The sequence below is a fragment of the Piliocolobus tephrosceles genome, chromosome 17 (genome assembly GCF_002776525.5).
Source record: "Piliocolobus tephrosceles isolate RC106 chromosome 17, ASM277652v3, whole genome shotgun sequence".
NCBI lineage: Eukaryota > Metazoa > Chordata > Mammalia > Primates > Cercopithecidae > Piliocolobus > Piliocolobus tephrosceles.
The window spans coordinates 15,521,013-15,623,908 of record NC_045450.1 but is presented as its reverse complement, the minus strand read 5'-3'; the positions used below and the strand labels follow the sequence as shown (position 1 = coordinate 15,623,908).

Genomic DNA, 102,896 nt, shown 5'->3' with positions numbered 1-102,896 from the left:
GGATCACCTAAGGTCAGGAGTTCAAGACCAGCCTGACCAACATGGAGAAATCCTGTCTCTACTAAAAATACAAAATTAGCCAGGCATGGTGGTGCATACCTGTAATCCCAGCTACTTGGGAGGCTGAGGCAGGAGAATCGCTTGAACCCAGGAGGCAGAGGCTGTGGTGAGCTGAGACTGCACCACTGCACTCCAGCCTGGGCAAAAAGAGTGAGACTCCATCTCAAAAAAAAAGAACAATAATCAAGACAGGCAAAGTGACAGGCATATATAGATATATAGTTCAATGCAAAAAAAAAAAGAGAGAGAGAGAAAGAGTCCAGCCAGGGCAATATAGCAAGACCCTGTTTCTAAAAAAAATTTTTTTTTTCACTAGGTGCAGTGGTTCATGCCTGTAATCCCAGCACCTTGAGAGGCTGAGGGGGGTGGATCACTTGAGGTCAATTGTATGAGAACAGCCTGACCAACATGGCAAAACCTCATCTTTACTAAAAATACAAAAAATTAGCCGGGCATGGTGGTGGGTGCTTGTAATCCCAGCTACTTGGGAGGCTAGGAAGAAGAATTGCTTGAACCCAGGAGGAGGAGGAGGTTGCAATGAGCTGAGGTCGCACCACTGCACTCCAGCCTCGGCACCAGAGCAAGATTCTGTCTTAAAAAGCAAGTAAATAAAATTGACTGTGATGATGACTGCACAACTCTGTGAACACACTAAACATCAGTAAATTGTATGTTCTGCATACATGAATCGTGTGGTATGTGAATATCTCAATAAAGCTGTCACCAAAAAACTAGTCTTTAATCTTACAGGGATTTTTTCTTTTTTTTGAGACGGAGTCTTGCTCTATCACACAGACTGGAGTGCAATGGTGCGATCTTGACTCACTGCAAACTCTGCCTCCCGGGTTCAAGCAATTCTCCTGCCTCAGCCTCCTGAGTAGCTGGGATTACAGGCGTGCGCCACCACACTGGGCTAATTTTCATGTTTTAGTAGAGACGGGGTTTCACCATGTTAGTCAAGCTGGTCTTGAACTCCTCACCTCAAGTGATCTGCCTGCCTCGGCCCCTCAAAGTACTGAGATTATGGGCATGAGCCACTGTGCCCGGCCAACAGTTCATTCTTGTACATCAGTTAGTATTCAGTTATGCAGATGCACGTAACTAGTACATTTGTGTGTTCACTTGCTAATATTTATCTGGCTTACCTCCAGTTTGGGTTATCACAAAGTAGCTAAGAACGTTCCTCTACCAGTCTTTTATGAACATACGTTCTCAGCTCTCTTGGGTGGATGCCTGGGAAGGGAGTGACTGGTGGTATGGTCACTATGTCTAACTTAAAACAAACAAACAAACAAAAACTGCCAAACTCTTCCAGAGTCACAGAAACATTTCACATTCACGCCAGCAGAAACCATAGTCCAAAATGGCCCTAAGCGCTGAGTGGCCATGCACAAAAGAGAACATAAAATCCTACACACAAACCAATGAAGCACTGGGTTTTTAAACCCAAAGGTAGAGCACGGTTTTTTTTTTTTTTTTTTTTTTTTATCCTGGCCAACATTTTTTTGAGATGGAGTCTCATTCTGCCACCCAGGCTGGAGTGCAGTGGTGCAATCTTGGCTCACTGCAACCTCCACTTCCCAGGTTCAAGCAATTCTCATGCCTCAGCCTGTTGAGTAGCTAGCATGGTGGCACATGCCTGTAGTCTCAGCTATTCAGGAGGCTGAGGCAGGAGAACTGCTTGAACCCCAGAGGCGGAGGTTGCAGTAGCTGGCGAACGCCACCACACCTGGCTATTTTTTGTATTTTTAGTACAGACAGGGACTCGCCATGTTGGCCAGGATAGTCTCGAACTCATGAACTCACGTGATCTTCCTGCCTCAGCCTCCCAAAGCGCTGCGATTATGGACATGAGCGACGATGCCCAGCCGTACCGGACTTTTGAGAGGGAGTCACTCAGGAGTGAAAAGAGGTGGTAAAGGGATCCAGAAAGTCACACAGACCCCTCAGCCCAGGCGTCCCTCACCTGATTCCCGAGCCTAGGACACCCAGCAGCCCCGAGCTGCACAGGCTCCATTCCTTTCTCTGGTTAACTAAAGGGATCTGGGTGTAAGGGGCCACACCAGGAAATTCCAGACTAGGACAGGGTTTTCCTTGTCACTCTCTCCAGGTTCACAGGGGTTACAGGTGCCAGATCTGGCTTACGCCTCTGGGAATAAAGCAAGCAATCCATCTATCAATGTCCCAAGGAAACGACCCCCTGGCCCCATGCTGAGCATCCCTAAACACCAAGGTACTCACAGAGGCAGACCCCTCTCAGGTGGCCCGCTTTCAAGCCCAAAGATCCAGTTCTCACCACATTCTCCCCGGCAAGATGGAAGTGTACAGATGAATAAATACAACTTGTACAACTAAAACCTGCCCAGCATTTACTCAGGACTAGTGCATAGCTTATCATGACATATATCTCACTGAATTCTCAGAAAATGCTCTGGGTAAAAAATGGAGGCTCCAGTCAGGCACAGTGGCTCACGTCTGTAATCCCAGCACTTTGGGAGGCCAAGGTAGGTGGATTGCTTGAGCACAGCCTGGGCAACATGGCGAGACATCATCTCTACAAAAAAAAAATAGCCACATGTGGTGACGCATGCCTGTAGTCCCAGCTACTTGGGAGACTGAAGTGGGAGGATCACTCCAGCCTAGGAGATGTAGGTTGCAGTGAACCGAGATCGCGCCACTGTACTCCAGCATGGATGAAAGAGTGACCCCCTGCCTCAAAAAATAAATAAACAGAGGCTCCAGTGAGGCATGAAGGAACTTCATGGACAGCCCTTGAGGTCCCCATCCTTGTCTCCCTGCCTTCACTCTTGTCCCTAATACCCACCTTCCTCAGGGCAGCCTGGGTTGTCATAAACCAGAACTCAGCTGGGTGTGGTGACTCACACCTCTAATGCCACCTACTTGGGAGGCTGAGGCAGGAAGACTGCTTAAAGCCAGGAGTTGGAGACCAGCCTGAGCAACATAGTAAGACCTGTCTCTATAAAAAAAATTTAAAAAGGCTGGGTGCAGTGGCTCACACCTGTAATCCCAGCACTTTGGGAGGCCGAGGCAGGCAGAACACCTAAGGTCAGGAGTTTGAGACCAGCCTGACCAACATGGAGAAACCCCATCTCTACTAAAGATACAAAATTAGCCAGGCGTGGTGGTACATGCCTGTAATCCCAGCTACTCGGGAGGCTGAGGCAGGAGAATCGCTTGAACCCACGAGGCGGACGTTGCAGTGAGCTAAGATTGCGCCATTGCACTCCAACCTGGGCAACAAGAGCAAAACTCCGTCACAAAAAAATAAATAAAATATAAAACATAAATTAATTAATTAGCCAGGCATGGTGGTGTGCACCTGTAATCCCAGCTACTCTGAAGGATGAGGTGGGAGGATTGCTTGAGCCCAGAATTTCCAGGCTGCAATGATGAGCTGTAATCATGCCACTACAATCAAGCCTGGGCAACACAGCAAGACCCTGTCTCTAAAATAAATAAATAAATAAATAAATAAATAAATAAATAAATAAATAAATAAATAAATAAATAAAGACATACATACATACAGACATACATACATACATACAACAGAACTCACGTCACACCACTGCCCTGCAGAACACCTGCCCATGTTCTCACTGCACATGGAATCCCACCCTAACTCTCAGAGGAGACCCCTGCAAATCCTTCTCCTGCTTGATTTCCTCCCTTTCTCCTCCTCACTCACTTTGCTCAAGTCATACGAGCCCCCTGCTGCACCACGAGCGTCCTCAGACCCTTTGCACTTGCTGTTCCCTCTGCCTGGAAGGCCCTTCCTTCCCCAGATACACACAAGGCTCACTCCCTCCAATGCAAGTCTCTGCTCAAACGTGACCTTCTCAAAACAGACATACGTAGTCAGCTGGGCATGTTGCACAAAAACATTTCAAAAAGCAGTAACACTCAGGATGCCAGATGCTCGGAAAGAGGCAGAGATAGACTTAGAGAAGGACAGGCACATGCTCACCAAGAGTCATGGCCGCACTGAGTAGAACTCTGACCACTGTATCTAAAATAGCTCCCTTAGCCGACCACGGTAGCTTCATGCCTGTAATCCCAGCACTTTGGGAGGCCAAGGCAGGAGGATCACTTGAGGTCAGAAGTTCAAGACCAGTCTGGCCAACATGGTGAAACCCCATCTCTACTAAAAACACAAAAACTAGTCAGGCATGGTGGCATGCACCTGTAATCCCAGCACTTTGGGAGGCCAGGACAGGAGAATTGCTCGAACCTGAGAGGCAGAGGTTGCAGTAAGCCATGATCACACTACTGCACTCCAGCCTGGGTAACAGAGAGAGACTCCATCTCTAAAACAAACAAACAAAAACAACAAAAACAACAAAAAGCTTCCTCGGTTACTCTCACCCTCACTTCCTCATTTTTATCTCACCCTAGCACTATCACTCTCCAAAGCTTCTTGTCAACGCACGTTTTACAACCAACATCCTGTCTCCCATATAGAATGTCGATGGCACCCAACTAGACTGTGTCTCTTTTGTTCCACTCTCTGAACCCTCAGGGACTAAATATCACTAAGCACAAAAGCAGCAGTCAGTTTCATCTGCTCAATGGATTAAAGGCCGGGCCAGGCCAGTGGAGGAACTTCTTGATTCAAACTCCGTCCTCCTCCCGAGGCTGTGATATTGGCCTCTCCCACGGTGTCTCCAGCAATGTGCTCTCCTGGCAAGCTCTCGGGGACACAAAGGTGGGCATCCTTCTTCCATGAGAGGAAGCTGAACCAGGGGATCAGCAGAGGCGTGGATGATGAGGAATGCCGAAGCCCACGCTACAAATGTGGCCTGCTTAGCACGGGGGATGCTGCAGGTGAGGCCGAAGGGATCCAGATGTGATGGGTGATGTTAGGGGTCAAGTTGACTAGGTTATGGGATACCCAGATGGCTGGTAAAGAGTTATTTCTCGGTGTGTCTGTGAGGGTGTTTCTAGAGGAGACTGGCATTTGAATCAGTGGGCTAAGGAGGATCCATCCTCGCCCCATGTGGGCGGCACCACCCTATCAGCAGAGGGTCCAGGCACAACAAAAAGTCAGAGTAATGGCAAACGCAGGCGCTCTCTCTTCTGCAGCCAGGATGTCATCCTCTCCCGCCCTTGGACATCGCAACTCCAGGATGTCTGGCCTCTGGACTCTGGGACTTACCCCAGGGACTCCAGGTTCTCAGGCCTTTAATCACGGACTGAGAATTCCATCATCAACTTCCCTGGGTCTGAGACCTTCAGACTTGGCCTGAGCCATGCCACCAGCTTCCTGGGTTATCCAGCTTGTAGATGACCTAATGTGGGACTTCTCAGCCTCCATAATCACATGATTCAGTTTCCCTAGTAGATCCCCTCTCACCCTTGATCCATCCATCCATCCATCCATCCATCATCGATCAATCATCCACCTATCATCCATCTATCTATCATCTATCCATCCTATCATGTACACATCCACCAACTATCTACCCATCTATCATCTACCTATCATCTATCATCATCTCATCTATCTATCATCTATCTGTCCATCCACCCATCAGTCCTACTAGTTCTGTCTCCATGAAGAACTGTAATAAACAGGGATGCCACCTCCGCCTGCCAAAGACCTTCAACTGGGTCATGGACATGGGCCATTTCCTTACAATGCTCAGCCACAGAGGCCCAAGCTCTATCTGCTTCCCACGAGACAATTTTTCCCATCACCTGGACCACCCAAACAGCCTCCCACCAGAGTCACGAGGTCCTCTGATGATATCCTAGTGGCTGGCACCATGGATGTCCCAGATTCCCACCCACCATCTGGGTCTGACTAAAGGTCTGTATCCTGGGCATCCCCGGAACAGAATGAGGAACTGAACCCGGGTCTGGGGTTTTTCCCTGTAAGGCCAATGGGTCTGTGGGGAATCCAATGCACCAGACTGGCCCCCTCACGGCTTATCGTAGTAAACTTACCCCGGAACAGGCAACAGGAACAGAAACAGCTGTTCTACTAGTCCCACAGCAGCAATCCACTGGCCCCATGTCACCTGCAATTTCATGGTCCAGCTCGTCTGGGCTCAGGACACGTCTTACGTCCTTGTTTAATTTGCAGCTGCTTTTCTTTCTTACTGTTACGTAGAATAATAACACATCGTGCAACTAATGGCGTCTCAAATCTGACAAGTTAAAGTATGTGCAGGGGTGGCCCTGGCCTGATTCCCAAAAGAATGACAGACGAGGCACAGTGGGGCATGCCTTACATAGGGCGTAGAGTATAAAATCCAGTACAGACAAAATCACCCTCAAATGGGGCTTCTTTAGCTAAATAGACATACATGGTCAGCTGGGCATGTTGGACAGAACATTCAAGCAGCAAGAACATCCAAGATGCCAGATGCTAAGAGACAGAAAAAGTGAGACTGACTCAAGGAGAAATAGTCACAGGTCATGGCAAACAGCATCAACTGCCTGCTTGCTTACAGCACTTATTTCTCTTTCTTGTCTCAGTTTACTTTTCTGCTTATGTTTGAGACGGAGTCTCACTCTGCCAGGCTAGAATGCAGGGGTACAATCTCAGCTCACTGCAACCTCCGCCTCCCAGGTTCAAGTGATTCTCCTGCCTCAGCCTCCTGAATAGCTGCGATTACAGGTGTGCGCCACCACACCCAGCTAATTTTTGTATTTTTAGTAGAGATGGGGTTTCACCACATTGGTCAGGCTGGTCTCAAACTCTCAATCAAGTGATCCGCCTGCCGCGATCTCCCAAAGTGCTGCGACTACAGACATAAGAGCCACCGCGCCTGGCTTCTTTCTTCTTTTATCTACCCTGTTGCCTTAATAACATGTGAGATTCTACCCCATTTGGCAGAAAAGTAAACTGAGGCCAGGAGGAGAAGTGAGGCATCTTGCCCAGAACCACAAAGCTACTGACAGGCAGCATTGCCAGGGCTCCACCCTGGATTCAGGCCACAGTAGTGGTAAGGAGGTGACCGGGGCATCCTGGAGGCCAAGGAAACTCACACTTACTTCCTAGTCTTGGCACACTCCTTCTTCCAGTTCTTTACCAGAACAGGCACGACTTGTTCCGACGTGTCCTCCTTGTTTAAGGACCAGAGGTCACTGCCCTCCAGGGGCTGGCGGTAGCCCCGGACAATCAACCTGGGGCCAAGATACAAGGGGGTTAGGCAATGAGAGTCAATGAGAGGAGGAGGAGGACGGGGCTCACTCACTCCACACGCCTGCTGATGCAGCACAACTGCCCATTGCAAATGACAGCAGCCACGCAGGTGGGAAAGTCAGAATGTGGAGGGACATTTCTGCATATTACAAGGTAATTACAGCTCATTCTGTTGGGTCATGCAGGAAAAATGGCTTTTTTTTTTTTTTTTTCAGTGGTGCATACAAAAGACTTAGAAAAAAAGATTTAGGAGCGAAATATCAGGATGACTCTAATTTATTTATTATTATTCATTCATTCATTTATTTATTTGGACACAGCGTCTCGCTGTGTCACCCGCGATGGAGTACAGTGGTGCGATTGCGGCTCCCTGCAGCCTCCAGCTCCTGGTCTAGAGCAATCCTCCCACCTCAGCCTCCTGAGTAGCTGGGACTTCGGGTGCAAGCCATTGTGACTAGCCAATTTTTTTTATTTTTTGTTTTTGTAGAGACAGAGTCTCCCTATGTTGCCCAAGCTGGTCTTGAACCCCTGGGCTCAAGCAATCCTCCCACCTTGGCCTCACGAAGTCTTGGGATTACAGGCGTGAGCCACTGTGCCCCGCCAACTTTTTAAAATTTTAAATTAAAAAAGGCTGATATGGGCCAGGCATGGTAGCTCATGCGTATAATCCTAGCACTTTGGGAAGCCGAGGTGGGAGGACTTTGTGAGCCCAGGAGTTCAAGACCAGCCTGGGCAACCCAGGGAGACTATCTCTACAAAAAGTAAAAATAAAAAAATTAGCTAGTCATAATGGCTCACACCTGTAGTCCCAGCTACTCAGGAGGCTGAGGTGGGAGGATTGTTCAAGGTCAAGAGGTGGAGGCTGCAGAGAGCCGTGATTGTGTCACTGCACTCCAGCCTGGGCAACAGAGTCAGACCCCATTTAAAAAAAAAAAAAAAGAAGGAAAAAATAAAAAAACAAAAAGGCTGACATGACAAAGCATTAGCAAGCATGAAATCTGGGTGATGAGCTTATCGAGTTTTATTATATTAATCTTTCTATGTGACTCACCCAGGCTGGAGTGCAATGATACCATCTCAATGCACTACGTGGATTCAAGCAATTCTCCTGCCTCACTCTCCCAAGTAGCTGGGATTACAGGAGTGTGCTGCCAGGATAATTTTTGTATTGTTAGTGGAGACAGGGTTTCACCATGTAGGCCAGGCTGCTCTTGAACTCCTGACCTCAGGTGATCCACCTACCTTGGCCTCTGAAAATGCTAACATTACAGGCATGAGCCACCGCGCCCAGCAGACTAAACACTTTTATAATAAAAGGTAAAATACTTTCAACTTTTGTTCTAATTTTGAACTTACAGAAAAATTACTCAAATTATACTAAGAATTCACTCAACTCACCACTGTTAACATGTTGCCATGTTGGCAGTATCATTCTCTGTCTCTATCCACTGACACGTACACACAAACACGCATACATATGCAAACACACCACCTTTTTCTGAACCATTTAAACAGTTAAAGGTCTGGCATGGTGACTCACACACGTAAACCCAGCACCTTGGGAGGCTGAGGTGGTGGATCACCTAAGGTCAGAAGTTTGAGACTAGCCTGGACAACATAGTGAAACCCCATCTCTACTAAAAATATAAGAATTAGCTGGGTGTGGTGGCAGGTCCCTGTAATCCCAGCTACTCAGGAGGCTGAGACCGGAGCATCTCTTGAACCCAAGAGGCAGAGGTTGCAGTGAGCTGAGATCCTGCCACCACACTCCAGCCTGGACGACAGAGCAAGACTCATCTCATAAAAAATAAAAATAGGCCAGGCGCAGTGGCTCAAGCCTGTAATCCCAGCACTTTGGGAGGCCGAGACGGGCGGATCACGAGGTCAGGAGATCGAGACCATCCTGGCTAACACGGTGAAACCCCGTCTCCACTAAAAAAATACAAAAATCTAGCCGGGCGAGGTGGCAGGCGCCTGTAGTCCCAGCTACTCAGGAAGCTGAGGCAGGAGAATGGCGGGAACCCGGGAGGCGGAGCTTGCAGTGAGCTGAGATCCGGCCACTGCACTCCAGCCTGGGTGATAGAGCGAGACTCCGTCTCAACAACAACAACAAAAAAATTAAAAAATAAAAATAAAAAATAAAAAAAACAAAGTTAATATGTAGGCTCTACATGCCTTATGCCTTTACCCCCAAAAAACTGGAGGCATCCCCTTCTAATTCAGGACATGCTCTTATTTAACTACAGCACAATTTCCCAAAAGACGAATGAAAGTTATTAGCATGCATCTGGTGTCCTGTAGTCATGTGCAAATTATATCAACCGTCCCAGTGATGCTTTTTAACAGTAATCTGAAGAAATTATTTAGAACATCTAATTTTTTAAAAAGATGTTTGTCATTAAGACAAAGATGAGAGCGGGCATGGTGGCTCATGCCTGTAATTCCAGCATTCTGGGAGGCTGAGGCAGGAGAATCACTTGAGCTCAGGAGTTGGAGACCAGCCTGGGCAACATGATGAAACCCCACCTCTACAGAAAGTACAAAAATCTGCTGGGCACGGGGCAGCGTGACTGTACTTCCAGCTACTCAGGAGGCTGAGGCAGGAGCATCACCTAAGCCCAGTAGAGTGGGAATGCAGTGAGCTACAATTGTGCCACTGCACTCCAGCCTTAGCCACAGAGCAAAAGCCTGTCTCAAAAAAAAAAAAGATGATGCATATTAGGGGCAAAAAAAGAACCTTCAAACAATCCCCAATAAGATGCTAACAACGGGCAGAAAAAGATGTACAAAAAGAGAACCAGAAGGTAGCTGGACATGGTGGCTCACACTTGTAATCCCAGCACTTGGGGAGGTCGATGTGGGTGGACCACCTGAAGTCAGGAGTTCAAGAACAGCCTGGCCAATATGGCAAAACTCTGTCTCTACTAAAAATACAAAAATTAGCCGGGCATGGTGGCGCACACCTGTAATCCCAGCTACCTGGGAGGCTGAGGCAGCAGACTCGCTTGAACCCGGGAGGTGGAGGCTGTAGTGAGCTGAGATGGACAGAGCGAGACTCCATCTCAAAAAAAAGAAAGAAGACCAGAAGTAGGCATACTAAAATGGTGAAACTGGTTGCCTCTGTGTGTTTCCTACTACTGATCTGCACATGTGGTTTTTTTAACCCACATTTCCCATGGTGAGACCGTATTATTTCTCTAAGGAGTGGGGGGCAGGAGGGGGACAATGTTAAGAGTAACTATACCTAATATTTTAAAAACCCAAATCTGAAGCTAAAGCAAGAGCAGTCCAGCGTATGGCTGTCCCAGGCAAAGCCTTCTGCAGAGGTGTAAGCTGCTTACGGCTCCTGTGTATATATCACATTCAAGTTCCTGGAACTGCCGGACAGAGCTGGTGTCTCTGAGACCACATGGCCAGCAAAGGCAGATTCAAGACAACTCTGTCGAATAGAGCGAAGGAGGGAGAAGTCGGGGGGGACCTGAGCATGTTCATGTTCATTCATTCATTCATTCATTCCCCACCACCTCCCTGAGGTCTGGGGGGCCCAGCCTTACCCTGTGATCCACCAGAAGGTGATCCTGGACAGGAAGGAGGCGCTGGACTCCGGGCAAGGATTCTAGTGGAAAGAAAGCACAGGTTTGGGAGGAAGAAGGAAAGGAACGATTCAACTTTTCATCCAGGTCAGAGCTTAGCAAGGAGTAGTTAGCTGCTCACTCTTGCTTCCAGAGGACCAGCGTCAGCTCCACACCATTCTGCACCCCAAAAGGATCCTCTCCTAATCCCCAGCAGAAAGAAACTCATGGCAGCTCCTCCAGTTTCAATCAACAGAGTGTCTACCATGTGCAACCATAATACAACATGCTATAAACCTGCCTTATCTTGTATCCCCGTAACAACCCTAGGAGCTGGTGTTAACGTCATCCCTACTTCACTCATTCATTCAACAAATATTTTCTGGAGCACCTACTATGTGCTAGGCACTCTACAAGGTACTACAGGGTTGCCTGATATCCGCACAGCAACCTCATGAGTGGGTGTTACTATTGTCCCCACTTTACTCATTTGGTCACTGAATATTTATTGACCACCTACTATGTGCTAGACACTCTACCAAGAACTTATATATTTGCATTATTTTATATCCTCATGGAATTCTATAAACATGGTATTACTATTCTCTCCACTTGATTCCTTCACTCATCCAACAAGTATTTTCCGAGCACTACCCTTGTTCCAAGCACCCTGCATACAAATCTAAACAAACAGAAATGACCCCCGCCTGTATGGTGCTTGTGGTCTACTGCAGCAATTATCAGTAATACCTGCCAAGATTCTCTACTATTAATAGCTGGCTCTGTTCTAAGTGCTTTACACAAACTACCTTATTTAATCTTCATCCTCACCTCACAAGATAGATGAAAGTAATTATATCATCCCTGTTTTGCAGTTAAAAGAAACTGGGCCTGTAATCCCAGCACTTTGGGAGGCCGAGGCAGGCAGATCATGAGGTCAAGAGATAGAGACCATCCTAGCCAACATGGTGAAACCCCATCTCTCCTAAAAATACAAAAATTAGCTGGGTGTGGTGGCGGGCGCCTGTAGTCCCAGCTACTTGGGAGGCTGAGGCAAGAGAATCGCTTGAACCCAGGAGGTGGAGGCTGCAGTCAGCTGAGATTGTGCCACTGCACTCCAGTCTGGCAACAGAGCAAGACTGTCTCCAAATAAAAATAAAATTAAATCTAAAAACTGGGGACCAGAGACGAAAAGATTTGTTCAAGGTCCCACAGCTAAAAGTGGTGGAGTCAGGATGTGAGCCCCAAAGAGTCAGGCTCCAGAGAGAGACATGCTTCAAATGATCACATAAACAAATGCAAAGCTACAACTTCTGGGCCTTGATGTGCATCCTGAAGGGAGAGAAATATTACCAATGAGACAAAGTAAGTGCATGGGGGCTGATCTGGTATACTAAGGTCAGAGAAGGCTCCCCCGAGGAAGACAGTCAAGCTGGCACCTGAAGGGTGAGTAGAGGAGAACTAAGTAATGAGGAAAGGCAACACATTCCCAGCAGACAGCAGTGTGTGCAAAGGCCCAGTGGCAGAAGGAAGCTTGGCAGACTCCAGGAACCAAGAAAGGGCCTGAGCAGTCTACACTGGAAGCTGTGCACAGTCTACACTGCAGGCCACATATTTTGCTCTTCATTCTAAGGGCAATGGGAAGTTCTAAGAGATTCTAAGCAAGCTATCGAATAACTTATTTCCCAGAGGTATGAAGATGAGCCTCAAGTCAACAACACACAGGCAAGGAAAGGGACCGACACAGAGGTCCTGGGATGACAAAGTCTGGCTTTCAACACGGATGCATCCGGGTCTCAATTCTGAAACACAAGCTTTAGCAGCAGAGGGTCACCACGCAGTAATGAAAGCTTTAGCCAAGGACTCCACTCAAAGTTCCAGCCTTGTGCAGCTCTAACGTGTTTACAGAGCCAGATAAGGCGGCATACTCTCCTCAAGTGGTTTTTCCATTCAAGGCTGTGAGTGCTTTTTAAAACATACTGTATCCTGGCTGGGTGTGGTGGCTCACGCCTGTAATCTCAGCACTTTGGGAGGCCAAGGTAGGCAGATCACTTGAGGTCAGGAGTTCGAGACCAGCCTAGGCGACATGGTGAAACCCTGTCTCTACCAAAAATACAAAAAATTAGCTGGATGTGGTGGCTCACGCCTGTAATCCCAACTACTCGGGAGGTTGAGGCAGAATTGCTTGAACCCACAAGGCAGAAGATGCAGTGAGCTGAGATCGTGCCACCGCACTCCAGCCTAGGGACCCTGTCTCAAAAAAAAAATTTTTTTTTAATATAAAAAATACTGTATCTGGACCCTACCCGCACCAGGGATTCTCATTAAGTTTGTTTGAGGTGAGACTGGGGCACTGAAGCTTTTTGTTTCAAACTTCCAGATTTTTCTTGGAAAAGTGGCTGGGCGGGAAATATGCACGGTAAGCCAAGAACATCTTGTTACACCAGACAACAAGGAAACTAAGCATGAAGAGGACTGTTAAAAGGTTCAAGAGCCAAGCAGAAGTGGCCGCTGCAGGCTAAAAGAGGGACAATTTGAGCTTTGACAAGAAGAGTAAATACAACGGGCTAAAACATATCACACATTTTTTTTTGTTTTGTTTTTTGAGATGGAGTCTCGCTCTGTCGCCCAGGCTGGACTCCAGTGACGTGATCTTGGCTCACTGCAACCTCTGCCCCCTGGGTTCAAGTGATCCTCCTGCCTCAGCCTCCCAAGTAGCTGGGATTACAAGCGTGAGCTACCACACTGGGCTAATGTTTGTATTTTAAGTAGAGATGGGGTTTCACCATGTTGGTGAACAGGCTGGTCTCAAACTCCTGACTCAAGTGATCTGCCCACCTTGGCCTCCCAAAGTGGTGGGATTACAGGCTTGAGCCACCGTGCCCGGCCTTACCACATATGTTTATATACAGAAGTTTCATATTGACGCTGGGAATAAAGAGAAACATCTGATATTGCCAGTGAACCAGGTCATTGTTTGAAAACAGAAAAAGTGGAAAAAACCAAGTATTTTCTCCACCTTTCCCAAATGTACTCATTTGGTTCACCAGGGTCAGAAAAGGCTTCCCCGAGGAAAACAGTCATTTATTCCATCACTACAGAGTGATCAGTGATCAAAAAAATGAAGGGGAAACTCTTTTCCATAAAAAAATCCCAGCTAGGCCGGGCGCTATGGCTCAAGCCTTTAATTCCAGCACTTTGGGAGGCCGAGATGGGCAGATCACGAAGTCAGGAGATCGAGACCATCCTGGCTAACACGGTGAAACTCCATCTCTACTAAAAAATACAAAAAAACTAGCCAGGTGAGGCGGCGGGCACCTGTAGTCCCAGCTACTTGGGAGGCTGAGGCAGGAGAATGGCGTAAACCCGGGAGGCGGAGCTTGCAGTGAGCTAAGATCCGGCCACTGCAGTCCAGCCTGGGCAACAGAGTGAGACTCCGTCTCAAAAAAAAAAAAAAAATCCCACCTAAAACATGAATAATCATGTAAGAATGAACCATTGTGCAACCACAATGGATTACTAGAATATTTGATATTAATTACTATTAAAGGTCACATATATATGTTTTTTGTCAAGACAAGGTCTGGCTTTATTGATCAGGCTGGTCTCAAACTCCTGAGCTGAAGTGATCCTCCTGCCTCAGCTTCCCAAAGTGCTGGAATTACAGGCATCAGCCATCACATGCAGCCCAACAGTTACAGTTTTAAAAATCCTTATCTTTGCAGCTGTTTGAGAGCCAAACTACTGCGAAATAAAAAGTCATTAAAAATAAACAACAAAAAAAATCCATGTCTTTCGGAGATACATACTAAAATGTTCACCTATGCAATGCATGGTAAAGAGCTCGTGGCAGCTGGGCGCAGTGGCTCACACTTGTAATCTCAGCACTTTGGCAGGCTGAGATGGGAGAATTGCTTTGAGTTAAGGAGTTCGAGACCAGCCTGGGCAACATGGCAAGACTCTGTCTCTAAAAAAAATACAAAAATTGGCCGTGCCTACAGTCCCAGCTACTCAAGAGGCTGAGGCGCAAGAACGGCTTGAACCCGGGAGGCAGACGTTACAGCGAGCTGAGATTGCACCATCACACTCCAGCCTGGGCAACAGTGAGACACTATCTCAAAAATAAAAAAAAAGAAAAAGAGCTCTTGGTAGTTCATTATCCTATGCTGTCTACTTTATGTTTCCATCATAAAAGGCTAAATAAAAAGCTCCTCCAGTGATTCAAATACACAGCCAGGGCTAAGGATCAGGCTCCACTCTGGGGCTCAGAGGGGTGAAGTTCCCAGCCTTCCAGTTCACTGGCATCACCTGAGAAGTTTGTGAAGTTCAAGGGCCTAAGGCCCCACCCCAGACCAACCAAATCAGCACCTCTAGGGGGAGGACCCTGACAGCCACAGATCTTTAATAAGGTCATCAGATACAGCGGGCGCATGGACTACATTCCAGACCAACTGAAGCAGAGTTCAGATGAGACCGTGGACCCGGACAGGCCTGGGTTCTAATCCCAACCCTGCTATATTCTAGCTGATGACCTTGGGCAAGTCCCTTCACCTCCAAGCCTCAGTTTTTACATCTGGAAAATGGGAGTCATTTGTCCCACTGCTTGCTCGACCTACTCCATGGGACTGCCAGGAAGGACAATTGACATGAGGCCCATGGGACTGTGTCATAAAGCGGAATTTCTCCGACCTAAGGCGTGGAGGTAGTGGTGTTTGCTTTGTAAGCTGAGTAGAAACGCTGCATTGTAGGCTGGTTTTTCATCCGGAAGAGCTGCCGCCTTCCTGCCCACTCCCAGTTGGTGGGGTGGGTTATCTGGGAACTGCAAATCCATTTCACCTGCAGCCCAAGCCCTACCCACTGTGAAAGACCCAGGTGTAGAGAGAGGAGGAAGAGGTGGGGCATGGCTGTCAATGATTCATTTATTTCTTGGGCAGGACTTGCTGATAGGCCAGGATGTGGGTGAAGTGCTATGGACCGAGCTGTGAACGAGACAGCGAGGCCCCTGCCCCATTCAGCCCCCCACCCTGGGGGAGATGGACAGTAAGCAAACCACGGTGCAAATAAATATATAATTACAATCAGAATTACAACCAGTGAGAACTGCAACAAAAGCAAAAGGTCATTTGAGGCCTGATTTCACCCCTCAATCACTGTTCTTAGCATGTTGTCAGGGTTGAAGTAGGCAGAGGTTTATCAACCTTTTCTGGGAAGGGACGGCTAATAACAAGGGAACAAAGGAAAAAGAAGGCGGTGGGGGCTAGCTGGTGTGGCTCAATCCCAGCTGTGCCAGTTCCTCGCTGTAGGATCTCGGGTCAGTTCCTTGGTGGTGAAGATTAAATGAGATCAAACATGTTAAGTACTTAGAATAGTGCCTGGCACAGAGTAACAGCTCAAGAAAGGGTAACATGAGCAGCAGCAGTAGTAATAATAGAAGCAGTGACAGTAGCCTCTGGCATATGGAAACATCAAACTGTACACCTTAAATATATTCCTTTTTGTTTTTGAGACAGGGCCTCACTCTGTCACCCAGGCTGGAGCATGGTGGTGTATTCATAGCTCATTGCAGCCTCGACTTCCCAGGTTCAAGTGATCCTCCCACCTCAGCCACCCAAGCAGCTGGGACTACAGGCGCACACCCTAACACCCAGCTAATTTTTGTATTTTCTGTAGAGACAGGATTTCTATTGCTTGAGCTAGTCTCGAACTCCTGAGCTCAAGTGATCCACCTGCCTCAGCCTCCCAAAGTCCAGGGATTACAGGCATGAACCACCGCACCCAACCCATATTCTATTTTTATTTGTCAATATACATCAATAAAGCTGAAGTGTCTAGGGGGAAAAAAAACCCAGTGGGTTCACAATACGCCACTGTACCAAATGCTTTATATATCAGAAGCATCTATGGCCCACAGGCCAGCTATTTATGAATAAAGTTTTATTGGAACAGTCATACCCATTCATTTACATATTATAAATGAATATGGCAGCTTTTGAGCTACACAGCAGAGTTAGGGGTTGCCACAGACACTGTATGGGATACAAAGCCTAAAATATTTATCAGTCAGCCCTTTCCAGAAAAGGTTGGCTAACCTCTGCCTACCTCAACCCCCACAACATGCTAAGACACAGTGATTAAGGGGTGAAATCAGGCCTCAAATGACAGTCTTTTGTCTGCAAATCCAGTCTTCTTCAGCCTTGGCATCAACACGCAGGACAGGGACGGCCAAGGGAGGCTTGAAATGTAGCCCATGTCCAGCTTAACAAGACCCTCGAATCCTAACCTTCCCTCAGCCCAGTAAAACTGAGTCCCCAGCCACTGGTAGAAAACCTGCCCTGCAAATGCAACAAGAGGACACTGACAGACGGAACACTGCAGAGTTTTTTGGTTTTTGTGTTTTGAAACTGAGTCTCACTCTGTCTCCCAGGCTGGAGTGCAGTGGCCCGATCTCGGCTCACTGCAACCTCCACCTCCCAGGTTCAAGTAAATCTCCTGCCTCAGCCTCATGAGCAGCTGGGATTATAGGCACGTGCCACCACACCCGGCTCATTTTTGTATTTTTGGGTAGAGACGGGGTTTCGCCATGTTGGCTAGGCTGATCTCGAACTCTTGACCTGAACTCATCTGCCTGCCTCGGCCTCACAAAGTGCTGGGATTACAGGCTTGAGCCACCGCGCCCAGCCATTGCAGTTTCTAATTTGCACACTCGAAGAGCTTTGTCAAATTCTTCTCCTCAAGCTGCCTCTCTTCTATAGATACAAACACAGATTTTCAGATTATCTCAAGTTATAGATACAGAGGCCAACACAGGGTCCCCCCCTTCACTGGCAAAAAAAAAAAAGGAAATAGCCTCTTTTTTTTTTTTGAGACGGTTTCACTCTTGTCTCCCAGGCTGGAGTGCAATGGTGCATTCTCAGCTCACTGCAGCTTCCGCTTCCCAGACTGAAGCGATTCTCCTGCCTCATAGCTGGGATTACAGGTGCACGCCACCATGCCCGGCTATTGTTTGCATTTGTAGTAGAGATGGGGTTTTACCATGTTGGCCAGGCTGGTCTCCAACTCCTGACCTCAAGAGATCCATCCACCTCAGCCTCCCAAAGTTCTGGGATTACAGGCATGAGCCACTGCACCCGGCCTGGAAACAGCCTCTATCTGACGTGGAAGGCCTTGACAACAAAGACAACTAACTTCTGAAGCAGGTCAAGGATTGACAATCAAAAAGGAGGAAAAAAACCCATGGGGCACTGGATCATAATCCAGGGAGCATCTCATGTAACCCAAACCAAGGACAATCTTTTGACATCATACACTAGGTACGAAAGACAGAGCCACCTCCGGGGGTTTCCCAGTCTCAGACACTGAAATACAGCAACTCCTGGCCCAGACAGCAAGAAAGCAGCTCGTCAACTGGTCCCTCCTTCATTCGAAATGAAAACAATTTAGAGAAGTCCTGGCTGAAGGCGGAAGGAGGAAAAGCCTGATTCATCCTAACAGAGTGATGTGTTCTTTGGCATCCACCATATCGACATCTACGTTTGGTACCAGATGAGCTGCCAGAAACGCTGTGGTTTGAACCAGTTAGGTACAGCAGCCCCAGGCACTGATTCTTGGAGCGCAGGGTAGTCTGAGGACCTTGTCTGCTTCTTTCAGCATACTGGCCTGTTTGTTGGAAACTCTCTCGGGTTTTAGTTCTGATGGGTTTTCTGCTGGTTACCTTCGCTCTGCGCTGCCAAAGTGCCCCCCCACAACCCCTGTGCCCAGCAGGAGGAAATGCATACAGCAGCAATACGGCTTAGAGCAGTGGTCCTCAAACACAGCTCCGTCAGCAGCATCGGTGGCACCTGGGAACTTGCTGGGAACCACAGATGCTTGGGCCCCACCCAGACCTACTTCATCAGAAACTGTGGGGGTGGGGACCAGATATCTGTGTTTCAAGCGTGAGAACCCAGTGGGAGGGTTCCTGACACATCACTCTGACCCTCGGTGTCTTCATCTGTGAAGTAGGAAGACTGATCTTCCTGCCCTACTGTGAGGACTAAATAATACAGTGCACCCAGCTGTTATCCTTATTACATGGAGTCAAAATGTCCAGCAATAAGAGATTTGCCAGGATCACGTAAACATTGGTGATTTGTTTGCACTGTTGCTTACCAACTGTGCAAAATGCCTCCCTGCCCAGGACCTCCGTTTCCTCTACTGGAGCACACGTCGGAATCTTTTCCCATGCCCTTTGCCCATGAACTTGTCTGGTTTTTTTTGTTGTTTCAAGAGACAGGGCCTCACTATGTTGACCAGATTGGTCTTAAACTATTGGCCTCAAGAAATCTTCCCCCCTAAGCCTCCCAAAGTGCCAGGACTACATGTGTGAGCCACCGCCCTGGCCCTTTTTCTGGCTTTTGATGCTGTAGTGGGCACAGGTGAATATCCTGGCTCAGCCTCCCTCTCTACCTGCCTGGGTGCCTGCAAAGGCTTTTTAAGTGCCACCAACGCCACCCCCATGTCCAGTGCATCCTCTTCCTTTCAGTCTGAGGATCTTCCAAAACCTGTCCAACCTAAGTGTGTCATTCCACTGGTGAAAAACCTTTCCTCAGCTCCCACCACAGTAAGGTTAAAATTCCAAGTCCTGGCTGGACGTGGTAGTTCACCCACCGCTGTAATCCTAGCACTTTGGGAGGCCAAGACGGGGCATCACTTGAGCTCAGGAGTTCAAGACCAGCCTGGGTAATATAGAAACCCCATCTCTATCAAAAACAGAAAAAGATACTTGAGCGTGGTGGCATGCAACTATGGTCCCAGCTACTCATGTCCTTATTGTGACACATAACTGCACCCTTGATCTCTGATGCTCCCTGGCTCTTGCCTCTCTTTTCACTATATCCTAGCCCTTTCAACCTAGCCAAGCAGTATTCTTTTCTTTTTCTTTCTTTTGAGATGGAGTCTTGCTCTGTCGCCCAGACTGGAGTACAGTGGCGGAATCTCGGCTCACTGCAACCTCCGCCTCCCAGGTTCAAGTGATTCTCCTGCCTGAGCCTCCCGAGTAGTTGGGATTACAGACATGCAACACCACACCCAGCTAATTTTTGTATTTTCAGTAGAGACAGGGTTTCACCATTTGGACAGGTTGTTCTCGAGCTCCTTGTCTCAGGTGATCCGCCTGCCTCAGCCTCCCAAAGTGCTGGGATCACAGGCACGAGCCACACTGCACCCAGCCTAGCCAAGCCGAATTCCAAGCGATTCCCAAACACCCACAAGCTCCCTCAACCGGACCTTTGCACATGCCGGTTGCTCTACCAGGAGCACCCTCCCACCCCTCCACCTCCAACCATATTCACCTGGCTGGAGCCTCTCATTCCTTAGACTTGAGCACCGCCTCCCCTCCCTGGATGCTAGTCTGGGATCCCAGGCTGAGTTAGGGACCACTCTCCCAGCCCCAACAACTCCCAGCACTTCCTTCCCTCAGAGCCCCCACTGTCCATCCTGCAGTTGTTGGTTCAACTGCCTGCCACCCACCTTCCATCTCTCCTCCAGGGCAGTGGTCAAGGTCTGTTTCTTTCTAGCTCAGCCCCTGGCACAACACCTGATTATTAAATGACTGACAGCATGATGCAGAAAAGGAAAGAAAATGGAGTTTCAACGCTTGAATCAACGGTCCAAGATCAGGCATTGGTGGGTGGGGACAGAGACTGATCAGGAAGGGGCACAAGGGAACTTCCTGGGGTCTTTGTAATGTTCTGTATCTTCACAGGGATTTAAGGTATTCCTTTACCAAGACTCATCAAATGCTAACTTGAGATTGGCAATTTCACTGTATGTAAATTTTAAACAAAAAACTCCGAACTGTAAACAGATACTGAACTCTAGCTAATGATCTGCTTGGAAGTGGCTGCGTGACAGAATACTAATATATTTCAAAATAAGTTTCGGGTATCAAAAAAACTAGATTCAGTGGCTCAGACCTGTAATCCCAGTACTTTGGGAGGCTGAGGCGGCAGGATTTTTTGAGGCCATGAGTTCAAGACCAGACCGGGCAACATAGGGAGCCCTTCATGCCTATATAAAAGTTAAAAATCAGCCAAACACAGTGGTGTGCACCTGCAGTGCCTACGCTACTTGGGAGGCAGAAGTGGGAGGATCATTTGAGCCCAGGAGTTGGAGGCTGCAGTGAGTTGTGATCGCACCACTGCACTCTAGCCTGCGAGACAGAGCGAGTCCCTGCCTCAAAAACAAAAAAACAAAACAAAACTAGCTGGTTGGCTAGCTGATTAACTATCTGGTTAGACAGACAGATATGTGACAAAGCAAGTTTAGCAAAATGTTAACTGTGGTTCTAGGTACCAAGTATATGACTGCTCACTATAGAATTATTTCAACTTTTCTGTAGGTTTAAAAATGTTCATAGTAAAATGCTGGGGGGAAATATTACATATTGTACAGACAGCACTGAAAACAACCTCTTACCGCAAATAAGTTGAGGAGCATTCACTGAACGTTCCAAACCAGTGATTTGCAACCCTGAACCACCTGGATATCTTGTTAAAATGATTTTGACTTGGTAGGTCTGGGATGGGGCCCGAGACCCAGCATTTCTAGCAAGCTTCCGGGGGATATCAAGCTGCTGCAACTGGTCCAAGGACCCCCGTTTTCAGTTGAGACTTTATACATGATCTGCTTTGGCCTTGATCCCCTTATCTACAAGACTCTCCTCCCTCAAACCTAAACCACAGACTCAGTGCCAATGAGATAAAAGGCAGGAGACTGGGGACGGGCTAGAGCCCTAGCAGTCTTGGTCAGCCCTGCCCAGGCTCCCAAAAGCCTCGGCAGCCCCAGAGCCAGGAGGAAGATGGGAGGAGCCCCACCGAGCAGCCAGGGCCGAAATAGACATCTGAGTCATGGAACGGGAGCAGGGCCAGCTGGGGAGGATCGGCCGACTCAGTGACTCAGCACGAAGTGGCCTGGAGCAGCCAGCCCTACCAGCTCCCATCCAGGCCCCGCCTGACCTCAGCTGCCCCAGGCCTTGGTTGATCACTTTGAGGACACGCAACAGCTGATGGATGGCCTGCTGCTGCGCTGAGGATGGGAGAGCGGCAAGCCTGGACTCTCGCCGTCTTCCCGGCTCCACTGTGATTCAATCCCTGAGAGTGACAGGAAGACAAGCAAAGAGGGTGTCTCGCTGTCCTCCTCCTCAGATCACAGGGCTCAGGTCGGGGGCACAGAGAGGAGGTGCAGCCAACAACAAATCGAGTTGCAACCCGTTTTCAAGAAGGGGCTGCTGAGGTCCCCAAAGGAAGAGCACCAAGCCCAAAGCCATGAGTCTGGTTGATTCTCACAGGACCTGGTTCCTACCCTTCCTTGCCCCCATCTCAACTGCTAAACTAGGTTGCTAGGTAGTTATGTAGTTATTTTGTTTGTTTGTTTGTTCGTTGTTTGTTTGAGACAGGGTCTCAGTCTGTTGCCCAGACTGGAGCAATCTCAGCTCATTGCAACCTCCGCCTCCCAGGTTCAAGCAATTATCCTGCCTTGGCCTCCCAAATAGCGGGGATCACAGGTGCACAATACCACACCCAGCTAATTTTTGTATTTTTAGTAGAGACTATTTATTTTGTATTTTTAGTAGAGACGGGGTTTCACCATGTTGGTCAGACTGGTCTCGAACTCCTGTCCTCAGATAATCCACCTGCCTCGGCCTCCCAAAGTGCTGGGTTTATAGGTGTGAGCCACCGCACCCGGCCTTGAACAAGATTTTAAAAAACTCTTAGCATCACTGAGTTGCACACTTAAAATGGTTAAAATGGCAAATCTTAGGTTACATATATTTAACCCCCCAAAATACATTTTAAAAAAGAAAATAAAGCTCTTGACACCATGCCGGGCCTTTAGAACATCTATGCATACATCAGTCCCCTTCCTCTTTCTTCCTGGTAATACTAGAACAGAATGAAGGCAGAGAAGCAGCTTAATCTGATGTCCTGTGAGGCCCCATGCACACCTCACCCTTATGCAAGACATAAGATAATGTGCCACATGTACTGAGCACCTCCCCATATAATACAACAATAAATTACCACTAAAGGCCCAGCGTGTGCCACGCTGTGTCTTAGGCACTGAGGTTACAAGGTGGATACTGCCATGTGAAGCTTCCAGCCTAACACAAAGCCATATTTAGCCAAGACCCTGCCATTCAGCAGTTACAACCAAGAGAAGTGACGTGATTGTGCAGAACAGCCCATCGTAAGTTCGAATCTCTGCTCTATTCACATAGAGCAAGGCACTTATGTCTGCGATTCAGTTTCTCTGTAAAATGAGAAAAAGAGTACCAAGTTCACCAGGACTGCTGTGAAAGTTAAGTGAGACATGCATATAAAGAACTTAGCATAGTTCTAGTTAGTACACAGCAGGCATCTAATAAATGTCGATTCCCGTCCTTGCCTTGCATAGGAAGAAAGAATGCTTGAAATTGGAAAGGGGACAAAAAAGGAAGTTAAAAAGTCATCAGAGCTAAAGAAATGCTGAGACCAGGGGTGGACAAACTTCCTTTGTAAAGACGGTAGGTATCTTAGACTTTGTGGGTGCTACAGTCTCTGTGGCAGCTACACAACTCTACTGTTGCAGCTCCAGGCACCTGTAGACACTATGTGATGAATGCGAGTGGCTGTGTTCCAATAAAACTTTATTTACAAAAACAGGCAGCAGCCCAGATTCGGCCCGTGGGCTACTGGCTAACTCCTGGTCTAAACTCTAATCTGCAAAAAGGTAAATGGCACCCCCACGGGGTCCCTGAACAGGAACCCAAAGGGAAGTTCAGGCTTCCTGGACAGAGAGTGTCAGCCAATCGAAGTGTTCTCTCCTGGACAAGTGCACAAATGTCAGAAATGCAGCAGCCTGCACACCCACATTTGACACCCTGCTGGATCTCACTGCACAAGAGGCAGACCAAGGCCGGGCACAGTGGCTCAAGCCTATAATCCCAGCACTTTAGGAGGCCAAAGTGGGCGGATCATTTGAAGTTAGGAGATCAAGACCATCCTGGCCAACGTGGTGAAACCCCATCTCTACTAAAAATACAAAAACTAGCTGGGCATGGTGGCACGTGACTGTAGTCCCAGCTACTCGAGAGGCTGAGGCAGGAGAATTGCTTGAACCTGGGAGGCGCCGGCTGCAGAGCCAAGATCATGCCATTGCACTACAGCCTTGGCGACAGAGCGAGACTCCGAAGAGACAAACCAGTGTCTTCCACCATCTTGGAGGACCAGCGATGACACAGGGGGAGCCAGGGGAGATGAGACAGAGACCGAAAACAATGACTGGGGAGAAGAGTCAGGGTGTCCCAGCCCCCCAACAATGCAGCCTTTTAGCCGCCAGAACTGAGAGCTCCATACCACCCAGGGTAGCAGAGCAGATCCCAGGCCCAGGCTGCCAGAATCCCAGGAATGCAGAAAGCACAAAAAAAGGTCCACGTCAGCTCTGTGAGTCACCCTACTACACACACGCCCAGGGGAGAAGTGAAAGGGAATTTATCCAGATTCCGAAGGGAGATCAGAAATCAGAAAGTCCCTCCTTCAAAAAGCTTCCAGAACCATCCACGGCAAGAGAGTTCTTCTCAGGCTCCCAGAGGAAGCCTAACGGGTCAGGTGATCCCCACGCTAGCTAGCCAGGCAGCCCCAACCAGACTCGGTTTACCCTCAGCAATCCAAGGTCTGCGGCCACCCAGGTAAGGTATGATTTGTTTTGTATAAATCCCAGTTCTAAAGAATGGCTCGGCCAGGCGCGGTGGCTCACACCTGTAATCCCAACACTTTGGGAGGCCGAGGCTGGTGGATCACCTGAGTTCAGGAGTTTGAGACCAGCCTGGCCAAGGTGGTGAAGCCCCATCTCTACTAAAAATACAAAAATTGGCCAGGCGCGGTGGCTCATGCCTGTAATCCCAGCACTTTGGGAGGCCGAGGTGGGTGGATCACGAGGTCAGGAGATTGAGACCATCCTGGCTAACACAGTGAAACCCCGTCTCTACTAAAAATATTTTAAAAATTAGCCAGGCGTGGTGGCAGGAGCCTGTAGTCCCAGCTACTCGGGAGGCTGAGGCAGGAGAATGGCGTGAACCCAGGAGGCGGAACTTGCAGTGAGCTGAGTTCGTGCCACTGCACTCCAGCCTGAGCAACAGAGCAAGACTCCGACTCAAAAAAAAAAAAAAAAAAATTCCAAAAATTAGTCGAGTGTGGTGGCGGGCACCTATAACCCCAGTCACTCAGGAGGTTGAAGCAGAAGAATTGCTTGAACCCAGGAGGCGGGGTTGCAGTGGGTCGAGGTCGTGCCACTGCATTCCAGCCTGGGCAACAAGAGCAAGAATCCGTCTCAAAAAAAGAAAAAAAAGAACAGCCCAACATTTGACAAACAGGGACACTTGGCTGCCACCCACACTCACACACACTGATACATAATACATACAACCACCACTGACTCATGAGCCCCTCCCTCTCTTTCTGTGTCAGGCACCAGCCAGGGATCCAAAATGAAGTGACCCAGGTATGATCACTGCCTTTGTGAACTTTATACATATGCAAGCACACACAACACAAAGACACACATACACACATCCTCAGAAACATACATGAACTTAAGCACACAAGCACACATTCACATATAAGCACATACACGCATATACAGGCCTGTGACTACAGAACAGAGACACACGGACATGCACATGCATGCATATACACATGTACACACAGATGCACAGGAACACACACACAGACGCACGCACTTGCTCATTTCTCCAACCCAGCTCCTCTTTGGGCAAGGAAATACCAATACAGGACTCCTCAGAACATACATTAGACATGCATTTCTTTTTTCTTTCTTTCTTTTTTTTTTTTCTTGAGACAGAGTCTCACTCTGTCACCCAGGTTGGAGTACAGTGGTGTGATCTCCACTCACTGCAACCTCCGCCTCCCAGGGTCAAGTGATTCTGCTGCCTCAGCCTCCCGACTGAATTATTCTTCCTGATGCTCTCCCGCCACCTGCTCCCCAACTTGGCTTACTTTTAATTACTTAATTAATAATTAAAGATGGGGAGATGGGGCCTTACTATGTTGCTCAGGCTGGTCTGAAACCCCTGGGCTCAAGTGATCCTCTCGCCTTGGCCTCTCAAAGTGCTGGGATTACAAGCGTGCACCACCACACCTGGCTAATTTTTGTATTTTTAGCAGAGACGGCATTTCACCACGTTGGTTAGGCTGGTCTCAAACTCCTGAACTCAAGTGATTTGCCTGCCTCAGATTCCCAAAGTGCTGGGATTACAGGTGTGAGCCACCACGCCTGGCCTGGGACATAGGTTTCTAAAATCTCTTGGTTATCATCAACCTCCTCCTCCATACTGATGCCCACCAAGCCCTTTTATCACCCACAAGGTGAGCCTCTGCCCCTCACCGAGGTTCAGGCCAAACCCAACAGAACCACAGAGGTAAAAAGTGCTCCCACTGCAGTCTGCCCATTACCAGCTGACTAGCCATGAATCAGCATTAAATAGGTGCCCCAAGGCCTCCCTGCCACACTCACAATAAAACCCAAACAGCTCATCCGGCTCACAAGGGGACTGTCCCACCTCTCAGGCACCCACCATCTCTTAGCCTTCTCCTGCTGTGCTTTTTCTTGCTGTTCCCTCCACACTTCCCCACCCCAGGGCCCTCGCACTTGCTCCCCTCCGCCTGTAACACCTTTCCTCTAGGTGTTTGCTCCACCCACTCCCTCACCCCTGTAGGTCTCTGCTCACATGCAGTTTTCTGGGCAGGCCTTCCCAGATCTCTCTTATCAAAAGCTGCACATGAACCTGGGCAACACAGCAAGATCCCATCCCTGTTAAAATAAAGAAAGAAAGAAAGAATAGGCTGGGTGTGGTGACTCACGCCTGTAATCCCAGCAATTTGAGAGGCCAAGGAGAGAGGATCGATTGAGCCCAGGGGTTTGACACCAGCCTGGACAACATAGTAAGACCCCATCTCCCCATCTTTAATTATTAATTAAGTAATTACAAGTAAGACAAGTTGGGGAGCAGGTGGCGGGAGAGCATCACGAAGACTAGCTAATGGATCCCGGGCTTCATTCCTAGATGATGGGCTGGTCTGTGCAGCAAATCACCATGGCACACATTTACCTATGTAACAAACCTGTGCGTCCCGTACATGGACCCTGGAACTTAAAATAAAAGGTGAAGAAAGAAAAAAATTAGCCAGGCATGGTGGTGCGTGCCTGTAATTCCAGCTACTCAGAAAGCTGAGGTAGGAGGAGGATTGCGTGAGCCCAGTAGGTCAAGGCTACAGTGAGCCAAGATCACACCACTGCACTCCAGCCTGGGCAACAAAGCAAAATCCTGTCTCAAAAAAAGAAGAAAGAAAAAAATTAAGGGAAATGAATAAAGTGTTCCCTTTTGTTTTACTAGCAGAAGGAGTGACCATCTCCACACTCCTCACTGATAAGTTTCTGTATTTACAGAATTTCTCTGAAACTGACATAACAGACCAAAGGTCTCAAACTCAAATCCCGCAGGGCCAGGCACCTGCCACAAGTGAGGAAAGCATGCCACTATAATACAATAGGGAGTGGTGGGGACTCCAGCAACTCCTCAGCTCTGCCCTGTGGGATTATAGGCCTAACCTGTCACAACTTCTCACTTTTCCAGAACATCTGGATCTGGACAACTAGAATTCATAAAAAATACCTGATTTGTAATTATCTGCTCACACTTTCTAAAATCACCATGCCAAGTGAGAAACCTACAGGCCTGCAAGACACAGTAGTTCATCAACAACAAAGTAGATTCTCTCCTTCGGTCCCCTAGTCACATCTAAGCCTCAGTTTTTCCATCTGTAAAATAGGCGGGATGGTAGTCCCTGTATCAGGGGTTGAGGGAGGCTGGAACGAGATCCTGGATGGATCTAAGAACTGTTAGCTGGCACTGTGTCATGCTTCTCTCTCACACTCACACACACACACGCACACACACATACTCGTCTGTGGTCACACTTACAGAATCGTGGATGGTTTCCGAGAACAGGGGTGAACGATCTGAGAAACAGGACAAGACGAGCTGAATGAGTACGAGGGAAAAGTAGATGTAGAAAGTGATGTCACGAAACAGGTCCACCTGGGCGTCCTGCGTGGTGGGGAAGGAAGGAGGAAAAAGATCACATTCTGGGGCTGTGTGCGGTGGCTCACGCCTGTAATCCTAGCACTTCTGGAGGCCGAGACAGGCGGATCACCTGAGGTCAAGAGTTGGAGACCAGCCTGGTCAACATGGTGAAAGCCCGTCTCTACTAAAAATACAACAATTAGCCAGGCGTGATGGCAGGCGACTGTAATCCCAGCTACTCAGGAGGCTGAGACAGGAGAATCACTTGAACCCACGAGGCGGAGGCTGCAGTGAGCCGATATCGCGCCACTACACTGCAGCCTGTGTGACAGAGCCAGACGCCATCTCAAAAAAAAAAAAGATCACATTCTGAGAGCAGGTAGCAGAAACCCAGAGGGCAGACAGCACCATGGAAGGTGCACCCACTCAGCTCCACGGCCATTGCAGGCTCAGAGCTCCCCCAGGGACGTAATGGCAGAAAGCCGGCTCCATCACGGGTAGTCTCACTGCTCACCGCTGCCTGACAGGAGGAAGACAGGGCTTGGGAGTGAAACAGAGCTGTATCAAGGCCTGGCTCTCCCATACTAGCTGTGGGATCTTGTCAACTTATTGAACCACTGTGCCTCAGTTTCCCCACCTGTAAATCACCTATGGTTCTTAACCAGGGGTGACTCTGCCTCCCAGGAAACATGTGGCAGTGTGAGGGGACATCTTGTTTGTTGTAACTTGGGAGTGTTATGGCACCCAGTCAGGGGAAGCCAGGGACGCCCCTAAATGTCTACAAAGCACAGGATAGCCCCTACAACCAAGAAGTCTCCTATCTAAAATGTCGATTAGTGCTGAGGCTGAGAAATTCTGTCCAAGTCACTGCAAGAGGTCAGGAAGAATATTCATGAAACATACATAGTCCCCTGCGAGGCACTTTGAAAACATGAACTCAATCAGCATCAGCTGCCATCACTCATGACAATATGTACGCGCTCAATAGTCAAATGTTCAGCTTCTTTTCCTTCCTTTGCCTCATGCCAGTCTCTAATTAGCTCCAAGACGGCAGGAAGAGCAGGTTATTCTAAAAGCACACACTCCAGGTCGGGCGCGGTGGCTCACACCTGTAATCCCAACACTTTGGGAGGCCGAGGTGGGCGGATCACAAGGTCAAGTGATCGAGACCATCCTGGCCAACATGGTGAAACCCCATCTCTACTAAAAATACAAAAATTAGCTGGGCGTGGTGGCGCGTGCCTGTAGTCCCAGCTACTAGGGAGGCTGAGGCAGGAGAATCACTTGAACACAGGAGGTGGAAGTTGCAGTGAGCCGAGATCACGCCACTGCACTCCAGCCTGGCGACAGAGCAAGACTCTGTCTCAACAACAACAACAAAAAAAGTGCAGACTCCTCAAAATTCCTAGGAGCAGCTCACGGCAGCCAATGTAAACAACTTCTCCAGCCAGAGCAGCAACTGATGGGACAAAGGTAATGTGAGGACAAGCCTAGGGTCCCCCAGGGGAACAGTCACTCTGCAAACACCGTTCCCGGCTCAGCTCCATCCCAGCCTGGCAGCATTTGGAGCCGCCTGTCTTGCTGTTTCCTGCTGGTGGGGCCAACCTGGCATCTGCCCACAGCTCCTGTCCTTGGAGGTCCCACGGGAGCCCCTGGGAGCAACATAGACAAATCGGGCCCTGGGGAAAGAAGGTGCTAGAAAAAAAGCTGGAGCTGACTTGGTGAGGATTTGGTGGGGTAGGGAAGTCACCAAGGGAGAAGCTAGGCGCTTGTGGTACCCATCCCCTGGTTCCCATGGCAACGCATGACTCCTACACAAGCCAGAGGGACCCAGCATCTCTCCCCCACCGGGGCCACTGAAGGAAGATGAGGAATGAGACCACCACTTACCTCTTTTAAGGCAGTCATAATTTTCGATCTCAGGATGGCTAGGGCACACAGTAGGGCTACCAGCCAGAAAGTGAGCATGATCCCTGAGGACTGAACTCCCTTCCTCCTCTCCAGCTGAATTAAAAAGGTAGCAAGCAGCTAAGGAGAGAAGCACACGACAGGAGTTGTTGGTTATTTTTCTTTTCTTTTTTTTTTTTTGAGACAGAGTTTCACTCTTGTCGCCCAGGCTGGAGTGCAGTGGCGCAGTCTCAGCTCACTGCAACCTCTGACTCCCAGGTTCAAGTGACCCTCCCGCCTCAGCCTCCCAAGTAGCTGGGACTATAGGTGCCTGCCACCATGCCTAGCTAATTTTTGTATTTCTAGTAAAGACAGGGTTTAACCATGTTGGCCAGGCTGGTCTCAAACTCCTGACCTCAGGTGATCCGCTTGCCTTGGCCTCCCAAGATTCTGGGATTACAGGCGTGAGCCACTGCTCCCAGCCACACTATTTCTTAATGGACCACGTAATAAATATTTTGGACTTCATGGGCCATAGACTCTACATCGAAACTACTCAGCTTTGTCACTGTAGTGTGAAAGTGGCCATAGGCAAGATGTAAATTAATGGCCATGCCTTCATGCCAATAAAATTTTATTCAAAAGAACAGGCAGAGTACCTGGAATGAAAAACAAAACCCACCTTTCCTGATACTCAACGTTCCCGGGGTCAGCCTCTGCCCCATTTCCCCTGCTCTCCATCTCGGCCATCTCTGCTCCAGCCACACAGAACTCTCAACTTTTCCCTTGTGACCGCCAGGACTTTACATGTGCTATTCTCCCCAGCTGGTCCTCTGCCCTCAGACCCTTCAGTTTTTTTAACAACCTGCTCATTCTCAGGCTTCAGCTCCACCATCCCTCCCTCAGAGAAGCCTGGTTATCCTCCAGACCAAACCAAGCTCCCTACCTTCACCCTCACACAGCACTCTGCAGACGTTTAAACACTTTGTGCCTTTTTGAGGAATCATCTGTTTAATGTCTGTTGCACAGCTAGACTATGTGCTTCTGTCTCCAACGCCTGGTACAGAGCAGGCATAGAAAATTAAAAAAAAAAAAAAATCAGCCAGGCGCAGTGGCTCATACCTGTAATCCCAGCACTTTGGGAGGCCAAGGCGGGCAGGTCACTTGAGGTCAGGAGTTTGAGACCAGCCTGACCAATTCTCTACTAAAACTACAAAAATTATCCAGGCGTGGTGGCGTGCACCTGCAGTCCCAGCTACCTGGGAAGCTGAGGCAGGAGAATCACTTGAACCTGGGAGGTGGAGGCTACAGCGAGCTGGTATCATGCCACTGCATTCCAGCCTGGGTGACAGAGTGAGACTCCATCTCAAAGAAAAAAAAAAAAAGTATGCTGGCTGCATCCTTTCCCATATTCCCAGTGCCTGCGTATTCTGGTTCCCTTGGATATAGTCAGAATGTTTCTGATGCATTCACAGTGAGCTGTCCTCCATTCCATCCCAGAGACCTCAGGTGGATGAAGACAGGCTGAGGATCTCACAGGCTGGTTCACCTCTCGGCCAGCCCAGCTCAAAGTCCCCTGAGGGGTCAAAAGCCCCAACCCTCAGACTATCACCCCCGTGTCCCCAGGGTGACAGACAGAGGTATAAATGAACGATCCAAAGACCGGGAACGGCCGGGCATGGTGGCTCACACCCGTAATCCCACCACTTTGTGAGGCCGAGGCATGTGGATCGCCCAAGGTCGAGTTTGAGATCAGCCTGGCCAACATGGTGAAACCTCATCTCTACTAAAAATACAAAAATTAGCCAGGCGTGGTGGCGTGTGCCTGTAATCCCAGTTACTGGGGAGGCTGAGGCAGGAGAATCTCTTGAACCCAGGAGGCCGAGGTTGCGGTGAGCCAAGATCGCGCCATTGCACACCAGCCTGGGCAAGAAGAGCGAAACTCTGCCTCAAAGAAAAAAGACCAAGAACAAGGAAAGTTAAGGGAGGACGATCTACTCAAGTCAAAAATAGCTGACCAGGTTACAGTGGCTCATGCCCTTAATCCCACCACTTTAGGAGGCCAAAGCGGGGGGATCACTTGAGCCCGGGAGTTTAAGACTAGCCTGGGCAACATGGAGAGACCTTGTCTCTATTACAGTGAAATTAAAAAAAAAAAAAAAAATCCACTCTAATACCCCACTGCCAGAACGCTGAGCCCAAGACCCGAATTCAGGACAAAGCAAAGCCCTTTACTCTCTCATTCCCTCCATACATTTATGGGATGCTTACTGCATGCCAGGCACAGTGCCAGGCTCTGAGGACATGAAAGGGAATCAAACCCAGGAGAGCCAGGTGTGAAGCAGAGAGAGCCCCACAGGTGCCAGGCTACACACTGCAGCCTAGCCTGGAAGCTGGCCCTACCACTTACTGACCAGATGACCTTGGGCCAGTCCTTCTCCTCTCTGTACCACAATTTGCTTATCTAATATACAATGTAAAGGGGTTAATAAATAAAGGGATTAGGACAGTTCCAGGCAGAGAGTGGACAGCACCTATGTGTGCTATATAGAATCATGGTCTTGGCCAGGCATGGTGGCTCACACCCACAATCCCAACACTTTAGGAGGCCCAGACAGGAGGATCACTTGAGACAAGGAGTTTGAGGCCAGTCTGGGCAACATAGGGAGACCCCATCTCTACAAAAATAACAAATTGGGCAGGGGTGGTGGCTCATGCCTGTAATCCCAGCACTTTGGGGGGCCAAGGTGGATCACCTGAGGTCAGGAGTTTGAGACCAGCCTGGCCAACGTGGTGAAATCCCATCTCTACTAAGAATACAAAATTAGCCAGGTGTGGTGGCACATGCCTGCAATCCCGTCTACTCAGAAGGCTGAGGCAGGAAAATCGCTTGAACCCAGGAGGCAGAGGTTGTGGCAAGTCAAGATCACGTCACTACGCTCCAGCCTGGGCAACAAGAGCGAAATTCCATCTCAGGGGAATGTTGCAGGAAGTCAGGGACCCCAAAAGGAGGGATCAGCTGAAGCCATGGCAGAACACAAATTGTGAAGATTTCATGCACATTAGTTCCCCAAATTATTACTTTTATAATTTCTTATGCCTGTCTGTACCACAATCTCTGAACATAAATTGTGAAGATTTCATGGACACTTATCACTTCCCCAATCAATACCCTTGTGATTTCCTTTGCCTGTCTTTAATCTCTTAATCCCATCATCTTTGTAAGCTGACGAGGATGTATGTCGCCTCAGGACCCTGTGATGATTGCGTTAACTGCACAAATCGTTTGTAGAGCATGTGTGCTTGAACAATATGAAATCAGCAATGTTCACGGAACAAGGGAGATAATCTTAAACTCTGACTGCCGGTGATTCGGGCGGAAAAGAGCCATGTTTCTCTTCTTTCAAAAGCAGACGGAGAAATATCGCTGAATTCTTTTTTTCAGCAAGGAACATCCCTGAGAAAGAGAATGCGCCCCTGAGGGTAGGCCTCTGAAATGGCCGCTTTGGGGGTGGTTGTTTTTTACGGTCAAAGACAAAGGGATGAAATAAGCCCCGCTCTCCTGCACCGCTCCCAGGCTTATCAGGATGAGGAAATTCCCGCCTAATAAAGTTTGGTCAGACCAGTTGTCTGCTCTCAAACCCTGTCTCCTGATGTTATCAATGATAATGCGTGCCAGAAACTTTATCAGCAATTTTAATTTTGCCCCATCCTGTGGTCCTGTGATCTTGCCCTGCCTCCATTTGCTTTGTGATATTTTATTACCTTGTGAAGCATGTGATCTCTGTGACCCACACCCTGTTCATATACTTCCTCCCCTTTTGAAAATTGCTAATAAAAACTTTGTTTTACAGCTCAGAAGCATCACAGAAGCTGCTAACGTGTGATGTCTCCCCCGGACACCCAGCTTTAAAATTTCCCTCTCTTATACTCTTTCCCTTTATTTCTCAGACCATCTGACGCTTAGGGAAATAGAAAAGAACCCACATTGAATACTGGGGGAAGGGTTTCCCCCGATAGGGGAAAGGAAATAAAAAATAAATTTAGCCGGGCACGTTGGCACATGTCTATGTTCCCAGCTACTTGGGAGGCTGAGGCAGAAGGATCATTTTAGCCCAGGAGTTCAAGCCTGCAGTGAGCTGTGATCTCATGCCAGTGAAGTCCAGCCTGGGCAACAGAGGATGACTTTGACTCTAAAATTTAAAAAATTAAACATCAATTTAGAAAAATAAAGATTCAAGGTCCTTGGCAATCCGGCTCCACATTGTCTTTCCTGACCCCTCTGCCACGTCCACTCTATCCCCCCAACCTTCACACCGTGTTCCTTCATGGAACACCTTGCCCTGCCTGCCTGCATACTCCCCTTAACCTTCTACCCCTCCCTGGACAACCTGTTCACCCTGCTCACAATGGCCTGCCTTAAATTTGTTCTCTGTTTTTATTTTTTTTCTTTTTTGAGATGAGGTCTCACTCTGTCCCCCAGACTGGAGCAGTGGCGTGATCTCGGCTTACTGCAGCCTCCGCTTCCCAGGTTCAAGCAATTTTCCTGCCTCAGCCTCTTGAGTAGTTGGGACTACAGGCGTGTGCCACCACACTGGCTAATTTTTTTTTTTTTTTTTTTTTTAGTAGAGATGGGGTTTCGCCATGTTGGCTAAACTGGTCTTGAACTCCTGACCTCAAGTGATTCTCCCATCTTGGCCTCCCAAAGTGCTGGGATTACAGGCATGAGCCACCATGCCCAGCCTCCCTCCTCTTTTTACAATACTTGAGGGCTATGCTCTCCGAGAACTCTCTGATCAGGGGCTCAGAAGCTGCAGGCTGCAGGGGCTAAAAGCATGGCCTCTGGGATCCCACCGCTGACTCAGGTGCATATGAGCAGTGTGACCTTGACTAGGACACTTAACTTCTCCGTGCCTTGTTTCCTCACCTGTAATATGGGGACAAAGCAGTACCCATCTCACAGGGTTGTTGTGAAAATTAAATCAATTTCAAGACACATGAAACACCAAGAATACTGCCAGGTACATACATAGTAAGTGCTCCATACATGTCAGCTGTAATTAATAAAGTTGTCTCCTTGTCTCTATCACTCACTAAGTTGTGTATCCCCCCGGGACAGAGCAGTTCCCTATTTAGCTTAGCAACCCACCCCCTACACCAGATATTAAAAACTCAAGGCCGTTAGGCCCCCGGCAGTTAATATATAAGTGACCAAAGTAGCCAGTACAAGAGCAAAGTATGACAAATGCAACAAAAGGTGGCATCTGCCACTCAGAATCAGTGGCAGGGAAGACAATAAGGCATGGTGGGGATCGTGGCAAACTGGACAACACACGCCCCATCCAAAGGCTGCAGCTGGGGCTGGGAACAGTGGCTCATGCTTATAATGCCAGTGTTCTGGGAGGCCCAGACAGGAGGATCACTTGAGGCCAGGAGTTGAAGACCAGCCTAGACAACACAGTGAGATCCCATTTCTACAAAAAATTTTAAAATTAGCCAAAAATAAGCTGGGCATGGTGACACACATCTGCAGTCCCAACTGCTCAGAAGGCTGAGGTAGGAGGATTGCTTGAGGCCAGAAGTTTGAGGCTGTAGTGAACCATCATGGTGCCCCTGCACTCCAGCCTGGATGAAAGTGAGATCCCATCTCTTTAAAAAAAAAAAAAAAAAAATGCTACATTTGTATCCCAGTTCCAGCTGATCACTGCCTCAAAAAACTATGATTCTACTCTTGCGAGATTTTTGAGTTTTTCAAGAAAAGTCAGGTTTCTGGGTTTTTACAGCAAGGGCTTTATATTTTATATATATTTCTATATATATACATCTCTCTCTCACATATATATATATCTCATATACATATATATCTCATACATGTATGTATGTATTTTTAGTAAAGATGGGGTTTTGCCATGTTGGCCAGGCTCGTCTCGAACTCCTGACCTCAAGTGATCCACCGGAGTCTCAGCCTCCCATAGTGCTAGGATTACAGGCATGAGCCACCATACCCAGCCTGTGTCTTTATATTTCTAAATGCCAGTTACTACTTTTGGTCTCCACTGAGCCCAGCAGATGGCCCAGGGGTCACAGCCAGCTCCTACTTACCATGGTGATGCCCAAGAGAGTTGGGCTGACCAGAAACACTGGGGCCAGGAATATGCCCCGACTTCTTTCCCAGAAAGAGTAGAAGAGGTCTGCCCAGCAGACGATCCACAGCAAAAATCCCAAGGCCTGGAAGAGAAGCACATACACGTCCTACAACAGACAGCACTGGAACCTCCCGCAGGGCCTGCGCAAACAGTTCAGCCCCAGGGGTAGGGGAAGCAGCCAGCCTTCAAGCTATCAGCCACAGTCCTAGGGCACGGCACATATCCTCTGGGATAAGGACAAGTCCACAGAAGGGTGAGGTGGCATCCAGGGCGCACGTGACGGTCTGTAACCGGCTTGCTCTGCCCCACTGCCTCCAACAGGACTGTGTCTGGTCACCATGCTCCCCATTGCCCGAACACTCAAGAGCTCAGCCCAAAGCCCATCTCTAGCTTCAACCCCGGCACAATGCACAAGAAAGCCCTCCACGACAACCATTCATTCAACCAGTATTTACTGAGGGTCCTCTGTGGGTGGGATATGTCTCAAGGTGCATCCATTCTCAAATGATTCAGAAAAAATAAATTATGGCATGCATATATAGAGAGAGAGCAAAAGCTCATGATAAAACAAATGTAGCAAAAGATTAAAAAAATCAGTGAATACAGGCCGGATTCATGCCTGTAATATCAGCACTTTGAGAGGCCGAGGCAGGAGGATCACTGGAAGCCAGGAGTTTGAGAACAGCTTGGGTAACAAAGCGAGACCCTGTCTCTACAAAAAATTGTTTTAAATTAGCCAGGCATGGTGGTGTATGCCTGCAGTTCCAGCTACTAGCTACTCAAAAAGCTGAGGCAGGATGGCTTGAGCCAGGAGTTCAAGGTTGCAGTATGCTGTGATCATACCATTGCACTCCAGCCTGGATGACAGAGCAACACCGTCTCAAAAAAACAAAACAACAAAGAAAAAAAACAGTGACTATGAGTGATGGATAGAGAAAATCAGACGGCAGTTCCTGGTATCATTATCGCAACTTTTTTTTTTTGAGAAGGAGTCTCGCTCTGTTGCACAGGCTAGAGTGCAGTGGCACAATCTCAGTTCGCTGCAACCTCCGCCTCCTAGGTTCGAGGGATCCTCCCGCCTCAGCCTCCCAAGTAGCTAAGATTACAGGCATGTGCCACCACATCCAGCTCATTTTTATATTTTTCGTAGAGACGGGGTTCACCATGTTGGCCTGGCTGGTCTCGAAATCCTGGCCTCAAGTGATCCGCCCGTCTTGGACTCCCAAAGTCCTGGGATTACAGGCGTAAGCCACCACGCCCGGCCCATTATTGCAATTTTCCTGCAGCTTTAAATTATTTCAAAATAAAAGCCAACTTTAAAAAAAAAAATTAGGGGCCAGGCGTGGAGGTTCACACCTGTAATCCGAGTACTTTGGGAAACCAAGGCAGGAGGACCGCTTGAGGCCAGGTTTCAAGACCAGCCTGGGCAACACAGCAAGACCCCTCTCTCTACAAAAAATAAATTACAAATTGGCCAGAAAAAAATCTATATACATATAATTATATAAAAAGGAGATCGCCTCAGTAAGAGGGGAAGAGCTGATAATCTCCCAGTAATGCCTTGAGAACAATCCTATCATTCCTGTTGCATAAACAGGGAAACTGAGGCTTGGGAAGGTTAAAAAATTTGCTCCAGGCCAAATACTAAGCAGCAGAGCCAAGATTTGTACCCATGTTTGTCTCCAGAGCTCCAGTTTTCACCTCCCACATTATTCTTCTGCCTTCTAGAAGAAGGAACTTAGAGCCAACTAACTAGAAGAGAAATGTCAGTTCTCACCAACCACCACTCCCCGTCCAGGTGCACCTCCCTGCCCCCCACAACAAAACCCCCTGGTGACTTACAGTTTTGGTTTTGTTGAGAAGTGTCATCTGAATGTAGCCCCGGTCATGTCGGGAGAGATAGAGGAAGTAGAAGGGGAAACAGGCCCAGAGGTAAAAACAAGGCACCCACACGAGGACCATGTTCTGAAAGCACTTGGTGAAGTCAGGGTTGCTGGTATACCATGTGACATTCCAGTCCTGCGAACACAAACACAGGCGAGGGGTCAGCAGGACACACCCCAGAGGACAGGAGCTCACCTGGAGCGTGAAACCAGCTGCCACGGGGTTTGAATAAACAGACAAGGCTCCTATATATCCAAGGACCTCTCAGGATGAACACGCAAACTCAAAAGATCAGTAGCCAGAAAGACTAAGTAACAAGAAACGAGGGATAAAGGTATGTGGTGTCTTCTGCACTCCCACCTGAGCAGCAGAGACCCTGTTTCAAAATAAATAAATAAAAATAAAGCTGTCTTAGCAGGAGCATACAAATCAGATGCGTGGCTCATGCCTGTAATCCCAGCACTTTGGGAGGCCAAGTGGGCAGACCACTTTAGGCCAGGAGTTCGAGACGAACCTAGTCAACACAGCAAGATGCTGCCTCTATGAAAAACACAAAAAAATGGCTGAGCATGGAACGTGCCTGTATTCCCAGTCACTCAGGAGGCTGAAGTGGGAGGAATGCCTAAGCCTGGAAGGTGGAAGTTGCAGTGAGCTGAGATCATGCCACTGCACTACACCCTGGGCAACAGAGCGAGACCCTCTCTCTCTCTCTCACACACACACACACACACAACAGTGCATACACACAAAAAAACCTCACCAACAAAAAGGTATGTAGCCTCTCATGTCACATGAACAGCCCCCAGAACCTGTGGCAAGTCCCACTGTAGTATAAAAGATGGAGACAGCCATTTAAAGGAACGCTGAAGGATATTCTCTTATAACTGAAGAACCTGTGTCATCTAGATCACTCTGACCTTGTGAACTGAGGGCTTTCTAATCATCTTCATTCATCACCATCACCTCCCCCACTATGACCATCATCACCACCACCAATACCAATACCACTGCCACCATCACCACCACCGCCATCACCATCACCACCACCATCACCATCACCACCATCACCACCACCACCATCATCACCACCACCACCACCATCACCACTGCCATAACCACCACCAATATCACTGCCAACACCATACCACCGCCATCATCACCACCATCACCATCATCACCATCACCACCATCATCACCACCAATATCACTGCCAACACCAACGCCATCACCACCGTCGCCATCACCACCACCACCATCACCAATACTACCGCCATCACCACCACCACCAATATCACTGCCACCACTGCCATCACCACCAACGCCATCACCACGACCACCACCACCACCACCACCATCATCACTACTGCCGCCATGATCACAACCACACCACTGCCATCATCACCATCGCCAATATCACCACCACCACCACTCCCCACCACCACCCCCACTATCACCATAACCATCACCACCATCACCACCACCACCACCACCACCACCACCACCACTCCCCACCACCACCCCCACTATCACCATAACCATCATCACCATCACCACCACCACCAGGGATAACAACCAAATTGCAGTTGTGTGCCGGGCTTTATTCTAAGTACCTCATGTGTATTATCTCCTTTCATTCTATAAGTATTTTTATCATCTCCTTTTTCAAATGTGAAAGTCAGGCAGAGAAGGGTTAAATACTGTGTCCAGTATCACACAGCTGGTAAGCTCTGGGGCTGAATTCAAACTCAGGCAATGTGGTTCAAGTCTGCATTTTACCACTGAGCTGTCCAGCCTTGGAAACAAATTTTGTTTCAATTACTCTTTAAAAAAAAAAAAAAAAAGCCTGTATTTTGTTAAAGAGCTGTGCCAAATAGATAAATTCATAGATAGATACACACATAGATAGGTCAGATATGTACCTGCCCAAGAATAAACCTCCACCATCAGCTGTTCTGTAATGAAGAATTTAAATTTTTCTTTTTTTGAAATGAGGTCTTGCTCTGTTGCCCAGGCTGAAGTGTGGTGGCAAGATCACAGCTACCTGTGCCTTGAACTTTTGGGCTCAAGCAATCCTCCCACCTTTGCCTCCCAAGCAGCTATACTACAGATATGCACCACCATGCCCAGCGGAAGAATTTCCATTTAATTGAAGCCATAATCTGGCAACTGACTAAACAACTTTAGGAAAACTCACTGCCCTTTTCGGGATCTCAATTTCCTGTCTCCACCACAGTTAGATTGGATAAGAGGCACAAAACAGGTTTCCCCACCCACAGTGTGGCTCATAGATGGCTTGTTGTTATTGCTGTTGTTTTAGGCATACTTTTTATTTAAAAAAAAAAAAAAAGATTAGATTAGATTCCAACATTTAAATTTTGATTTCCGGCTTTTTATCTTTATTTTTTTGACAGAGTCTTGCTTTGTTGCCCAGACTGGAATGCAGTGGCATGATCTCAGCTCACTGCAATCTCCGCTTCCCGGGTTCAAGCGATCTTGGCTCACTGCAGCCTCTGCTTCCCGGGTTCAAGTGATTCTCTTGCCTCAACCTCCTAAGTAGCTAGGACTACAGTCACGTGCCACCCCGCTCGGCTAATTTTTTTTGAGTTTTTAGTAGAGACAAGGTTTTACCATGTTGGCCAGTCTGGTCTCGAAGTCCTAAACCTCAGGTGATCTGCCACCCTCGGCCTCCCAAAGTGTTGGAATGACAGGCCTGAGCCACTGTGCCCAGTCTCTGGCATAACTTGAAAAATCAGAAAATCTTTGGGTGTGGTAGCTCACGCCTGTCATCCCAGCACTTTGGAAGGCTGAGGCAGGAGGATCACGAAGTCAGGAGATCAAGACCCTCCTGGCCAACATGGTAAAACCTCATCTCTACTAAATACAAAAAATTAGCCAGGCTTGGTGGCGCACGCCTGTAGTCCCAGCTACTCAGGAGGCTGAGGCAGGGGAATCGCTTGAACCTGGGAGGCGGAGGTTGCAGTGAGCCAATATCGTGCCACTCCACTCCAGCCTGGCGACAGAGCAAGACTATGTCTTTTAAAAAAAATCAGAAAATCTGGTGGCGCTGGGCCCCTATTCCTGGTATATGACCATCACTAGGAGCAGGGAGGGGCCAGTCTTTAGATTAGGCCCAGTTGTCCAGTTGGCTGCAGTCCCCAAAAAGCCCACTTCTCCCCCAGGCTCCCCATGCAACCGGCCTATGCACCCTCCAAATAGCTCTGATTCCAACAGCCCTTCCACGACCACCTGAGACCCCCATGGAATGTCAAGGAATCCAGATCCTTACAGCTCCACACAGCTCTAAAGCCATGTCAAAACAAAAGTTAAAAATGAGAAATGAAGGAAATAAGATCACTTCACTTTAAAGAAGAAAAAAAAAAGTGTCAATCTGATCAGAATACACATGTTCCAATAATTAAAAAGATCTAGTTATCAGGTTGGGCACGGTGGCTCATGCCTACAATCCCTGCACTTCGGGAGGCGTAGGCAGGTGGTGAGGAGTTTGAAACAAGCCTGGCCAACATAGTGAAACCCCTATCTCTACTAAAAACATAAAAATCACCCAGGCATGGACTAGTGCACGTCTGTGATCCCAGCTACTCAAAGGCTCAGGCAGGAGAGTCACCTGAACACAGGAGGCAGAGGTTGTAGTAAGCCAAGATGGCACCACTGCACTCCAGCCCAGGCCAACATAGTGAGTCTCCATCTCAAAAAAAAAAAAAAAAAAGTAAACCTTACAAGGCCAACAGACACAAAGACATTTAGCTAGGAAACATCAAGATACAAACCCTAAAAAGTCTTTTTGGCCTGGCACATTTGGAACACAGCCTTGTAAAGAAGAAGTTGATCGTGGAAAAGGCAAGACATCTCAAAGACTGATTATTTTAATTTATTTCACCCTACTGTTAATTCCTAAGGTGATAGCTGAAAAAAGGATTAAACTGTTGGTGGTCATTATATACAGAACAGCTTCTGAGCAGTTGCCAGTAAAATCTCATTCCAAAGGAATTTGCCCTGCTAGAAAGAAAATAATACCAAGACTTGACATAGGCAGTTATGTATACAAGAGACAGAGTTCCAATGTTAAACATTTAATTGACCTAATCCTAGCCCCACATTATTCCTTGCCAGGACTACTGCAATTGCTTCCTAACTCTTTCCTGTCTCCAGCCTCTCCTGGTCCTACTGAGTCCTCCCTACTACAGCTAGTCCTCCCCACCATAGCCAGAGAATTATCTATGTACACATCCATATGTATACCTATGGATATATTTATCAACCAACCATGAACCCATCCATCCATCCATCCACCCACCCACCAAAGCATCCATCCATCCACCCCCAACCAATTCATCCATTTACCTACCCACCTACCAATTCATCCACCCATCCACCAACCCACCAATTCATTCATCCATCCACCTACCCATCCACCAATTCATCCATCCACCCTACCCACCTACCAATTCATTCACCTATCAATCCACCCACCCACCCACCAGTTCATCCATCCATCCACCCACCCACCAATTCATTCATCCATCCACCTACCCATCCACCAATTCACCCATCCACCCTATCCACCTACTAATTCATTCATCCATCAATCCATCCACCCACCCACCAGTTCACCCATCCACCAACCAATCCATTCACCTGTCTATGTATCCATTTACCCACTCAACCATCCATCCATTCATCCACCCATGTCTCCCTGATTATTTTTAATAGGTAATATATTTGTGTGCTAAAACGCTTTCAAATTACTCAAAAAGGTATACAGTGAAAAATATGTCTTTCTCCCCAAACTAAGCCCCCCAATTCCTACCCTACAGGAAAGCTACCATTGCTAACATCTTACATTCTTCCAGATATATTCCAGATACGACCTATTTTGTAGCCCCAAAAGGCACCATGATACTCTGTTCTATACCTTGCTTTTTTGTTTACTTAGCTAATATTAAAAACTGAACTTTTTTTTTTTTTTTTTTTTTGGAGACAAGATCTCACTCTGTTGCTCAGGCTGGGATGCAGTGGCGCAATCATAGCTCACTGCAGCCTTGATCTCCCGGGCTCCAGCAATCCTCCCACCTCAACCTCCTGAGTAGCTAGGACCACAGGCACACACCACCATGCCCAGCTAATTTTGTATTTTTAGTAGAAATGGGGTTTTGCCATGTTGCTCAGGCTGGTCTCAAACTCCTGAGCTCAAGCAATCCACTTGCCTTGGCCTCCCATAGTGCTGGGATCACAGGTGTGAATCACCGCACACAGGCTTTGGAAACTGATCTTTATCAGTAACATAGATGTGCTTTATTCTTGATATTTCTTTTGAACAAAAAGGTAAAAGGGACAAGTCTTCTCATTCCATTCCCTAAGCCCCTCCCCTCAGTTCCTCTCTCTAGAGGCAATGATCATGGGTTTCTTATGTCTTCTTTCACAAAATATTTTATACAAAAATAACAAAAGTAAATATATATCTTCTGCTATCAAATGGAAGGAAGCATACATTACATAATGTTCTGTACTTTTGCTTTTTTCTCTTAATCACAGATTTTAAAGATCATTCCACAGTATACATGAATGGTTTCCTTACTCTTTGTTATGGCTGTTTTGTATTCTACTGTAGGGATGAACTTGACTTCCATATGTCTCCTGGGGACTTGGCATTGCTGTTGCTCTTACAAACAGTGCAGCATTGAATAAACAGCCTGGTAGGAGCCTTATTTCACACTCAAACAAGCGTTGGTAAGATCACTTTCTCGGTCAGGTGTGGTGGCTCCCATCTGTAACTCCAGCACTTTGGGAGGCTCAGGTAGGAGGATCCCATGAGCCCAGCAGTTTGAGACCACCCTGGGCAACATAATGAGACTCTGCCTCATATATACACAAACTTTCAAAAAATGAACCTGCCAGGTCAAAGTGTGTATACAGTAACATTTAGACAGACACTGCCCTCCAAATGGGGAACATCAATTCATACTCCAGCTCATAAGGTACAAAGGCAATTACTTCACAAAGCACAGCGGGTTACAAGTTTCTGACCTCTGCCAATCTGAGGTGAAAAATCTCTCTCTGTAGTTTAAGTTCCTTTTCTCTTTATCATGAGTAAAACTGAGGGTCTTTCCATATGTATTTAAAAGCAACCAGGTTTTCCTGCTCAGAGGACAATTCATAGACTTAGACATTTACATTAATACATAGGGCAGATCTAATGGCCATCTCTCTTCTACTGGGAAACAACTTCCCATGGCTCCCTATTGCTTTTAAGAACCAATCCTTGCAGTGATCCATGAGGCCTTCCTTCTACATTCACGTCCCATCTGCTTCTCCTACAATTTCTCTCAACCTGTTCCCCAGATGTGCCAACTCAGGCATTTACTTAAGGAAGTATTTACCAAGTTTGCTGTCAGATAATGTTCTAGACACTGTTTCAGGCACTGAAGATTCAGAAAGGCTGTGATTCCTGCCTTCAAGGCAGTCACCAGCTGCTGGTCAAATAAATGGTTCCTTCAGTCATCTCTTGCTAGATTCTCTCTCTGCAATGTCTTTCTGCCCTAACAAACTCTTACTCATCCTTCAAAACCCAGCTCAGATACCTCAAAAAAGCTTCCTTCACACTCCCCAAATAATCTGCCCCCAATCTTTGCAATGATCTTCTTACTTGTCCATCATCAATTTCCTCCTTTGTTTGGTTTGGTTTGGTTACTGTTGTTGTTTTGGTTATTAAGTAATAATCTGGCTGGGCACAGTAGTTTGCACTTCTAATCTCAGCATTTTGGGAGGCCAAGGCGGGAGGATCACTTGAGCCCAGGAGTTCAAGACCAGCCTGGGAAACATAATGATACCTCGTGTTTTTTTAAAAAAATAATTATTTTGAAAAATTTTAACAATTAAATAATCCATTCAGGTAGAGACTAGCTATGATCGCTCACTTCCTAATCGAGCAGATGTAGATTCAAATTCAAGCCTTGACCCCATGTGAACCTAGGCAAGTCACTTAATTTCTCCAAGCTTCAGTCTCCTGATCAGTAAAAAGAGTCAGAAAAGCTGAGCACGATGGCTCACACCTGTAATCCTGGCACTTTGGGAGGTCGGTGCGGGTGGATCGTTTCAGCCCAGGAGTTGAAAGCCAGCCTGGACACGGCCGAAACCCGTCTCTACTAAAAACACAAAAACTTAGCCAGGTGGGGTGGCACTCGCCTATAATCCCAGCTACTCAGTGGGCTGAAGCAGGAGGATCACCTGAGCCTTGGGAGGTAGATGCTGCCGTGAGCTATAATCACACCACTGCACTCCAACCTGGGTGACAGAGTGAGCACCTGTCTCAAAAAAAAAAAAAAAAAAAAAAAAGGAAGGCCAGGCGCAGTGGCTCACATCTGTAATCTCAGCACTTTGGGAGGCCGAGGCGGGAGGATCACAAGGTCAGGAGATCGAGACCATCCTGGCCAATATGGTGAAACCTCATCTCTACTAAAAATACAAAAATTAGCCAGTGTGGTAGCGAGCGCCTGTAGTCCCAGCTACTCGGGAGGCTGAGGCAGAAGAATCGCTGGAACCTGGGAAGCAGAGGTTGCAGTGAGCCGAGGTTGTGCCATTGCACTCCAGCCTGGGTGACAAAGCTAGACTCAGGCTCAAAAAGAAAGGAAGAAAGGAAGGAAGGGAGGACGGGAGGGAAGGAGGGGAGGGGAGGAAGGGAAGGAGGGGAGGGAGGAAGGAAGGAGGGAAAAGAAAGATAGAAAGGGAAAGGGAAAGGGAGAAAGAAAAGCCTGGGCACAGAGACTCACACCTTTAATCCCAGCAATTTGGGAGACCGAAATGGGAGGACAGCTTGAGCCCAGGAGTTCTAGACCAGCCTGGGCAACACGGTGAGACCCCACTTCTTTCTTTCTTTTTTTTTTTATAAGACGGAATTTCGCTCTTGTTGCCCAGGCTGGAGTGCAATGGCGAGATCTCAGCTCACCGCAACCTCCGCCTCCCGGGTTCAAGCTATTCTCCTGCCTCAGCTTCCCAAGTAGCTGGGACTACAGGCACCTGCCACCACGCCCGGCTAATTTTTTGTATTTTTAGTAGAGACAGGGTTTCACTGTGTTAGCCAGGCTGGTCTTGAATTCCTGACCTCAGGTGATCCGCCCACCTCAGCCTCCCAAAGTGTTGGGATTACAGGCATGAGCCACTGCACCCGGCAAGACCCCATTTATTTAAAAAATTTTTTTTAATTTTTTTTAAAAGTCAGGAAAACACATCATTTGGTAGAGTTCTGGAGAGGATTCAACGGGACAATGCGTGACAGATCCTGATACAGTCTAGAGACAATAAACCGTAGGAGCAGATACTAACAGTTAGTAATAGTCACCACTGCCACCACCACTGTATTGCCCAGAGATAAGAAGTTTAAAGGATGAAGAAAAGTTGTCCTTTCAAGCAAGAAAGTAAGCTACAGAAGAAATCAGAGAGCATTTAAGGAACTCCAGGGAAGGAGAGGTCAGGAAACACTGAGCAAAGGAAGGTGTTTCCTCTGCAGCAAGCAAATTGAAGAGCACAAGCAAGCTTCCTGCTCAGAGCCAGATGGCCAGCTCAGACCCAGAGGGTAGCTGTGGGAGGGAGCGGAAGGAAGGCATCACAAGAGGAAATCTGACTCTGACCATGAACTTTGACTATTGCAGAAAGCAGCCAACATGGGTCACCCTTGCCATCCACCCCCACATCACCTCCGTCACGGCCCCTACAGCGGCCAACAGCGTAGGTCACAAAGCTAAGAGCATCTGGGGACCAGGCACAGTGGCTCACACCTGTAAACCCAGCACTTTGGGAGGCTGAGACAGGAGGATTGCTTGAGCTCAGGAGTAACATAGTAAGACCCTGTCTTCACAAGAAAATTTAAACATTATCCAGGCGTGGTAGTGCAGACCTGTAGTCCCCTCTACTCAGGAGGCTGAGGTGGGAGGATCTTTTGAGCCTAGGGGGTTGAGGCTGCAGTGAGCTAAGATCGTCCCACTGCACTCCAGCCTGGGTGACAGAGTAAGAGACTCTGTCTCAAAGGAAAAAAAAGTATCGGGGCAGGGCGCAGTGGGTCACATCTGAAATCCCAGCACTTTGGGAGGCTGGGGAGGGCAGATCACTTGAAGCCAAGAGTTCGAGACCAGCCTGACCAACATAGTGAAACCCCATCCCTACTAAAAAACACAAAAAAATTAGCCGGCCAAGGTGCCAAATGCTTGTAATCCCAGCTAGTCGGGAGGCTGAGGCACAAGAATCGCCTAAACCCAGGAGGTGGAGGTTGCAGTGAGCAAGATCAGGTCATTGTCCTCCAGCCTGGGTGACAGAGCGAGACTTTGTCTCCAAAAAAAAAAAAAAAGTATCAAGGCCTCTTGGGTGTTCCTTACCGGCAGGGACCCTAACGTGTCCTTCTTTAACAACTCCAGCAGGTAAGAAGTGCGACTCTCACTACTGGAGGCTTCTGGGAAAAACGGTACTGAGCGTTTTTAAACGGTACTTTAGATACTGAGCAATATCTAAAGGCTCAAAGAAGGGATGACTCCCTGGGAGTCTACAGGCCACTTGCTGTTCCCAACTCAAAAGACTCACAGCTACCCAAGGCTGCTTCCTAATCTAGGGAAATCCAGCCAGGCCCACCACTCTCTGAGCAGAATCAGAAGAATCCAACTGTCCAACACGCAATTCAGCCACAAGAGATGAGTTCTGAAGAACACGGTCACCAGTCACTGCACCAGCCCAGGCTCTGCCCCTAACCTGGCCCATGGAAATCTTCATAGAGAAAGTGCACGTCGGCCAGGTATAGTGTCTCACGTCTGTAATTCCAGCACTTTGGGAGGCCAAGGCAGGTAGATCACGAGGTCAGTAGATCAAGACCATCCTGGCTAACATGGTGAAACCCCGTCTCTAATAAAAATACAAAAAAATTAGCCGGGCATGGTGGCACAGGCCTGTAGTCCCAGCTACTTGGGAGGCTGAGTCAGGAGAATCACTTGAACCTGGGAGGCGGAGGTTGCAGTGAGCCAAGATTGAACCAGCCTGGGCAACAGAACAAGACTCCATCTCAAAAAAAAAAAAAAGAGAGAGAGAAAGCACATGTCCTCCCAGGTCCCAGTTCCCTCCAACAGAGGCTTCTCTTTGCGGGACACCTCACCAGCTTGGTCAAGTTCTTGTATCTCCATGCCCTCAGTTCTGACACTCAAGAAGCTCAGGACCCCGTCCAAGTCCGAGTGGCCCCTGACCTTCGTGCGTTCGTAAAATTCCTATTGCATGGCGTCATCTTTTCTGGGCTGAATGGTGATGACTAAGGCACCAGGCATTGATCTAAGTCCTCTCATACATGACCCTGGTGCTGACCTCCTTCCTGTACATGACCCTGGCTTTGACCTGCCTTCCTGGTTCAGCCGTGATTATCTTGGAAGTCCTCGTGCACCTGGCAGCTCACTAACTTTCCCCTACACCCCTACTGCTCCCATCCGGATGGCACAGGTTCTGGACAGATGCTCCGCCAGGGCCTGCAGGGATAAGGCAAGCAGCCCTGCCAGGGACCCAGTCAGCCAACTCCAGGACAGGAGAGAAGGCCGCAGAGAGGATGGGGCAGACAACAGGCAGAAAAAGTGATTACAAATCTCAACTGCCACTGACGGAGGTAATGAGAACCTACTGTATACCACGAGTTCCACTGAGGCCTGAGCATCCACTCCCCATTCAAACATCTCAGTAACTCACAACCAGCTTGGTGCAGTGGCTCATGCCTATATATCACAGCACTTCAGGAGGTTGAGGTGGGAGGACAGCTTGAGGCCAGGAGTTTCAGATCAGCTTAGGCAACACAGTGAGACTGTGTCTGTACAAAAAAATTTAAACTTAGCTGGCTGGGTGCAGTGGTTCACACCTATAATCCCAGCATTTGGGGAGGCCAAGGCGGGCAGATCACGAGGTCAGGAGTTCAAGACCAGCCTGGTCAACACAGTGAAACCCCCTCTCTACTAAATGTACAAAAATTAGCCGGGCATGGTGGTGTGTGCCTGTAATCCCAGCTACTCCGGAGGCTGAGGCAGGAGAATCGCTTGAACCCAGGAGGAGGAGGTTGTGGTGAGCTGAGATCACGTCACTGCAGTCCAGCCTGGGCAACAGAGTGAGACTCCATCTCAAAAAAAAACAAAAAAAACTTAGCTGGGCATGGTGGTGCACACCTGTAATCCCAACAGTTTGGGAGGCCGAGGCAGGAGGATCACTTGAGCCCAGGAGTTCGAGGCTGCAGTGAGCTATGACTGCACCACCGAACTCCAGCCTAGGCAAAAGATTGAGACCCTGTCTTAAAAATAAATAAATAAGTAACTTGCAACAGTCAGGTTCCTCTTGCTCAGTGGACATCTATCAGGGACTTCTACCATGTGCCAAGGTCAAGTGCAAATAAAATAAAGTCTCCAGTCTCACACAGTTTCATTGTATGGGAAGAGGCCAAAACTACAAATAGGTAAAAAAAAAAAAAAAAAAAAAAAAAAAAACTACTCTATGTATGCCCAACGGGAGCAAATGGCTTGAAGAAGAAGTAAGTGGATGAAGCATAACGGTGGGCAGGCAGGTGCTAGTTCTGTATCAGGTAGACAGAAAGGGCCTCTGGGCCAAGGTGACATTTCAGCAAAGTGCGGAAAGAAATGAAGAAATCTGTGCCACCTTCCGTCTATAGAAAGAGTAAGAGGGAAGATTCATTAGTTGCATCAGCCAAGCACCACTCCAAGTGTTTCACATTACATTTCATCCTCACACACAACTCTAGGATTCAGGTACTATAACCGAACCCATTTTACAGATACAGAAATAGGCCTGGTCATACATAACCTACAAGCAGCATACAGTCAGGAATCTGATGTTTTGTTTTTGGGACGGAGTTTCACTCTTGTTGCCCAGGCTGGAGTACAACGTTGTGATCTCAGCTCACTGCAACTTCCGACTCCCACGTTCAAGCGATTCTCCTGCCTTAGCCTCCCAAGTAGCTGGGATTACAGGTGGCTGCCACCATGCCCGGCTAATTTTTGCATTTTTAGTAGAGACGAGGTTTCACCACGTTGGCTAGGCTGGTGTCACATTCCTGACCTCATGATCCGCCCTATCCCAGCTAACTGGGAGGCTGAGGCAGGAGAATCACTTGAACCCAGGAGGCGGAGGTTGTAGTGTGCCAAAATCACGCCATTGCACTCCAGCCTGGGCAATGGAGCAAGACTTAATATCAAAAAAAAAAAAAAAAAGGGAAAAAAGCTAATTAATCTGCAGGGGGTAGGCCTGAAACGAGGGAAAGGAAGGCAACTATTAATTTTTGTTTTATTATCTTTTGTACTGTTTGAATTTTCTCCTCTGCATGCATTATTTCTAAAATAATAAGAAGGAAGTTAGTTCGCACTTCAAATAAATAAATAACAGCAGCAGGAATTGAAGGGTAGGATATTTCTAAATGCTGAGTTGGAAACAAAAAGAAAGCATGTATTTATTGGGTGCCAATAATAACAGCCAGAGTGACCGCGCCAGGCACGGTGATAAGTGCTTCCCAAGCATAGTCCATTTAAACTTTCCAACAGCCCTACCAAGTCAGGACTATTAAAACTCTCCCCTTTCCTGGCAAGTGCTCCGAGGTCCAGAGAGTTTATGTAAATGGCTTGGGCTCGTAAACCTAAAAGAAACAGAGCCAGGATTTGAACCCACAGAGAGTCTGACACTGCGTTCCACCACCTCTAAACCAGGTGCTTGGAACACTAAGGCCTTTTTGTTTGGTTGGTTGGCTGGTTTTGTTTTCTGAGACAGGCTGATCACTCTGTTGCCCAGGCTTGAGTGCAGTGGCACCATCACAGCTCACTGCAGCCTCTATCTCCTGGACTCCAGCAATCCTCCTGCCTCAGCCTCCCAAGTAGCTGGGACTACAGGCACGCACCACCATGCCTGGCTAATTTTTGTATCTTTCGTAGAGCCAGGGTTTTACCATGTTGCCCAGGCTGGTCTTGAACTCAAGCAGTCTGCCTGCCTCGGCCTCCCAGAGTGCCAGGATTAGAGGTGTGAGCCACCACACCCAGCCAGAATTCTAAGGCGTTTGCAAGGTGCATGGCAGACAGATGGAGCCTGAGGTGGCTTGGAGGCAAGATCTCCAGGGCCGGATATCAAGTGAATGGCCTCAGGCCTCACAGATTCCAAACTCATCTCTCCAGAGCAGAGAAGCAAGATTTCGACTCAGACATGGCAACATTCTATAACTCCTCCCACCCACCCACCCCCGAATGTGAGCAGTGCAGGGTAGTGGTTAACAACACAAGGTTCAGGGTCTAGGTTCCCATCTCCGCCACTTACAGATGTGTGCCCTCAAGCAGGGCTTCTTCAACCTCAGAACCGCCGATATTTGAGCCCAAATAATTCTTGGTTGCAGGAGGCCATCCTGTGCATTGTAAGATACTAAGTGGCATTGCTGGCCTCTACCACAAGTAATAGCACTCCCCATCTCCTCAAATTGTGACAATCAAAACTGTCTCTAGACATTGTCAAGTGTCTCCAGAGAGGCAAAGTCATCCCCACTGCCCTAAAGCAAGTCAGTTCACCTCACCAGGCCTTGATTTCTTCATCTGTGAAATGAGACTAATTCTAGAACCCACCTATCACAGAGTCATCACGAGGGTTCAGTAAGGTGACCCAAGCGCCAGGTTCCAGGAGCTGTTATTCCCGGCAGCCAAGAGACGGATTAACACACACAAGTGCAGGGTTCCTGTCATGCATTCATGCATTCAATTGATCATTTGATGGCTGTTTATTGAGCACCTACTATGTGCCTAGACCTGGGCTAGTCACAGGCATGGGGCGAAATCAGAAACGGTATCTCTGCCCTCTTAAGACACATAGTCCATCGAAGATGAAAGCTCACAGATAAGAACTTAATGACAAAGAGCGGTACCTGCTGTGAAGGAAAGAGAAGGGGTGTCAGGACCAGGAAGCGCCGGAGTGGGGGTCTGAGCAGATGACATCCCCGCAGACTGGAAGGGTCAGGAAGAGCTGGCTGTGCAAAGATTTTAGGAAGCACATACCAGGCAGAGATAGCACAGGCAAAGGCCACAGTGGTGGCGGGGGAGGGGGTGGGTGGCTACAGCAATGAGCCAGGACCCAAGATGGAGCGGGAGAAGTCACCAGGGGCCACAGCATAGCCGATCTTGGAGTCATGGTACGAAGCATGGATTTTTTGTTCTAATTCTCACAGGAGGTCCTGGGAGAGCATTAAGCAGAGGCATGGCATCACCTAATTCACATATTAAGACAGTGGTCCCTGGCCAAGCACAGTGGCTCACGCCTGTAATCCCAGCACTTTGGGAGGCCGAGGCGGGCGGATTACCTGAGGTTAGGAGGTCGAGACCAGCCTGGCCAACATGATGAAACCACGTCTCTACTAAAAATACAAAAATTAGCCAGGCGTGGTGCCATGTGCCTGTAATCCTAGCTACCCAGGAGGCTGAGGCAGGAGAATCGCTGGAACCCGGGAGGCGGAGGCTGCAGTGAGCTGAGATTGTGCCACTGCACTCCAGCCTGAGCAACAGAGCAAGACTCCATCTCGAAAGAAAAAAAAGATAGCGGTCGCCTTTTCAGCAGCAAGGATGGGTTTTGTGGAAGACGATTTTTCCACAGACAGGGCAGCGGATGATTCGAGCACATTATGGTATTCTGCACCTTATTTCTATGATTACACTGTAATATATAATGAAATAATTATACAACTCACCATCATGTAGAATCACTGGGAGCCCTGAGCTTGTTTTCCCACAACTAGATGGTCCCATCTGGGGGGTGATGGGTGACAGCGACAGATCATCAGGCACTAGATTCTCATAAGGAGCACGCAGCCTCAATCCCTTGTACACACAGTTCACAATAGGGTTCGCGCTCCTATGAGAATCTAATGCCACCGGTGATCTGACAGGAGGCAGAGCTCAGGCAGTGATGCAAAAGATGAGGAGTGGCTGTAAACACAGATGAAGTCTCGCACTCTCGCCTGCCGCTCACCTCCTGCTGTGTGGCCTCTGGCCCGGTTCCTAACAGGGCATGAACTGGTACCAGTCCGTGCTCTAGGAATTGGGGACCCCTGTATTAAGAGACCCTAAGAGAAGATCCCAGGGTAGATGGGCGAGGTGGCTGCAGCCGTTGTCAAGGCAATGAAACAGGTGACAGAGAAGCATGGTTCAAGGCGACTGCTGAGGCGGCATGTATGGCGTTAGCACATTTACTTCTCCCCGTAACCCTAGGAGAAAGGTGAGGACCAGCAAGGTGAAGGAACTGCTCCAACAGCACACAGCCCGTAAGTGGGGATGCAAGGATGTCGGACTTGGATACCATCCCGAGACGTGCACAGTGAGCGCCAGATGCTGCTTCATGGCACCACAGAGTCTACACTTGCGGTTCACCTAATGAATGCTGATGGCCCTGCAGCTCTGCCCGCAGTGGGGGTTCTGCTTGGCGACACTGAGCTCTGCCCTGAAGCTGAGTCCAGAGGCCCCAGAAGAGCCGAGAGGTGTCGTCCTTGTGGAATTTCACTCAACCCTGAGCTCGCTGGGGCTACACTTCTTTTGCAGAACAAGCCCTCTACTTTTCATGCATACTGCAAGACCGAAAGGGGTCTGGAGTGGCGCTCTGTTTTGCCAATGGAAAACTAAGAACAGGGAAAGAAGAGAAATCAGATTCACTCCACTACACACCCATACCCCGGCCCCCAACACACACACATACACACACACACACAGCTTCCCTGTGATTTAGAGGCACAGGTGGCCCTAGTCCCTGAGACACCCAAAATTCCACTCCCTTGAGTTGGACACTAAACACCAAGAGGCACTAGCACTGCTGAACTGGAGACGACAGTGGTGATCTCCTAATCTCAGCCACGCATGGGCCCTGGAGAAATAACTGCACTCTGTGTTCACTGGAGCGTCATTCACAACAATCAAGATGGAGACAACTAAATGTCTATCCGTAGCCAAGTGGACAAAGAAAATGTGATCCATACATGCCATGGAATGTCGCTCAGCCTTAAAAAGGCAAGAAATTCTGCCATTTGCAACAACATAGATGCACCCAGAGAACATTATGTTAAACTGAAAAAAGCCAGGCACAGGAAGACAAACACTGCAAGATCTCACTCACATGTGACATCTAAAAAAGACCAACTCATAGAAGCAGAGAACAGAATGGTAGTTGCAAGGAGCTGCTGGTAGGGGCAACAGGGAGGTGTTGGTCAAAGCATACAAAGTTTTGGTAATGCAAGATGAGTCAGTCAGTCCTAGAGTCTACTGTACAGCAGAATGCCTATAGCTCACGATACTATATTGTATACTTAAAAATTTGCTGATGGCCGGGTGTGGTGCCTCACACCTGTAACCCCAGCATTTTGGGAGGCCGAGGAGGGTGGATCACTCAAAGTCAGGAGTTCCAGACCAGCCTGGCCAAGATGGCGAAACCCCATATCTACTAAAAATACAAAAATCAGCCAGGTGTGGTGGTGGGTGCCTGTAATCCCAGCTACTTGGGAGGCTGAGGCAGGAGAATCACTTGAACCTGGAAGGCAGAGGTTGCAGTGAGCTGAATTCGCACCACTGTACTCCAGCCTGGGTGACAGAGCCAGATTCTGTTACAAAAAAAAAAAATTGCTGAATGGTGCCAGGCACAGTGGCTCACACCTGTAATCCCAGCTACTTGGGAGGCTGAGGTGGGAGGCTCACTTGAGTCCAGGAGTGGGAAGCTGCAGTGAGACGTGATTACACTAATGCACTCCAGCCTGGGTCAGAGAATGAGACCACATCTCAAAGAAAAAAAAATAAAAGTAAAATCACAGCTCTTTCTAAGCACTGACTTCTCTAAAGAAAAGAGACAGATGGTTTAGAAGGGAGAGGATATGAAGACATGTGTGATGAAAAGGACTCAGAGAAGAGGGCAGGCCTTGCTGAGGATGGGTATTTAAACACAGGATTAAGCCAGGCACAGTGGCTCATGCCTATAATCCCAGCACTTTGGGAGGCCAAGACAAGTGGATCACTTGAGGCCAGGAGTTCGAGGCCCAGCCCTGGCTATCTTTGCAAGGTTGCTCCCCAGCCACTTCCTCTCCTCTTATCAGACTCTCATGCTTCACCAGATAAATCCCTTAGTCAGGTTTCATGTGTTCAGGTTTCACGTGCATTGCTCCATTTGATCACCCTAGCAGTCTATGAGGAAGGTACTGCAATGACTCCCACCTTACAGAGAGGAACGCAGAGACAAACAGGTGAGAAGATGTCCCACGAGTCACAGGGGCAGGTCCTTGAGGGTCCTGGATTCAAACCCCAGCAATTCTTCTGCACAACCAACCAAGGAACAGACCGGGCTTCGAGGGGCAAAAGGCAAGGCGAGAGGCTGCTCCCGAACGCCATGCTCAGAAACAGCGCTGCAAAGGGACAGCTCAGAAGCCAAGGAAAGCTGAGAAAAGGAGTCCAAGAGGCCCATGGTTAGGTCAGGGCACCCGCTGGGCCTCTGAACATTAATCCTGTTTAGAGACACAGCATGTGGCATTCATTTTCCCACTGCAGTCCTGAAAAGATCTGGAGAAAGGCTAAAGTCTCCTGGCCCCAACACAGCAGGAGGAAAGCACGGCTAGCAGGGGCATGGGGTGAGAGGAAGGCGGCTCGAGTCAGCATCGCGTGGGCGGTGAGCCCTGGCATGCTGCACCCCACCCTGCCCCCTAACTCAGCAGAGCTAAGAATAAAGCCCAGTAACATCACAGGGGCAATTTCCAGGCTTATCCCTAACACCCAGGAAGGCAGGGGCATGGCCGTCCTTGCTCCATCCAGGCAGGTACCACAAATCCTCATGTTCAAGACGCAGAACTGAACACAGTTACATGCAAAACTAAGTCTTTTTTTTTTTTTTTTTTTTTTGAGACAGAGTCTTGCTCTGTCTCCTTGGCTGGAGTGCAATCATGTAATTACAGCTCATTACAGCTTTGAACTCCCAGGCTCAAGTGATCCTCCTGCCTCAGCCTCTCAAGTAGCTAGGACTAGAGGTACACACCACCAAGCCTGGTTAATTTTTGTATTTTTTTTTCAGACATGGGGTCTTGCTATGTTGCCCAGTCTGGCCTCGAACTCCTGGGGATCAAATGATCCTCCTACCTCGGGCTCCCAAAGTGCTCGGATTACAAGGATGAGCCACTGTGGCCAGCCCTAAGGATCCTGTCTTAACAGGGCTTCAATGCTGTTAAGCACTGAAAAGAAAGCAGAGATCAGGCTGCCCATCACACTGCCCAAATGTCAGCAGCAAGCATCTTGTTCCAACCTGCTTTCACCCCAACTCTCCCAAGCACCACCAGGCCTCTCGTGAGAGGTCCGTCCTATGAAGCTGACACTCGTCCTCGTTTTCTCCATCTAGCCCTGGCTATCTTTGCAAGGTTGCTCCCCAGCCACTTCCTCTCCTCTTATCAGACTCTCATGCTTCACCAGATAAATCCCTTAGTCATGTTCCAGGGTCTTGTGAGGGGTCAGGCATGTGCTGGGCATAGGGATATGTCTGGGGACACAGCAGTAACAGGACAGACAGCATTCATCCATTTACGGAGCACGGTTCCTAGGGCTGAGGGCCCAGCAGTGAAGGTGGGGACCAAAGGCCAGCCTCCTGGAGCTGACAGCCTAAAGAGAAGAGACAGATGGTTTAGAAGGGAGAGGATATGAAGACATGTGTGATGAAAAGGACTCAGAGAAGAGGGCAGGCCTTGCTGAGGATGGGTACTTAAACACAGGATTGAGCCAGGCACAGTGGCTCATGCCTATAATCCCAGCACTTTGGGAGGCCAAGACAAGTGGATCACTTGAGGCCAGGAGTTCAAGGCCCAGCCTGGCCAACATAGCGAAACCCTGTCTCTACTAAAAATACAAAAAATTAGCCGGGTGGGGTAGCGCACGCCTGTAATCCCAGCTACTCAGGAGGCTGAGGCACAAGAATCCCTTGAACCCGGGTGGTGGAGGTTGCAGTGAGCCGAGATCGTACCACTGCACTCCAGCCTGGGCAACAGAGCAAGACTCCGTCTCAATTAAAAGTAAACAAACAAATACAGGATAGAAGGAAACAAGGGAGCAAACCAAATGGCCATCCGGACGAAGGGCACTCCAAGCAGAGAAAACAGCCAGTGCAAAGGTCCTGAGGTCAGACCAGGCCTGGCATTTCTGAGAAACCACAGAGAGGCCAACAGGTCTCAAGAGTAACAAGCAGTGAAGACAGGGAGGAAGGCAGAAGGCAGGGAGGAGACAGTCAGTGCGGGACGCACAGGCCATCGCCGGGATTTTGACTTTCACTCGGAGTGACCTGAAAAGCATGGAGTTGATGTGCCGTGATCTATGTTTTAACACCATGGTTCTCAAGTGGGGGCAAGTTCATCCCTCAGGGGACATGTGACAACATTTGGAAACACCCTGGGTTGTCACAACTTGGGAAGAGGGTAGTACTGTTGGCACTTTGTGGACAGAGGCCAGGGATACTGCTTAACAGCCACAATGCACAGGACAGCCCCCAGGACGGGAAATATCTGGCCCCAAATGTCAACAGCGTCAAAGCTAAGCAGCCATGTTTGAACAGAATCCCTCCCTGACCAAGTTTCTAGTCCACGTCCCCAACACACCCCTCGTCAGGCAGATGGGGCTTCAGCTCCTCACCCTGTAATACTAGACCAGCAACTAAACCTCAGTTTCCACACCTGTAAAATGGGAATACTAACATTATGCAAATAAGCACTTCATTAAACATGAGCCAGAGCACCATGAGTAGGTGCTCAATAAATTCCACTATTATTAAAACTTCCAGATCCACTTCTTGCTATATCCCTCCACATTCTCTCTTCTTCTGAGACAGGGTCTCATTCTGTTGCCCAGACTGGACCACAGTGCCATGATCTCAGCTCACTGCAACCTCCACCTTCTGGGCTGGTCTTGGACTCCTGACCCCATGTGATCCTCCCGCCTCAGCCTCCTGAGTAGCTGGGACTACAGACACACACTATCACACCCAGCTAATTTTTGTATTTTTAGGAGAGATGGGGTTTCACCATGTTGTCCAGGTTGGTCTCAAACTCCTGAGCTCAAGTGATTCACCTGCCTTGGCTTCAGGATTACAGGTGAGCCAGTGCACCTGGCCTCCTTCCACATTCTCTAGCCTAACCAAATGATTCACTGTGTCATTCAACAAAGATGTATTGAGCCCCCACTATGTGCCTGGAACTAAGCTGCACAGGTGCAGTACACAGAACAGCCTCTAAAGATGCCTACATCCCCATCCCCAGAACTAAAAGGACTCCGCAGGTATAATTAAGGACTTTGGAATGGGGAGAATGTCCCAGATCAGCGGTTCCCACGCTTTTTGGCACCAGGGATGGATTTAGTGGAAGACAATTTTGCCAGGGATGGAGGCAGGTGGCTTTCAGGATGAAACTGTTCCACCTCAGACCATCAGGCATTAGATTCTCATAAGGAGCACACAGCCTAAGGCCCCCGCATGCACAGTTCACAATAGGGTTCGAGTTTCCATGAGAATCCAATGCGGCCACTGATCTGACAGGAGGTGGAACTCACGTGGGAACGCTGGCTCACCTGCCACTCAGCTCCTGCTGCATGGCTCAGTTCCTAACAGGCCATAGACAGCTCGCTACTGGTTCATGGCCCAGGAGTTGGGGACCCCTGTCCTAGATGATCCAGGTAGGCCCAATGTAATCACAGGGAATTATAAGGGGCAAGAGGACGGTGGGAATATCTGAGTCAGAAAAGTAGATTTGAGGCCGGGCGTGGAGGCTCACGCCTATAATCCCAGTACTTTGGGAGGCTGAGGCGGGTAGGTCACCCGGGGTCAGGAGTTCAAGACCAGCCTGTCCAATACGGTAAAACCCCGTCTCTACTAAAAATACAAAAATTAGCCGGGCGTGGTAGTGTGCACCTATAATCCCAGCTACTCGGGAAGCTGAGGCAGGAGAATCACCTGAACCTGGGAGGCAGAGACTGCAGTGAGCTGAGATCACGCCATTGCATTCCAGCCTCAGGGATAGAGCAAGAGTCTGAGTCAGAAAAAAAAAAAGTAAAGGAGATTTGACAATACAAGCAGGGGTGGAGGGACATGAAGCCACGAGTTGAGGAATGCAGGTGGCCTCTAGATGCTGGACAGGGCCAGGCCATGGATTGTCCCTGGGAGCTTCCAGAAGGAACACCAGTCATGCATTTTGGACTTCTGACCCCCGAAAACTAGAGTGATATGTGTTGTTCTCAGTCACCAAGTTTATGGCAATACCAGCAATAAGAAACCAATAGAGACTGGGCACGGTGGCTCACACCTATAATCCCAGCACTCTGCGAGCCCAAAGCAGGAGGATCACCTGAGGTCAGGAATTCAAGACCAGCCTGACCAACATGAAGAAACCCCGTCTCTAGTAAAAATATAAAAATTAGCTGGGCATGGTGGCACACACCTGCAGTCCCAGCTACTTGGGAGGCTGGGGCAGAAGAATCACTTAAACCCGGGAGGCGGAGGTTGCAGTGAGCTGAGATGGTGCCACTGCACTCCAGCCTGGGCAATAAAAGCAAAACTGAGTCTCAAAAATAAAAAAAAAAAAACAAGAAAAAGAAACCAATAGAGCAGGCAATAAAAATAGAGCTGGTGGGGAAACAAGGGTATTGAGGCGTGAACACGCGTCACCTTGCTGAGTGATGCTTGTTCACGCCTCAATAGCCTTGCCATGCTCCTGCCTTGACATTAGACTGAGCCCAACAGCACCTCCAGTGAAGCCCCAGGTTGTGCCCTCCCGGGGCATTTCTAACACCTTTCTGAAATACCCGCTACATCCACAGTGGAGCTGCTTAGGAAAATGCTTTAGAATGGCAGAAGCTGGGGATGATGGAATGTAGGAATTTATTTTTTAAATAGGCAATATATGACTCTTTTTAAGACAGGGTCTCACACTGTCACCCAGGCTGGAGTGCACTGGCGTGATCATGGCTCACTGCAGCCTCTACCTACCAGGCTCAAGCAATCCTCCCACCTCAACCTTCCAGGCAGCTGGGACCACAGGTGTATGCCACCACGCCTGGCCAATTTTTGTAGAAAAGGGGTTTCTCCATGTTGCCCAGGCTGGTCTCGCACTCCTGAGCTCAGGCAATCCCCCCACCTTCACCTGCCAAAGTGCTGGGATTACAGGTGTGACCCACACCGCACCTGGCCATGACTCAATTTTTAAAAAATGTATGTGTGTGTATGTAAGCATGTGTGTGCATATGTTTATATAATATATATACAGGCCGTGCATGGTGGCTCACGCCTGTAATCCGAGCACTTTGGGAGGCCAAGGCAGGCAGATCACGAGGTCAGGGGCTCAAGACCAGCCCAGCCAACGAGGTGAAACCCCATCTCTACTAGAAGATACAAAAAATTAGCCAGGCATGGTGGCGCGCCCCTAAGAGCCCAGCTACTCGGGAGGCTGAGGCAGGAGAATTGCTTGAACCTGGGAAGTGGAGGACATAGTGAGCCAAGATCGTGCCACCGCACTCCAGCCTGGTGACAGGGCGAGACTCCATCTCAAAAAAAAAAAAAAAAAGTAAATACATATATATCAAGTTAAACAGTAAAAAGTTACTCTGCCCAAATGTAACCACCTCTTTTAGTTTCTCATGTGTCCCTCTGGAATTCCTTACGAATACAAGCAAATATAACCATGTAATTCTTACTTGTCTGCTTTTTTACAGAGGTATCATAGCAAATACATCAAGTGGATCTTTACGTTTTCACTTAAAAACTGGACCTTGGAGGCTGCCGCACATCTGTGCACAAAGGGCTTCCTCGTCTTACTTCCTTCTGCAAGCATCTCACCCCACCACAGAATGGGTGGAACCCACTGTATTCCCCCAGCTCCTACCGCCTGCCACTTGGGAGGCTGCCCATCTTTTGCTAAACAATGACACAATGAGTTCCCTTAGAAACTGCTCCTTAAGCTAAAGGAAACATGAAAAGCCTGACCTGCACAACAATCGGGCTTTGCTTAATGGCTCATAAGCCTTGAGGAGGCAGAAACAAGGGAAAAGGCCCAGGTTACTTTTGATGACCTCAAGACACACAGTGAGAAACAGAACAGTAGTAACAAATGCAGACCCAGGCATACCTAAGGGAATTTAGTCTTTAAAATATCACTAAAGGCCAGGCACGATGGCTTGTACCTGTAATCCCAGCACTTTGGGAGGCTGAGGCGGGCGGATCACTTGAGGTCAGAAGTTACGAGACCAGCCTGGCCAACATGATGAAACCCGACTCCACTAAAAATACCAAAATTAGCCAAGCATGGTAGTGGGCACCTGTAGTCCCAGCTACCCGGGAAGCAGAGGCAGGAGGATTGCTTGAACCTGGGAAGTCAAGGCTGCAGTGAGCCATGATCATGTCACTGCTCTCCAGCCTGGGAGACAGAGCAAGGCCCTGTCTCAAAACCAAAAAATAAAAATAAAAACAGTGTAGTGTTCCATTAGAAGACATGTGATTGGCTCAGTTCATTCCACACCTAAGAAATACTTATTTGTATGACCTGGGTGAAAACCCCAGCTTCCAAATAGGTTTCATGACTCCCTTCCCAACTGCAGCCAGGGGATATCTCCAAAATACAGCCCCAATCCCATCTCACTGTGCTGGAAACTATTCCGAGTCAGAGCTCTCAGGATGGATCACAATCTCCACAACTGCAGCTTGTGGGTCCAGGCTCGACTCACTGTTCCAGGGACCCCTTCATAACTGAGGACCTTTGCAGAGTGGGTTCCTTCTACCTGGAGTCTTTCTCCCCATCACTGCCCTGACACACAATGTAGGGGCATCCTTCAGCTCTCAGTTGAAACATTCCTTCTTGAGGGAGGCCCACCTATCTCCCGACCCCTTTCTCAAACACGCCAGATCCCCCATTAACAACTTCACAGTACTCTGTACTGTGCCTGCTAAGTACTTATCAAATTTTTTCATTACATATTTCTCAGATGTTATTTTATGTTGTATATGTTACTTAACACATTATATGACATTTGACATGAACATACTATATAATACCCAATAGACCATGTACAGTTATGACCAGATGAAACATATGAATTGCCATTTGTAAAGGTCATGAGTTGGCGAACCACAGCCTGTGGGCCAAATTTAGCCTGCTGCCTGCTTTTGTACAGTACACAGGCTAAGAATGGATTTCTTTCCTTTCCTTTTTTTTTTTTTTTTTTTTGTCAGCATCTCACTCTGTTGCCCAGGCTAGAGTGCAGTGGTGCGATCATAGCTGACTGTAGCCTCAACCTCCTGGACGTAAGCGATTCTCCCATCTCAGCCTCATGAGTAGCTGGGATACAGGCATCAGCCACCAAGCCTGGCTAATTTATTACTTTTTTGTAGAGACGGTCATATGGCTTGGCTGTGTCCCTCCCCAAATCCCATCTTGAACTGTAGTTCCCATAATCCTTACATGTCGTGGGAGAAACCCAGTGGGAGGTAATTGAATCACGGGGGTGGTTACCTCCATGCTGTTCTTGTGACAGTGAGTTCTCACGAGATTTGATTTTGCTCAGCACTTCTCCTTCCTGCCACCATGTGAAGAAGGACATGTTTGCTTTCCTTTCCACTGTGAGTGTAAGTTTCCTGAGGTCTCCCCAGCCCTGTGGAATTGTAAGTCAATTAAATCTCTTTCCTTTATAAACTACCTAGGGTTGGGCAGTTCTTTACAGCAGCACTGAGAACAGACTAATACAAACAGAGTCTCTACTTTGTTGCTGAGGCTAATCTCAAACTCCTGGGCTCAAGCAATCCTCCCACCTTGGCCTCTCAAAGTGCTGAGATTACAGGCAGAAGCCATCATGCCTGGCCAATTTTTATATACATATTATAAGGAAGACTATTTGCTCCTGGGTCTGCGAGACCTAAAGTATATATTACCTAACCCTTCACAGAAAAAGCATGCCAACCCCTGCTCAAAATCACAAATTGTTGAAGGTTGGCATCTATGTCACCAACAGATGCTTATTTTATATGTTATTGTTTCGATGTCTCGCTCTCCCTAGACTGTTTCTTTAGGGCAGTGAATGCACTGGTGCTGTCCCTCAAAATATCACTGCCCACTCACTGTGCAGAATTCCTGGGGTGTGGCAAGCACTCAGGAAGTACCTATAGAATCTATGAATGGACATCAGAACGAGTCTCAGCAAAATGTCAATTCAGTGTAGCTAGCATTTGTGATCACAAGGCCAGGCATACACCACACCAGGTCTTAAATAAAAATAAGTAAGTAGGGTGACAAAATATCTAATGTTGACTATAGTCACTTTGAATATTGAATACAGTCACTCTGGAAGGCCAAGAGGCCAAGATGGGAGGAAGACCAAGAAGGCTTGAGGCCAGGAGTTCAAGACCAGCCTGGGCAACATAGTGAGACCCCATCTCTAAAAAATAAAATCTAAGAAGGACTGAGGTACTAAGATTTGCCTACCTGGAGACTGGAGGCATGCACAATTCTGAATATACTAAACTGAGTGGCACACTTTATAGGTGCATCATATGGTATGTGAATTACATCACAACAAAGCTGTTTACTAAAAAAAGACAGAGACAGAATAAGCCCCACGGTCATTTTGGCTATATGCAATCTTTGCCTTGCACATGCTGCCTTTAACACTCTCCTCAAAAGAATTAGTAAATACACTAAAGCCTCACTTTATCATCTCAGGAAAAGTGTACCTCATCTAGACTACTTTGCATTTGTGAAAAAAAAATTTTTTTTTTTTTTTTTTGACATGGAGTCTCGCTCTGTCTCCAGGCTGGAGTGCAGTGGCACAATCTCAGCTCACTGCAACCTCCACCTCCCAGGTTCAAGTGATTCTTCTGCCTCAGCCTCCCAAGTAGCTGGGACTACAGGCGAGCACCACCAAGCCTGGCAAATTTTTGTATTTTTCATAGAGATGGGGTTTCACCATGTTGGCCAGGATGGTCTCAATCTCTTGACCTCATGATCCGCCTGCCTCGGCCTCCCAAAGTGCTGGGACTACAGGTATGAGCCAGCACGCCTGGCTGAAAAAAAACTTAAATGTATGTCTTTTCCTGTTGCTATTAATATGTTGCTTGTTGCCTTAATAAATCCAAGGTTTCTCACCCTCAACACTACTGATGTTTTAGGCTGGATAAGTCTGTCCTGTGTATCACAGGATGTTTATAGCATTCCTGACCCCAACCCAATAGACAGCAACTGCACCCCCACCCCAAATTGTGACAACAAAAATGTCTCTAGACATCACTGAACATCCTCCGAGAGGCAGATCACTCCCCATTGAGATCCACTGCCTTAACATTTTTTTCTGTGTGGTCCCACTCCTGCCACCAGCATTTAGTGACTCTGAAGACCCAACCACCGGCCCACCCATTCATTTAAAAAATTTACTGAGTTTTGCTTGCATCAGGATTTGAACCAGAAACAACCACATTTAAATCCTGCCCTCAAAAAGCTTAGAATCTTGAATATAATGTAGGTACATAAATGGACATTACGAAAGATTTTAAAAGCACAAAGTACCATCAAAGAGATACACATAAGAGGCAAGAGATATCCAGAAAAGAGTTTCACAAAGCAAAAAGGAAAACTCAGTTTCCCCATTCATACAGCAAGGACAATACCTGTTTGTTGTTGTTGTTGTTGTGTGTTTGTTTCTGAGATGGGGTTTCACCTGTCACCCAGGCTGGAAAGCAGTGGTGTGCAATCATAGCTCACTGCAGCCTCAATCTCCTGAGCTCAGGAGAGCCTCCCATCTCACCCTCCAAAGTAGTTAGAACCACAAGTGCATGCCACCAAACCCAGCTAAATTTTTTTCAAGAGATGTGGTCTGGCCATGTTCCCCAGGCTGGTCTCAAGCTCCTGGCCTCAAGCAATCTTCCCCCCTTGGCCTCCCAAACTGCTGGAATTATAGGCATGAGCACCATGTGCAACCAACACCTGCTTTTCATCAGAGACATTGTGAAGATGAAAATTTATATATTAAATATTTCATTTTCACCCATTTGAAATGGGCAGTATTTTTTCCATTTTGCTGAGGAAGAGACTAAGGCACAGAGAACTAAAGCAACTTGCCCAAAGTTGTACAGTCCTTAAAAAGAAGAAAATTTCAACACAGGCTAGCTCGCTGATGCATATACTGCCTCCTTAATATGGATAAAATCATTCATGTGACAACAGATGGGTGCCCAGTGACCATCCTACTCCTGGAAGTTGTTATTTCCACTTGAGAGGTCAAAGCAGGCTTCTTGAAGTGACTAAAATCTATGAAGGGTTGGCTGGGCACAGTGGCTCACACCTGTAATCCCAGCACTTTGGAAGGCCAAGATGGGAGGATCACTTGAGACCAGGAGTTCAGGATCAGCCTAGGCAACACAGACCTCCATCTCGCTGAGATTTACCAACGTGGAGACAGGAGGGAACCTCACTCCAAGAAGGACACACACAGAAGACAGTCACAAGCTTAGGGGGTATAAGCTGGCCACGGTGGCTCATGCCTATAATCCCAGTATTTTGGGAGACCGAGGAAGGAGGATCACTTGGGTTCCAGAACAGACTGAGCAATACAGTGAGACCCCATCTCTCTTAAAAATAAAAATAAAAAATAAAAAATGGGACAAAGAGCCAGAGGAGGACCAGATGGCCAATACAGCTGGGAAGACAGGCCAGAGCCAGGATGAGTTAAGTGAAAGAAAATGAAACTTCACTTAGGATTCACACCAGGAAAATGCTGCATCACCCAGACGTTGCAAAAGCTCCCAGAAGTTGTGAAACTCAGAGAGAAATTTTCTGGCTTAATCTTTTCTTGAATATAGCTAAGAACAAGAAACTGGAAAAACCACTGTCATCTTCAAACACTCCCTCGGAGACACCCCAGTCTCCACCACTCCCTCTCCCCCAACCCCAGAGCCTTCCATCTCAAGGAGTGTCCTGGCTCACCCATCTCCCTGTGCTATGCCAAACTGAAATCCTCACTCCCCATCCTGGCCAGCCAGCATCACAACTCAGATGGCCCAGGGGCAGGCAGGGTCGAAGGGACTGACCATGATATGGTAGTCAAGGGCACGGGCTCTGGGGCAGCAGATCTGGGCTCGAGTCCTGGTCCTACTACTTCCAGGCTGTGTGGCGTGAGGGAAGTGACCCAACCTCTCTGGCTTTCAGTTCCTGTGTGCCAAATTAAAAGAATAACACCCATCTCTCATGGCTATTGCACACAATGTTGGGAAGACAGAGTACTCGTTAGGGGTTGAGTTTGCTGCAGTTACTTCTATCACAGTATTATCACTACTATGATCATTGTCATCATCCCCGTTAGAGTAAACAGCTCATAAAGCCACATGCCAAAATGCTGAAGCCCCCCTAGTAGACTGACTAATCCTCCAGCCTCCAAGATTAGCCAAAGTCATCTGGCACAGCGTCTTGGAAAAGACTCCTCTCTGGCACCCCCCAGGGTATTTATGGGGCAAGATGGAGCATGGGGTACTGGCCAGGCCCTGGAGCCAGACAGCCTGGGTTTCGGTCCAGTCCTGTCATTTACTAGCTGGGTGAATTCACCTCTCTCTGCCTCCTTTCCCCACCCATAAGGTGGAAACAATCACAGTCCCTGCTTCACAGGGAGCTTGTCATGATTAAATTATAATTAGCACTTAAAAGGCATTAACAACAGTCCCTGGCACTTCCGGAAGTGCCAAGGAAACGTTAATGATCCACCTTTTCTCTGCTGAGTTTTTTTTCTTTTTTTTTTGGAGACAGAGTTTTGCTCTTGTTGCCCAGGCTGGAGTGCAGCAGTGCAATCTAGGCTCACTGCAGTGTCTGCCTCCCGGGTTCAAGCAATTCTCCTGCCTCAGCCTCGCAAGTAGCTGGGATCACAGGCATGCGCCATCACTATGCCCGATTGATTTTGTATTTTAGTAGAGACGAGATTTCACCATGTTGGCCAGGCTGGTCTCGAACTCCTGATCTCAGGTGATCTGCCCACCTCGGCCTCCCAAAGTGCTGGGATAACAGGCATGAGCCACCGCGCCTGGCCTCTGTTGAGTTCTAAGTGTGTCTTTCTCTCCTACCTGTCATTTCCCCCAAAGCAAGACCATGTCCATTTAATTCTCCTGATGCATATAGGACACGCTTATTAAATACTCATTCAACAAATAAAAGGTGGCCAGGTGCAGTGGCTCACGCCTATAATCCCAGCACCTTGGGAGGCTAAGGTGGGCAGACCACCTGAGGGTGGGAGTTCCAGACCAGTTTGACCAACATGGGAGAAACCCCCGTCTGTAATAAAAATACAAAATTAGCTGGGCGTGGTGGCGCATGCCTGTAATCCCGGCTACTCGGGAGGCTGAGGAAGGAAAATCACTTGAACTCGGGAGGCAGAGGTTGCTATGAGCCAAGATCCTGCCATTGCACTCCAGCCTGGGCAACAAGCAAAACTCAGTCTCAAAAACACACACACACACACACAAACAAAACACAAATAAAAGGTGATTAATCTGAAAAGCAACCCAGAATGTAGGCAGAGAAAAGCCTAACCACGCATACCCCACTTTCACCCAGCAATCCTACTTCACAGACAGGAATCCAAAGGAAATAACTCCAGCAAGAAAAGGAACAACGTGTACAAGCTGGGCCATTTCACAACAGCAAAAAACCCGGAGAACTCTCAAGCACCTAAGAGCCAAGCAAACTGGGGCAGGTGATCCGATTAAAAAATGACCCAGCTGTCACAATACAAACTGCATGATCTCCTGCACCCCAGGAGAGGCCACCCCTAAAGGTGGTAGGTAGCACTGGCCATGGGGCTTACGTTCCGGGGCAAGGATTTTTAAACCATGCGTAAAAGCAGAACAAGAAATACAGCAGGCAACATCTCTGACTGCCTAAGAGCTGTGCTTAAGGGTGAGGGGAGGCTGGACATGGTGGCTCATACCTGTCATCCCAGCACTTTGGGTGGCCAAGGCGGGGGGATCACTTGAGGTCACGAGTTTGAGATCAACCTGGCCAACATGGTGAAACCCTGTCTCTATTAAAAATGCAAAAATTAGCTGGGCATGGTGGCAAACAACTTGTAATCCCAGTGACTTGGAGGCTGAGATGGGAGGATCACTTGAACCCGGGAGACAGAGGCTGCAGTGAGTCGAGATCATGCCACTGCACTCCAGCCTGGGTGACAGAGTGAGACTCTGTATCAAAGACAGAAAGACAGACAGAAAGAAACTAGAAGCTATTATTATACTGCATTGATTCTAAGACTCTGTTTCTTCCTATTTTGCTATCTTTGATACTTGTCTGCGTCTCTCAATTAGCCCATCCTATAAACGCTGCCGGCTACTTTTTATATCCTAACATCTCTGAAATCGGGATGCAAGTCACAAATGCTGGCCTCTAGGATTCCATGAAATGCAGCATGTCCGTATCAACAGCCTGGTCTCTGTAACTGAATGATTAAGGAATGGTGAGAGGCTTTTTTCTAAGTTTCCAGAATTAAGAAGGAAAAATAAAAAATTCCCTTACTTCTTAGCCACACCAACTCAAGGAGACAGGCAGTCATCACACCCCCCAACCCCCACTCCCATTCTGTAATAGCTCAATTAACTTTAACGGGGGGGTGAGCATCACGGTCAAGCCACCAGACCAGGCCAGCTCAGGCAAACCTGCCAGCAGCCTGATCGCTGATAATGTCCACCTACCAGCTGCCTTCTTGTCTCCACAAGGCCCATGCCCAGGCCATGTTTGTTTTTGCCAAACCGAAGCAGACAGGAGAAAATAAAAAATAAAATCTCCCACCTGCCAAAGTGTAGCCCTTTCCAAAGCACGTGGTCACCAAGAGGCCCTGATTTCTGCCAGGTTCCAGGAATACTCTCTGCAAGGCACAGTGCTCTTTTAGAAGCACTCGCATAGGGTTTGCCTGGCAAGAGGGCTATCATTTCAACCACTTCAGCTTCAGGGTCAATGAGCCACGTCCTCACCACTCTCTGTAAGGGACATATTTTGAATTTGCATGCACACTGCTTTTTTTTTTTTTTTTTTTTGAGACAGGGTCTCACTCTGTTGCCCAAGCTGGAATACAGTGGTGCAATCGTGGCTCACTGCAGCCTCAACCTCCCAGGCCCAAGTGATCACCCCACCTCTGCCTCCTGAGTAGCTGTGACCACAGGCATGCACCATCATACCTAGCTAATTTTTTTTTAAAAATTTTTTTAGAGATGGGGTCTTGCTATGTTGCCCAAGCTGGTTTCAAACTCCTGGGCTCAAGCCATTCTCCAGCCTTAACCTCCCAAAGTGCTAGAATTACAAGCATGAGTCAACATGCCCGGCCCACATGACATGAACATTTTAAACTGCATCACAGGATTGCTGGAGATCTGATAGTAACTGTGAGAACGGACCCTGAAAACCAACAAGCAGGCCACAGTGTTGCTGCTAGTCACCAGGAGAAAACACAATCACAATGGACATACTGCAGCATTACCCTACCATGGCTTGTATGTAACTCCTGGCAGCAGACAGACTGCGTCCATGCCAGGGTTTCTCAACTGCAGTACTACTGACATTTGGGTCCAGAGGATTTTTCACTGTGGGAGCCCATCCTGTACTGCAGGATGTTTAGCACATACCTGGCCTCTACCCACTAGACTCTAGGCAGGCACTCCCTGCCCCATCTCGACAGCCAACAATGTTTCCAGACATTGCCAAACGTCCCCTGGAGACAAAATTATCCAGAGTTAAGAACCACTGATATAGGCGATTTAAAGAATATCTTTTCTTCTTAGTGCTATATTTGCATTAACAGCTATTAAGCACATAAAATGACCAACCTGTGACTTCAAAGACATTCTGAAGTGATATGAAACTTCCTTTTGCGATAACTTTGTTAGGGCTTAAAAAGTGAATTGATTGAAAGAAAAACATTAGCTGAGTGTGGTGGTTCATGCCTGTCATCTCAACACTTTGGGAGGCTGAGGTGGGCAGATGGCTTGAACTCACGAGTTCAAGAGCAGCCTGGGCAACAGGGTGAGACCCCGTCTTTATAAATAATACAAAAATTAGCCAGGTGTGGTGGTGCATGCAGTAGTCCTAGCTACTCTGGAGGCTAAGGTGGGAGGATGGCTTCAGCCTAGGAGGTAGAGATTGCAGTGAGCTGAGATCGTGCCACCACACTCTAGCCTGGGCAACAGAGCCAGCCAGATCTTGTTTCAAAAAAAAAAAACAAAGTTAAGTAAATAAGTACATGTTGGACAATAGTGGCTGGCTTACTCAAAAGTTTCTCCATTACTGTTTCCTCCTAGAGAAGCATAAAACAAAATCCTCGTTTTTCCTGCCTCCCTTGCAGCTAGAAATGGTCCTGTAATCCAGTTCCAGCCAAGGAGACATGAGCAGAAGTCTGCAATGTGGACAGAGGAGTCTCTGGGGAAGGCTTTGACTTTCCTGAATAGAAAGGAACCCATGAGGCTGGTTCAACCTTTCCCTCTTCCTACCTTGAACCCAGATATATTGGTTAGGGCTGTAGCAGCCATTTAGGGGCCTTGAGGAAAAGACAATGAAAACAGCAGAGATGTCAATCCTAAGGGCTCTGCGTCACTAATCCAACGCCAGCAACTCCAAGAGGTACTGGAATTCCTGACATGTAAAAAACAAACAAATAAATACCTTTCTGCTTAGGCTGCTGAAGTTGGGCTGTTTCTTGAAGCCAAATGCAGTCCTAACAGATACAAGGCAAGAGATAGATGTCAAAATCCTGAAGACTAGACTCAAATGACTGAGGTGCACAACAGCTGGGGAAAGGACAGGCTTTGAGTCAAACTGCTGGGTTTGAATACTATGTCCACTGCTTGCTAGCGATACGATCCTGGGCATGTTTAACTGTATCGCAGTTTCCCCATCTAAAATAAAAAGTCATTACAGCACCCACCCAGCATGACTGTGTGCCTGAAACAAGGTATGTGCAGAGAGGGCTGGGCATACCACACAACACAGAGCAACCTCAATGCACGTTATTTTATTTATGAAATAAACTCTTGGAGGTTCCCTCTCTCAGCTTTGGAGCTCCCCCTCCTCTGTCTCTGTGCAGCAGACCTTCTTCCTTCTCCCTTCCTTCTTGCCTATTAAACTTTCCACTCCTTAAAACCACTCCATGTGTGTCTGTGTCATTTTATCTAAACCAGCATAAGGACCAAGAACCCTGGTATTCCTTCACGCATCGGAGCTGTATCATTTTGGTGTGTTGGCCAGGAAAGGAAATTCTTTCTTCAGACTGAAGCAATCAAACTCCAAATGGTGCTGTAAACTGAACCACACATGGACACACCATTCTTCTGAGGACCCTCAGATCCACCCCAGGAGGAGCCATAGCTGCTGTTCCCCATTCAACGCCCCGTTTCACCAGGAAGTAGCCAGAAGAAGTCGTCGCCCAAAACCCTCAACAGCAGTTAGTGTGGCATCTCCACAGGGGGTAATGTTGTAGGAGTTAAGAAATTATTTTGGGCAAATAGAGAGGAAAAAGGGGTCCTTGGGAAATTTTTGGTTTTTAAAGCATCTCCAGAAAAGTCTCTTGTAAAGCCGGGGCTCTTAGAGACAGACCAGCAACCTTTGATATGCAAATACAAGCCATTAGAAACTGGGTCCACCCAAATATGGCGATTCCCACAGCCTTCTTGCCCTTTCCCCACATGTTCCTGGCAACATGGCTGCCGCCACATATCCCCAAGTGTGTAGAACATCATGGTACCCTGCATTTGCATATTAAAAGGCTAGGGTGGAAGGGCCGGCTTTTGCATGCACTACATGAAAGACATGCCTAGTCAAACCAATCCCCTGAGCCCTATGCAAATCAGACACCACCTCTTCCAGCCTCTATATATACCTAGCTGCTATCTATGGCAGCTGGGGTTCCCTCTCTCAGCTTTGGAGCCCCCCTCCCTCTGTCTCTATACAGGGGAGCTTCTTCCTTCTCTCTTCTTTCTTGTCCCTTCTTGCCTATTAAACTCTCCACTCCTTTAAATAAACAAACAAACTCTTACCAACGTCACACAAGTAAGCTGGGGATACAGCAAAGACTAGAAGTGATTTAGTCATTGGTTCTTTCCAACACTTGAGAAGGAAGTTGTCTTCAGGGATTGAGTTGACCGGCAGGTATAATGGCTCACACCTGTAATCCAAACACTTTGGGAGGCCGAGGCAGGAGGATGGCTTGAGCCCAGAGGTTTGAAACCTGGACAACACAGGGAGACCTCATCTGTACAAATTAAAATATATATATAATTCTAAAGAAATACTTGTGCTGTAAATACCCCTGTTTTAGAACTAATGCCTAAGCAAGGAGGAGGGAAAGGAAACCACCAAGGCTTCCTGCAGGATCCAAGTCCTACAGGCCCAATTCTCAGCCTCATTGTGTTCCTTTTCTCCTCCCTACTCTTTGAGCTCCAGCCACAGTGGCCTTCCTCATTAGGCCAGTGCTTCTGCACATTCATTTCCCACTACCTAGAACATTCTTACCTTCTGCTTTTGCCTATGTAGCAGAAACTACTAGCTGCACTCCAGTATCAACTCTCCCTCATCCATGAGTAACAACATCTTCAGCTGGGTACACACTGCTTAGAAAGGAAACTACATTTCCCAGCCTCCTTTGCAGGCTAGCTCCAGGTTGTGCCCCTACTCTGCTTTCCTACTGGCTGCCACATGGACATGGAGATGAACCATCTTGATCCATGCAGATGAGGGCAGCAGAGCAACAAGATGGGAGGGGCCTGGGACCCTGATTATTTTGGGAATAGAGCTGCCACACCAGCTGGGATTTTTACATGAGAGAGAAATGAGCTTGTATCTTAAGCCACTGTATTTGGGGTCTTCGCCAAATACAGTATCATCAAACGGGTTCCCCACTTAAGGAATCCCCTTTTTTCTCTCCAACCAGATGAAACCCTGCTATTGCACTCACTGGGCACCACGTAGCTCCCCTTCATAGCACTTCCTGATGACTGTTCATTTATTTGGCCATTTCCCCAACAAGACTGGGGCTTAAGGAAGGCAGGGAACCATGCTCTGTACACAGCTGGATTCCCAGCATGGAGCCCGGGTAAGGGCTATGCAAGACCCTCAGAGACTGTCACCTGAATGGGACTAGCCAGGCCATGGGACCAATTCATGGGCACTGACCCTCGGAGATTCTACCTCATGCAAAGAGCTCCTAAGAGGCTCTAAGACACCCACTCACCGAAGTCTTGCCTTGAATTTCACCAGGACTCACCTGTACACAGAGGTTAAAAAAAAGACTATGGGCTGGGAGCAGTGGCTTACGCCTATAATCCCAGCACTTTGGGAACCCAAGGCAGGTGGATCACCTGAGGTCAGGAGTTCAAGACCAGCCTGGCCAACATGGCAAAAACCGTCTCTACTAAAAATACAAAAAGTAGCCAGGCGTGGTGGCACATGCCTGTAATCCCAGCTACTTGGGAAGCTGAGGCAGGAGAATTGCCTGAACCCAGGTGAAGGAGGTTGCAGTGAGCCGAGATCATACCACTACACTCCAGCCTGGGCAAGAAGAGAGAAACTCTCTCAAAAAAAAAAAAAAAAAAGAAAGAAAGAAAAGACTATGACCGGCTGCCTAAAGAGGAAACAATTATCAGCAAATACTCAGATCCATGTTACATTTCATCTGCAATTAAGTATCAATTAACAAAAATGCGTCATAATCAAGATGCACCAGTCCATGCAAACAAAAAAATAAAGACTATATGTCCTGTTTTTTTGAGACAGAGTCTTGCTCTGTTGCCCAGGCTGGAGTGCAGTGGCATCATCTTGGCTCACTGCAACCTCCTGCTCCCAAGTTCAAGCAATCCTCATGCCTCCCTTCCCAGTAGCTGGGATTACAGGCAAGCGCCACCACAGTTAATTTTTGTATTTTTAGTGGATACGGAGTTTCACCATGTTGGACAGCCTGGCCTTGAACTGCTGACCTCAAGTGATCTGCCCACCTCAGTCTCTCAAAGTACTGAGATTACAGGTGTGAGCCACCACACCTGGCTGACTGTTTTCAATGCAAAAAAAAAAAAAAAAAAGAAAAGAAAAAAAATTAGCTGGGCATGGTGGTGAGTACCTGTAGTCCCAGCTACTCCAGAGGCTAAGGTGGGAACATTGTTTGAGCCTGAGAGGTCATGGCTGCAGTGGGCCATGATCATGCCCCGGCACTCCAGCCTGAGCAACAGAGGAGATCCTGTCTCAAATATGTATGTTTTTGTAGAATCCCATTCTTGTTTTTAAAAAATACCATATATTTATGGCTGGGCACAGTGGCTCAGACCTGTAATCCTAGCACTTTGGGAGGCTGACGCAGGTGGATCACTTGAGGTCAGGAGTTTGAGAACAGCCTGGCCAAAATGGTAAAAAAAAAACCTCATCTCTACTAAAAATACAAAAATTAGCTGGACACAGTGGTGCATGCCTGTAGTCCTAGCTATTCGGCAGGTGGAGGCTGCAGTGAGCAGAGATCACGCCACTGCACTCCAGCCTGGGTAACAGAGCGAGACTCTGTCTCAAAAAAAAATTACTATTTATTTAGAATCTGCAGAGAAGAGAGGCTGAAAATTAAAAACATCAACCTGCCAATAAGATTGTCTCTAGAAGAGGCTGGGCATGGTGGCTCACACCGGTAATTCCAGCACTTTGGGAGGCCGAGGTGGGCGGATCACCTGAGGTCAGGAATTCAAGACCAGTCTGGCTAACACGGCAAACCTTGTCTCTACTAAAAATACAAAAATTAGCCAGGCATAGTAGTGCATGGTACACACCTGTAATCCCAGCTACACGCGAGGCTGAGGCAGGAGAATCACTTGAACTTGGGAGACGGAGGTTGCAGTGAGCCGAGATCGTGCCACTGCACTCCAGACTGGGCCACGGAGCAAGACTCTGTCTCAAAAAACGTAATAAAAAAATTATCTCTAGAAGGGATTTTCATGTTTCACTCATTTCTGCACTGTTTTCATTCTATACTGTACCCCTTATAACATCAGACACAGAGGAGAAAGAGCAGGATTAAAGAAATCACTTTAAGTAATTCAATCTCTACCATGTTTATAGTAACAGAAAACCTGGAACTTCCGAAATATGTGTATGTCAGCGGTTCTCAGAGTTGTGATAGTCTGGCTTCACACATATGCTATGATTTAGGTAGTTAAACACGTGTTTTGTTTTGTTTTTTGGAGACAGTGTCATGCTGTTGCCCAGGTTGGACTGCAGTGGTACAATCACAGCTCACTGCAGCTCAACCTCCCGGGATCAAGCAATCCTCCCGCCTCGGCCTCCTGAGTAGCTGGGACTACAGGCAGGTGCCATCATGCCCAGCTAATAATAATTATTATCATTATTTTGTAGGGATGGAGTCTTTCTGCTGCCCAGGCTGGTCTCAAACTCCTGGGCTCAAGTGATCCCCCCCCCTCAGCATCACAAAGTGCTGGGATCAGACGACAGCAACAGTACCCAGTCCAAGTTTTCTTAATCCTAAACTACAAATAAAACTGCAGAATGAATCTCCCCATACATCAGTCCAATTTCAGAGCTGAAACATGATATCCATCCTGTCCAAAAGACTCACCCAGACCTGGGTACCCTACAGACAAACGCTGTATAACAACAGGGTGAATTAACCTGAATCGTCTATACTGATTTTCAAACCTAGGCTCCCAAACTTGGCCTCTTCACCCAGCATACACCTCCCTGGCTTCCTTTGGAGCTACACCATCTCTTCACCCCACCCTCCTCCACCCCATCCCCATGGCCCTTTGGAGAATGTAAAGGGTGTGACCCAGAGGTGAGCCTTTTCTCCAAACACTCCCCTACCAAGTATGCAGAGAACTGGACACAGGCCAGCTTTGTCCCAAGTACCAAGCATCAAACGGCTCACTCCACAGATCTCAGGGGGCGGGGAATCAACGTTAAAGATGAAAGAGCCCTATTAAACCACTGCAGGCCAGGCACAGTAGTGCCCACCTGTAATCCCACCACTTTGGAAGGCTGAGGCAGGAGAATTGCTTGAGGAAAGAAGTTGAAGGCTGCAGTGAGCTATGTTCATGCCACTGCACTCCAGCCTGGGTGACAGGGCAAGACCTCATCTCTAAAAAAAAAATTAAAAATTAGCTGGGCATGTTGACCAAGCATCTATAATCCCAGATAAGAGGCTAAGGCAAGAAGATCACCTGAGGCCAGGAGTTCAAGGCTGCAGTGAGCCATGATCATACCACTGCACTCCAGCCTGAGCAACAGAGTGAGTCTCTGTCTCTTAAAAAAAAAAAAAAAAAAAAGAGAGAGAAAAGCAACTACAATTGCAGCCCTCAGAAAGATCCTGATCTAACATGCAATCCTAGGTTAGTAAATTAATAAAGCCTTATCAAAGGGCTCGCAGATAAGCCAACCTAATTATAACTACTGGGTTACCCTTCCCAATGCCAGACAGCTCCAACTTTCCTCCTGGCCATAGGTCTCCAGCCTTACCAGGTCAGGCTGATGGAGGAACCAGATAAGAGCCTGACTTTGTTTTTTTTTTTGGAGATGAAGTCTCTCTCTGTCACCCAGGCTGGAGTGCAGTGGCGCAATCTCAGTTCACTGCAACCTCCACCTCCTGGGTTTAAGCAATTCTCCTTCCTCAGCCTCCCAAATAGCTGGGATTACAGGCACCTGCCACCACGCCCAACTAATTTTTGTATTTTTAGTAGAGACGGGGTTTCACCACGTTAGTCATGCTGGTCTCCAACTCCTAACCTCGTGATCTGCCCACCTCGGCCTCCCAAAGGGCTGGGATTACAGCCACGAGCCACCGCGCCGGGCTGTGCCTGACATTAACATGCACCACCATCCACTCTGAATAACAACCACAGCAAAGAGTAACCTTAGACCCTGCTAGAATGGTGAGCTGGGCCAGCCCACTTTTAGAAAATAAGACAATGGCTAGAGTGAAGCCATTTCATATGTTATTCATTCCACTCCTGAGATCATCATCTAAGGAAATAAGCCAATACGCACTCCACCCGTGTGGTATTCAGGACAGTGTTTTCTTTAAAAGAAAAATAAAAAAGACCAGGCGTGGTGGCTCTCGCCTGTGATCCCAGCACTTTGGGAGGCCAAGGAGGCGGACAGATGACCTGAGGTCAGGAGTTGGAGATCAGCCTGGCCAACAGGGTGAAACCCCATCTCTACTGAAAATACAAAAATTAACCAGGCATCACAGTACACGTGTGTAATCCCAGCTACTCCAGTGGCTGAGGCAGGAGAATCACCTGAACCCAGGAGCAGAGGTCACAGGGAGCCAAGACTGTGCAATGAACTCCAGCCTGGGTGATGGTATGAGATACTATCTCAAAAAAATAAAAAAGGGAGCAAGAGGCTGGGTGCGGTGGCTCATCCCTGTAATCCCAGCACTTTCGGAGGCCAAGGTGGGCAAATCACGAGGTCAGGAGATCGAGACCATCCTGGCTAACATGGTGAAACCCCGTCTCTACTAAAAACACAAAAAAATTAGCTTGGCATGGTGGCGGGCACCTGTAGTCCCAGCTACTTGGGAGGCTGAGGCAGGAGAATGGCGTGAACCCGGGAGGTGGAGCCTGCAGTGAGACAAGGTCGCACCACTGCACTCCAGCCTGGGTGACAGAGCGAGACTCCGTCTCAAAAATAATAAAAAAAAAAGGGAGCAAGAAAACACAGCAACCCAAATGTCAAACCAGAGATAATAATTATGTAAGTATAGCCCACCAACACAGGGACATTATAGGTTTAATTTAAAAGGTTATGTGGGTACATGGGAAAATTCTTATTAGAGTAAATAAAAACATAGGAGACAAAATAGCATGCAAGGTACAAATGTAACCTTGCAAAACTACATCCTAGTAAGAACAAGACTCAAATGTTAACATGCCAATAGGACAACAATGGCCTATAACAAAATATTTAGAAAATACACATGTTGGACAAAGAGGAAAGGTCCCACAATAACAAGAGCCCCTACAAACTAACAAGAAAAGGACAAACTAGTCCAGGCATACCCAAAAAGGACACAGAAAGACACACTGAAAATACACAAATCGCTGGAAAATATGTTGCAGGATGCATAGCTTCTAATTGTAATTGAAATGCAGATGAAATTAGTTTTTAGCTATCAAATTAACACACTTTGATCCCAGCACTTTGGGAGGCCAAGGCCGGAGGATTGATTCAGGCCAGGAGTTCAAAACCAGCCTGGGTAATATAGGGAGATCCTGTCTCTACAAAAAATAAATTTAAAAATAAAAAAAGAAAAACCAAACTAGCAGAGTAATGATTACAACATAATCCATTTTGATCTAAATATGTTATTTAAATTTATAAATATTTATATGATTTCAAAGAGAGAATACAAGAATGCATTGGTTATTGGTTAGCCCAAGAGATTACTGATATGTGTCCCCACCTAAATCCCATCTTGAATTCTAATCCCAATTGGAATGCCCACATATTAAGGGAAGGGACATCATGGGAGGTGATCAGATCATGGGGACGGCTCCCCCATGCTGTTCTCCTGACCCTTGCTATGCTTTAGCAAAGAGACTGGCAGCATTTTGACCTTGCCCTAGAGACTGTGGAACTTTGAACTTGAAAGAGATGATTTAGGGCATCCAGTGGAAGAAATTACTAAGCAGCAAAGCATTCAAGAGGAAGCAGAGCATAAAAGTGTGGAAACTGGCCGGGCGCAGTGGCTTACGCCTGTAATCCCAGCACTTTCGGAGGCTGAAGCGGGCAGATCACTTGAGGCCAGGAAGTCGAGACCGGTCTAGCCAACATGGTCAAATCCCGTCTCTACAAACGTACAAAAATTAGCCAGGCATGATGGAGGGCGCCTGTAATCCCAGCTACTCTGGAGGCTGAGGCAGGAAAATTGCTTGAACCCAGGAGGCAGAGGTTGCAATGAGCCCAGATCAAGCCATTGCACTCCAGCCTAGACAACACAGCAAGACTCCATGTCAAAAAAAAAAAAAATGTGAAAATTTGCAGTCTGACAATGAGAAAAGAAAAACCCATTTTCTGAAGAGAAATTCAAGCTGCAGAAATTTGTAAAAGTACCAAGGAGTCCAATTCCAAAACAATGGGGAAAATGTCTCCAGGGCATATCAGAAACCTTCACAGCAGCCCCTCCCATCCCAGGCCTTGGAGGGAAAAATGGTTTCCTGGGCTGGGCCCAGGCCCCCCACCCCCACCATGTGTGCAGGCTTGGTGCCCAGCCACTCCAGCCATGGCTAAGGGGCCAAGGTATAGCTCAGGTTGTGCCTGCAGAGGGTGCAAGCCCCAAGCCTTGGCAGCTTCCGTGTGGTATTGAGCCTATGGGTGCAGAGAAGTTAAGATTTGAGGTTTGGAAACCTCCACCTAGATTTCAGAGGATGTATGCAAACACCTGGATGTCCAGCCAGAAGTTTGCTGCAGGCGTGGAACCCTAATGGAGAACTTCTGCTAATGAAGAAGGGAAATGTGGGGTCAGAGCCCCCACACAGAGTCCCCACTAGTGGAGCTGTGAGAAGAGGGTCACCATCCAGAACCCAGAATGGCAGATCCACCTACAGCTACATCGTGTGCCCGGAAAGGATGCAGACACTCAATGCCAACCTGTGGAAGCAGCCAGGCAGGAGGCTATACCCTGCAAAGCCACAGGGGCAGAGCTGGCCAAGGCCGTGGAAGCCCACCTCTTGCATCAGTGTGACCTGGATGTGAGACATGGTGTCAAAGGAGATAATTACGAAACTTTAAACTTTTATGACTGTCCTATCGGATTCTAGACTTGCCTGGGGCCTGTAGCCCCTTTGTTTCGGCCAATTTCTCCCATTCAAATGGGCATATTTACCCAATGCCTGCACCCCCATTGTATCTAGGAAGTAACTAACTTCTTTTGATTTTATAGGCTCATAGGTAGAAGAGACTAGATGTTGTCTCAGATGAGATTCTGGACGTAGACTTTTGGGTTAATGCTGAAATGAGTTAAGACTTTGGGGAACTGTTGGGAAGGCATAATTGTGTTTTGAAATATGAGAAAGATGCGATTTGGGAGGGGTCGGGGCAGAATGATACGGTATGGCTCTGTGTCCCCACACAAATCTCATCTTGAATTGTAATCTCAATTGTAATCCCCACATGTTGGGGGAGGGACGTCACGGGAGGTGATTAGATCATGAGGGCAGTTCCCCCATGCTATTCTCCTTGTAGTGAGTCCTCAAAAGATCTGATGGTTTTATACGGGCTTTTCTCCTTTTCACTCTGCACTTCTGCCTCCTGCCACCATGTGAAGCAGGACATGTTTGCTTTCCTTTCCGCCATGTTGTTAAGTTTCCTGAGGCCTCCCCAGTCATGCAGAACTGTGAGTCAATTAAACCTCTTTCCTTTATAAACTACCCAATCTCAGGTATTTTTTCTTAGCAGCACGAACAAACTAATACCAGTACCATGGTCAGGCTTTATTTAAATATCTTTATATTGTTTGTTCTGTCATATGGAATACATGTCACTTTTGTGATCAGAAAACTCTGCAATTAAATTAGGTGTAAAAATCAGAGTGACATTAGCATGGTGAGATTATCAGTAATATTTTTACACATTGTTAAATTATTGATTTAAAAGCAATTTTTAAAATAAGTCCAAAAATGTTTAAAATTTAAACACATCTTTTAAAAAACTGAACAAAACCAAAGCATGCTCCTGCTTTGATCTCCTTACCTCTGGAAAGTAAGGTTTAACTTAACTGGGCAAAGCCCTCTCACACACAGCCAAGCTACATGGGCCTGGTCACTTCCCAGCTTGCTCAATTTTTCTGATGTGGCAGGAATACAACAGGTGTTTAATAAGTGCTAGTGGGCCCATTAGTGGGAGTATAAACTGCTGCGGTAACCTGGCAATTAACTATCAAATTTCAAAACGCACATACTCTCAACCTAGCAATTTCCTGTGGGAAAATTTATTCTGCTGAACCATTTACATATACTTGCATACATGCGCCTTCAATGCAGCACTGCTTATCACAGCAAAAAAACCAGCAACTGGGAATGACCCTGATAGCCACCAAGAGGGGACTGGGTGAATACATGGCTCAGCCATTTAACAGGCAAGTGTGTGGCTTGTTTAAAAAAAAAAAAAAAAAGATTTGATTGGCTTTTACTTTCAGTTTGCATGGGCTTAAAATGATAACAAAATCAACACTGGTTAAGTGAAGAGCACAAGATACAAAACAGTATTTAAAATACCCAACTAGGGAGGGAAAAAATGAAAATTTAAACATATACACACAAAGACGTTCTTGCATATATATTTGCATATGCTTGAAACTTTTCTTGAAAAACACCCAAGAAACTATCATCAAAGAAACCATCATCATCGGTGGCTACTTCTGAGAACAAAGGGCAGGGTGGGAACATACTAAAACTTTCACTTTTCCCTTTATATTCTTCTAGAATATCACCTTAAAGTAATAGCACCATCAACAAAGTTGCAGGGTGAGATTTTCCTCCTGCAACCAGCCAGATCAATTCAACAACATCTCTTTTTAAAAGAAGAGTTTTCTAGCAAACTACGGAAAGTCCTCTTAACCACAGGAAAAAAGTACCTCATCATCTTACTAATAAGCCTTTGGCGGAGAATCAAAGGCAACTGGGGAGTGGGGAAACCCAAACATTTCAGTTAAGGTTCTGAGAAAGAGAAGACTCATAAAACAATATAAACTTAATTTTTAAGACCTGACATTCAGCAGGGCGTAGTGCCTCACACCTGTAACCCCAGCACTTGGAGGTGCCAAGGTGGGTGGACTGCTTGAGCCCAGGAGTTCGAGACCAGCCTGAGCAGCATAGCAAGACCCCATCTATTTAAAAAAACAAAACAAAACAAAAACAAACAAACAAACAAAAATACCCTGAGATTCACTCAAACATAAATAGATCAGGAGGTTCATGCTTCTGCCAGGGACCATGCATTGCTCTACTTCTTGCCGAGCTGGTAAGTGCCTTCCCTGGAATTTCCAGGACTGCAAGCCATTGTGTTAGTGCTTTATGCATTTTGCAGAATGCTCCAGGCAAGATTTTTATGAGATGGGCTCTGCAGTTACTTTGAGTTAAACTCTTCGATACTTTAACCACACCATGATCCTCCTCAAGGCCTTTGCACATTCTCTTCCCACGCTGGGACTCCCTTCCCCTACATCCTTGCGTGGCCAGCTTTGCCACTGGGCTCTCAGGTCAAACCCCACCACCTCCGAAAGGCCTTCTGTGGACATTCTTCTGTAGTAGTTTGCCCCTCATCTAGTTCTTCCCAGTTCAAGCCTTTGCAGCACTTCTCAGCATCTGAAATCATTTTGGTCACCCTCAGTGTGTAAACCCTATGAGAACATGGGCCTGGTCTGTCACATTCACTGTTGCATCTTCAGTGTCTACAGCAGCAGCACACAGTAGATGCTCAATTAATGATCGAATAAATGAATGAATGAAAACCAGTGTGGGAAGAACAAGACAATGAACCCAGGGCTATGAAAGACCACATGAGACCGGGCTTGGTGGCTCACACCTGTAATCCCAGCATTCTCGGAGGCCGCATGAGCTCAGGAGGATTGCTTGAGCTCAGGAGTTCAAGACCAAACTAGGCAACATAGTGGAACTCCATCTCTACAAAAAAATATGAAAATTAGCCGGGTGCGGTGGTGCATGCCTGTAGTCCCAGCTATTTGGGAGGGTGAATTGGGAGGGTCGCTTGGGCCTGGGAGGTCAAGACTGCAGTGCAGTGGTGCAATCAGCCAGGGTGACAGAGCAAGACCCCATCAAATCAATCTTTCAAATTTGCACCACAATCACTGCACAAATTTCTCGTACTGGGAAGACTTAGGCATCACACATATTCTCCAAGCAAGTATTACCTAGGAGGCCAATAAAAGGTAGACTGAGGTTCCTCAGAGAGAAAATTCACAGAGAGGAAGATAAAACCTCCATAAAAATCTCGATTACTACTTGAGGGTTACAGGATGCTAGCCTAGAGCCTCCCTTCCTAGACTGAGGTTTCTCACACAGAAAACTCAGAGGAAGAGAAAACCTCCATAAATATCTCAATTACTACCTGAGGGTTACAGGATGCGAAGCCTGGAGCCGCCCTCCCTGGTCATTAACACCCACTTTCCAGAACTTGGCAACCTCCCCAGCAGATGAATCCCCCAGTTAAACCAAGGGGACACTTCAGGAAGGGGGAGCTCAACTTTGTAATCATCCACTTCTCCCGGGGCACTTTAAAATGAAGGAGCTTCAAAGCTGATCTCTCAAGAAAGCCATTTTCGGCTGGGCATGATGGCTCACGCCTGTAAATCCCAACACTCTGGGAGGCCGCAGCAAGAGGATCGCTTGAGCCCAGGAGTTTGAGACAAGCCTGGGCAACATGGCAAGACCCTGACTCAACAAAAAATACAAAAATTTAGCTGGGCATGGTGGCATGCCCCTCTGGTCCCAGCTATTTGGGAGGCTGAGGTGGGAAGATCGCTTCAGTCCAGGAGGTCGAGGCTGCAGTGAGCTGTGATTGTGCCACCGCGCTCCAGCCTGGGTGACAGAGGGAGACCTTGTCTCAGAAGAAAAAAGAAAAAGAAAAAAAAGAAAGCCATTTTCGTTTTCCCAGGGGAGAATGAACTGTCACAACTCCAACTGGAAAAATGGAAAAAGGTAAAAAGACACAGCCCTCAGTAAAAAAGAAACTGCTGCAAGTTTCTTCTCTAGCTAATTGGAGTTTAACCTCCTTAACGTCTCATTAAGCTTCTCCAAGGCAACCCGGGTAAGCCAATTACACTAGAATTTCAACAGCCCACAACCTCTTAGGGAAAGGCAGGATGAGGAGAAAGGTCTAGCTCCACATTTCTCCCCCATATTCCTCCACACCAGCAGCTGTGTGATTTCACCCCCCAGGGGACATCTGGAAACATCTAGAGACATTTTCAGTTGTCACAACAAGAGGAGGTGCTACCAGCATCTACTAGGGGGTAGAGGCCAGGTTTGGGGCTAAGACTATGCTGCACAGAACGGCAACCAGGCCACAAAGAATGATGTGGCCTACATGTCAACGGGGTCGACACTGAGCAACTGTGCTCCATGTCCCCACCCACAAAAGACAGCTTCCTCAAAGGCCCCGTTCAACCATTCAGCCTCAAAGACGTAAGTGCAGGTACACAGCACCACTCCCCCACCCACAGATGTGCCACCCTATCCCAGTTTTCTTGCTAAGCTTGGGAAAGCTTGCCTCAGGATGTCTGGCCATTAATTAATTTTGGCAAAATGTTTGGGCAAGTTTTCACGAGCTGGAGTTGTACGGACCATTAAGATTTGATCATCAAAGCTAGGCCTTACTTTGCCGTGAAAATCTGAAACCAACATACCAATTCGATGTTTACTTCAAGGTTGGCCTGCAAAGCAGGAGATGCCAACTCAGATACCAACAGGTGCTAAGTGGGTTCCATCAATGAGAGAAGCAGACCACGTGTGAGGAAGCACAATTTTAAAAAGGCAACAGGCCAGGGATGTGCCTGTAATCCCAACACTTTGGGAGGCTGAGGCGGGTGGATCACTTGAAGTCAGGAATTCGAGACCAGCCTGGCCAATATGGTGAAACCCCATCTCTACTAAAAATACAAAAACAAGCCAAGTGTGGTGGTGCAGGCCTGTAATCCCAGCTACTCGGGAGGCTGACCAGGAGAATCACTGGAACCTGGGAGGTAGAGGTTGCAGTGAGCCGAGATCCCACCACTGCACTCCAGCCTGGGTCACAGAGCAAGACTTCATCTCAAAAAAATAAAATAAAATAAAATAATAAAATAAAATAAAATAAAGGCAACAAACATTTGGCTTTAAAATTAAAGCAACAACAGAGAGGGGTGGGGACTGCAGCAAACTGGAGCAACTCAGAAATGGACAGCCTCAGCAGACCACTAAGATGTATAAATGTGGGCCTGGGGCTAGCAGAACTTGATTTTTCAAGGGAAGCCAGAAATCCAGATGTTTCTATGAAATCTGCCAATCAATAAATATTGGAGGGCGGGCACAGTGGTTCATGCCTGTAATCCCAGCACTTTGGGAGGCCAAGGCAGGCGGATCACGAGGTCAAGAGATCGAGGCCATGCTGGCCAAAATGGTGGAAACCCCATCTCTACCAAAAACACAAAAATTAGCTGGGTGTGGTGGCGGGCCCCTGTAGCCCCAGCTACTGGGGAGGCTGAGGCAGGAGAATCGCTTGAACCCAGGAGGTGGAGGCTGCAGTGAGCTGAGATCGCGCCACTGCACTCCAGCCTGGCAACAGAGCAAGACTCCATCTCAAACAAATAAATAAATAAAACTGGAAATTACAGTCATTCCTATAATTAAAATCAAGCCAAACCAGCACAGTGGTGAGCTATATCTAAACCGTAAGTTGGAACTCATACCTCAAAACACTCAAATTCTAATGTTGATTGAGCCCCCACTGTGTGTGACACTGAGTCCTGGGAAAAGAGGGGTGGACAAAACCCTGTTCTGATCTTTGCAAGATGAAATAGGTGTTTTGCCAGGCACAGTGGCTCACACCTATAATCCCAGCACTTTGGGAGGCCAAGGCAGGCGGATAGCCTGAATTCAGGAGCTCACAACCAACCTGGGCAACATGGCGAAACCCTATCTCTACAAAAAATATAAAAATTAGCTGGGCATGGTGGTGTGTGCCTGTAGTCCCAGTTACCTGGGGAGCTGCAGTGGGAGAGCTGCTTGAGCCCAGGAGGTTGAGCTTGCAGTGAGCTGAGATTGCGCCACTGCACTCCAGCCTGGGTGTCAGAGCAATACCCTGTCTAAAAAAAAAAAAAATACAACAAAATAATTTTTTAAAAAGCCATTTAATGAGAAAGCTAGAGGACTGTTTATCTGAGTATCCATTTCAGACAGTTAAGTGATTTCATCCTTAAAATCCTTACAAAGAAGTTTCGACACTGCCCAAAAGCCATTGTAGTGCTTCATGTCATTCGTTCATTCAACAAACACAGCTGACCCTTGAACAAGACACATTTAAACTGCACAGTTCCACTTATACTCAGATTATGCTTCTGCCTCTGCCATCACTGAGACAGCAAGACCAACCCCTCCCTTTCCTCCTCCTCCTCCTCCTCCTTCTTAGCCTCCTCAACGTGAAGACAACGAAGATGAAGACCTTTATGATGATCCACCACCACTTAATAGTAAAAATCTCTCTTATGAGTTTAACATTTTCTTTTCTCTACCTTCCTTCACTGTAAGAATATAGTATACAATATATATACAAGATATGAGTTAGGCCAGGTGCAGTGGTTCACGCCTATAATCCCAGCACTTTAGAAGGCCAAGGCAGGAGGATAGCTTGAGGCCAGGAGTTTGAGACCAGCCTGGGCAACATAGCAAGATCCCCATCTCTACCAAAAAACAACAACAAAATCTGTGTTATCAACTGTGTATATTCTTGGTTCCAGTCAACAGTAGGCTGTTAGTAGTTAAATTTTTAGGCAGTTGAAAGTTATACCTAAATTCTCTTTCCCTTTTTTTTTTTTTTTTTTGAGATAGAGTCTTGCTCTGTCACCCAGGCTAGAGTGTAGTGGCACGATCTCAGCTCACTGCAAAGTCCACCTCCCAGGTTCAAGCAATTCTCATGACTCAGCTTCCCAAGTAGCTGGGATTATAGGCACCTGCCACCACACCTGGCTAACTTTTGTAGAGACAGGCTTTCACCATGTTGGCCAGGCTGGTCTCGAACTCCTGACCTCAGGTGATTCACCTGCCTCAGCCTCCCAAAGTGCTGAGATTACAGGTGTGAGCCACTGCGCTGCATCCTAAATTTTCAACTACATGGGGCATCAGCACCCCAACCCCTGAATTGTTCCAAGGTCAACTGTTATTTACTAAGCCCTAGGCACAGTTGGAGGTGCTGGGATTACAGCCATAAACAAACACAGGTAAAAATCCCCACCTCTATGTAGCTGACCTTTTGCTGGGAGTTTACCGAGTAGGCACAATACTTAAGCAAAATATTACGTGTATTAGAAGGCAGTAAGTGCTACTGGAGGTGTAGACGGTGGATAGAGACTTGCTAGTGGAGGGAAAGAATGGGATGCCTGAGGTGACACCTGAACAAAGTTTGAAGGTGAGGGACACTGCAGGTAGGAGAAACAGCAAGGGCAAAGGGCCTGAGGTAGGGGCAGGCCTGGCCACCAGCGTGGCCAGAGGAGAGTAAGACAGAAAGCAGCCAGGGAGGAGGTCAGGGAGGCGAAGGGGACAGATGCTGCCCAGCCTTCAAGGCCACTGTAAGCCCTTCGGCTTGTACCCTCAAGGACATGGGGAACTAATGCAGGGTTTTAGCAGAAAAGGGACAGCTGGGCCAAGACTAGACTGTAGGGGTCAAGGGCAGAGTAGGCACAGCAGCGAAGAGGTGACTGTTTTCTTTCTTTTTCTTTTTTCTTTTGAGATAGTCTCACTGTCACCCAGGCTGGAGGGCAGTGGTGAAACCTCAGCTTATTGCAACCTCCAACCCCACTGGGCTTGAGATTCTCCTGCCTCAGCCTCCCAAGTAGCTGGGATTACAGGCGCCCACCACCAGGCTCGGCTAAGCCAAGTAGCTGGGATTACAGGTGCCCACCAACAGGCTCGGCTAATTTTTGTATTTTCAGTTGAGACAGGTTTTTGTCCAGACTGGTCTCAAACTCCTGGCCTCAAATGATCCGTCTGCCTTGGCCTCCTAAAGTGCCAGGATTACAGGCATGTGCCACGATGCCTGGACTGAGGTGACTGTTCAAATCAAGGAATTGGCCAACGATGACTCGAGCCAGAGTGGAAGCCGGGGAAGCCATGAGAAGCAGGCCGTCTGAGGCAACGGGCAACACGATTTGCTGACAGATGTGATAGGAATGGGAGGAGAAAAGGAGAAGTCAAAGCTGGAGACTGATATGGGAAGAGGAAGCTCACGTTCTTTAGGAACATGGTCAGTGGGAGACACCCACATAGAGATCAGTTCCTACAAGTTGTGTCCACAACAGAAAAGGTTTTCCCCCCAGCCCCCACTTCCACCACCAGGTCCCAAAGGCAAGGCACTTCCTCCAGGCTATCACAAACGGAGCTTGTCCTCAGAGAAAGAGAACACAACGCTTCAGGAGAGTCTTGGCCAAACGGACAGGCTGCAGCCGCCTTCTGCAAGGCCCCTAGGGGCTGCAGTGGCTCCATTTGGCCAAGGAACCCTGAATCCGCTCCTGATTGGCCTGAATCACGAATCCATTTGGACCAGGAACTCTGAGTTCACTCCTGCCCAGGCCTCTCCTGGGTCACCCTCATCTCCTCCGAAAACCATTCACCTTGCACCCTGTCATATCACCATTCTGGACCTCAGCGTCCACATCCATGAAATAGGGTGGGTGGAGGGGATGGCCCCCCGAGATCTGACATCCCTTTCCACTCTAACAATCCATAAGGAAGGGTCTGGAAGGAGGAGCAGTCAAAAAGGGGGAAAACAAGCTGAGCACGGTGGCTCACGCCTGTAATCCCAACATTTTGGGAGACTGAGGCAGCTGGACCACTTGAGGTCCGGAGTTCAAGACCAGCCTAGCCAACATGGCAAAACCTTGTCTCTACTAAAAATACAAAAATTAGCCAGGCGTGGTGGTAGGCACCTGTAATCCCAGCTACTAGGGAGCCTGAGGCAGGGGAATCACGTGAAAGCAGGAGGCAAAGGTTGTGGTGAACCGAGATCACAACACTGCACTCTAGCCTGGACGACAGAGCAAGACACCATCTCAAAAAAAAAAAAGGGGGGGGGGGGGTCAGTGGGGAGGGGAAAACAGAGGAAGTGGGAGAAGGCTAAGGGATGGATTTGAAAACCAACGCCACACCTGGAGGAGGGGAAAAAAATTGGCTCTTCATAGACTGTTGTTGAGCCAAGGGGAGGAATTAAAGCAGGGATCAGACTGACTCCAAGGCCAAACCTAGCCCCAAGAGGAATTTCTAATAGCTTCTAAGATCCTCTTCTTGGCGGCTAAGTCGGATATTCAGGGGGTTACTGAGTTGGTGGATGCCACAGAGTATCTCAGACGTGCACATCAACCCTGGGACCAGCTCACTCCATCGAGGATGACACACACCTGCAGCTTCCTTCTGGTCTTCTCCAGTGGCAGTCGGTGCAACAGCAAAAATTAACTGGAGAATTCCAGATGGTGACGACCACTGATCTTTACTGAGCGCTGTGTGCCAAGCAGCAACATTTTAAGTCCTTGCTAAGGATTCACTCACTTACTCCTCAAGTCACCGCTATTCACTACTTACTATGTTATCCCACATAGGGAAACTGAGGCACAGAGCGAAGTAATCTGCCTCAGCAGCAGAGCCGAATTTGCTCTGAGCCACCACACTATACTGCTTAATACCAAGTTATTTTCTCTACTTTTCCATAATTTCCAATTTTTCTACACGGGGCCTGAAATACAATTTTTTTTCTTTTGAGACAGTCTCTCTGTCGCCCAGGCTGGAGTACAGTGGTGCGATCTCAGCTCGCTGCAATCTCTCCCCAGGTTCAAGCAATTCTCCTGCCTCAGCCTCCCAAATAGCTGGAATTACAGGCATGAGTCACTATGCCCAGCTAATTTTTAGTAGAGATGGGGGTCTCGCCATGTTGGTCAGGCTGATCTCGAACCCCTGACCTCAGGTGATCTGCCTGCCTTGGCCTCCCAAAGTGCTGGGATTACAGGCATGAGCCACTACACCTGGCCCTTTTTTTTGAGACAGCGTCTCAGTCTGTGGCCCAGACTGGAGTGCAGTGACAGTGATCTCAGCTCATTGCACCCTCCACCCTCACAGCCTTCAAGTGATTCTCCTGCCTCAGCCTCCCTGGTAGCTGCGACCACAGGTGCCGCACCACCATGTCTGGCTTTTTTTTTTTTTTTAATTTAGTATTATTAGCAGAGATGGGGTCAATCCATGTCACCCAGGCTGGTCTCGAGCTCCTGACCTCAAGCGATCCTCCTGCTTCAGCCTCCCAAAGTGCTGGGATTACAGGCGTGAGCCACTGCGCCCAGCCTGCTTTTTTTTTTTTTTTTTAAATGAACTCCCGAAAAAGCCCAGGCCCATATTTGCAACCGTCATTCCAACCTCAACCACAAAGCAGCCCCTCCTACCAGTCCCACCCCATTTCCAGAGACCCACTCCCGTGAGAAAAGAAAGTCAAGTGTCGCTGAGCCCTGTCCTCAGGCCCTATTTTCCATTTTGATAGTGAAGTTCTCCTTTTTCTTCCCAGAACATCTGTCTGAGTAATGGTCAACAGAACCCTTATCATGGCCCATTTTCATCTTCTAGGTTTTCTGGACATTTCCTGTGGCTCAGAGGCAGACAGTGGCCCAGGAACAAAGCGCTGACAGTCACACAAGGCCCACTAACCCTGACTTCTAAGCACATGACCTTGGTCACAACAGGAGCCCGGCACGAGTGCCTCACTGCCTTTCCACAGCCCAATCTCATCTCCACCAGCTGAAGAAAAGGGGAATCCAAAGGAAGAACAAGGAGCTTGAAATATACAACTTCATCTTTGGATAAAATAATATTTAACACTAGCCATTGCTTATCTCTGTGCAGGGCACAAGCTGAGCCACTTACAAGATTAACTTATTGACTCTTCACAACAACCCTAGAAGGCTGCCACATTTTTGGCTCCTGTCCCATTTTATAGATGAGGAAAGTGAGGCACACAGAGGGAAAGTGGCTTGCTCAAGGTCACACAGTTATCTGACTGCCTGGGAGGCCAGTCGCTCCTGGCCTTGAACATACTGCCTTGAAAATCACAAAAACAGCCGGGCACAGTGGCTCATGCCTGTAATCTCAACACTTTTGGAGGCTGAGGCAGGAGGATCGCTTGAGCCCAGGAGTATGAATCCAGCCTGGGCAATATGGTGCGACCCTGTCTCTACAAAAAGTACAAAAATCAGCTGGGTGTGGTGGCACATGCCCATAGTCCCAGGTGCTTGGGAGGCTGAGTGAGGAGGATCACTTGAGCAGGGGAGGCAGAGATTGCAGTGAGCTGAGATCGCACCACTGCACTCCAGCCTGTGTGACAGAGTGAGACGATGTCTCAAAAAAGAAAAAGAAAAACGCAACAACTACCTACTTTCTACCTTTCAGTTAATTATATTTCAATTTTCCCACTCAGGCCCCAGCTGCCTCCTCTCAAATTCTGGTTCCAGGGCACCTCCAGCAAGTCTTGGAACCCAGACAGCAGAAATACGCAAGGTCAAACACCTGGATGGGGTACCTACCAGAGGCAGAAATCAGCTACAATTACACCCAAGCAAAACCCAGCCACCTGGCAATTTCTGTGGCAAAAAAGTCCTTCACGAAGGAAAAAAAATAAATTAATTAAAATTAAAAAAAAATTACAACTGGACTTCGTGAATCAGTTTAAGATAAACAAAGCGCACTCAAACATACTCATTAGCCATCAACTACCAGTTGCCTTCAATAAAATACGTCCTGATACAAAACCTCATGGAGGTTCACCCTGTTTTGCCCCCTCCTCAATGAAGGAGAAGAAAATAAAAGAATATTCCGGAATTCACAGCAACCCGAACCCAGATCACCATGTGAATCTTTGCAAAACATAATCTTGCTGTTATTACACCTGGTAACAAGGGATCCACAGGTTTTCCTCTCTCTGCTAAAAAAAAAAAAAAAAAAAAAAGTTCATCTGCAAAGAGACTCCAGTCACTCCCAGACCCTGAAGGTAAAGTCCGTGTTCCATTTCCACCCCTGGGGTCACTCTCCAATCCCACTGGCTTAAAATGGGAGACATATCAAAATGTGGTAGGTTATTAAACATAATGATACCCTACTAAAACAACAAATACACAAAACCAAATCCTCCAATGGGGCCCTGGAGGATGATTTTTCAACATTCCAAATGCAGCCTTCAAGGAAAGGCCCCCAAAACAGGACAAGAAAGTATTTTTGGGTGCTAATCACCAGCTCCTAAGAACCAAGGCTGTTCCTCCTAATTCCTAAACATAAGAGGAGAGAAACAGTCGTGTCCAGATTTGCCTACTGCGTTCACCAATAATCAAGACAGCACGAAACAGAAGTGCCTTCCTGGAACAAAAAGGCAAATCGCATTACGGAGAAGCTGAAGCCCAAAAGACTGGGGCTTAAACCACAGAAAGTGGACTCCAGACACCCTGTCAGGCTCCGCAGGCCGCTTTACCGAAGAAAATTTGCTGGGGTTAAATCCCCAGAGAGGAGCTCCACGTGTTGCAGGGAAGTGAGGGCAGGACCACAGCTACCAGGGTCCTGGGCGTCCTCAGCTGCACCCCAAATCTGACTCAAGCCGAGGGTCAGGTGAGGCACGTCAAGGGTGAACACCCCCCTTCTTCCCTGGTTCCCCCTAACTTCCCCCGCACTATTTAAGCAGAAAGAACAAAAAAGACAAAGCTAGGTAACCACAGAAGAGTAATGTGGCTTGTACGACAACTTCGGGGAGACAATGAAAGTCCCTTTCTACAATCTAAACCCCTCCCCAGCTCACCCCGTTGGTCATAGACTATTTTTCGTGAAAAGGGGGGACCCTAACCACAAAAAAGACAGGAAAACAGAAGCAGAGAGGCACCCCCTTCCCGCTCCCCATCTCTAGCGTCCCTTCCCTGGAAGGTTGTTTTTAATTAGAGGCGGGAACCCCAAAACAGGAAGGCCTCCTCCCGGAGGTTCTGGTCCGACCCTCCCCTCCAAAACCCCAGGACTGGGCATGCGGCCCCCCACGCTCTGCTCCGCAGGAACTGAGTCACCCAAGTTTTCCCCCATGCCTTGCACCCCCGAAAGGGGCTGGGCCGCTGGCGACGTGGGAGTCCCGGGCCCCAAAGGCCGGACGCAGAGCAGGGAGCGCGGTGCCCCGGGCGGCTGTGGGCCCGGTGCTTTCCATCCCCGCTGGCCTTCCTCCCTCCCTCCGTCCCGCCGGCCCCATGCGGCCCCCCGCACGTACCCAGACCGGGTCGGACCCATCTGCGCTGCAGAAGCCCCGGAGCGCCATGCTGGCGGCGAGGGCTGCGGCGGGCACGGGGCGGCGGGTGATCCGGCCCGGCTGCTGGCGCGGGCGGCGGCGTGCACCGGACGGTGGGTGATCCGGCCCGTGGGTGATCCGGCCCGGCTGCTGGCTCTGGCTGCGGAGGAGGCGGCGGCGGCGGCGGCGCAAGGAGCCGGGTCCGGGGCCGCAACGCCGCCTGGTTGGCCCGCGCGTCACGGGGATGCGGCGGCCCCGCCCCACCCCGCCCCGCCCCGGCGCCCGGCTCACTTCGCGCTTCTCGGCGTGGGCAGCCGGACCCGCCACCTCTCGGCGCCCAGGGCCTGGACGCCGCGCCACCCCCACCGGAGATCCTCTGAGGCCCAGGCCCACTCGCTTGCGGACTGTCTCGGGGAGCGTTGGCTCGTCTTCCGGAAGCGCCTAGGATTTCTGGGGCCACACAACCTGCGACCACTTTTCAAACCCTGTTTAACGACAGTATCCGTAACCAGGGAAAAATAACGTGAACGGAGCCCCCTACCTGCCTGGAGTGTGCTGGGCGCCTTAGCTGCGCCCTCATTTCATTCTGTACTGTCTCCACTTTCATGAAGGAAGCAACCCAGGTGCAGAGAGGTTGAGTGATTCCCCCTGCCCAGGGTCACCTGGCTAATCATTTGCGGGGCTGGGATTTGAACCCGGTCCAAAGCTGACTCACACAGAAGGAGGTGGATACTCTTATTCACCCACCTTTTACAGATGGGGAAACTGAGGTTCAGAGAGGCGAAGTGACTTGCCTGAGCTCACACAGTTAGCAAGGAGTAAAAGTGGAAGTGAGATTCAAACCCATGAGCAGCCTGATTCCAGAGCACTGATGACCCAGAGGGCGTCAGTCTCCATCACTAACAGCTGTTGACCTCACCTGTATGCGGAGCACCTTTGCTTCTTCTCAACCTCTTTAAGCATCACTTAGAAATAACTGGGTTATTGATCCTCACCTCAGAGGTAAGGAAACCGAAGCCTGGAGACAAAATAATCATAGGCCAGGCAAGGTGACTCATGCTTGTAATCCCAGCACTTTGGGAAGCCGAGGCGGGCCGATCACATGAGATCAGGAGTTCAAGACCAGCCTAGCCAACATAGCAAAAACCCTGTCTCTACTAAAAATACAAAAATTAGCCGGGCATGGTGGCGGGCACCTGTAGTCCCAGCTACTTGAGAAACTGAAGCAGGAGAATCGCTTGAACCTGGGAGGCAGAGGTTGAAATGAGCTGAGATGGCACCACTTCAGCCAGAGCGACAGAGCAAGACTCTGTCTCAAAAAATAATTTTAAAAAAATAATAGGCATTCACAGTGACAAGGCTTCCTAAGGCTATGTTCTTAGCAATTTACACAAATTAACTGTACAATCCTCACAACCCCACGAGGTAAGAGGTAGTATTATCCTCATTTTGCAGATGAGGAGACTAAGACCCAGAAAGACAGAGTAAATTGTCAGGGATTATTTAGATTGTAAGTGCTTAAGCCAAACTTTGAACCCAAGAAGTTTAGCCAGGGAGGTAGGAAGTCTATAGTACCATCTATTGTGCCATATTGCTTTTGAACTATTGCATAGACAGACAGGCAGAGACAGAAGAGTGAGGGCGAGGCCTCGGAGTGTAAATTTCACTGTGATACCAGCGATGCTTTTCTTTTCTCCTCTCCTTAATCTCCGGCCTGATGTGTGGTTTCCATAAAACATGCACACAACAGCTGCACCAAATAAAACAGAAACTGTGTGTGCATTTGAGACCCCCGAACCACAAAGGACCTAGCGAGGGAAGGAGGAAGGTAGATAGGATTGTTTTCTGTGATTTTTTTATTGACCCAGGTCCCCCGAAGGTGAATGAGTTTCTAAGGGATAATTACTTTCATGTAACAATGCCAGTTGTGCTGTTGCTTGACCTTTATACTTTCAACAAATATTTATTGAGCATTTACTACTATATGCCAGATGTCTTGCTAGGAACAATATAAAATTGCTACTCTTTTTTTTTTTTTTTTTTTTTTGAGACGGAGTCTCGCTGTGTCGCCCAGGCTGGAGTGCAGTGGCGCCATCTCGGCTCACTACAAGCTCCACCTCCCAGGTTCACGCCATTCTCCTACCTCTGCTTCCCGAGTAGCTGGGAATACAGGCGCCGGCCACCATGCCCGGCTAATTTTTTTTGTATTTTTTGTAGAGACGGGGTTTCACTGTGTTAGCCAGGATGGTCTCCATCTCCTGACCTCATGATCCGCCCGCCTCGGCCTCCCGAAGTGCTGGGATTACAGGCCTGAGCTGCCGCGCCTGGCCAAAATTGCTACTCTTATACAGCGTAAAGGATTGGGATTTTTTTGAATTGGGATTTTTTTAAGTGTTTCTTATGGTAAGATGGCAGATGTTAATCAAATACTACATTTTTGAAAGGGTATTTAAAGGCCAGAAGCAGTGACTCACGCATGTAATGTCAGTGCTTTGGGAGGCCAAGGTGGGAGGTTCACTTGGCCCGGGAGTTCAAGGCTGCAGTGAGCTATGATCGCACACAGCGAGATCCCGTCTCAGAAAAAAAAAAAAAGCCAGGGGAGGGGAGATGTTTACAACTATGGTCACAGCTAGAAAGAAAAAGTCGTGACCAGGCATGGTGGTTCACATCTGTAATCCTAGCACTTTGGGAGGCCAAGGCAGGCAGATCACTTAAGGTCACGAGTTCAAGACCAGTCTGACCAATATGGTAAAACCGCATGTCTACTAAAAACGCAAAAATTAGCTGGGTGTGGTGGCGGGCGACTGCAATCTCAGTTCCTCGGGAGGCCGAGGCAGGAGAATCACTTGAAACTAGGAGGCGGAGGTTGCAGTAAGCCAAGATCATGCCACTGCACTCCAGCCTGGGCAACAAAGCAAGACTCTATCTCAAAATAAATAAATAAATAATAAAAATACAAATACAAAAATTAGCTGTGTGGTGTTGTGGGTGCCTGTAATCCCAGCTATTCAGGAGGCTGAGGCAGGAGAATCACTTGAACCCAGGAGGTGGAGGTTGCAGTGAGCTGAGATGGCCCCACTGCACTCCAGCCTGGATGACAAAGCGTGACTCCATCTCAGAAACAAAAACAAAAAAAAGTGGGCAAAAGTGGGCCTAAGTTAGCAATTTACACGACCCCTGCTGAGGGCGGAAGTCAGAGAAGGCTTCCCGGAGGAAGAGGCTTTCAAGCTGAGATACAGGGAATGAATCTGGGTTCCTTGGGCCTGGGTTGTGTTCTGGGCAGAAGAAGAGAGTTTGTAGCAAAGTTATGAAGCAGGGAGGGTCCTTGGAAGAAATTGAAAATACCCTGGGTGGCAGGAACCCAGAGAAGGAAGCAACAGAAAATCCATCTGGGGCAGGAGAGGTCAGAAGGAGCCAGGGCAGGCAGGTACCCGTCAGCCAAGGGAGGGGCAGTGGGAGCCACTGGTGGGTTTTAGGCAGGGCACAAGACAGAGTTGGATTTCTTTCCATGTTTTATTCATTCACTCTTTATTCACCCTTTCAACAAATATTTATTGAGCAAGCACATGAAAATGTGCTCAACATCATTAGTCATCAGGGAAATGCAAATAAAACCCCAGTGAAATACCATCATACACCCACCAGAGTGACTGGAAAGAAAGACTGAAAATTCCAAGTGCAGACAAAGACATGGATTAACGGGAACAGACACGCTCTGTTAGGGGATGTATAAATTGGCTCAACTACTTTGGAAAACTAACAATTTGGCTGGGTGCAGTGGCTCACGCCTGTAATCCCAGCACTTTGGGAGGCTGAAGCAGGTGGATCTCTTGAGCTCAGGAGATTGAGACCAGCCTGAGCAACATGGTGAAACCCCATCTCTACAAAAAATACAAAAAGGTGGGCCAAGGTAGATGGATTGCGTGAGCTCAGGAGTTCAAGACCAGCCTGGCTAACATGAGGAAACCCCTATCTCTATTAAAAATACAAAAAAATTAGCCAGGCATGGTGGTGCATGCCTGTAATCCATGCTACGCGGGAGGCTAAGGCAGGAGAATTGCTCGAACCCGGGAGGCGGAGGTTGCAGTGAGCTGAGATGGTGCCACTGCACTCCAGCTTGGGCAACAGAGTGAGACTCTGTCTCAAAAAAAAAAAAAAAAAAAAAAATTAGCTGGGCCTTGTGGCGCACGCCTGTAGTCCCACCTTCTTGGGGATCTGAGGCACAACAGTTGCCTGAACCGAGGAGGCGCAGGTTGCTCTGAGCCAAGATCACACCACTTCACTCCAGCCCCGGTGACAGAGGGAGACTCCATCTCCAAAAAAAAAAGAAAACTAACAATTTGTACTAAAGTGAAACATACAATTACATAGTGACACAGCAATTCCACTCACCTCCAAAAGAAAGGTGAGTTTATATCCACCAAAACACATCTACAAAAAGTGTTCATAATAGCAACAATATGTATGAATCCCACAAAACATAACAAGGAGCAAAACAAGCCAGACACAAATGAGCATATTTGCCATGATCCCATTTACAGGGTGTTCAACAATAGGTAAAACGAATATACATTATTCGAGAGCCAAGCGCCATGGCTCATGTCTGTAATACCAGCAATCTGGGAGGCCCAGGCAGGAAGACTGCTTCAGGCCAGAAGTTTGAGACCAGCCTGGGCAACACAGTGAGACCTCATTTCTACAAAACAAATTTTTATTTTTTTTATTTTTTGAGACAGACTATCGCCCTGTTGCCCAGGTTGGAGTGCAGTGGCGTGATCTTGGCTCAGTGCAACCTCTGCTTGCCGAGTTCAAGCGATTCTCCTGCCCCAGCTTCCCAAGTAGCTGGGACTACAGGCGCGTGCCACCACACCTGGCTACTTTTTTGTATCTTTAGTAGAGGCGGGGTTTCACCATGTTGGCCAGGTTGGTCTCAAATGCCTGACCTCGTGATCCACCTGCCTCGGCCTCCCAAAGTGCTGGGATTACAGGCGTGAGCCACTGTGCCTGCCTCAACAAAACAATTTTAAAGATTAGCTGGGCATGTTGGCACATACCTGTGATCCTAGCTACTCAGGAAACAGGAGAATTGCTTGAGCCCAGGAGTTCCAGACTGCAGTGAATTGTGTACGATTGCAACACCGCACTCCAACCAGGGCAACAGAGGTAGACCCTGTCTCTGAATAATAATAATAATATGTTGATCAAAGTCAAAATAGGAAGAAATGTCCTAGGGAGATGGAAATGTTCTGTAACTTGATTTGGTGGTAGTTACGTGGTTTTAAATATACGTACACACACACACACATATATACACACACACACATATACACACACACACATACATATATACACACACACACACATCCACACACATTTATATTTTAAAATTCATTGAGCTTGGCTGGGTGCAGTGGCTCATGCCTGTAATCCCATCACTTTGGGAAGCCAAGGTCGGAGGTCAGGGGTTCAAGACCAGCGTGGCCAACAAGGTGAAACCGCATCTCTACTAAAAAATACATAAATTAGTCAGGTGTCCTGGTGCGGCCTGTAATGCCAGTTACTCTGGAGGCTGCAGCGGGAGAATCACTTGAACCCAGGAGGCAGAGGTTGCAGTGAGCAGAGATCATGCCACTGCACTCCAGTCTGGGCAACAGAGCAAACCTCTGTCTCAAAAAAAAAAAAAAAAATTCATCAAGAGGACATTCAAAGCTGCTGTACTTTGCTCTATGAAATTTAAACCCAATTAAAAAAATTCTTTGAGATATGATCTTGCTCTTGCTCTGTTGCCCAGGCTAGAGAGCAGTGGTGCTCACTGCAGCCTGAAACCCTCGGACTCAAGCAATCCTCCTACCTCAGCCTCCCAAGTAGCTGTGACTATAGGATACACCACCACGCCTGGCTAATATTTTTTCAGGCGAACCTCCTGCCTCAGCCTCCCAAAGCGCTGGGATTACAGGCATGAGCCACAGTACACAGCCTCAATTAAAAAAATTAAAATAGAAAATAAATAAATGTGAGCCGGGCGCGGTGGCTCATGCCTGTAATCCCAACACTCTGGGAGGCCCAAGCAGGTGGATCACCTGAGGTCAGGAGTTCAAGACCAGCCCGACCAATACGATAAAACACCCTCTCTACTAAAAATACAAAAAGTAGCCAAGCATGGTGGCACACGCCTGTTATCCAAGCTACTCGGGAGGGGGAGGCTGGAGAATCACTTGAACCCAGGAGGCGGAGGTTGCCGTGAGCCGAGATGGTGTCACTGCACGACAGTCTGAGAGACAGAGTGAGACTCCATCGAAAGAGAAAGAAAGAAGAGAGGCTGGGTGCAGTGGTTCACACCTGTAATCCTAGCACTTTAGGAGGCCGAGATGGGTGGATCACAAGTGTTTGTACGAACAGAGGCAAGATGGCGCAGTTCCGGCTTCTTCAGCGTCAGCTTTCCCGCCCCCGGGAAAAACACAGGTCGACTGCGCAGGCGCAACCCGACCTCAGACGGAGAAAAACGAGAACCCGCCTAGCCTCGCCTATCGCCCCGCCCCCGACCCGCCTACGTCCCGCCCACTACCCGCCCACTTCCGGGCCCAGGACATAAAAGCCGCTCCGGTAGGCGCACAGTGCACTTCCTCAGCCCTCACTCCTGTGGCAACTGTAGGAACTCCGCCCGAGAGAGCTCCACCGGGTGACTCAGCCTCCCCTGATGGAGACCCACGGACCTCACCCCTCCCCCACACCTTCTTTCCTGAAGCTGGGGGACCAAAAATAAATCTGCAGTTTTGCTCTTAGCCTTGCCTACTGGCTGGTCATTTAATACTCGCCCTGGTTTCCTAGAAAGCAAATCTGTTTCCTGGAAAGCAAATCAATGAGGTCAGGAGATCGAGACCATCCTGGCTAACACAGTGAAACCACATCTCTACTAAAAATACAAAAAATTAGCTGGGCGCGGTGGTGGGCGCCTGTAGTCCCAGCTACTCGGGAGGCTGAGGCAGGAGAATGGCGTGAACCCGGGAGGAGGAGCTTGCAGTGAGCCAAGATCACGACACTGCACTCCAGCCTGGGCGACTGAGTGAGACTCCGGCTCAAAAACAAAATAAAGACTCCATCTCAAAATAAAATAAAATGTCTTTTAAGAAGAAAGAAAGAAGGAAGGGAGGGAGGGAAAAGCAAAACAAGAAAAGCAAGAAAGAAATTTATCGTGGGTCTCCTATGTGCCGGAGGTGGAGGTTGCGGCGAGCCAAGATGGCGCCACTGCACTCCAGTCTGTCAGTGAGACTCCATCATAAAAGAAAGAGAAAGAACGAAAAGAAAGAAACAAGGAAGGGAGGGAGAGAGGAGGAGGGGGAGGGGAGGAGAGGAAGCAAAGTATGAAAGAAATGTATTGTGGGTGTCTTGTGTGCCAGGTACTGTATTAGTTGCTGTAGACACAGGAGTGACCAAAACAAAGAAGGAAGTAATTATAGACCAAACAAATTAATCTACCATTTTCCAAAAGCGGAAATTGGGTGTAGAGGGACGAAGTAACATGTTCCAGATCCAACAACTGGGATGTGGCAGAGATAAGGCTCAGCTCTGCTCCTAACCACCAAGCCTCTCCGTGCAACCTTTTCAGCCACAGGCTCAAACCACCCGCTTTGCTTTCTTTCTAAGCCCCACCCTCCCCATTAGGGGCTCTCATAATGTAACAAACCCTTAGACCAAGAGACTCTGGACACTGCATCAAACCCACTCAACTGGCAGCAAAGTGACTGATGATTAAAATGCAAGATTTGGATTTTGGATTTCAAGCATCACTAAACTGGTAAATAGCATACAGAATGCCGGAGTTCCTCTTTCTATTTCCTGTAATTCACAGCACTGTGTTCTTCTTCATTTATTTAGGAGTACTTTTCACTATTTGTAATCATTCATTTATTTATTTGCCCCATATGGCCTCCCCAGCCAGACTGAGAGCATTTTATTTATTTTTATTTATTTATTTATTTTTGAGATAACTCGCTCTGTCACCCAGGCTGGAGTGCAATGGCAGGATCTCAGTTCACTGCAACCTCCGTCTCCCAGGTTCAAGCGATTCTCCTGCTTCAGCCTCTTAAGTAGCTGGGACTACAGGTGAACACCACCACTCCCAGCTAATTTTTGTATTTTTAGTAGAGACGGGGTTTCACCATGTTGGCCAGGCTGGTCTTGAACTCCTGACCTCAAGTGATCCACCCGCCTTGGCCTCCCAAAGTGCTGGGATTACAGGCGTGAGCGCCTGCCCCAGACTGGGACCTCAAAGCTGCTGCTATCTTTGACCTGAACTTCTGCACCTACCTCCTCCTTGGTCTCCCCACTTCTTTTCTCTCCCCACTACAATCAGAACCCCTCACAGCAGCCCCAGGGAACCTAGTAAAGTACCCTGCATACAGCCTCCAATGGCCTCCCTTTGTCCTTGGTATAAAATCCTGCTGGAAAAAGATACAAATATTCTACTTCTAGGTATATCACCAAAAGAAGTGAGGCCAGGCACAGTGGCTCACACCTGTAATCCCAGCACATTGGGAGGCCGAAGCGGGTGGATCACCTGAAGTCAGGAGTTCGAGACCAACTTGACCAACAAGGAGAAACCCCATCTCTACTGAAAATATAAAATTAGCCAGGCATGGTTGGTGCCGCATGCCTATAATCCCAACTACTCGAGAGGCTGAGGCAGGAGAATCGCTTGAACCCGGGAGGCAGAGGTTGTGGTGAGCCAAGATTGCGCCATTGCACTCCAGCCTGGACAACAAGAGTGAAACTCCATTTAAAAAAAAAGAAGAAGAAGAAATGAAAGCAGGGGTTAGAACAGGTATTTGTACACCCATGTTCACAGCAACATTATTCACAGTAGCCAAAAAGTGGAAGCAGGCTGGGCATGGTGTTTCCTCCCACCTTAGCTTCCCGAGTAGCTGGGATTACAGGTTCGTACCACCACGCCCAGCTAATTTTTGTTTTTTTTTTTTTTTTTTTTTTTTTTTTGAGACGGAGTCTTGCTCTGTCGCCCGGGCTGGAGTGCAGTGGCCGGATCTCAGCTCACTGCAAGCTCCGCCTCCCGGGCTCCCGCCATTCTCCTGCCTCAGCCTCCCGAGTAGCTGGGACTACAGGCGCCGCCACCTCGCCCGGCTAGTTTTTTGTATTTTTTTTTTAGTAGAGACGGGGTTTCACCGTGTTAGCCAGGATGGTCTCGATCTCCTGACCTCGTGATCCGCCCGTCTCGGCCTCCCAAAGTGCTGGGATTACAGGCTTGAGCCACCGCGCCTGGCCCATTTTTGTATTTTTAGTAGAGATGGGGTTTTGCCATGTTGGCCAGGCTGGTCTTGAACTCCTGGCCTCAGGTGATCTGCCCACCTCAGCCTCCCAAAGTGCTGGGATTACAGGTGTGAGCTACTGAACCCGGTCACTTCTTCTTTTCACATTTAATTACCCTAAGTTATATACAGGTCATATACTAGATGTATTTATGGTGTCTTGTAAGTATGCAAATCTTTTTATTTTTCCTCTCTAGAATTGCAGCTCCATGATGGAGGGATTTAGGTATGTTTTGCTCACTTATGTACTCAGAACACTTCGACCAGGGGTCAGCAAAGTTTTTCTGTAAAGAGCCAGATTGTAAATATTTTAAGCTTTGCAGGTCCTGCAGTGTCTGCCACCATTTCTCACATCTATCATGGGAGTGCAAAGGCATCCATAACAAATACATAAATGAGGCTGACCGGATGGCTCATACTTACAATCCCAGCACTTTGAGAGGCTGAGGTGGAGGATTGCTCAGGCCCAGGAGTTTGAGACCAGCTTGGCCACCAGGGACTAAACCCTAGGGATAAAACGTCACATTTATTCACTTATTAAAAACAGGAAGAGGATGTATGGCAGTTCACACCTATAATTCCAGCACTTTGGGAGGCTGAGGCAGGAGAATCGCTTGAACATGGGAGGTAGAGGTTGCAGTGAGCTGAGA

At 48.0% G+C, this 102,896-nt stretch overlaps 1 protein-coding gene across 1 annotated transcript; it reads right to left on the bottom strand.

Annotated features, from left to right (window-relative positions):
- Positions 1 to 6,820: 6,820 nt before the first annotated feature.
- Positions 6,821 to 93,144, bottom strand: LOC111524529 (multidrug resistance-associated protein 1-like). The gene is made up of 7 exons (XM_023189713.3): positions 92,909 to 93,144; positions 37,798 to 37,974; positions 35,912 to 36,037; positions 29,813 to 29,950; positions 27,821 to 27,946; positions 10,786 to 10,847; positions 6,821 to 7,212 (listed from the first exon to the last, which is right to left on the bottom strand). Exons 1-7 carry the CDS (start codon positions 92,954 to 92,956, stop codon positions 7,077 to 7,079), a joined length of 813 nt encoding a protein of 270 aa, XP_023045481.1. The 5' UTR covers positions 92,957 to 93,144; the 3' UTR covers positions 6,821 to 7,076.
- Positions 93,145 to 102,896: the final 9,752 nt, after the last annotated feature.

Bases quoted from the DNA above. Each gene is read 5' to 3' on its own strand.
- LOC111524529 (XM_023189713.3), bottom strand. From the start codon at position 92,956: ATGGCGCTCCGGGGCTTCTGCAGCGCAGATGGGTCCGACCCGGTCTGG. The intron at 36,038-37,797 runs GTAAGTCACCAG...CTTCTCTTCCAG, and splicing joins TTCTCAACAAAACCAAAACT to GCCTTGGGATTTTTGCTGTG. The intron at 27,947-29,812 runs GTAAGTGGTGGT...CCCACCACGCAG, and splicing joins TTATGACTGCCTTAAAAGAG to GACGCCCAGGTGGACCTGTT.